Source organism: Cornus florida, unplaced genomic scaffold (assembly GCF_030987335.1).
Source record: "Cornus florida cultivar Cherokee Brave unplaced genomic scaffold, ASM3098733v1 CherokeeBrave_3.0.0_Hap2_Chr03, whole genome shotgun sequence".
In the NCBI taxonomy this organism is placed as follows: domain Eukaryota; kingdom Viridiplantae; phylum Streptophyta; class Magnoliopsida; order Cornales; family Cornaceae; genus Cornus; species Cornus florida.
The window spans coordinates 1,455,388-1,593,641 of NW_026775573.1; the positions used below are offsets into that span (position 1 = coordinate 1,455,388).

General features: G+C 33.8%; 13 protein-coding genes and 1 non-coding gene across 21 annotated transcripts; 4 read left to right on the forward strand and 10 right to left on the reverse strand.

Annotated features, from left to right (window-relative positions):
- Positions 1–1,519: 1,519 nt before the first annotated feature.
- LOC132302122 (small nucleolar RNA snoR145) lies at positions 1,520–1,657 on the reverse strand. Its single transcript, XR_009480753.1, has one exon. It is a non-coding gene; the product is annotated as a small nucleolar RNA snoR145 (small nucleolar RNA).
- A 3,725-nt stretch (positions 1,658–5,382) lies between these two features.
- Positions 5,383–15,944, forward strand: LOC132298953 (T-complex protein 1 subunit beta). The gene is made up of 12 exons (XM_059795340.1): positions 5,383–5,556; positions 6,391–6,447; positions 6,545–6,601; positions 6,743–6,808; positions 6,921–7,032; positions 7,291–7,419; positions 9,612–9,683; positions 10,216–10,331; positions 12,653–12,729; positions 13,076–13,561; positions 14,640–14,955; positions 15,479–15,944. The coding sequence occupies exons 2-12, from the start codon at positions 6,442–6,444 to the stop codon at positions 15,623–15,625; spliced, it is 1,584 nt and encodes a 527-aa protein (XP_059651323.1). The 5' UTR covers positions 5,383–5,556; positions 6,391–6,441; the 3' UTR covers positions 15,626–15,944.
- Positions 15,945–17,185: 1,241 nt separating this feature from the next.
- On the forward strand, positions 17,186–31,496 carry LOC132298952 (golgin candidate 4-like). Of its 6 annotated transcripts, none has more exons than XM_059795335.1 (16): positions 17,186–17,665; positions 18,200–18,286; positions 18,418–18,476; positions 20,109–20,223; positions 21,469–21,660; positions 22,037–22,175; positions 22,266–22,330; positions 23,496–23,663; positions 23,805–23,918; positions 26,465–26,608; positions 27,275–27,571; positions 27,721–27,786; positions 28,212–28,414; positions 29,211–29,265; positions 30,114–30,299; positions 30,945–31,496. In XM_059795335.1, exons 1-16 carry the CDS (start codon positions 17,462–17,464, stop codon positions 31,167–31,169), a joined length of 2,319 nt encoding a protein of 772 aa, XP_059651318.1. In that variant the 5' UTR covers positions 17,186–17,461; the 3' UTR covers positions 31,170–31,496. The 6 variants fall into 6 exon arrangements, with proteins under 6 accessions (XP_059651318.1, XP_059651322.1, XP_059651321.1 ...); XM_059795334.1 differs by having other exon boundaries at positions 17,187–17,665; positions 26,462–26,608; XM_059795337.1 differs by having other exon boundaries at positions 17,187–17,665; positions 21,565–21,660; positions 26,462–26,608.
- A 1,189-nt stretch (positions 31,497–32,685) lies between these two features.
- LOC132298954 (reticulon-like protein B6) lies at positions 32,686–36,528 on the reverse strand. Its single transcript, XM_059795341.1, has 5 exons — positions 36,166–36,528; positions 34,935–35,115; positions 34,662–34,803; positions 33,369–33,438; positions 32,686–33,255 (listed from the first exon to the last, which is right to left on the reverse strand). The coding sequence occupies exons 1-5, from the start codon at positions 36,389–36,391 to the stop codon at positions 33,086–33,088; spliced, it is 789 nt and encodes a 262-aa protein (XP_059651324.1). The 5' UTR covers positions 36,392–36,528; the 3' UTR covers positions 32,686–33,085.
- Positions 36,529–51,589: 15,061 nt separating this feature from the next.
- On the reverse strand, positions 51,590–54,531 carry LOC132298955 (probable methyltransferase At1g29790). 2 transcript variants are annotated; one of them, XM_059795343.1, is made up of 2 exons: positions 54,101–54,531; positions 51,590–53,251 (listed from the first exon to the last, which is right to left on the reverse strand). In XM_059795343.1, the coding sequence occupies exons 1-2, from the start codon at positions 54,161–54,163 to the stop codon at positions 51,809–51,811; spliced, it is 1,506 nt and encodes a 501-aa protein (XP_059651326.1). In that variant the 5' UTR covers positions 54,164–54,531; the 3' UTR covers positions 51,590–51,808. The 2 variants fall into 2 exon arrangements, with proteins under 2 accessions (XP_059651326.1, XP_059651327.1); XM_059795344.1 differs by having other exon boundaries at positions 54,097–54,138.
- A 103-nt stretch (positions 54,532–54,634) lies between these two features.
- On the reverse strand, positions 54,635–55,797 carry LOC132298956 (RING-H2 finger protein ATL68-like). Its single transcript, XM_059795345.1, has one exon. It carries the CDS (start codon positions 55,517–55,519, stop codon positions 54,893–54,895), a length of 627 nt encoding a protein of 208 aa, XP_059651328.1. The 5' UTR covers positions 55,520–55,797; the 3' UTR covers positions 54,635–54,892.
- Positions 55,798–58,042: 2,245 nt separating this feature from the next.
- On the reverse strand, positions 58,043–59,009 carry LOC132298957 (uncharacterized). Its single transcript, XM_059795346.1, has one exon. The coding sequence runs from the start codon at positions 58,893–58,895 to the stop codon at positions 58,236–58,238; it is 660 nt and encodes a 219-aa protein (XP_059651329.1). The 5' UTR covers positions 58,896–59,009; the 3' UTR covers positions 58,043–58,235.
- A 7,374-nt stretch (positions 59,010–66,383) lies between these two features.
- On the reverse strand, positions 66,384–67,245 carry LOC132298590 (uncharacterized). Its single transcript, XM_059794991.1, has one exon. It carries the CDS (start codon positions 67,129–67,131, stop codon positions 66,505–66,507), a length of 627 nt encoding a protein of 208 aa, XP_059650974.1. The 5' UTR covers positions 67,132–67,245; the 3' UTR covers positions 66,384–66,504.
- Positions 67,246–71,346: 4,101 nt separating this feature from the next.
- LOC132298958 (late embryogenesis abundant protein Lea14-A-like) lies at positions 71,347–72,338 on the reverse strand. The gene is made up of 2 exons (XM_059795347.1): positions 72,005–72,338; positions 71,347–71,840 (listed from the first exon to the last, which is right to left on the reverse strand). The coding sequence occupies exons 1-2, from the start codon at positions 72,208–72,210 to the stop codon at positions 71,588–71,590; spliced, it is 459 nt and encodes a 152-aa protein (XP_059651330.1). The 5' UTR covers positions 72,211–72,338; the 3' UTR covers positions 71,347–71,587.
- Positions 72,339–74,880: 2,542 nt separating this feature from the next.
- Positions 74,881–76,322, reverse strand: LOC132298960 (late embryogenesis abundant protein Lea14-A-like). The gene is made up of 2 exons (XM_059795349.1): positions 75,969–76,322; positions 74,881–75,343 (listed from the first exon to the last, which is right to left on the reverse strand). Exons 1-2 carry the CDS (start codon positions 76,172–76,174, stop codon positions 75,091–75,093), a joined length of 459 nt encoding a protein of 152 aa, XP_059651332.1. The 5' UTR covers positions 76,175–76,322; the 3' UTR covers positions 74,881–75,090.
- Positions 76,323–77,654: 1,332 nt separating this feature from the next.
- On the reverse strand, positions 77,655–83,870 carry LOC132298959 (uncharacterized). The gene is made up of 10 exons (XM_059795348.1): positions 83,505–83,870; positions 82,286–82,422; positions 82,018–82,191; positions 81,464–81,700; positions 81,284–81,384; positions 81,095–81,167; positions 80,503–80,571; positions 80,181–80,288; positions 78,776–78,901; positions 77,655–78,145 (listed from the first exon to the last, which is right to left on the reverse strand). Exons 1-10 carry the CDS (start codon positions 83,827–83,829, stop codon positions 77,951–77,953), a joined length of 1,545 nt encoding a protein of 514 aa, XP_059651331.1. The 5' UTR covers positions 83,830–83,870; the 3' UTR covers positions 77,655–77,950.
- A 1,406-nt stretch (positions 83,871–85,276) lies between these two features.
- LOC132298961 (3-methyl-2-oxobutanoate hydroxymethyltransferase 1, mitochondrial) lies at positions 85,277–88,881 on the forward strand. 2 transcript variants are annotated; one of them, XM_059795350.1, is made up of 5 exons: positions 85,277–85,895; positions 86,460–86,666; positions 86,849–86,995; positions 88,222–88,290; positions 88,378–88,881. In XM_059795350.1, the coding sequence occupies exons 1-5, from the start codon at positions 85,476–85,478 to the stop codon at positions 88,639–88,641; spliced, it is 1,107 nt and encodes a 368-aa protein (XP_059651333.1). In that variant the 5' UTR covers positions 85,277–85,475; the 3' UTR covers positions 88,642–88,881. The 2 variants fall into 2 exon arrangements, with proteins under 2 accessions (XP_059651333.1, XP_059651334.1); XM_059795351.1 differs by having other exon boundaries at positions 85,278–85,895; positions 88,222–88,275.
- A 5,512-nt stretch (positions 88,882–94,393) lies between these two features.
- Positions 94,394–96,711, reverse strand: LOC132298963 (putative disease resistance protein RGA1). The gene is made up of 4 exons (XM_059795352.1): positions 95,383–96,711; positions 95,159–95,192; positions 94,977–95,052; positions 94,394–94,712 (listed from the first exon to the last, which is right to left on the reverse strand). The coding sequence occupies exons 1-4, from the start codon at positions 96,567–96,569 to the stop codon at positions 94,570–94,572; spliced, it is 1,440 nt and encodes a 479-aa protein (XP_059651335.1). The 5' UTR covers positions 96,570–96,711; the 3' UTR covers positions 94,394–94,569.
- Positions 96,712–105,730: 9,019 nt separating this feature from the next.
- LOC132300925 (uncharacterized) lies at positions 105,731–108,204 on the forward strand. Its single transcript, XM_059798232.1, has 6 exons — positions 105,731–106,075; positions 106,166–106,373; positions 106,457–106,831; positions 107,135–107,487; positions 107,619–107,747; positions 107,872–108,204. The coding sequence occupies exons 1-6, from the start codon at positions 105,731–105,733 to the stop codon at positions 108,202–108,204; spliced, it is 1,743 nt and encodes a 580-aa protein (XP_059654215.1).
- Positions 108,205–138,254: the final 30,050 nt, after the last annotated feature.

Below are 138,254 nucleotides of genomic sequence, written 5' to 3' on the forward strand. Positions count from 1 at the left end.
TATTATATATTTAGTGAAATTTTATCTATATTTAAGAACACGAGTTCCAAAATACTTTAAACCGAGCCTAACATAAACATAAGATTAAGATCAATTTGATTTATTAAACGAGTTAAAGTTGAAGCGAGCTTGTCACAATCCCAATTGAGCACAAATTGAGTTCACAAACAAATTTAAAATTCGACTCTGTTCATATGAAGTCATACGGTCTAATGAAACTAGATTTTAAGATTTGTAGGCTTTATGAAAATACTTTTTGGTCCCTCAAAAATGATATATTGACCCTTTTATTCACTTTTGAATATGACTAATACTATTGAATATATGTACACAAAGCTTTAATTCATTTGATTAACTCAAGTGAATAGTTTTTTTTTTTTTTTTTTTTTTTATAAAGGTAAAGTTAATTGTATATATGAAATATAAACCAGTGCAAGCAAAAGGCCAATGAAGACCCGTTGAGAAATTTACAAGGAAACTAAATAGCAAAGCCCAGCCCAAAACAAAAGGAGCAATGAAGCCCACAAAATCATATTGATCTTTGTAGCAGATCAATCGAGCAAGATATAACGTCAACGAGAACAGCCGATTGGATACAATTATACAAATAGGCGTCTCCCGTCCCATTCAGAGATCATATGATCCATCATTCATATCTAACCAACAATATTTGCTCCTCTTGGGTTTACACAATTGGGGAAGCTTGAGGAAGATGAACAGCATTCTTCACCGACTGAGAGTCATTTTCAAATTCTACAGTGCCTCCTTCCAAAACAGAGTTGCGATATATTTCATAACGATGTCAAACTTCTCAAAATTGCATATTTTAGCATTATACCAAATTCATCTCTTCTAATCCAACCAGCCAAAAATTAAGTCATTAGGTAGTACAGCGTATCCATCTATTTATATTCCTTTCATTTCTCATCCGAATCCAACAAATACCCTTTATAACATTCTCTCCTATCCGAACTCGCATCACTCTCGTTGAAATAAGGTACGCCCTCGTTACGATTGGGCCACCCTATCAACCCGGCAAGTGACGGTTGGACCACCCTACCTACCGGCGAGTGCCTCATGAACCAGGTCCAACTCTAATATGACTCTAATGCCAAATGTTAAGAATAAGTGCTTGCCTTGAGTTGTTAAATAATATTACAGATCAACCCATTTCTATCCCGTTCCAATGAACTCGAACTTCATGATTTCTTAAAATCAGGGGAAGATCATCATTATAGGTTGCTGGTCTCATCTAATTCACTGAGATATTATTTATAAACTCTTTTCTTGTTTTTTATTTATTTTTTATTTTTTACACATGTGAAGGATTTGAAAAGATATAAATTTTATGTTCAATCTTTTAAAAATTTCTATATAAAATAAATTTAGAGCGTGCAATTTATATTTTACATGTGTTGTAGTGTCTTTCCTTTTGAATTTCAGAATCAACCTCAATTAACAATCGTTAAATTGAAACAGAATCTAAAAACCAATCACCTTACACACACGAAAACGTAAATGGAATGTAGCTGAGGATTCCAGAAGCACCAAAACAAAGAACAATCTGTGCATCCTACGATTCAGCCAATCTAACATAGGCAAAGTGTTAGACAGGTCTCGTATCAGAATCTCTACCCCTCTGCTGGGACCTTCGCTTCCATTGGAAGCCCCATTAATATATCATACATACTACATATACTCTATATATATATATATATATATTTTTTATGGAGAGTGTGAATGATTTCGCTATGGAATATGTGAGAATTTAGATCCAGATATGAACCGAACCAGAAATAAATGAAATCAGATTCAGTGATCTACATTCTAACATCAATGTCCGAAGGCAAACTTGGCCGAAAGCGCATCTTTTAATTGCACTTCCTCCATAGGTCCTTCGTTTTCTCATTCAACACTCATCCCCAATTTTTTTTTTTATCAAACCCAAAAAGAAAAAAAATTGTATTGAATTATTGAAAAGTAAGCAAAAAAAAAAAAAATTTGATCAGAATCCGAGTATCGAGGCAGAGAGAGAAAGCGAGCTCAGTGAATACGAACCATAAGAGAAAGGGTTCATCTTGCGAGATGGCTATGTAGACATCCCACAATCACAACCTTTTTCTGAGTTCTCTTCATCGCAATCGCATCTTATCTCTCTATTTTGGAATTCTAACGATAAAGATGGTGCGGACGGGAAAGAACTAACCTGCCTCGAAGCAAACGGAAACGATAGATGCAAAAGCGCGGCGACTGCTAAAGCTAAAACCCTAATTGCTTGTCACATCCACCCAATCGAGGAGCAGGTAGTTCGTTTTATAGAGGTTTTTTGGATTTTTTTTTTTTTTGGGGGGCTAATAATGTTTTATTTTATCTTTGCCATCTCAAATCACACTAGGGCAACATTAAGCCGTGCATAGATTTTTTTTTTTTTTTTTTTTTTTACTCTACTGTAAATAGATACAAGTTGGTAAGCTATTAGAAGGACAACATTAGGCGTGCATAGAGATTTTTTTTTAATTATTTTTAATTGTTTTACTCTGCCGTAAATAGATACAAGTTGATAGTTAGAAAGGAAGTTAGCTAGTTGTTTGGATAGCGGATTTGGATCCCCTTCCAAGGTTGTGGTCTTATCCTATGCCTCAAATTACAACGTTCTAATGCATAATAACTCACTCTTATTGTAATTTTTTTTAAAATAAAAAAATTATCATTATTATATTTATTTTCTTTCCCCTCTCTCTCCTTCCATATATCTGTCGCTCTATTTTCTCCACCCTATACACTCCCACCCTCCAACCATGGTCACCTCCACCTCTTCTAAGAGCGACTCCAAAGGTCCATAATTTAGAGATTCTTCTTTAACTATTGGGCTGCTCCAATAGAGTCTCTAAAAAATGGGCCCCATGTTTTAGGTCGCGGAATGGGTCTCCTTTCTTGGCGACCCAATTAGCGATTGTAGACTTCTGACTTACGAGCCCGCCCTTTTTTGGATTTTTAACTTTTGTGGCTAGTAATATTGTAATCCAGCAACACTGTAGCCCATAATACATTTAAAGGCATGTTTGGCAGTGAAAAAAATTCCAAAAATTAGTTTTTTTGTATTTTTTTGCCTTTTTTTTTTTCCTTAACATAATTGAACTAATAAGTTGTTAAGACACTGTTTGGCTAGCACAAACAATGCCCTAAAGTTTTTGGGCCAAAAATTTTTTTTCAAAGATTGGATAAAAGTGAATTTTTTCCTTTTTCAAAAATTTTAATGTTCCTGTTGACATTGTATCCGTTTTAGGTACTGTTCTACTGTTTAACGGCTATATTGGCTAATCAAACAAAAAAAAATTCCCTAACAAACAGAAAAAATAATAATTTATTAACAATTTAAATAACATTAAAATATTAATATTTTTTTTTCCTATTGGAATATATGCGATGGTTAAAATTTGGAGATTCTAAAACGTTGACGTGGCTATGGGAAATACTGACGTGGCTATTGGAAATGCTTATGTGGCTATTGAAAAATACTGATGTGGCAAATTCGGAGAGCCTAATTTTAGAAAGTCTATTGGAGATGCTCTACCTATGGTCATCACCCCTCCCCTCTCAACCTCCTACCACCACCCTCTTGAGCCCCTCTCCTCCAACGACCATATGCATAGACGCGTATACCTTGATAAGGTTAAGCACTTAAACTTATATGTATAATTCTAATTTGAACAAGAACCAATAAATCAACGCAAATATACTCGTGAATTAATATATATATATATATAGAGATTTTCAACAGAGTATAACAATGAGTGATTCCATGTATATGTATTTACAACAATGATTTTGTATATATGTACACGCATATATATATATAATTACTAATTGTTATTTTCAGATGAAAATCCTAGCGATGGGTTGTTTTTCGTTGTCTTTGGTAGTCCAAGTTTGAGGTTTGCATCTCTAACTTCTATTATAATATTCTTATTTAAAAATATAAAATAAAAAAACACTACCTCTTCTCCTTATACATGCATATTAATCTCATAAGTAATGATATCAAATGTAGGTTCTATCCACTGTGTCGTGGATAGAAACTTTTTAACTATACAAATAGAAAATAAAAATTAGCTTTGAACATTTTTCTCAACCCCTCTACCACATTAGCAAGAAGCAATATCCACCATTAAGCATTAAGGGATATTTGTACCTTTTATTGATGTTTTTAGACCCACTGCATTTGATAAAATATATAATAAAAAATGGAAAATGATTTTTAGGCCCACCAATTAATTTATTATATTTAAATCATCTCCCGTGATTGTTTTGTAAATATGATGTGTCATAATATATATATATTTTTAAAAAGACTAATTATTTTGAACTCCAATCATTGTTTTTGTACCTTTTGTATAAAAATATACGTCAATAGTCAAGAATAAACAATCACGTGTCATACCAAGCATCCCACATAACTTTTACAAATCTACTCAACATAAAATTGATTCATTAACAGAATGAAAAAGTGAGAGGATGGAGAAAATATGTTGATGTAGCCGTGTAAAATGATTATGCAAAATACACATCAATTTTACACATTGGCGAGGTAAATTATCTCAAAAACAACTTCTATTACGAGGTACGTTTCCAACGCAAATTATTCAGTTACATATACATAATATCAATGAGATAATTTGGGTAAAATTGTTCAAAATAGATCCTGCGTTTAAATATAAATTTTTTAATTTTTTTAATTGTTTGTTCTATGTTATAATTCTTGCTACTCATAATCCCGTATAGATATTTATACATATATATATATTTTATATGGTGAAATATTTGATTTTTCTCCTAATATTGTCTTTTTATCTCTGATTTTTTAAATTTGTTTATCTTAAACTAATAATTAGTTTTACTTAAGAAAATATTACGAAGCCCTTATTTTAAATATAAACAATAAAAATGAATATAAACAATTATATATTTGAAATTAATAATTCATCATTTTACTGCAAAAAATTAGTTTTAGTGGATGCACAATCAAATTTTTTTTTTTTTTTTTTTTTTTTTTTTTTTATATGCTATCCAAACTAATAAACTAATATTTTTTTACAATTTTATTAGAAAATTTTTCATCCTAACAAAATACAAGATAAAAAATTAATTTTATTTTTCATTCATTTCATTCCACTTTCTTTCAATTTCAATTTCAATTTCAATTTTAATTTTAATTTCTTTTCTTTTCTTTTCTTTTCTTTTCACGTGTATTTTCATTTAACCAATCCGAGCCATACAAAAGGACGAGATTTAAGTAAAAAAATCCAAAAGATACTACAATTTATTGAAATTTATTTTTTGGTATTTTCAAAATTTGATTTATTTGAGGAGTATTGAAATATGTTTTGTGTTTCGTTGAGAACTCGCTTGGGTTAAGTTTGGCCATCAGTCGATCCAAAGCCTCCAAAGTTGCGGCGCCTATATCTTCCCAATAGAGAGAGAAGGCAAACAAGGGCGACAAACACTGCAACGCAGGGAGAGAACCGAAACCCTAGAAACGCAGATCTATCGAACGAGGTCAGTTTGGAGTTCATTATTATTGAATATTGATTGAAATGTATGTATATCAGTTGAATAGGTGTGTATTTATATCAAATTCCTTTGGTTTCTAGTTGTGTATGAGATAGTGTGTATTACTGAGGGTTTACTTTGAGATCTTCCAGCTCATGTGTTCATCTCATATGCGTTCATGGTTTCATTACAATTCCAGTGCTTGGAGTATGAAAAAATGTTCTATTGCTAGTTCGATTAGAACTTATCTAGTAATTTTACTAAAGTAAAGTACAAAGGCTTTCATATATATATATATATATACACACACACACACACACATGTTTGTGTTGTACTGCTAGTTCGATTAGAACTCATCAAGTATTATACTTCAGTAAAGTACAAAGGCATTCATATATATATATATATATATATATATATATATGCATGTGTGTGTACGCATATATATATATGTGTGTAAATATTTGTAACATTCACATTGGAGTAACTATATTTGTATCAATAACATCGTGACAAACTCCATTTTTATTTTTATTTATTTTTTATTTTTTTTATAGCATCGTTGGACCAGCAACAACATGCTTTTAGTCAAAATTGTGGTTCATCAATCCCATTCACATTTCTTTTAATATACGCATTTCTTTTTTAAGTTAACACCCGCATATTTAAATCTCATGTGACGGACTGATATAGTTTTTGTGGCACATACAACAATATAATAATTATGATATTTTGTGTATTTGTGCGGACTCAACACGAATACGTCAAATAGTTGTTTATGTTTGTTCGCAAAAATTTGTTGCCGTTGTAAATGAATGACTCTCGATTACCTTGTTGCAGACAATTATTTGAGCATCCAGTTACGTGCTACACCTGTTTCCATTCTCTGTCATGGCGGTATGTTAGACACTGACAGACTCCATGATCCCGTGATCACTGTTATTTTTCTCTTTGGTATTAATTTCTTTTGCATTTGACTTGGCGAATGTTGTAGGTCGATAATCTTTTCAAAGATGAAGCCACTGAAGAAAAGGGGGAGCGTGCTAGAATGGTTAGCTCTCTTTATATGTTTGCACGTATTTGAGTTATTTTTGATTCCATGCCTGTAAAAGTCATTTTTATTTCGATTTCCAAACTCTAACTTGTTTGCAATGATATCCATTATCCTTCTTTGTATTCATTTTTTTTATAGGCATCCTTTGTTGGTGCCATGGCAATTGCAGACTTGGTTAAGACAACCTTAGGCCCAAAGGGGATGGTAATATTTTCTTCTTACATGTAACCAAATTAGAAATATGCTATTTAGGTAGCGAGTATTCAATATATGTTATTTTGACTCACTTATGTGCTTGTTGGTGTACCTTTTGCAGGATAAAATTCTACAATCGACAGGCAGGGGACGGAGTGTCACTGTCACCAATGATGGCGCGACCATCTTAAAATCCCTCCATATCGACAATGCAGCTGCTAAAGTCCTTGTTGGTATCCACACTGTATTGTTTTCTGATTGCTCTGAATTCTGATGCAAGTGAATTGTGGTTATTTGTTTAATGGAAAATTTCAAGGTTCTTATCATTTTGTACTTTCTTGATGATGATTTCGCCTGGATTACCGGATACTGTATTCTTGTATGTGAAAAGAAACTAAATTTGTGCAGTTATGAAAATGCTAGATATGGCTATATATAAGGTAATGCACATTTTCAATTCGTTATCTGGTAATCCTTAAATAAAAAATCAGACATTTCAAAGGTTCAAGATGATGAAGTTGGTGATGGGACAACTTCGGTGGTTGTTTTGGCTGGGGAGCTTTTAAGGGAGGCAGAAAAGCTAGTAGCAACAAAGATTCATCCGATGACAATCATTTCAGGTTTGTCCTTATCCCCTCTTTGGCCTTACCTCCTAGACACTGTAGTTGATAAAATCGATAAACTTATAACCTTTTAACCTGGATTCTGGATTAATTACTCGACTTCTTTCCTCAAAACAGTGGAGGAATCAGAGCATTGCATGTGTTATTTTAATTTTGTGACAGTAGTAGGTTTTCTAATACTTCTGCTTACTAAACTCATTCTTAAATATCAGCCTTTAACTTTAGTACCTCATTCTATATCCATAATCTATAGTATATGATATATTAAAAGCGGCAATAGTTCTTAGATGTCTCATTATTTGATGTAATCTCCAAGAAAGTATTTGCATCATGGAGGTCTTATGGAATTTTATTGAAAATGAATTAGTTGATGATACTGAATGAACTTTAATTTGGCTTCCTGAATAGATTGTACTTACAATTTATTTAATAACAATGTAATTTGACATGATCATTACTTTCATGGTTCTTTTTTTTTTTTTTTGATAAGTACTTTCATGGTTCTTCTTATGAGCTATTTATTATGGTATCTCAATTGCATTATTACCCAAGTTATCATATGACTCTGTAATGTCTGTTTAATATTTAATAGAGAAGTCCTCATAGTCATGTAACTTTAATTTGGCTTCCTGAAATGTTCTTTGTTCTTTAGGACCTGTTTGTAGGGAGAAAAATAGAAGGTAGGAAAAGGGAAGAAGAAAAAGGGGTCAAAATGGAAGCTCTTTCCTTCGTTGGTAGAGTGGAAGAGGAAATAGAGAGAAAGGGAAGAGAGAAGCCCCCCTTTACCCTTGAGGCCTATCCAGTGTTGTTAAAGGCGCGCCTAGGCTCAAGGCGCAGGTCTAGTGCCTATTGTCATCCTAGGCTCACTAATGTGTACTAGGCGCGCGATTGTGGAGTGTTATAATAGTCAATTCAAACAATATTTTCTCACTTAATTCCTTCTTACTCAACCGAACAATGCAAGAGAAAGTTTCCTTCCTTTCACATAAGATAAATCCTTGCAACCCTTCTATCTTCCCTTCAAGTTTTACGTCATTTGTACGTAACAGAGCATTAACCCTTTAATATGTTGTCCATTTGATCCTTTCAATGGCTTTTTGTCTTAGAAGTTTTTGATGTTTAAGTTTAACCTCTCCTAGTTTGTTGCAGCATATTTATGCACAATGTACACCCTCTAGTAGTTCTTTCCACTATTTATTTAAGCTGGCTTCTTGGAAAAATTTGTTCCCTTATATTCTTTGGGGCTTAGTGAATATGCATTTATTATTTTCGGTTCATATCTTTGTATATAAATTGGATCATGGAATTGTCAGTTTTGGCACCACAATGGTGTTATGAACTATAGACATTCGCCACAACATCAAATTTGTACTGATAATCCTTTTAGTGAATAATCTTGTATAAATAGAAAGAAAAAACCTGTATTGTTGAAGTAAAGAAGGGCTAAAGTACATCTAGTTTGTACAAGTTATATACTTGTTTGATGTCTACACCACTACTCGGACCAAAACTATCAAGCACTAGAAAATATCCAAAATCTGGTGTAGGTGTTTGAAATCTGCCAAGAATTGATCTAGAAGATTGATACAAAAGTAACTTCAGGATTTTCATGCAGTCATGCTGCCACTGTATTACTGTTAGTCCTTAAACCCTTCTATTGGAGGTTGCAACTCAAGACAACGAGTTGCTCAAGATGCATAAATCCTGTTTTGGTGAAGTTTGGGTATCTTGCTTTCACTCAAGTCATTAGGGGATTCTGAGTATTTGCCTTTTCTACCTCATTTGGCTTTTGGAAACCGTGATGGAAATAGTTTTTTGTTTGTGTTAACAGTGAAAAAATGTTCTTTGGTTAAGAAGGTAGCCAAATATAGTCCGTTGTTTATTCTCCAATTAAATAGTGTATATTCAATATATTACATCTTTGCCTTCTAAATCGTTTTTCTTTGATTGCCTATGAGCTGAAACTGCTCTGCTGTTTGCCAATTAGTAGTGCAAAATAAATGCTTCTGTGCGTATCAATTGTTTTGTACCTCTAAATAATAGTTATTTGGTCAACTGACCTTTCTTTTCATTAGACTCAAACACCCTACTCTTAAATTTGTGCCTCAACATGCACAAGGATGTTGATGCCCCCCCCCTCGCTGCCCGATATATAATTGTGAGAATGCATGGTTCTTTTGAATTTTCAGGTTACCGGATGGCAGTTGAATGTGCTCGCGACGCATTGTTGCAGAGAGTCATGGATAATAAAGAGGATTCAGGTATTGATTGCTCACTTCATCGTCACAATCAGCTAGTTGATTTCCTTGATTGTTTTCTCCCTATGGATTTTGATTTGTAGTATTCCGTGTCACCCCAATTAGTCAATTGATTTAACAGAAACCTTGAACCTCCGCAACATGGTGGCAATATTTCCCAAAATTGTACATACTCAAACTGACAATCGCGAGGATGTGGATTCAAGTTTCTGATCAGTCACTTTGTGCAAAATATTTTAATGTTTTCTCTAATATTCCCTTCCAAGCACCCTGTGTTTTTGGGATATACACTGGATAGTGCAATATCTTTTAAATTGTTTATTAGAAAATAAAAATGACATTTTATCCTCAAGTTTTTCATCCATGAAAAAAACTCAATATAAACTATTAAGTGATTCTGGGTCGACAATACGCGTGGGCCATTTTTGGTTTGTTGTGTTCGAGTGATACATCATACATGTTTAATGCATACAGCATACTTACTCAAAATAAAGAAAAAATAAAATCTAATGCATGACTTGTCGAACAATTGCAGAGAAATTCAAATTGGATTTGATGAGGATTGCAATGACCACTTTGAGTTCAAAAATACTCTCTCAGGATAAGGAACATTTTGCAAAGCTGGCTGTTGACGCTGTTATGAGGTTAAAGGTAAGTGATATTTGTGCATTTAATTGTTGAAGATTGTAAACGAGAATTTTCGAATTGCATTTGTTCTTTGTTTGAAAATTAAAAATTTCATTCTTCCTGAACTGTGCAAAAAAGGAACTCAGTTTTACGGTGTAAGTTATCAGTTTCATACATGTCCTTGTTTTGAGGTACAAGTATATAATGTTATAGATTTTTATCACTAAATTGACTTGTTAATCAATATATATGATTCAGCCCATCAGAAGTTCAAGATAATAGCAAATTTAGAGAAAAGAGAATTATTAGATATTGATTTGATATCAGAGCGGGGGCTTACTTGACCTTGTAACAAGTTTTAGTTTAAGCAGAGTTCTATTTTATGTTTAATTTTAGGTTAGTTGTTACTTATCAAAAAAAAAAATTAGGTTAGTTGTTGCTGGTCAATTCGATATATATTTTCTGAAGTTTTTGGAATATATTCTCGAGATTAATTGGACATCTGGAATTATGGCTCAACGATCTTCTTTTGGGTAGAGCCGTGTATGGAAATCTAGGTGTGATGCCTAGCCGTGCCTTTTCTTCCTCTTAATTTTTCCTTGGTTTTCTGCACTTTTAAGCCTTTAAAACCCACAAACAGAGTTCTTTTAACCTCATTTCTACCTTCAAATGTCCTTTGCCAAATCCCTTTTTTTTTTTTTTTTTTCTTTTTCTTTCTAGAACCTTAAAGTTATAAAACCAGCCCCTACAGTAAAACCCAAAATGTCCCAAGATTACGTTCCATTGCTTAATTTAACCCCAACGCTTAAATTCTCACTTCTTTTACAAACTCTAGAGTAAGACCTAAAATGTCCACCAATATTAGCCAGACACCAAAAATTGGGGAAAAAAAGTAGTAGTAATAATAATGATGAGCAACCCTAAAGATCCCTTTGAAAATGTGTAACAGCAGATTTAGTTGCTAACTTATAGGAGACTGTTTACAGACTTGTCCTACATCAATATGTACCTGTCATCTTTTCCTTTTTTATTCATTTTGAGGCAAACCTTGTTCAAAACTTCAAAATCCTCTCCGTTCTCATTTTTGGTGTGTGTGTGTTTGAAGAGTACAACTCATAACCCATATCCTTATCAGGATGACAAATGATTTTCCTATAAGAGTAAGATTACACCAAGGTTTGGCGCTAAGTTCATATTTATTTATGGAAATCTTGGATGAAATAATGAAAAACTTGCAAGGAGACCTTCCATGGTGCATGTTATTTGCGAATGACATAGTACTATTATATAGTTCTAAGGATGCCTTAGGAATAAAATTAAAAGCTTGGTGAACTGCACTAGAATCAAAAGGCTTAAAAATTAGTTGAACTAAAATGGAATACATGGAATGTAAATTTTGTAGTGTTGTAGGTAGTGATAATATAACAATAAAAATTCAAGACCAAAGCATTACTCAAAGTTATTTTTGATGCTTAGGATCCGTTACACAAAAAAGATCAGAGAGATTGATGATGATGGAAGTCATAGAGTTGGAATAAGTTGGACGAAGTGGAGGAACGCTAGTGGGGTTTTATGTGATAAATGAAAATACCAAATAAGTTAAAAGGGAAAGTATATAGAACAGTCATTAGACTGGCTATTTTATATGGAGTGGAATGTTGGGCGTTAAAAAAGAAACACGAATAAAGCATCCATGTGGCGGAAATGCGGATATTAAGATGGATGTTAGGAATAAGAGAGAGTAGCCTTAGGTGGTACGGGCATATTAAATGCTGACCTATAGATGCACCCGTGAGGAGAGGAAAATTGATTTGCATAGAACGTAAGAGACAAAGAGGTCGACCAAAACTATATGGAATGAAGTAAAGAGAAATGATTTTAAAGAATTAAATTTAGTAGGAGATATGGATATAAAAGAGTGGAAAAAGAAAATCCATGTTGCCGACTCCGTTTGTATGGGATAAAGGCAAGAATGATGATCTTTTCTTTTGAAGTGACAGGAAACACCACTCAAGCTAGCAGATGGTGGTTTGTGTGTTCCAAAGAAATATATTACTAATGTATTGTTGTACTTCCATGTCGAGTATGTGTCCTATTTGGGGATGTTCTAAGGGAATCAGGAGAGATCGCTTTTTTGTTAAGTTTTTGAATGCCCTTAGTTTGTGATTCTTTTTCATTTTTATGTTTTAGGTTGTGTAATTCGCATGTGCATTGTTCTTATGTGGGGCTTGCCTTTTAATACAAATTTATCATTCACAAAAAAGAAACAATATTATTAATACATGGTTTTGTTTCATGTTGATTTTTCTATTTGTTTTATCTGGTAATTCTTTTGGAATTGATAGGGCAGCACAAACTTGGAGTCCATCCAAATTATTAAGAAGGCTGGAGGATCATTGAAAGATTCGTTTTTGGATGAAGGGTGGGTTTTTCAACTTATGGACTTAATTGCTGTGACTTTGGTTTGCGTTGCATGTTGCACCATCCTCTTTGCATATTTTCGCAGAAACAAGGACAGATAGCTTTATGCTTTTGCTGGGTTATTAGCTCAAGTTTCCTTGCCTTGGATTTAGTTAGGAGTTCTATATACTTTTGGAGCTTTATATATTTGTTTTTCATTTTATTTTCTCTGGTTTCCTTAGCGACCAGATGGAGCTTTGGCGTTCTCTTTTTTTTCTGTGTCTTTCTCCTTATGACATTTGCTAGGCATTGCTAGGCATTCTTTTTAAAATGTTCTGTTCTCACCTTAAGTTATATACTTTGTGCAGATTTATTCTGGACAAAAAGATAGGTATTGGCCAACCAAAAAGAATAGAAAATGCGAAGATTTTGGTGGCAAACACTGCTATGGATACAGATAAAGTGAAAATTTATGGTGCACGTGTTCGTGTTGATTCAATGTCTAAGGTTGCCCAGATCGAGGGGGCTGAAAAGGAAAAGATGAAAGAGAAGGTGCAAAAGATTATAGCTCATGGGATTAACTGCTTTGTTAACAGGCAGTTGATTTACAATTTCCCAGAGGAACTCTTTGCAGATGCAGGAGTACTTGCAATTGAACATGCTGATTTTGACGGCATTGAGCGCCTGGCTCTTGTTACTGGCGGTGAAATTGCATCGACATTTGATAATCCAGAGACCGTTAAGCTTGGGCACTGCAAACTTATTGAAGAAATCATGATTGGTGAGGACAAGTTGATCCATTTTTCTGGCGTCGAAATGGGCCAGGCTTGTACCATAGTACTGAGAGGTGCAAGGTAAATTATGTTTACATTCTATAAATATTTAGAAATTATAAAAGAACATTCTTCTCTTTTTCTCTTCAAAAATATCTATATGAATGCTCTCCAATTAAACCATTAATAGCAAAGCGAAATGTTAAACTCCCAAAGACTTGGAATCAGAAAACTTTTTCAATTTTTTTTTCTTTCAAATAATGCATTTTTTTGTACTCATTATGTCCTTGCATGTGTGCTTGTATGTGCATCAAATGAATGTGATAGTCATCATTCAATTATTCTGATGATTCCAAAACTAATAATCGACTAAATACATGTGGTACTTGTCAACCATTCTGATAATTCCAAGGCTATCAATTGACTGTATAAGTGAAGGTTTTCCAACTTTTTCCAATCTCGAGTACTCATTCTTTTATTTTCTTTCCTTGATTACGCATATGAATTTCATCAACATGTTAAAAATATCGAGTAAAGTTTTCAGACCCATTCCCTGCAAATGGCTGTGATTGGCATGGTGTTGTGTTGTGGCTTTGTGCTTGATCTGGTGTTGCTTTGGATAATTTTGTTTGAAGAAGGGAAATATATTAACATCCAAATTTATGCAATTAAGCATCAGTGGGATTGGTTAGCAGTCTCATGAAAGCACACAATTCTGAGATTGAGTGTTCTGTGTTTGGGTCCTAGCCAAGCTATACTTGCAGTTTGATGATATTATCAAATTTTCGTATCTACATACCTTGAAGCTAGAGGACTGTGTGTGCATATAAGTGTGTGTAGTGTGGTTATTTATGAAGTATGTTTGAATGTTTTTTATTTTTATTTTATTTTATTTTTATGATAAGTAAAGTATGTTTGAATCATATAATCATGTCATTTTTGTTTTGTGGGCTAGATATGTGAGGAATGATCCTTCTTTCATAAAAAATTGGAACGTGCTAGACTTGAGCTTGATCATCTTATTGTACGCATAAGCTGTTTGCATTTTGGAATTCCTTCCCTCAGCATTTTGTCTCCTTTTATTGGAACTTGGAAATGGGTTGATCTCTCCTTTTATATTAGGTGAATGTCTTTTGATCTGTGATTAACTTTTTGCCAGCTTTCACGTGCTTGACGAAGCAGAAAGATCTTTGCATGATGCATTGTGTGTGCTTTCCCAGACTGTAAATGACAGCAGGGTTTTGCTTGGTGGTGGATGGCCTGAGATGGTGATGGCAAAGGAAGTGGATGAGCTTGCCCGGAAGACTCCTGGGAAGAAATCTCATGCTATTGAAGCTTTTTCACGTGCACTTGTAGCAATACCGACAACCATTGCTGACAATGCAGGTTTGGACAGCGCTGAGTTGATTGCACAGCTCCGTGCAGAGCACCACAAAGAAGGAAGCAATGCTGGAATTGATGTCATCTCTGGATCTGTAAGTAAAGAAATTAGACAAAGGAATCTTTTCTCAAGTTTGCATACATGCTACTAGCTTTGGAGTGCTAAAAGATCTGAACTACTTGATTATTTTGCTTGCCTCTCACTTTGTGTGTTTTTAACTTAAATATTTTCATTTCTTTGAACCAATTGATTCTGGTAATTGGCTTCCAAAAACCATTTCGAATTGAATGATGCATTATATATTATGTGAGCTTTTCTGCACAACTAGTGAATTACTCATGTATGGGGAAAAAAAGATATGTTTGAAAAACTTTGTGCTGACAATCACATGGCCAAGATAAGCTTGCTTAACGGAGTATCTGAGAGAAACACGATTTTGGTTCAGGAAATGACTTTTATAATAACCTAGCCAATTGGGGAATTAGGCTGATGGGCTGTTGTTTGCACCTCATCCATGAAACTCAATTATTCAATCCCTCTTTGGAAAATTGTCTTCAATTGTTGCTTACAAGGTTGCATTATTACTCGGTTATTTTAACTGTAGATGTCTTTGACAGGTGGGAGATATGGCTGAGCTGGGGATTTCTGAGGCATTCAAAGTTAAGCAGGCTGTATTGCTTTCCGCAACCGAGGCTGCAGAGATGATTCTTAGAGTTGATGAAATCATTACTTGCGCCCCTCGAAGGAGAGAAGATAGAATGTGAAAGCAAGGAAGATCACTTATCCATGGTTAGCAGCATATGTTGTAATGCACCTTCTAATACTTGGCTTATGCACGAGTAGAATACTGATTGGGTTGAGATTTGGTTGGTTTGCAAAGTTGTGTTCTTTGCAGGGTTGATTAGTTTTTTGTCTGGAGAAGTTATGCACAATGTTTTGCTGCTTAGTTTTTGTAAAAGTTTGCTGAAGTTGATCCACAAATTATGAATTTTTTGTTCCACAACTAATTGACATGATGGTCGATTGGAAATCAACTTGGATGTAAACAAATGTTAAGTGGGGTTAACGAGTTTTTCTGAAAAAGTATTGTGGACTCGATCATGGAGATGAGTGTCGGCATGCAACACTTTTTTGATACTGCTGTTCATGCCTGATTGCCTGGCCATAGCATTTAATATCTGTTGCAGGTTCGGATTACCAACAGTGAATCTACCATTGTAACCCCACCCTGTGGTATTCTTTGTTGTCCAGGTTAATCTACTATATATTTTGGTATTGATAGATTACTTATTGTAAAAGATATGCATGTTAAAAGTCTCAGTGCTTCAACCCAGTAAAACAAGCACTATATTTGGCTTCACTGACCGAGCGAGCAATATTTGCTGCTTCCTGTGGCTGCCTGTTGTGGCCGTGCGTGGAAACTTTATGGTATAGATTGAATTGGAATTGTGCTGAGTCGTGCCAGCTATATTCGAATTTTGCTTGTCAGGTTTGAGCTCTACTCTTTTCATTTAGTTTAGTCAATCTCAAGATTGAAATAAAGATTTATAAGAAAAATAAAATAAATATGAAATTACTAACTACATAGTATTAGTAGTGGAGCCTCAATATAGGATGATCTGCTTTATTTTAAAAGCTAATACGGGGTATTTGCTGTAAATATGAAATTGGGCAAGAAGAACGATTGGTTTGGTAGCTTTTTGAGGATAGAGAGTAACAAGATGCAGGAAGAAAAAAGATGCGCGAGTCAGAAGGCTAGGAAAGAGGTTGAAGAGGCGGCACTTCATATAAAATTACTATCTACAAAGTATTAGTAATGAAGCCTCCAGATCCGATGTTTAAATATATGTTGATTTGCTTTCTTTTTAAGCTAGTACTCTAAATATGAAATTAGATAAAGAAGAAATTTGAACAATTCTGGAACGTTCAGTATTAGTAGTGAAACCTCCTCCTAATACGATATTCAAATATAGAATGATTTGCTTTCTTTTCACTACCACCTTAACCTTAGTTAAAAGTATTAATTACAGTATTGGCAGTGGGCATATTTGCTTTTTTTATTTTTTTTTATTTTTAATTTAATACGAATATTTGATTTCTTTGTAAGTTAAAACGGGTTATTGATTTTTTTTTAAGCTAATATATATATATATATATATTGTAATAGTAGTATATAATAGGGTAATAATAGTATATAATAGGGTAATAATTTAAAATAGATGGCTTTTTTTTATTAATTTTTTTTTAAAGCTAATACTAGTAAGTATATATTTTTTAAAACACTAATATTAACTTTTTGTCCGAGTAAATATATAAGCCCAATTCAGTGAATTCACACCTAAAACTTCGTACGGTTTCTAAAAGCCATCGAAACTCTGAATCTGGTTCATTACTCAACGCGTTCTCTTGCCGAATAAATATTGGTTATGTTAAGCGTAATGTTTTTCCCAGTCCCTAAATTATAAAATTCAAAACACTCACCTGATTAAAAGAATCGAAACGGAGTTCCGAATCTTCGTTCCGAATCTTCTCTCAAATTTAGTCGCAATTTTCAGTATTTATTTATTTTTTCGATATTGTCCGTCAAAGAAGATTTGATAATGTGGAATTCGATCTCTAATTTGAAAGAAAACCTCAGTAAAATCGCACTGGATGTTTATGACGATGACCAGCTCGAGATCTACAATTCGCGTGATCCAGATGGTTCTCTCTCCGATCGCCGGATTTCTCACCGTTTTGCCCATTCCAATTCACCTTCATTTTCACCGGTGGCCAATGGTTTTGACTCCTCCTCTAATTCTGAGGTATTTCTTGTTCCGCGTATTTAGATGCACATATGTATGTATATATTGATGTTTGTTGTTGTGATTGTTTTTTTGTGGTTGAATTCTATTGATTGATTTTCTTCGATTTTAGAGATAGGCAATTTGAATTTGCAAAAAAAATGTGTGGATTTGTTACCTGAAGTTTGCAGTTCGATGTAAATTTTATCCTTATGTATCATAAATCATTTGAAAGATTTAGTAGTTGTCATTTGAAAGTTTGGAAGTTGTAGTTGTGAGTTAAATTAGGGTTTATGAGATCTCATTCTGCTTCTCCAGTGAGGCTGTTGATTCATACCATTTGCCATAACCTTCGGTAGGGAGAACATGTTATTTAGTGTTATGTAATGCTAACACTTTTGGAAATCTGCGATCCTGATTGCATGTTTTGGAATTTGGAATGTAGAACGTTCTATTTTAAAGTTATTTAGCTTTGTAGTTCTGAAAAATGTGTTCGTAATAGTTTTTGCTCCTTTATTTTCCCATTGTTTTACCTATAATATGTGCTTTATGTAGATCGAACAGTACAAAACAGAAATTAAGAGGCTTCAGGAATCTGAGGCATTATCAGTTAATTATGCAGCTTTATTGAAAGAAAAGGAGGTAAACATTTGTTTTTTGATTGGTTTTCTTTTCATGTATGATTTTATTATTTAATTGCTATTTCTTGGTTTTTTGAGAGTTCTTATTAGGGATAAAAATGGTTCGCTACTCAAATTTTGTTTTAAATACAGTTTATGCTGTTTAGGTGTAACTATCAAGGCATCAGGTCAAAAGTGCAAGTACTTTACTCGTAAGATATCTCGATCAACTTTTGACAATGTCAAATGAGATTCATTCAACATGTTTTTATGTAGTGCTCATAACTTATCATGCTGCCTTTATGCTCACGTCGTAGTCAAATTTGTGGCAATCACTATTAGTAGTTGGTACTGAAAGGAGTTGAAGGGAAGGTGTATGCAGCTCTCATATCAGAAGCGGACTGTAGGTTGTCCTGCTTCCTTGCTCACCCAGTGTGTCTCTTTAGTGGACCATTAAAGGTAGGGAGCAGACCCAACAGGGTTAACTCAGTTCAACCTTCTCACAACACAGTATTCCAAGGATTCGTATCAAGCTGGTTGGGTGAACCAGTCACGGGCTCTGTCTTCTGCATATAAAAAACTACAGTTTGAAGCATCTTTAGACTAAAAGAAAAAGTATTAACATGGCTTTATTTCTGACCAACTACTTTGTATCCTCGATCAGATATCAAACCAATTTAGTTATGTGAGAACATGTGAGGTCCATATCTTTAGCTACACTTATTGTGACGCTATTATTGCCAATTAAACCGGCAGTTAAAATATTGATCAGCTCTCCTCAAGCAGTGGTTTTAGTTAAAGGATGATATGGTCCTCTCTGGTTGATTCAGTGACCTGTAATTCTTCTTGATCGAAGGATGCTGTAATCTGTGTTAACTATCATGTTCAGTGGAATGACATTACTCAGTAGCTATTTGGTAGTTTCCCCAATGAAAATCATCCTCTATTTGCCACTATTCTTATAGACGGGAGAGAGATTAGATTAAATTATAAATATATGTGATGAATTTTGTGACAATATTTTATATGGCGACCACTACTGCTTTAATATCTGTGATAAATATAATGGCCCCATTCTGTATGGCGACCACTACTGCTTAAATAATAAATATATGTGATAAATGTTGCGGCCTTAGTCCCGGTTCCACTTTTGTAATTGGGACGCGTTCCCCTCTTGAACGCTCTTTTTATGCTATTTTTACTTATCAAAAAAAAAAAAAAAAATTTGTTGCGGCACCATTTTGTAATACCAATACTGCTTTTAGTCAAACTGTTTATGAATGATTTGATATCAAATTCTTGACAAAACATTCACACTCAATGGGATTGTTGTTACTGGTTGTGCTGCATTCCATGCTCTCTCCTTCTCTGTCAACATCCCAGAGAGAGTGTGTCAAAAATAACTATGTCTGAACTAAGTTCCCTAATCTGCCAAGATGGGCCATGTTTCTGCTTTCAATTAGTGGATCTATGAATCAAGAATGCATCATGGTCAATTTATTGATTTTTATTTGTGGAGTGCAGATCCTAGACATTCCTATTATGTAAATGTTTTTTTTTTTTTTTTTGGCATCTTCACTTATGCACAATATACTAGCAAACAAGTAATCTGGTCCTACTTCCTATATTAATGTTTTGTCTTCTGTTATCATACAAGTGTCTATGTATATATTTTCTTATGTTGTTGCTTTTGACCCAAGGTATTTTTAGATATGGGTCCTTCCACCCTCGCTCCATGTTCTAGTCAAATGTTCCCAAATAAGCCGTCTTAATTGATCCAATACTTGTCATTTTAGGTGCCTACGTTGTTTTTTATATTTCATTTGACAGGATGAGATTTCCAGATTGAATGAAGAAAATGGCTTGTTGAAGCAAAACCCGGATGCAACAAATGCCACCCTGAATGCATCGAGAAATGAGAGTTTCAAGACATCAATTAATAGTCAAAATGTGCTTAAGGTAGCCTTTGAAGTTTATTTTTATTCTGCAAGAGTTGATTCATTTTAAGAGATCTTTTTAAAAATTTGGAATTTGCTGCAAGTTTTGCACTAAAAACCGACATTATGTCAGAACCTGCCTTTAATTCTAAACTTTGGAGTAGGGATATACCTGTGTGTGACATTTCTCCATTGTGACCTGGAGTTCACACATTCGAAATGGGAAATTGCCCATCTCCATGCGGAGGTAAGGCTGCCTACATCTGATAACCCTTCCCCCCCACCCCACAAATAAAAAATAAAATAAAATAAAATAAAAAAGAAAAAGAAAAAGAAAAAGAAAATTCAAAACTTTGCAATGGTTGGAACCTCGCGTACTAGGGTAGCCCTTTTATATACACGTGTGTCACATGTATCAACAACATTCTTCTGATGGTGCCATGAGCTACAATTGCCGTTTGCAAACTTTTATTGGTCAGTTGTGCAAACTAATTATTTTAGATACACATGTTGCATTCTGGCTTCCTCTCTTTTGTGTAGCTTTTTTGCCTTCTGTTGAGTCTTATGGATCAAGTGCCCTCAGATGCTTTTCCTTATCACCCTCAAGTTGAAACTTGGAATGACCTTTGGTGCACTTACAGAAAGGAACTATTTACATTTGAAACTTTTGATGCCCGTTTATAATTATCACATTAGAAATCTGGAGGTTTATAACTATCACATTAGAAATCTGGAGGTTTATAATCATCACATTAGAAGACCATGCCATCCAGCTAATGGAAGAGAGGGGCTATATAGTCTTATCTTCTCTTGATAAATTAAAATCCTCTTTATCTGGATGCATTAATATATAAAAGAGCAAAGCTAAACCGTATTATTATAACACTCAATCTTACTGTCAGGGCATTTGGAATCCTTAAAGCTTACATATATATTTTTGTCTGCTTGTGATAATTTAAAACGATTTAACTTAGGTATATAAATATTTTCTGAGATTTTCAAATCGACACGATACAGTGATTAATAACCTTTTCACTTATCAAAGGAAAAAAAAACCCTTTTCAGCATAGCAGATGTGCACTTCTTTTGCCGCATTTAAACTAACTGGTTGTTTTTTGTTACTAAGACGTCCCACTGCGTTAAAAATATTGTGCTATCTGTTTCTTATTGACCTTTTTTTGAATGTTTCTGTTAATAATTGAAGTCTATAGAAGGAGCCTCTTCTCCGTATCTAGGTATTGGCTAATTTCTTTTGGAATTTGTTTAGGGGAGCGGTGACCAGTCACCTAACTGGCAGTATAAAGCTATAGTGAAAAATCATTCTACTGGTAACCACACTCATAATGGCGTCGTCTCAAAACAGGATGTTGTAAGCAACGGAGTTGCACATTCTATGCAACAACTCATCTTTCAAAGTAACGTGGAATCAAGACACCCCATTGTTCAGGGCAATGAAAAGGTAATGGCTTCTTTTCTGTTCTGAGAAGTATTTATATTCTTGCTTGGGAGTTTGTTTGAGTGACTTCATAGTTAATGTGCATGATACCTCTACATTGTGGCCAAGGCTGGTCCAGTTTTCAAATATGGATTTGGCGCCTAAGTTGCTTTAACTTTTAAGTATGCGCCAGCTCCATATGGAGTTATTGATCTTATTTTTTTATTGGCACATTAAAAGTAATGAATTTTCTGACAATTATGTAGTTTTCTTTTTCCTTTTTTGGCTTCTCCTTAACGTCTGCTGTTTTTAATATTGTTGTTGTTGTTGTTTTTCTTATTATTATTGTAATATTACCCGTAAGGAATAAACTTGACACAGATATATGAATGCCTTTTAGGAGCTTGCAGATTTGCTAGAAGAGAAAAACAGATCTCTGGCAGCAATTCGTGGAACTCACGAGCTACAACTGAAAGTATTAGAGATAGAACTTGAGAAAGAGCGTGGCAAGTTAGCAGATATTCAAGTAAATTTACAAGGTATTTTTCTCCCACTTGAAGATATGTTGGTCAAAATTTACATTTTGTTATCTGGAATATCTGGTCTCATAATCTTTTTTTCATTTTTAGAGGAACAAAAGTTAAATGGGTTCTTTCAACAGGAGCTGAACAGAATTAAAGCGGAAAAGGATGAAGTGAGTTCAAAATTGGGTTCCCATCTCCTAAAATTGATGGATCTTGTGGCCTTTTGACACTGTTTGTTTAAAGTTGATAGTATTTTGTCTACTATTGTTGAAGTGATAGCATTATGATCTAATTTATTTTATGGGGGTACTATCAGAATTTCATGCTTTCAAGTTTGTATCGGGGTATTTTGTCTACTATTGTTGAAGTGATAGCCTATATGTTTGGTGATTCTTGTTGACTGGAATAAATGGGAGAAAAGACAGATCTCTGAGAAGGGTCTGATATCTTTACCGTGACAAGAACATGATTGTTGTTAATTTCTTTAGAAAGATGAATTGAAACCAATAGCTAAACCAATTTTACATGGTTTCAAGTAGTTTTTCATGTAGTTGTAAGTCTACCAATGGATATCTCAGATATTCAAACACAATGACATTGAGATGTCGAAATTCCTTCTTTTTTTTTTTTTAAATAACCTTTTCATATTTTGTAAGGTGAATGTATCTTTTATGTAAATGAAGTGTTCATCACGTACATTTCATTATTTTGTATGTGGTAGCGTTTTATGTACAGACATGCTAGTAACTTTGATTTATGCTAGCTGGGTGCACATCCAACAAACACGTTGGCTCATATTCTGATCCCTGTATCCATGTTTTTTACATGGTTGATTCATGCATTTAAAGATTCCATGTAGTATAGATTTGAATTGAGATATATCAAAACTGGTAAAAGGGGTTACCCAGGTTGTGTCATTTTAGCCATGAATACTCTGTTGTGCACATTCAGGGTCACTCGGGGATTTGTACTCTTAGCTGGCATAGGGTTTGTTTGTAAATTGCAAAACATGAAATTTTGGTGCTTATTTTTGCATATTTAATGCAAACATGATCTTATATGCTATTAACATCACTAAAACATTACTTCATTTAAAAAAAGTCACCTACAATATTACTTAAACAGTTGTATTCAGACTTATTTTATTTATTTGTTTTTCTATGCCTTAAAGAATCATGTATACTCTACAATTCCCTTTTCCATATGAATTTCTTTCTTTTTGTTGGTTCTTGGATATCTAACCAATTTTCTTACTTACTTTTCTTCTTAATGTTTCTTTTTTTGGTTTTATTTATTTTTATTTTTTAAATATTGTATTTTGCCTCTTTCTTACAGACTTTCATGGAGATGAACAAAATTCGTAGTGAATTGATTGAGAAAAATTCAGAAATAAGACGAATGCAAAATGAGTTAAAAAGAAAAGAGAATTCAGAAGCCGACAACATTGTGGAGGATTTGAAAAGAGTCATTGCAACCCTAGAGAAGGAGAACAGTATTCTTAAGGTTGATATCTCTGTGCCTTTGGAAGCTTGTCACACATAATTTGATGTTTCTGTCATGTGTGTTACATTCTCATGACTCAAATTAACATTATTTGCAATCTGGCATCTATAACGTTCTTTAATAGTATCTCATTTGTGGCAGATGGAGAAGACTGAACTCGAGGCTACTTTAAAAGTGGCCAGTAACAATTCAGGCCACAAAATCTCTCCTGATGCTTTAGAGACTTCAAATAAACATTCAACTATTTTGAATGAGGTAATCTCAATATAGCTCTAAAGCTAATTTAATGAACTCAATACATCCTGGTCCCAACTATTTGGATAGGCTGCATGAACCTTATTCTGTCATCTTGTTCTGTCTAGAGCCATAATTTTAGCCAAACCATGTACTTCCATGTTAGGTCCACTGGTGCAGGGTAAAACTCAGCTTGCTAAGAGCGAGTACTTGGGTTCAGGTCTGCGGCTGCCACTTTTTTTATAATCTGTCCCTCCCAACCAAGATTTTTAGAACTCAGTTGCAGGTTGAGGCTGTAAAATTTTTTCAACACTACGAAATATGATCAAATGAACTGATACATGAGTTTTAATTCCGGAATTCAATAAAACCATAGTTTTAATGAATTTCATTGAATATTCAAAGGTGATTTTGTATGAGTAATAGCCTAAAAATTAAATTTTATGGTGTTTTCAGCAATATGTAAGTGTAATAATTTGTACTTTGCACTAAATATATGGCCAAAAATGCATATTAAAAGCGAAAAAAATAAAAAATAAAAAATAAAAATAAAGTTGTTATGTTCACATAAACATATCCACTAATAACTTAGAAGTTGGAAATCAATAGACCTATATTTGGCACATGGAAACCATACACATTAAAGATTATATACTCTTTACTTATTTGCTTCTTTTTTTTAAAACAAATTTTCAATATTTCTCAATTAATTTTTCTAATTTTCTGATTTTTTTATTTTTAACTCTCTCTCTCTCTCTCTCTCTCTCTCTCTCTCTCTCTCTCTCTCTTATGAGGTATGTTTGTAACTTCATGATATACATATATTAGCAGTTTACTAAAAATTCATAATTTACGAATTACTCTCAAGTTTAGAACACTAGACCGTTAATCTATCGAAAAATCTATAGTTTTTTTTTTTTCTTGATTTGTACATATATTTTTGGTAGGGTGGGGGTTTGGTTTTCTCTTGGTCTTAAGATTTGGAGAGAGAGAGCGTGTGAGAGAGAGCTACTATAGGATTTTTAGACCAGACCAAAAATCACATCCATCTTGGTCCAGATTCAGCTGAGACAATAGTGATTTTTAATATGGCTGGACCACAGTTATCTTGGCTGAGATGCGACCGAGTCAGACCCCGAGATTCTATGATACTGGCCAAGTTAGGCTGAGTTTTGACCGAGATAGCAATGATGTTTAGTTTGGAGGAGATGTAGGCCTACTTGGATTTGACTCTGTTGAGTTGGGCTGACTTGGTTGAGGTTTGAAACTATGCTTCCATCACCTTTGATTGACAGGGACCACTTAGGTAATGGCCATATGCTTCAATGTCTTTTCTTTCTTAATTCATGTTAATTCTGATATTCTCCCACCTCACAATGCTTTGTTTACTTTTGTGAAATTCTAGTAGGAAATGATAAAAAGAAGATTTGAAGGAATACTGGTTGAGTCAACTTTGCGAATATAAATATTTAATAATCTATCTCATTCATTATAGAAGGAAAAATTGAGATTGTGGATGTCGCAATTTGAAATTGAGTTTAAAGAGAACATATTAATAAACAATTGCCAGTGAGTTCGAATTGCTTTGGTAACGTGATCATGATGATGCACACTTCTCTCCAGTGACAAGCCTAGTCATGTATACTTATACTTTGTCCCATATTTTCGGAAAACAAAAAAGCTTGTAATGATGGAGATTGTAATTTTGTCAAATAGCCCAAATCAAATTTAAATACAGAATTGCGTATGGGATTAAGGTACGGATGATGATTCTTAATGCCATTAGCAGATCAACTTATATCCAAATTGAAGATTATATTTTTTATTAAAACTTATAATAATTAATCTAACATGTAATATATTTGAGTTGGCATGCTGATAAGGTTGAAGCTGCAGGCATGAGCTGGTTTTACATTAGCAAATCTGATAATATGTTGTGAAATTTGTATCATAGGTGTATGTAAAATATTAGCAAATACTTACAACTTTACAAGTACTAAAAACTGAAGCATTTTTTATTAGCTTTGATTAGGTATCCAACAAGAAGAAATCTAAAACCATGTTACCTTTTTTCTTATAATATTTTTGTTATTATTACATTTTTACTGTATTCTTGTTGACAAGTTAATTCAGGTCGACTGAATTCGTTGGTTGGTTCTGACTTCTGGGTTATTAGCCACTCAGTTTATATACTTTCCTCTCACGTAGAGAACAACTTTAGTAGAAAATTCTGAGATGTTTTCCGTTCTTTTACCCCATGTGATTTTTTTTCCAAGAATCTTAAATTTTCTGCAAAACACATTTCAAATTCTGAATAGTATTTTAATATCCAGTATTTTATGGCATACGGTATTGGTCATAATTTAAAGCACCCTCCCCTTCTCTCTCTGTCTTTTCTTGTTATTATTGTTTTTTCCCCATTTGTTAGACTAATGTGTGACGATCTCTGTAAGATAATGATAAATATGATCATAGTGTGAATATTGATTGTTGATGCACTTGTAAATGATTGTTGTTGCCATGTAGTAGCTCCCTACCATAAATGAAATGATTTTTCTGTGTAGAAGGTACAGTCATTGGAAAATTTTCCCGGAAAAGAAGAAATGGAGCTCTCTTTGCTTAATTTGGAGAAAGATTTGAAGGAAACACGCCTACAAAGGGACAAAACATTACAAGAACTGAACCGCCTTAAGCAGCACTTACTAGATAAGGTTGCATATTGGTAACTTCTCTCTTTTGTTTTCAGTGAGAGTGACCTTTCTCTTGTTGCTTGGTGTGGCATGTTTAGCCATTCAATTAAATATGTACAATGTGGCAGGTTTTTCACTGGGTACACATCTTTTTAAAATTTAATGCTGTAGGATTTTAATGTCAATGGTGGACCTGATTCCTGTATACTTGAAACTTCACTACATACTTCCTGTGTATCAGTGTTGGGGCTACAATGCTCCACCAGTAGACACTACGGAAGACCTTACTGGCTATTGCAATGGAATCATGATGTGGTAGTTGTAGTTAAGAAGTTCCGCACAGTGTTTCAGTATGTCATATTTTAAGTAAACTACATTTTATATCAATTTATGTTCTCTAGAATTTGCTATATTTTTAGTACATTCTTAGTGTTTTGAAGTCATAATAAAGTTCCTTTTAAAAAAAAAAAAATTTATTTTGTTGAGTTGGGCTATGAATGGGGCTTTAGTAGACTGATGATGAACTTAGTTTGTTGTTTGTAGCCTCAGTATTACTTTCTATTATATTCGGTAGATTTTTGGTGGATCAAGGATTTTTTACATTTTAAGATAAAATTATTATTATTATTATTTTAACTTTCTGCAGTCAAAATTGAAGATGGTTTTTCTTACTGCAATATTGTTTAGGAATCTGAAGAATCAGAAAAAATGGATGAGGACTGCCAGATTATTGAAGAACTACGAGAGAGTAATGAAAATCTAAGAGCTCAAATATTACATCTGCAGAAAACTCTGAGAGAGGCAATTGCTAGTCAGGAGGAAGTTAAGACAATTAAGGAAGATGAACTTCAGAAGTCTAGAGAAATCATTAGTGATCTGAATAAAAAACTGGCAAGCTGTTTTAACACAATAGATGCCAAAAATGTTGAACTTCTGAATCTTGAAACCGCTCTTGGCCAATACTATGCTGAAATTGAAGCTAAGGTGAAATTAATCATCTTCTATATGCTTTGGTAAAAACAATTGGCACGTGTGCTTGAACCATGCAATATCAGATACTGTATTTTATATTATATTATTCATACACTATCAGATATTGTGTTTTATGTTATATAATTCATATTTATGTTTAGGAACGCTTGGAAGGGGATTTGGCTCTAGCAAGGGAAGGATCTGCTAAACTCTCTGGGCTTTTGAAGGTATTACTCTTACACTTCCCATTGTAATGAATTCATTTTCTGAACTCGTCTGTGTTTTCTAGTTCTAAGAAATATTTATTCGAAATGGTGATCCATAATTAGTCTTTGTTATTATTATCTAATTGAGGATTTTATCTTACTATTTATTAGTTCAAGTGATGTGCATCTCTAATGCTTAAAGGCTAACAACATGTTATATCTGGTAATCTGATTATTTTTAGGGCCTTGTGCTCTATATTAATGACATTTCACATTCTAATGACAGGCTTTTGTGGTAAGATCTTTTTGTTAGGAAAAAGTTTCTACTTTGAGTTGATTTATAATCTTCTGATACTAGAGCTCTACTGAATCTTTTCAGACTGACCTAAAAATTATATTTTCACTACCTAGTTTCTTTGGCTTAAAAGTGTTTTCGCTCTCACCAGGATGCAAATCAACAGGCAGAGATATTGAAGAGGGAAAAGGAAGAAGTTTTGGCAAAGCATTCACAAGCTGAAAGGTTGCTAGTAGAAGGGAAAAACAGATTGAATAAGCTCGAGGAAGACAATGTCAAACTACGTCGTGCTCTTGAGCAGAGTATGACAAGACTTAATAGGATGTCAACGGATTCGGATTACTTCGTTGACAGGTTAGCCTTAATTAATTTATATATATATATATTATAATGCTAATGGTCTTGGATTCTTTTATCCATGGGAGATGAAAATGGATTCAATATGAAGATAGCATAGCAATGCGTTTGTGCATGCACGCATATGTAGCAAAGCTCAATTTCTGTTTTTGAATTTTGCTACATTCCATCAACTTTTTTGCTCTATTATAATGTAGATATATGTAGGACGAATTTAATGAAGTTGCTGAAACTAGAAATTGGATGGAAGTATAATCAGTTTGTAAGATCGAGTGGGTTGTTTTATTAGTTATATAAGAATCTTTATAGATGTAGATAATCTCATCGCACTGTTATAAATGAACAACATGATTTAGAAAGTTGGCGTGGCATATAAACTGCATTGGTAATTTTGTCTTCTTTAAAATGGAAACTTGATCCTTCTTTTTCCTATGTATACTTTTCCCCAAAGAGTGTCGTATATACTTATCTTCCCTATATTGGAGTTCTTCATCACTCAAATTATAAGGGTATGGTTTTTCTTTTAGATTCTTCAAAATTGTTGGACATATATTTTTTAACTTAGATATCTTCTGTAACCTTCGTCTCTATCATCTCTGCTATTTTGTGTCTCAACATTAGTTAGTTCTGGATATAAGATTTCACTTTTCTATATATTTTCGTTATTGTTTGTGGGGTACTAAAACTGAGTTAAAATAGGATTTTATGTTTTGTCAGCTTTATTACCTTTTGAGTTCCTTTTTGAAAATATAAGTGCAGAGTTTTATTGATAGTTGATTGGTAATGTTGGCAGGCGCATCGTGATCAAATTATTAGTCACCTACTTCCAGAGAAACCACAGCAAGGAGGTATGAATTCATAAACAGATCTTTGATATCTCTGATATCAATTTGAAGACGGGTTGTAAAAGATTTCTATTATTGCACATGTAATAAAATACTCATCTGCAAGCTAGTGGGAGCAAGTAATATGATGCATGGTTAAAGACTATAAAGGCCCAACTATTACACTAATATTGGACAGTATTAACTATGGTCCTTTTTGTTCTCTGGATAAGAGATGAACTGAGAGAGGGGAACACACAATAGGACCCACTCCCTCTCCCTACTATTCTCTCCCTGCATGATTCAAAAAGCCATAAACTCAGGAGCTGATCTCGTTCCAAACTCAAGTAGCTTATTTTTTTATTTGGTTTTAAGATGTTCATTAACTTGTCGAGTCCAGTTCAATAAATTAACAAGTTCCAGTATATGATTGAACTCTGCTTGTATCTCATGAGTTCATTGATTCCATTACAAAACTGATGAGAAGCCCATGGTTTGTCTTAAAGCTCCTCTGGGGTGCCCAGAAAAGAAAATGAAAACATGGGTGAAACACCAATTACAGGAAAAAAAACTACCAGGATGGGAAAAGAATCTCCAAAATACTCATCAAGTGGTGACACCCTTTTTGAGAAAAAAAAAAAAAGAAGAAGAAAAGTTTCACGTTTGAGTTGGTCAGTTCAGTTCCGGTTTTCCCCATTTTGTCATGGGTAAAAAGATTACACACGGAGATAACTATTTAATTAACCGAAATGGGGTAAAAAGATTACGCACGGGGATAACTACTTAATTTAACTGTTTTGATTCCCCACCCCAACTGAATTTTCAACTACTTCTTCACTGATTATCACTTATGGTATGCTGAATGCCACTAGGTCCTGGATCTAATGGTTCGTATGCTGGGATTCTCGGACGAAGAAAAACAGAGGATAGGTGTTGCTCAGCAAGGTAATGGTAGAGGTGTAGTTCGGGGTGTTTTGGGCCTACCAGGCCGTCTAGTTGGTGGCATCTTGGGTGGAAATTCAGCGGAAGCCTCTGCAAACATGGCATCTGAAAAGCAGGTGATATTTTATTTATGATGGTCATGAAATTTTCTTGCATGTGCATTTCACTCTTTTATATATGTTTTTGGTCCGTTGTGGTACTAGCTTGGTTTGTTTCTATTAATGATGTCTTACTAGATGCTTTGGATGCTACAATGATGTTTGCATGCATGTTTACCTTATCGACCTTTTGATAAATTCCTGATCTGATCAAATTATTTGTATCGCTTCACACCTCTCCGCTTTTACCGTGATGATATGTTCTGATGAAAATGGAACTGGGATTAGTTGAAGCTTGGACATATTTTCTACCACACTATTGTCTCTAGTTGAGCACATGTTTTTTTATTTTACAAATTGGGGCATTTCTTTCCCAGCTAACAAGTCTGTATGCCAATGTTTTTATAGCCCCTTCCCCGTCCCCGACTGTTGTGACCCTCTGTGGTGTCACATTTATGGATTCTGTCCATTATTTCACCAAGTTACTGCAAAAATCAAGTGTTCGGGTCAAATATTCATCCACATAGAGAAGGGCTTATGATTAGCTACTGAATAACTCTGGGATACTTTGTATCCAATCATAAAATGATCTGCCTTTATAGATATATGTAATTATGAAAACACATATACTTGTTAACATATATATGCACACCATCTCTGCAGTCATTTGCGGACCTGTGGGTTGATTTCCTTCTCAAAGAAACTGAAGAAAGAGAGAGAAGAGAATCTGCTGAAGCACCCAGCAGCTTATATGAAAGTAGTCCAAATGCGAGAAAGACTGATCCACCTCTGGCTGACCAGTTTGGACATTCTGATTCCGATTCTGATTTTTCAACTGTACCTCTCAATTTGCCAGGAAGCAATTCTCGGGTTAAAAAGTCACCCTGATTATGTGATTAACAGGAAGATACAGATTGATTTGTGGTGGCATAGTCATGTAATTATCCTTTTATCAATTTTGTTCGAATGAGAAGTCACCTGTTTCCATCACCTGATTTTGTTGCATGCATGGGTTCCCCCAATTCTGTAAGCGTGTCATTATGATCGGGAGAGTCATGATTATACTACAGGGCACGATCTTTATTCCAATCAGAATATGTGGATTATCAAATTACCCAATTTTTTTTTATTTTTTATTTTTTATTTTTTTATTACAATTCTTGTAAATACTTTACTAGTGATTCTTTTATTTTATAAGAAAAGTGCTATTGATTCCTTGTGATGCGTCCATCCATATGTTTGAGAAATTAAATTTGAGTTGCAGTTTATCCATTCTCCCCCGGAGAACTTATTCCTTGAGGTCCGAGTAGCGTCCAATTGGAGACGAAAATTTATCAAAAAAAAAAGGGTGGAAAAAAAAAAAAACCCGCAAAAGTGACCCTAAGAAAAAAATGATCCAGAGCTCGTGGGCCTTTCCAATTCCAACGGGCTTTATCGTGGCCCAAGTTAAAAACTGATCCATTATCACAGGCTGACGGGCTTAACCTGAGCCAATTTAAATATCATCCAGAGCTTGTGGGGCGTTCATTCCAAGTCCGGCTTGAGCCCAACGGGCTTTATCATGGCCCAACTCTAAAACCAATGGCCTTTAGCCAGGCCCAAGTAAAAAATAATCCAGAGCGTGTTGGGCCAGTCTCAGCCCAGCATAAGCCTGACAGGCTTTAAGCTGGCCCAAGTAAAAATTATCCAGAGCTTGTGGGCCGTTCCAAGCATAGCTCGAGCCCAACGGGCTTTATCAAGGCCCAACTTGAGAAATGATCCATAGCTCATGCCCTGTAAAAGCCCAACCTAAAACGACTCCAGATCCTATTGGGCTGGTCCCAGCCCAGCTACCCAACTAAAAAATAATTTAGAACATGCTGGGCAGGTCCAAGCCTAGCCCGAACCCAATGGTATTTAACCTGAGCCAGCCTAGCATGCCACCAGCCGTTATAGGCGGGCTTAACCATAGGATGGGAATTACAGTAAATAGATGGGTCTCCCTCAACCTCCAACAAGGCAACAATAGCAGATTTTCATATTTTAGATTACATCCTTCAATATGTTTGCCAATGGAATGAGCAATTGACAGATAAGGAAAATAAATGCCTTTTCCAAGGCCAAAGCCCGAAACATTCGATTTCAAGCTCATATATCTCACTATCCCAAAGCACAAGGGCCAGGATTGGGTTTTATAAAATGTCTTCTTGGCCAGCCCGTTGAACAGTTGAAGCCCAACAGGCTCGGGTCTGTATTCCCAAAATCATGACCCAGCCCAGCCTGTTATTCACCCTTAGTTGATTGGAAAATCAAGCATAGTTCCAGATATTCTGACCTCAGGTGGTTGACATAAAAATGGCAGAAGCCACATGAATAAATAATAGAATCATGGAAGGTAAGAAAATCAAGTCAATAACGAGCTAAATTGCAAAAAATCAGCCACCATCATTAAACAGAAGCAAAATAAAAACGAAAACAAGAACCTGCAAGGGTAACCAATAGTAGCTTATAGACTCTACCAAGAGCCACGCAATTGAACATTCGACTGTCCTTTTTTTGCTATATGTTGCAAGTAATTATATAACTAGATAAAGGCAAAGACTGCTAACACTAGTGTGTTGAGAACATATATATGTAATAATATACATAACACAAACCTACTAGCCTTAGAAATCTTCCGAGTTGGAGAAAACAGAACATTACAAGCAAAAGAAACAAAATGAAAGCAATGGCTCTACTGAATGCAGATACCAAGCATGATCACTTCCTGAAGAACTCATGGCCACAAAGTTGTTGTCTAGGAGAGATGAAACATCTCACCTAATCTAAGCCTTCTTTTTGTCCCTCAGTGGCCCTCTTGGAATCTTACTCAGAACCTTGGCATCGAAGACTGCATACTGCTTCTTAATCTCAATGGTTACCTTCTCAACAAAGGGATCAATCTTGTGGTCATACTTCTCATAGATAACGGGAAGTGTATGCAGCAATACGAAACCTGTTTTTGTCAAAAATATGATCATCAAAATATAAGTATAACATATAGATGGATACCTAAAGACAGTAGAAAAAAGGGAAAATGAAAATCTGGTGGAAGTTAAATGTCATTACATATATAGAACAATGTAATGAAATTGCACCAACTTCCCACAATTGAGAGAACCCAAAGACCAGTAACAACCTGGTAACCAAAACAAAATACATTACATTTCCATAAATCAAATAAATAAATGAAGTAAACTAATAATTGCATTATTTAAGTGTAAGATATTTTCTGCCAAACACCACGGGACCAACCAAAAAAGAAAAAGTATTGGACTAGCATATCTTTAATATTCAGCGTTAGTCAAGGCCACCTGACTGAATTTAGGCTTGAAACGAGTCACAATCAAATTATGCTGCAACTTGGATAATAAAATTTGTGGCTAAAATTTAGCAGAAACCGTATATGAAAAGGCTAATGATTATGAGCAGTACAAACTTTACGTTTTAAAGTTCAGAAAAATTCCTCAAAAACCAACTATAATTTTGTACTTCACATAATCAATTTTGTAAAGTTAAATCAGAATGCCAATTTTGAAACCAAGCCACTTCAAACTCCAATCAAAACCAGTACAGTTATGATTCCGTGACAGCATATTCCAAGAGCAATCATCAATAGTCTCTGAAGATTAAAGCTGAGTAAAGTTTGATCAAGAAAGTTGCTTCAGCTCTTTAATCTCACACTTTAACATGGTACGATACTTAGAAACCTTAAACTTAGGTGGTTTGAGTTATTTTAGTTGGTGCAAAACCTTCACACTTTAAGATGGCATGCAACTTAGAGACCTTAAACTTAGGTGGTTTGAGTCATTTTAGTTGGTGCAAAAACCTTCACACTTTAAGATGGCATGCGACTTAGAGACCTTAAACTTTAGGTGATTTGAGTCATTTTATTTGGTCTAAAAACCCTATTTGACATTTGACAATGGTCGAACATGTTTGGCAATTGATTAGTAAGCTTCTGCGAGTTGGTGCAGGAAAACCGATAAAGCTTCTTGCTAGATTGATCTTTTCATGTTAACTTCAGGGTACTCTAGTATGAGCCAAATGAACCAAGCTCAAGGTGAACCATTCAGGGTTACTCCCATACATGCTGGACCCATCACCCATGGTTTAAATTATGGGCCATTAAAGGCCATTACGGACTGTTACATCCCATAATAGCCACTACAGCACTCCAATGATAGTTTCAAAACAGAGGTTAATACACCTCATTTTTCCCAGTTATTTATCTTCAGTTTCTAAAGCCACCAAAGTACACCCTAATACTATATAATTATTAAATACTGATTAAAAATTTAATATATAAAATTATTTTTCCAGAAACAAATGATAAAATAGAAATGGGAACAGATAACATACAGCGAGAAACTTCTTCAATTCTCTTCCACATGCAATATCTCGCAATAGAGCAAGCGCTCGGTTAATTTCAATCCTCAAGGCAGATGCAACTTGAAGAAATGGATCCTCTGGAAGATGAACTTCAGGGATACGTGGAGGAGACCTGTAGATGTATTATAGTTAGGCTTAAAATTCAATAAAACAATAAACTAAATATAACACTCAATTAGACTATGAATACATGCAACGAAAAACAAAATACACCACTAGCAATGTAAAGACTCAGAAACCTACTTGTTTATGAACGCTATAGCATTGGAGTACAAGAACAAAGCTGCAAGAGAGAATATTGAAATGTGGCAGACTAGGGTGAGCAAGTGGTATTCAATCAGTTCGAAAAGAACCCAGATTGCAGTGGCTACACCAAGCACACCAGCGGATATCTTCTTGTTCCTCCACAAGAATACATCAGCAGCTACACCAAAAAAAAAAAAAAAAATCATGTCATTAATTGGGGAGGAAGAGAGAGAAGGAAGAAGACGCTAGGGTTTGAAAGTGAATTAAAAATCATGTACTTTGAAGGAAAAAACATCCAAAGTTTTAGCAATTTATACTTCTGTTTTTCAATCAATATTTAATTTGCATCAAGTCTCCCAGAAAAAAACTTTAGTAAAGCAAATAAGAGAAAACAGCTATTACAATATCATATTTCATTTTTTTTTGATAAGTTTTCATACATACACTTATACATGTATATATATTTGTTAGTCGTGGAAGTCATTAGGACATATATGTTTATGTATATATAATGCACACTTACATTTATATTTTTTTAATTCAATTTCTTTACCTTTACTAACATTTTTTCAGCAATCAAAGAGTTAATGTATACGTGACAAATGACTCTTTCATTTGTTGAATATTCGTTTATGTATATTTTAAACTCTTTCATTTGCTGAATATGCGTGTGTATTTATATTACAATGTATGCATATATTTTATATTTTTTAAATTCAATTTCTTACTCCCTCCGTCCCAAAATAAGCGTCCGGGAACTGTGATTTGGGACGGAGGGATTAACTTTTTCTAACAATTTATCAGCAATCAAAGAGATAATTAAGGGAAGTAGCAACGCCAAGTAATCTAAAGCAATCAACTGATAAAGATTGTCAAACAAACTGACAAATTAATCAGATCTAGTCACTTTAAACTTCCAGAATCTAGTCCATCAAATCTCAGTCTCCATCACTCTACAAAGCAACAGCTAGATCGAAACAAAAGAACGGCAAGAATGTAAAACACACATATAAGCGTGGATATGCATTTTAAACAGATCTAAAGCCACTTTAAGCTTCTAAAACCCTATGCATCTCACTAGTCTAATCTTCTATCACCGAATAGAGCAGTCTCTAGATCGTAAACGGCAAACCGAATTAACAAAACAAAACAACTGAGACTGCAGAAATAAAATTCGTGTACATATATACATATATATATATATAGAGAGAGAGAGAGAGGTAAATACGTTTCCCTCCGCCGAAAATCTGGTGAACCGGTTTCTTTCCCCCGAACAACCCGAAAAACTTTTCCTTCACCGACTTCGGCGGCGAACTAGGCTTCTTCGGCGAACTAGGCTTCTTCTCGGTGTCGGAGTCAGAAGAAGAAGACGACGAGTCGCCGTGAAGCTTCTCGGTTATCTTCTCCATCAACGACTCGCCTTTCGAATCCGAGTTTTCTGTGTGCTCGGCCATACCGATCTAACAATCGCGAATGGAAACCCTAACTTTTCAGCAAGAACTAACCACAAATAGAGAGAAATTATATGCGCGAGAACTTTTTCAGCTGAGAGCTTGAGGCTTTTGCAAAAGTGAGCTTGTTACAGTGTGTTTTCGATATATATATCTGTAAGGAATCTGCTTTGCGTGATCTCGGAACCTGAGGTTCGGTGAACGAAACAATAGGTTCGGGGCAACTTCGAAAATCTTCGGGCTTTTCGAGGCGTAACGGCGTCAAGAGACGGCAATATTTTAAAGGGAGGACGGTGTGGATTGTGCTGCTGCTTTTACCGGGCGGTAGTGTGGGGGACACGTGTCAGAATTGGAGGGAGAGATACGTATTGTGGACGGTTGCTTTAAGTGGTAATGGTCGACTTATAGGTACATCATGGTGGGTTCCACATTAGCTGAAAACAGCAATGTAGTCGACAGTATTAGCGGTGGTGCTGTGGGACTGGATTAAAAAATTAAGGGTGAGTTTTGAAATTTGAACGAATTATGTCTTTACTCAACATTTAAGGGAAGACTTAAATGAAGGATTTGGACCCTTTTCACGTATCGTAAGTTGAATTCTTTATATATAGAAGTGTGATATTTAAAATTTATTAGTTTAATTCTTTATATATTGATCCGTGCCATTTCAAATTTATTAGTTGAATTTTTTATATATTGACACGTGTCGTATAAAATTATTGCATGTCTTGTAATTACATTTTCGTCTATCTTAATTCCACGGCAAGAATATTTATTTTTGGCGCCAAATATTCCCTTAATCGTGGGAATGAGTAGGAGGATAGAGAGGGAGAATTTTTTTTGAGAAAGATGAAGAAGAGATAACGATGTATGGTGCAGTTTTTAAACTTTGGTAAATTTTATGATGGAATTTTAAATTTTTGATAAATTTTTCTTATCCCAAAAAGGTATAATTTTTAAACTTTTTTAAAATTAGTTAACGTGCCTTTTAAATGTCACATGTCAATATGTAGTGAATTCAACTTAAGATAATTTAAAGGATCCAAGTCGGAAAGGAAAAGAGAGTAAAATAAAAGAAAGAAAAATTAAGTTTCAATCATGCAATTAGTTGTAGTAAAAAAAATATTATTTAATTAATTTAGATAGCAAGAGAATGAAAAGAAAAAAAAAATTAAGTTTCAATCATGCAATTAGTTGTAGTAAAAAAAATATATTATTTAATTAATTTAGATAGCAAAAGAATGAAAAGAAAATAATTTACATGTCAAGCTATCCTTATAAATTCAGTACTAAATACAAAAATGATTCTTGTACTAAATAATTGTAGTGAATTGTTGGATTTGCTCTTTTAATTGGTTAATTTTGTTTAATTGGTTAATTATGTAACAAATATGAAACTGAAGGCATTCACTTAGTTGTATTTAGTAGAAATAACCAATTAAAAATTATTCGATTAGACAATTCACTGTATGTATCCGGTGTGAATATCACTACTCAAATAAATAATATACATCTTGCAATAAATATAAAAATAAAATAAAATAATATAAACTTGTACAATTGGGTATATGAATAAATATATATATATATATACCCTTGTCACTTGTTTAAAAAGAAAAGGTGCAAATTACCAAATATAGTGTGAATATCACTACTCAAATAAATAATAAACATCTTGCAATAAATATAAAAATAAAATAAAATAATATAAACTTGTACAATTGGGTATATATATATATATATATATATATATATATATATATACCCTTGTCACTTGTTTAAAAAGAAAAGGTGCAAATTACCAAATATAGATTTGATACAAAACTAAAATTTTTAGGTATTTCATGGAAGAAACATTTTAAGAAAAATCAACTAGTTTCGAAATTCTTGCATTGATTGCTAAAAATTAGCGTGTAATAACCAAAATGCTATACTAAGAAAATTGTTTTGGAACTTGCCATCCAAGCAAATTTTTCATTTCACGCTAACCAAATTATAAAAAAATAAAAATTAACTTACCATTAAATTCGTGCATTGATAGCAGAAAAATATTTGAGTGTAATAAGTCATTAATTCTCTTATACTATTATAATATAATATAATTATATATATATTTTAAAAAATAATAAAATTATAATTTTATAAAATTTGAAGTTATTGCTAAACACACACGTCAAATTATAAGACCTCAAAGTAATTGAAGTCGTGTAATTTATCCATTTATATATTAAAGTTAAATTTGAAATGTACCCTTTTCCTTAAAAAGACACATAATTACTTCAAAAAATATCTAGATATTATAGTACGATCAAAATCCCTCTCTCCACATTTAGTACTTATTGTCTGAATTTATCTTGATAAAAGGAGAGTAAATCACGAGATATCGCCATATGACAGTCTCTGCACATGAAATCAATAATAAAAAATAGATGAAAAAGTAAAAGAGTGATGGAACCTATTGAAGTTTTGTGAAAGACTTGGTACGGTCGGTTGGTACTCATTTGACTAGTTCGTTAAACAACCTAACGAATCTTGTTCAGAACAATTCAGCCAGATGAACTCAGCTAAGGAGACGCATTTCTAATGACTACGAAAGAGCTGTTATGGGCATTTCAATGAAATCCAATTATCCAACTAACCTAATTCATTACATGATTAGTTAATTTAACAAATTGTCAGATTCAAATTATTATTTAATCATGTATATCAATTTATATTCAATTCATAACATCATATTTAAAGAGATTCATACTTCATATAAGTCCTATCTTATTCCACCTTAGAAATTATTACATGATGTTAGTACCAATCTCGAGTCAATCACTATTTAACACTTAAATAATTCGAAAATGTGTAAGCTTTACTTAATCTATTTATCACTTGAGTGTCAAACGGTGATTGTCCGATACCATTATCATGCAACAATTCTCACCCCGCAAAAGCGAAAGAGGGATGCTCAAGACATTTTTTTGCTAGATCCTACGAGAGAGGGGAGGGGGGGCACTAATATCAGGCTTCCATGTAATATGATTCTCTATCAGTTAGTTCCAATACTTGTTTAAAAAGAACTACAGTCCTAGTTGCTTGTACAAGTAATTTACACATGCCATTCTTACCACACCAACATTGACCAACAGCCATAACAAATACTACCACTTCCCTACTTGTTTGAAGTTCACATTATGGCTATTTTCAAATAATTTTGAAAATATCAAGCACTGTACTAATTTCAAATGATATTACATTAACCAGCTCTTTTCTCTACAATAATTTGGTTTAATCTCACTTTTGGGTATCTTGTCAAAAACAAAAACCAACGCTGTGATCCAAATTCTTACCCATATCCAATTACTCAACCATCAACATCAAGTGCTCTAAGATGCTAAAAATTTTGAACACCAAGAAACACAACAATCATCATATTCCAGTAGAGTTACAGGAATGGTCTTGGTGGCTTTTCTAAGACAGCAGAGAAGAACACCTCTCCATCGTCTTTATCGAGCTTTGGGACAATAACCCATTTATGCTTCTTATACCGTAGCATTTTAAAAGCTTCCAAATAATCATCCAAGTCGGCCTTTGCACGGAAGAAGCTATCAATCCAAAGCAGGCCTCCTGCCCTCAAAACTCTGTCCCAATCAAACAATACAAAGTCCAAGAGCACAAAATCTATGGGGCAGTTGTTAAAATTTGAAAATTTTCTTATCCAAAAAAGGTGCAGTTTTTAAACTTCTTTTAAATTAGTTGATGTGGTTTAATAGATACATTTTAAATGCCACGTGTTAATATGTAATGAATTTAACTTAAGATAACTTAAAGGATCCAAATCCAGGAAAGGAAAAGAGAGTAAAAGAAAAATTAAGTTTCAATCATGCAATTGGTTGTAGTAAAAAAATATTATTTAATTAATTTAGATAGCAAGAGTATGAAAAGAAAATAATTTACATGTCAAACTATCCTTATAAATTCAGTACTAAATAGGAAAATGATTCTTGCACCAAATAATTGTAGTGAATTGTTGGACTTGCTCTTTTAATTGGATAATTTTGTTTAATTGGTCAATTATGCAACAAATATGAAAAATTAAATATTATTCGGTTAGGCAATTCACTGTATGTATTCGGTGTGAATATCACATTACTCAAATAAATAATATACATCCTGTAATAAATATAAAAATAAAATAAAATAATATAAACTTGTACAATTGGGTGTATGTATATATACACACACACACACACCCTTGTCACTTGTTTAAAAAGAAAAGGTGCAAATTACTATATATATATAGTTCAAATATAGATTTGGTAATTTGCACCTTCTCTTTTTAAACAAGTGACAAGGGTATAACAAAAATTATGATATAATGATACAAAACTAAAATTTTTAGGTATTTCATGAAAGAAACATTTTAAGAAAAATCAACTAGTTTCGAAATTCTTGCATTGATTGCTAAAAATTAGCCGTGTAATAACCAAACTGCTATACTAAGAAAATTATTTTGGAAGTTGCCATTCAAGCAAACTTTTTATTTTCCGCTAACCAAACTATAAAAAAATAAAAATTAACTTACCCTTAAATTCGTGCATTGATAGCAGAAAAATAACTGAGTGTAATAAGTCATTAATTCTCTTATACTATTATAATATAATATAATTATATATATTTTTAAAAAAATAATAATATTATAATTTTATAAAATTTGTTGTTGTTAAACACACACAGTCAAATTATAAGACTTCTGAAGTCGTGTAATTTATCCATTTATATATTAAAGTAAAATTTGAACTGTACTCTTTTCCTTAAAAAGACACATAATTACTTCAAAAAATATCTAGATATTATAGTGGGATCAAAATCCCTTCCTTCACATTTTGTACTTATTGTTTGAATTTATCTTGATAAATGGAGAGTAAATCACGAGATATCGCCATATGACAGTCCCTGCACATGAAATCAATAATAAAAAATAAATGAAGAAGTAAAAGAGCGATGGAACCTATTGAAGTTTTGTGAAAGACTTGGTCCGGTCGGTTGGTACTCATTTGACTTGTGTAAATATTGTTCGTTAAATCCAATTATCCAACTAACCTAATTCATTACATGATTAGTTAATTTAACAAATTGTCAGATTCAAATCATTATTTAATCATGTATATCCATTTATATTCCATTCATAAGATCATATTCCAAGAGACTCATATTCTATATAAGTCCTATCCTATTTCATATCAGAAATTATTACATAACTTTAGTATCAATCTCGAGTCAATTACTATTTGATACCTAAACAATTCAGAAATATGTATGCTTTATCTAATTCATTACATGATTAGTTAATTTAACAAATTGTCAGATTCAAATCATTATTTAATCATGTATATCCATTTATATTCCATTCATAAGATCATATTCCAAGAGACTCATATTCTATATAAGTCCTATCCTATTTCATATCAGAAATTATTACATAACTTTAGTATCAATCTCGAGTCAATTACTATTTGATACCTAAACAATTCAGAAATATGTATGCTTTATTTAATTTATTTTTCGCTTGAGTGTCAAATAGTGATGGTTCGAAACCATTATCATGAGAGAGGGGAGGGTGGCATTAATATCAGGCTTCCATGTAATATGATCCTCTATCAGTTAGTTCCAATACTTGTTTAAAAAGAACTACAGTCCTAGTTGCTTGTACAAGTAATTTACACATGCCATTCTTACCACACCAACATTGATAAACAGCCATAACAAATACTACTACTTCACTACTTATTTGAAGTTCACATTATGGCTATTTACGAATAATTTTGAACATATCAGCATTGTACTAATTGTTAAAAACGGGGACATTAAAAATATTAACTTTGGATGAGATTTGGAATAAATTTCGCTAATAATTTTTTACAGATCTTTAGATGAGCGCGTTTCTCTCCGCAAGGAGATAAACGTGGTATATTTACTTTCTCAAATCCGTTTCCTGGTGAATGAGAAATTAGCTCCAAAGTGTGGTGTTTTGGTAAGCCTTAATGGGTATGCAAAATGTGAGAAGTGTTTGTCCCACATAGAAAAAATGTTGAAACTAATTGAAATTTAAATAAGCCAAATTTGGGCTTGGGCTTGGGCTTAGGCTTAATTTTAAAGTCCAATTATTCTTTTTACTAAATGAAATCTTGGATTGGGCCTTTAATTTTGGGCTGGCTTATTTAAATGGGTGGTTAGTTTTCGAATTTAAATTAAAAATTAGTTTTTTTTCCCAAAGGGTTGCATCTATTTCTAAAGGGTTGCATCTGTTTTTCAAAGAGTTGCATCTAATTCTAACGGGTTCTAACTCAAAACCAACAGACATAACTATTCATATGAACCATTGCAACCTATTGGAGTGGATGTGTCTATTGATAAACAGACACCATGTGAACTATTGCAACTTATTAGAGTGGATGTGTCTATTGATGAACAGACACCATGTGAACCATTGCAACCAATTGGAGTAGATGTGTCCAGTGTGAAGAGACACATATAAATGGTTGTGTTCAATGATGAAGAGACACATCCAATCCGAAAAGGCACATTAATTAAAAACTACTTTTTAGTTTTTTCCAAAGGGTTATACCCAATTCGAAAAGGCACCTTGTTGCCTATAAATACCCCCCTTTGAATCATTTGCAAATCATTCATTTTTCAATTTCTTCTATCTCCCTCTCTAGACTTGAACCCAACCCAAGTGGGTTCAAATTATAGGTTAAGTGGTTCAAACCACTTAGACCCTAATTCAATTTCATCGAGCCATATTAAGATTGGTTCAAACCACTTAGTATAAGGTTTGTTATATCTTAAATGTCACATGAAGCATATATCTTTCTAACAATCTTAAGACAGATTTACTCATTGCGTATATTTTATTATATATTTTTATTTAAGATATAAACAAGTAGAGATTATACTAATAAATGAGATATAATAAAATAATATTATATACATTATTATATGATAATATGCTAAATATTGATGTGTGTTGTGAGATTTATATGTACCACTCGTAAGTACACGAATCTTTGCAGATAGGGTTTACTTGTAAGGGTGTCGTACCCAAGGGATTTGTGTAAATTAAATTTGTCAACAGATTTCTTAAATTCCAAAATTAACTTGAAAGTAGGATAATTGAATTGCGATGATTAATTCTAAATTAACTAAGTAGAAAAATAAAGTAAACTAAAGAACGATGATCAAATATGATGTAGAAAATAGAGAGAGAGGACTAGGGGTATAATTTCACCACTAACGTAGCACCACTAGTCAATTGTATCAATTTATTGGAGATATATCATACAACATGCACAGGGAATTAATCATGGCTACAAGCAAATATTAATTCAGTTAGAAAATAATATAATTTAAAGCTAAGCATGGATTATCTTCGATTGGTATAAACCATCTACCTAACTACTTTATTTTAGGGTGTAGCATGGTATATCTTTTATAGGCATAATGCATCAAATCTCTAACATTATATTCAGAGAAATATCATTGTGTAATCATCTCATTCACAACTATAAGAAGCGAATGAGTTGTGTTTAATCACAAGATTAAAGTATCTAAGACAAGATAGAAAAATATTTGTAATTGAATTAAAACTTTAAAACCGATTCTTATTGAAAATTCAATCAAAAACCCTATAGATTACACAATCATGCATGATAAAAATTATTCTGCAATAATTAAATACAATCAAACTAGGGTGCTAAGTTAGGGTCACATCACAACCCTAGCAAAGCGTTTAGCCAAGCATGACTGGAGTAGAATTCTTCATGGTTGAGGAAGACATCTTCACCGCCATGGATCGATCTCTTCTTTCTTCTGAATGCTCCTCTTTGATCTCAGTCTCAAGCTCCTCTGTATGATGATTCAATGTTGTATAAGACCCCCTTTAAATAATAAAAGATCAACCCTAAAGTTCCCCTTTTCATATAGGAGACATACATAGAAATTCTGTCAAATAAGGACTCCAAAATTCGTACAGACTTCTAGGCCAATTTTTACAAGGTAAACAGCTGTTTTAGGGAATCCTCGTAAAATACAAAATTGTAGCTTTTCGAATTTCCTTTCAACTTACACGAGAATTTAGCTGTTTTGACACTTAAAGAGAGAGATACAACCATAGTACCACAACGGGTTCAAGTTACCAACTTTGACGAAAGTTTCCTTTTTGGAGAAGGAGTTTTCCTTTTCTTCTTATTTCGATTCTCATCAACTTGTGACTTCTTTTGAAATATTTTCTAAGTGTAATTAGATTTGGATCTTTAACATTGTTCGGTCCCACGGAATGTCATCTTTTAAAGCTCAAAATCACTAGTCTTGACTGATTCTACAATTAAAGCCCTTGAAATAAATAAAAATAATAAAACAATGTAAAATCACCAATAAACTATTATTAAGTAAATAAAACATGCAAGTAAAGGGGTTAAAATGTATAACATTCAGCGTTTAACACACCCCCAAACTTAGATATTGCTAGTCCCGTGGTAATAAAATTAAAGAAAACATAAATGTCGCTTTCGTGGGAATCACGATTGCATTTAGCATATGCAACAAGCCTTTTAAACCCCTAGGTTACCCCTAGTGGACGAGTGAAGTCTCGTGAGGGTTTCCAGAGATGATACCCACAAATATACAACACAATTCAATCCTCTGGTAATCAACTTATTCTCATATCATCATAATAGTCAAAGGGAATTGGAGATATATCATATAACATGCACAGTGAATTAATCATGGCTATAAGCACATATTAATTCAGCTAGAAAATAATATAATTTACAGCTAAGCATGGACTATCCTCGATTGGTATAAACCATCTACCTATCTACTCTACTCTAAGGTGTAGCATGGTCTATCTTTTCTAGGCATAATCCATCAAATCTCTAACATTATATTCAGATAAAAACCATTGTGTAATCATCTCATTCAGAACTACAAGAAGTGAATGAGTTGTGTTCAATTACAAGATTAAAATATCTAAGACAAGATAGATAAATATTTGTAATTGAATTAAAACTCTAAAACCGATTCTTATTGAAAAGTCAATTAAAAATCCTATAGATTACACAATCATGCATGATAAAAATTGTTCTCCAATAATTAACTACAATCAAACCAGTGTGCTAAGCTAGGGCTACATCACAACCCTAGCAAAGCGTTTAGCCAAGCATGACTGGAGTGAAATTCTTTATGGTTGAGGAAGACATCTTCACCGCTATGGATCGATCTCTTATTTCTTCTGAATGCTCCTTTCTGATCTCAGCCTCAAGCTCCTCTGTATGATGATTCAATGTTGTATAAGATCCCCTTTAAATAATAAAAGATCAGCCCTAAAGTTCCCCTTTTCATATAGGAGACATACATAGAAATTCTGTCAAATAAGGACTCCAAAATTCGTACAGACTTCTAGTCCAATTTTTACAAGGTAAACGCTATTTTAGGGAATTCTCGTGAAATACAAAATTGTAGCTCTTCGAATTTCCTTTCAACCTACACGAGAATTTAGCCGTTTTGACACTTGAAGAGAGAGATATAGCCATATTACCATAACGGGTTCAAGTTACCAACTTTGACGAAAGTTTTCTTTTTGGAGAAGGAGTTTTCATTTTCTTCTTCTTCCAATTCTCATCAACTTGTAACTTCTTTTGAAATATTTTCTAAGTATAATTAGACTTGGATCTTTAACATTGTTCGATCCTACGGAATATCATCTTTTAAAGCTTAAAATCACTAGTCTTGACTGATTTTACAATTAAAGCCCTGAAGTAAATAAAAATAATAAAATAATGTAAAATCACTAATAAACTATTATTAAGTAAATAAAATATGCAAGTAAAGGAGCTAAAATGTATAACATTCAGCGCCTAACAATGTGTTCAATATTATGTGAAATTGAAGCATGTTATATTAGTAAATTATTGAATTATTTATATAATTCAATATTGGTTGAATTATTTTAATCTTGTAATATAATATTATGTAGTATATTATATTATCTTTAATTTGTGCAAACTAGAGATTGGAAAAGGTATTTCATTCTTTTTATCAATGATTGCACAAGATGATGTTATCTATATCTGTTACGAAGCAAATATAAAGACTTATAAATGTTTAAACATTACAAAAATGAGGTTGAGAATCAACTTGACAAGGTATTAAGAAATGATAGAGTTCATGAATACGAATCATCATTGCTGATATTTATTCAGAACATGCTATCATTCACGAAGAAATAATGAATGTTATGTTGACAAGTTCTGGTTTAACTCAGAATTTATGGGGGGAAGTTTTGCTTTCCGCAAATTATGTTATCAATAAAATAACTCAAAAGAAACTAACGTAACATCATATGATTATGGAAAGGTCAAAAAACCTTCTTATAAATTTTAGAAGTGTGGGAGTGTCTAACTAAGGTTGCAGTTCCTACTCCTAAGAAAGTTAAAGTGGGACCTATAATGTGGTGACCTTGTGAGTGGGTGTGCCGTGAGCGAGTACAAGAGGCACATATATGCGACCACACTGAGCAAGCTATAGGTGAACAGTCCCATACCACCTACATAAGGAAAAGGTAAAGTGATTTTATGTAGTGGTGTTATCTCCAATTAGTATAAGGCCTTTTGAGATAAAACCCAATAACAAAATCGTGCGGGCTCGATCCTAATGTAGACAATATCATACTATGTGGTGGAGTGGATCGTTACATAAAACATTTGATAGGTTATGCTCATAACATCAGTGCATATCATTTTCTTGTGGGCTAGAACGTCTACATCTTTTGGTCCTGATTTTCTAACATGTTTATTAAAGCAAAGTCTTCTTCTAAATATTATTATTTCTTGGATTAGTTATGTGATATAATTAATCATATGGTATAATATTATTTATGTGAGTTCAATATTAGTTATATAAGTGCTTACTTTTAATTGAGATTATAATATTGAACTATGTAGTTGAATTACTTAATGTTTATAGTAATTTAATTTTACAATATAGTTGATTTAATGTATGATATTATTAATTTTGTATGAGTTCATGACTGGTTTGTGTATTTAATACAACAGACAAAAAATGACTAGTCTAGCTATGTCAATTCTCCCGATAGTCAAGGGAAAAAGATCTATACTAGTATTTAAAGACACGTATAGCTGTGAATGGGCCGAATAAGATAAGATTTTTCGACAACTTTAAAGTGTTTAATGGAAAATGTTATGGATACAGTAAGCAAGTACACTGAGACAAGCTAAATCAAGCTAGTTAGCTATAATGTACAATTTAGCTAAAAGTTAAAATGTTACTGAGTTGCAAACTAGTTAGCTTAGCTATAAGTTAAAATGATTAATGAGGTGCACAAAACCTAAGAGGAAGATGGAAATCTTTTAGTTGGTTCTTGATCTCTACTTGGTAATAAAAAACAAGAGGGTAATGAGTAACCATTTTAGCAATAAGCTATTTGAGTTATACATCATATCTGCTCATATATGAGGGAATAGTAGTACTTATAAGTAGTAGTTTTTGAAGAATATTCTTCAAAACAAATTACTCTACTACCAAGGTAGACTACTTAGATAAGTGTGTACTAAAGTTATGAGCTATTAGAATTGATAGCTAAACAAACTTAACTTCAAGTTAGCGATAATAGCTGAGAAGTGGGTGCTCATCATAACCTAGTAGTGAGATATGAGGAGTGTACTTAATCTAAGTTAGTAATGATATCTAAGAACTCACTTTTAACTAGTAATGATAGCTGAGAAGTGAGTGCTCACTATGTGATGATTGTATCTAAAGCTTAAATAATAAGAGAATTATTTGCTTAAATGATTGAGTTATGTGATGTGTGACATATGAAAGGTTATGACATGTTAATATGATTGTCTTAACATGAACCTAAATATGAATAACTCAATTAATAAATACAAGAGATGTAGAAGTAAATATTAATTAGAACACATTGTAATTAATATCTTTAGCATTAATTCACGGTAATGTCGGTGAATTATTATAAGAATATGCTAGAGATAAAGTGAGTATATATGCACTAGAGACTGTTATACATGCTTGTTGAGAAGCGAATATAGAACCTTGGAAAGGTAAATGGGATGAAATATTTAATATATGGTATTCCATGTGTTGGAAAATTATAAGAAATATATCACATATAAATAATTTTAGGATTATCCCAAAGTGGGGAAAATTGTCCATAGATAAAATTTGATACGAGTTACCTCATCAAATAAGAAATATTTATAAATGTGGGTGTTCTTAATTCTAAGATATTCTGGATAAAACCAAAAATCATTTATAGTATTACAACAATAGTGCATATTATTTTATACGAGAAAAATATTATGGAATAACTAGAAGAGTTCTTTTTCTAGTGGAAGAATTGAGTTATTTGTTCTAGTTGAAGAGTAAAGTGTGCAAGCTTAGAAGTCCTTGAGTGGATTCAAGCTGGTGCCAAGATAATGACATAAATGTGATGCATAAGTCATTGTATGCCTTAAAAAAATTAATGATATACTAATTAGTATATTTGATATGAAAGATTTAACATCTGATAATATAGTAGTATATTCTCAATAGAGTGAGATTGAGATAATACTAGTTATGATAACAAAAGCCTAACTAACTTTTGTAGATGTAAATCTCAAATATAAATACTAATCAAAGTATATCATTGGTTGAGATTGCAAGGCATTTTAATAACTGTGTTTAATTACACATTTTTAATCCAGGATAGGATCACTAAAAAACAATAAATTAGGTAGTTAAGATACACCCTGAGTCCAATATTGCATAGATCGAGGTATCTAACTAAATTAGAAGTATAACAGTGATACAATCTGGATGAAGGATATTAAAGACTCCAAATCCAAAAAGTGGATATGTCTTTAAAATTAAAGGTGTGGTTGTATGTTCTTAATATAACTTAAAGTTAAAAACTTTGAATAAATCAAATAGGAAAGTCAACAAACTTCACCTAAAGGACATTTCAAAGTAAGTTTACACTTGTACTACTAAAGAAAAGGATATTGCTAACAATAAGCTATTTTAGGGCACAAAGTATACATTTGCTCTCTATTGGGGAAATCTCTACAGAGTATAATATTTCTATATACAACCATGTGGCTACATATAAAATTGAGGGTTGTATTAGAGAGCAATTGTACAGATCATCGAGGGGAATGGGATTAAAAGCCAAAAGCTAACAAGTAATCTTAATGGAAACCCAACCTAGCTGACTGGAGATCTCAAGATCTAGGTTCAAAGGGACAACAGAAATTCTGAATGACTCACCAGAAGCACTAGGAAGATATAAATCTTCTGCTCATTTCTATGATGAGACAGTGCTACCTACAGTGAGGATTAGGATAAGCTACGCTTTTAATGACTCTTATACCTTGAAAATTCAAGTGGGGTATGGTAAGATACTCTTAATAAGAAGTCACCTATATGAGTGTGAAGTGTGGCCGCTTCTATGAAAACTATAAAGACTAAATTTTCTGGAGCACTCATTGAATACCAGGAGTTGTTTAGGGCCAAAATGAACACAACAATGAGAACCAACTTTGTGAGGAAATGTATTGTGTGTTTGTTATTATCTTGGTTTACACAAACGGCTGAACAGTTCAAGACATCGCGTTCATTGGTTAGCCAGTAAATCCGATAGCAATACACTAGGGAAGGTTCAAAGCCAAAAGCTACCTATCCTGATATAGTAACTTTCCGACTATACTCTCTCTAGTGTCTGCAAGATCATCTTTTGCATTTTACGCAAATTTCTATTCAAGTGGGGGATTGTTGGAAACGAAGGTATTAAAAATATAAACTTTGGATGAGATTTGGAATAGATTCCACTAATAATTTTTTACGAATCTCTAGATGAGCGCGTTTCTCTCCGCAAGGAGATGAATGTGGTATATTTACTTTCTCAAATCCGTTTCCTGGTGAATGAGAAATTAGCTCCAAAGTGTGGTGTTTTGATAAGTCTTAATGGGTATGCAAAATGTGGGAAGTGTTTGTCCCACATGGAAAAAATGTTGAAACTAATTGAAATTTAAATAAGCCAAATTTGGGCTTGGGCTTGGGCTTACGCCTAATTGTAAAGTTCAATTATTCTTTTTACTAAATGGAATCTTGAATTGGGTCTTTAATTTTAGGCTGGGCTTATTTAAATGGGTGGTTAGTTTTTGAATTTAAATTAAAAGTTAGTTTTTTTTTCCAAAGGGTTGCATCTATTTCTAAAGGGTTGCATCTGCTTTTTAAAGAGTTGCATCTGTTTCTAAAGGGTTGCAACTCAAAACCAACAGACATAACTATTCATGTGAACCATTGCAACCTATTGGAGTGGATGTGTTTATTGATGAACAGACACCATGTGAACCATTGTAACCTATTAGAGTGGATGTGTTCATTGGTGAACAGACACAATGTGAACCATTGCAACCAATTGGAGTGGATGTGTCCAGTGTGAAGAGACACATATAAATGGTTGTGTCCAATGATGAAGAGACACACCTAATCCGAAAAGGCACATTAATTAAAAACTAATTTTTAGTTTTTTCCAAAGGGTTGCACCCAATCCGAAAAGGCACCTTGTTACCTATAAATACCCCCCTTTGGATCATTTGCAAATCATTCATTTTTCAATTTATTCTATTTCCCTCTCTAAACTTGAACCGAACCCAAGTGGGTTCAAATCATAGGTTAAGTGGTCCAAACCACTTAGACATTAATTCAATTTCATCGAGCCATATTAAGATTGGTTCGAACCATTTGGTTTGGATTGCACCTAATTCAGCATTTATATAGTATATAGATGCATTTTTAAGTCAGAGAGAGTATTACACGGATGAGGTTCGCCGTATTCACGAGTTTGTAGTGCTGCTACTGGTGGATATAGACCGTTGTATCGTGGGAGATAGACGCCACTGAGTCCGTTAGCACCATAGCGGGGCGAATCTGTCTTAAGGACATAATATCCAATACTAGCCTCGGTCAAGGTTCATTCTTTGTATATTATTATTATTTTATTGCCTTATTTTGCATATTTAATTAAATATAGAGTTGTATATTTAATTAATAATTTCTTAGCATATTGTTAATTATCACATGACATATTAATATAAGGTTTGTCATATTTTAAATGATGAAACATATATCTTTCCAACACTAATTTCAAATGATATTACATTAACCAGCTCTTTTCTCTAGAATAATTTGGTTTAATCTCACTTTTGGATATCTTGTCAAAAACAAAAACCAACCCTGTGATACAAATTCTTACCCATATCCAATGACTCAACCATCAACATCAAGTGCTCTAAGATGCAAAAAATTTTGAACACCAAGAAACAAAACAATCATCATATTCCAGTAGAGTTACCGGAATGGTCTTGGTGGCTTTTCTAAGACAGCAGAGAAGAACACCTCTCCATCGTCTTTATCGAGCTTTGGGACAATAACCCATTTATGCTTCTTATACCTTAGCATTTTAAAAGCTTCCAAATAATCATCCAAGTCGGCCTTTGCACAGAAGAAGCTATCAATCCATAGCAGGCCTCCTGGCCTCAAAACTCTGTCCCAATCAAACAATACAAAGTCCAAGAGCACAAAATCTATCCAGCCATCGAGAAACCTTGTCGTGTGAATCAAATCCAGAGTATTATCAAAAAAGGGAAGTCTTTGATTGATTGTCAAGTAAAGAGGGACGAGTCCACGAAGAGCGATCATTTCACTGAAGGGTGCCCCCAGATTGATAGTTGCGGAAACTACTGTGACATTGTACTCTCTCATTCTAGCAGCGAATGAACCGGTACCCACACTGAAATCCAGTCCAATTCTCATCTCTCCAGGCTTCAAATGAAGCACTTCAGGTATAACAAAATCTGAAGAAAGGTTTGAATTTGGGTCCTGATACGCAGGCTTGATCCATCTGGGCATTTCGTGATGAGTAAGATTGAAGCAATCCGAGCACTTGAAGAACCCCTTTCGAGTTGACTGGGTAGCCAGGCAAGTGAAGTTCTTGCACCTGTACTGACTCCATCGCACATTTCGGTTATCTGGGAGCTTCCACATGGATTCATTGATAGGCAAAGGCTTGCTGTATAGTTGAGGAGCCCTGGAGAAGCACCTCCTCCTTGGCAGCGGATCGCACCCATGAACCATCAGCTTCTGAGCTAGTTTCCAATCATCTTTGCAGATTTCGCCGATGTCGTAGTCCATGTACTCTTCAAGCTCTTTCTTCATAGCGAAACAAGCGTGGCCAATGCTAGTGAAGGTTCCATTAGCTCCCATGAAGTTCTGCTTCCCTAATCGGTTGGGTTTGATCCTAACATACTTGCGAATCTCTTCAATCAAGAAGTATTCACCAGGTTCATTGGATGAATTCTGTGGTCTTGATAGGGGATGTTGCATTGCTCTGATCTCACCATCTTGCTGCTGCGTCCTTTCAACTAGAGATGCCTGCACTGACCCAACCAGTCCCAAAATATCTGCAAGGAATCTATTGTATCTCAACTCAGAAGATGATGAATTCACTCGCAAGTCTCTCATATCACTAATTTCTTGCTGGATTTTTTGAATGACAGTTTCCACAGTCAATCTTATTACATCAATATCAGTCCCGCCACGGCTCACAAGATTACCATGTTTGCAGAATGCATCAGATATAAGAAAAGTCCTAACAGAGTAGAAGTTTGACAGGGTAGCCATACAGACCAGAAGAGCAAGTGTGCACAGTATAAATATAAACCTACGTTTCCCTCTCCACGTTTGTAATTTTGTTAGAACATTTGTTTTCCTCATCGCTGAGAAACAATGGATCTGAAAAATTCAATATGATTCACATCTCAGATCCATATCAGATACAACAACACTAAACAATTATATAAATCACGAAAATTCAACGATGTTTACAAGATCAAGGAAAACATTCAAACTCTACAATCTATTATGGTTTTCTTTTGGTAATGGCAGTTATGAAATTGAAAAGGAAATAAGTGAAAGAACAATATGCAGAGTACCTGAAACTTGAAGTTGAATGCTGTGGCTGGAGAAATGGGGAAGAAGAGTTTGACCCACTTCATATATTAAAATTAATAAAAAAAGAAGAAGAAAAAGGTCAAAGAAAGAGAAGAGGATCTTGAGATCAGAGCTCACCGCCTCTATTTTCTTAGTATCATTTAGAGTTCTTTATTCTCTTTTTTTATTTTCCTCGAGAAGATTTCCCAAGTACTACATAATATTGCTTACTGAGAAATTCAGCTCTACAAAACTTGTAGCAGTTGAAGAAAGTTAGTCAACTCCACAATTGTTCTGTCCTGTAGTCTCATGCATATTCTACATTAGACATGTCAATCTCACTATCACATTTGACAATAATATAATTCAGAGGATGTGATGTGGGGCAAAAAAACAATGCAGTTGTAGTCACAACCTAACCATCTGATCAAGCAGCACTCCATTCCTTGACTAAGTTTCAATACAAATAAGCAATCAAGCATCTTATTGGTTGCATAACTCACATACTGTATTCACTAATCAATGTGTCATATCAAATATAAAGAATCAGAGCAATTGCCAAATACTTAATTGCATTAAAAAATATCTAAAATTTTCTCTTACCGGAGAAAAGAAATAACATATTTAAAATTCAACACAAGTATTACCAACATTATTTGCATTGCACTCCACGGCGTGTCGCTTGGACTCTACCTGTATTAACAAATAATACATATTCAATGGATGAGTAGCAGGAAGAAGATAAAAGAATGGAAATACAAGCAAGGTTACTTTTACTCATATAATAAGGTCATATGGCATGGGAATCATGATTCTTGAAGAAAGCGTTGACATTTTTTTTTAGGTTCCATGTGCATTGATAAATGCACACATTAACAGAGAAAGTAGCAAACAAACCAAAAGACCATTTGCAATATCAAACCCTGTTTTTCTCAACTCCAAACTCTTTGTGTCCCATAATTGAAATTCGTAGTATAAATTAAGAAATACATATAGCAATGAGCACCTGCTTAGAGGAAAGTTAAAACAATGAGGCACGCATGTCAAAACCACATTTTTATCAGACTAAAAAATTGGGGATTAACGAACTAGAATTGAAGAAATCTGAATTTAATCAAATTACAATCACAAATTTAAGAATTTCCTACATAGATCAGGAATTCAACATTATATGATATATATATATATAAGTAATTTTACAAACAATTCATTAATTAAACCATAAGGAGTGAATGTCAAAGACTAAACTCTATCTTTGCATTGACATTCAACAGCATAAGAATTCTCATGTGTTTCACTACCTCTGCTTTACAATCAAACAAAAATCACAATCCATAATCAAACCCTTCAATTCCCACCAATCCTAACTATCCAAAATTTAACATTTTCCAAAACACATCCAATCTAATGAACCACATAATCCCCAAAATCACAAATCAACCATCACCTCCTCCGACCATTTGAATACTGCGACAGCGGCACCACCTCCGAGAGCGGCGTCGACAGCGGCGTGGGAAGCGGCGAGTTCCGGCAAACCGGACACGACGCGTTCAGCTTCAACCACGCGTCAATACAAGTCAAGTGAAAGTAATGTCTACACTCAGGCATAATCCTAAGCATCTCCGCGTCCTTATACTCGCACAAACAGATCGGACACACTGAATCATTGCCTCCACCACCACAGTCCTTCGAGAATGGATATTTCGGGTACGAATTGATGACGGTTTGGTCGAGTCCGACGACGGCGTTCTCGTTGCTCTCATTGTCATCGTCGTCTTCGGCAACGAAGATTATGCGGGGGAGGACGATGCCGTGTTCGGAGCCGTTGGAATTGCGGTTAGGGTTTTGGAGAGAGTGGTGATGGCGGTGACGGGTGGCGCGACAGCAGATGTAGGAGGCTAAGAGGACGGTGGAGAGGAGGACGAGGAAGCCGAGGGCGATGGCGATAGCGTAGCCGAGGCCGATGTTGGTCAGGTTTTGGGTGATGACACTGGCGGGTGGGGGTACGCCGCCGGTGGCGGTGGTGATGGTCGCAGCAGAAGTGCTGCTGGTGGAGGAGGTGTAGGACATTGGGAGGGGAGTGGGGTGGTGGGGTTTTCCATTTGTTAGTGGGAGGAGAGAGAGAGGGGGAATAGGGGTCAGATTTTTTTTTCTTTTTTTTTTTTTTTTTCTCGGGAAGGTGGGTGGGTATTCCAGCTACTGCATTTAATACTTAGCTTTCGAAACAGAGATGGTCATTAATGATTATTTGGGCTTCCCTTTGGGCCTACTTTTGGATTTTGATATTATCCAATTGGGCAGTGTAAGGCCTGTAAGCTAAATCTTGGTTAATAAAGCACAGCTATTTTAAAATCATATATATATATATCGAAGAGGAAATTTTTTAATGCCCAAGAGATACCTATGTAGTACTCCACGCAATAAAAAAAACTCACAATTTCTCTTAATAATAATAAAAGATGACAATTCATGATTCATGGAGATACCTACTCAATACATGTTTGTGTATGGAGCTGCAACAATGGGCTGTTCTGTGTCTACATCTAACGAATAATTATTAAACCATATTGCCGTCAATTGCCGCTGCTTATATATAAAACTATCCCCATCTGCCCCACCTGAAAATGGAATGGCCTATTTTTTTCAATGGGCAATTAATGTCACATAAAATGATGGAAAATTACAGATTTAACTTTATTTTTATTATTATTATTTTTTTTATAAACAGATTTGACTTAATTTTAATGCAAAATTCATTTCTGATTTTGACATAAAATGATATCCTTTCCATTTTACAAATGCACAAAATTTTTTCCTTTCAAAATCATTTTTAGCTATATACTTTCCACTTTTTCTCTGATTAGGAGTGTATAACATTCTCTGTTTATTGCAGGTGGATTTGAGACACCCATCAAGAATTGCGATAATTTAATTCGAGTTTGAAGAGTCCTTCAATATAGAAGTAAGATAGAAATGCAATGACCATAGTTTTAGAAAATTACGTACACTAATTCTATGTTTGATTGAAAGAAAGAATTGAGTAAGGATGAAATAAGAGGGATAGATAAAGTTTTATGTGTTTGATTAGAAGGGTGGGAAGAAAGTGAGAAAGTAAGGAGTAATAAAACATCTTTCTTAATCATACTTTTAGAAAGTTTTTTTTTATTATATTAAAATTGGGCAAAAGAAGAAGGAAATGAAGAGACGCTATCCTACAAATATATAACACAAATTTTAACCTTTACTTTCAAAATTACTTGTTAAACCCTTCTTTCACACATATAATGAATATTGGTAAAAATATATAAAAGTTCTCATGCCTTCCTTCTAACCAAATAAAAAAAAAAAAAAATGTCACTTCATTTTTCATTTTTACTTTTCCTTCAATTTAACTAAACAAAAAATAAGAGATATATTCCTTTCTCTATGGGATGTCTAATCACAATTCCTTCATTTCACTTCTCCCTACTAACAATTTTTGGTGTCATTGGAAAAAAAAAATTAAAAGTCATCGAGTTGAACATATTGGTGACCACTGACATCCTAAAAAGGTTGTTAGTTTTTATTTTGAGGAGAAATTTCACATATACCCAATAACTTAATATAAAGTCATATGCTCATATTTATTATTATATATTCAATTTACACACACAAGCATGCGTATACACACACACACATATATATTTTGATTCTAGGTCAAAAGTTCACATGAATTATGGGTCTTTGATTTTGCCACGCTTTAGGGGAATTGGTCAATGAACCTCCTTAATTATAAAAATGGGTTCGGCATTGCAGTTGCCTACCTAAACTTTATGTTAAATAAACACACGAAAGCAACGTGCTTCAAGAAATAATTTCAAACAATGAGAAGATGATGCGTTCTAGAAGCCTACATCACAAAGGAAAATATCTATTGGAGCTTGTCTTTTTACTCTGTTTTTTGTTCCTTTTTGACACCTCTCTCTCTCTTTCTCTCTCTCTCTCTCTCTCTCTCTCTATATATATATATATATATAAACACACACTGAGAGTGAGTATTATAGATTCCTTTGACTAGTGTAAAATTATCCCCCTTTTCAAATTTTATTGTAAAAACAACTTAATTAATCAAGTTGGGTGGATTGATCCAATCACTAATTAAGTGTTCTTTGAATAAAGGAACCGGTGGCTTTGATGCCTCAAGTATACATCGTCGATTGGACATATATATAAATATATATACATAGAAAAGGTGATAAAACCAAATTCTAAAGAATTTTTTTGGGTAAATAATTGGGATTAAATAGAAAAAAAAAAAAAAAAAATGTTGCACTTAAAATCTGTCTTCAATACGTCTACCTTTCATTTCATATAGAGGTAATCATGTCACGTGCTTAACATCAAAGATTCAAAGTACCTTTAGCACATAATCATACATAGTTCTATACATACAAAAATCTTATAAGGAGAGGTGTTTTACTTTTGGAACTTTAAGTTTCATGAATTTCCCAATGTTTGGGACAGACAAGATAATTAATTAAATTAAATTCAAATGAATTGGGAGTTTAGGACCACTTAAAATTGAGATAATACCAACAAAAAAAAAAAGAAGTATTGAGAAACAAAAAAGATCATATAATATAACAACCCAATATTACAAGTAGAGAAGGGGAGGAAAAGAGAGAGAGAGAGAGAGAACAATCCGGATCATATTATACATTCTAGTTAATCTCATAATCCACTAATTAAGATCACTATAAATCCACAAAAATAAAATTACAGCAATAATAATAATCAAAACCATACCCTAGAGCTTGACTTTCCTCTTGCATTTCTGTTCTTGAATTGACTGGCTGGTGATATTAATAGTCATGCTGCAATTCATCTTCACAATAACATGTTTCTTGATGATCTTCATGATAGTGACCCTCCCACCAACCCTAGTGAAGCTGGTCATAGTCAACAGCCCGGACTTATAATCACTACTCAAACTAGGGTTAGTCACGAGACTGTCCGTGATTATGTCCACTGTTACATTCATCCTCATGGTCCGTCTCGCCTTGGCCTGTCCCGGTGGCCCTCTCGCCTCTCCGATCATGGTGCCGCGATAGTACAGCGTCGTGGTGGTGTTGCTGTACTTGAACGACGCCACGTTCGGATTCTTGACCGATACGTCGGCCGTTAACGACATGTTGGAGCCCGGACGCGGCGTGGTTCCGTTGATGAGGTCGAGCTTGTCCACCGTGACACCGTTCATTTTTATGACAGGGTCCTTGACTTTGAACACGGTGAAGATCAAAATTATGACCACCACCACTTCGATGAGCAATAGGGCTGCTATGCACCCACAGCACTTGATGCATTTTTTGCGACGTAGGGCTTTTTGGTCCAGAACGGTCTCATCGTCATCGCTGCTCGGCCGCTCGCTGGCCGGGGCTAGGGGTCTGGCTTGCTCCCTCTCCACCATGGTTGGAGCTTGGAATTTTGGGGGTGGAAGCTAGAGAGGTGTTGGGTGGAGGAGGGGTGAGTGGTTTTGGGAGTTTTTGGTGTTACTTTTATATTGTTTGTGTGTGATAGTGGGGATGTTGTGCTGGTTTAATTTTCTACATATTGTTGACTTTGAAACTCTTTTATGTCTATGTACAGAGATGTATTTTCCAAGTTCTGTATCTTGACTAATGGCTCAATATCTTTTCTACATTACTATAATATATTTTTAATTTCATATTAAATTGTTCCGTCGTATTGAGGAGTTACACACATGTATGTAAATGGTGTCGCAACATCGATGTGATTGTTTGTTCCTTGAAATTTAAACATAAATTCTACACGAAATTTATAAGCAATATTATATTCGAGAAATTAACATAAGTTCTATATATATATATATATATAATTTCATGTAGAATAATGTATGGTTTATATATGTATTCATTAATTTAAAATATAAAAGTTATTGGCGAACTATTAAACTAAATTCTATATAAAAATCTAGTTGTAAAAGAAATTTTAAAGATTTTTTATTTTTCGCTGGTAAGTTCAATCATGAAATCGAATTCCATATTATAGCTGGAAAAATCAACTTGTAACCGAGTTCAAAAGTTTTTTTTTTAGATATGTTATGTCAAATGCTTACAAATGAAAGGAATTGTTAATCTATTGCATGTGAGTTTGCCCCATTTTATTTTTTTATTTTATTATTTTTTTTTTTTGGAGCTTGCATCCATCTTCTACAAATGAGGATGCTAACCGGAAACACCCAACTATATATAACGGCACTATTACCGTTTATAAATCAAGTAATTATAGATCATCGTATCGGTCGATACGTGACGTATCGGTCGGTTTATAATTATTTTTTAAAAATTCGATACCATTACATACTTTCATTAATCAGTTGATTCGGCCGGTTTATACCGATATTCGTCATAGAATGTTACACCGATATCGCGACTACAAAGCATGCATGGTCATAATATATCTCATGTAACTCTGCAAAATCAAATATGCTTGATGGTATCTCAAAGGTTTGATTTGATCACACACACATGGATTATTTAAAAAAGACAATATATTTGTATCGTTGTTGCATTCTCAATACAATGATACTGTGTTATGATGCAATGATATTAAAGAACATCGAGTCTATAATCTACATATACATGTTTAACATGATGCTATATAAATAATCTCCTCTTTTTTTCTTTTTTTTTTTCAAACTGGAATCATACAGATAAGTATCCCTAAAAATGTGGTCATTTGTTAATCACCATACTATTCTTTAATTTGTTTCACTAGTTAATCGGACACATGCCACCCACGGTACTAAGAATTATAATAAAGAATTTCTAATGAAACATTTCCTTTTTCAAATTATTCATAAAATTAATGAACTGAATGGTCCAGTCAACTAAACCTTAAAAAATAAGTATAACCAGATAAGTTGGTTTATTTCATACCTTCAGAAAATCTCTTATAAAAGTGTATTTGTTTAATTAATATCATAATAACATTTTCCTTTTTCTGTCATTGCCCATTAGTGAATTGGTCACCCAGAAAGATTGTACATGTGGTAAACCATAGACTCCGCTACTCCAACCACCACACTTAATTTAGTAACCAGACTGTCACATTTTTGTTTATATTTTTTTATATAGATTTATGATGATTTGCTTATTTCTTGCATATATACATCAGGATAATTTAATAGAAGTGAATCTTCTCTAGAATATACTCTTCTCATTTTCAAAGATCAGAAATTGATTTAAATCTTTGAACTCAATCGTGCTATTGTTTAGTTGGTAACATGGGAGAATATGATTGAAAATACAATAATAATATATGATCATAAATTTTATGATATTATAGTTTTGAATGATGGAGATGGTGTCACAAATGAACACTTGAAAATATAAATATTAATGGAGATCTAGAATGCCAGGTGTTCAAATGGCCAATAAATGCCATGTTTTCTAATGGCGAATTCAAACCGCCAAAATTAAAGCATAAACATAAGATCAATAATAGTTACAATCATAAAAAAAAAGAGGCATGCACTCTATTTGAATATATAAGATCATTTGAATATTGAATATGGAAGATGCTATATATGTCACTCTCTGCAACATTCATGTACTTTCATTGGATCTATAAATACAATGATAAAGATTTAAATTGATAAATTTGTTTAAATATGATAATAACAAATTGTTTAAACAATAATCTATTAAAGGGTAATTTTGTCAGAAAAATTGTTTCAAAAATCACTTAAACAAACATCAGTTAAAAACACTCCATTGGGATAGTCGAGGGGGATTTTTTTACAAAAAATATTCATAAGGGACTTTTTTTGCAACTGGGTAATAGTCAATGGGGTTTTTTTTAGCAATTTACCCTAAAATGTAAGTGAAAATGGAATGAAGATGGAAATGTAATGAAATGACCATTCTCATTATATTGTTTGGTTGCAAATATAAAACGTATAGGAATGAAATGATAATAATCATTCTAATCTTTGGTTGGATCAATGAAAAATTTAGAAGGAAAATGATTCTTGCACAAATTTGTTGTAGTGAATTGTTAGATCTACTTATTTTAATTAGTTCATCTATGCAACAAATAAGGGAGTAAGACCTTTCACTTACTTGTACTGTGCATAAATAACCAATCAGAAACTTCTGGTTAGACATTTCACTACAATAAATCAGTGTAAGTATCACTACTCTATTGAGAATGGAATGAGTTTTTAATTAAATTCTCCAAAATACATATTTTAGTGACGAATAAATTAAAATAACAAAATAACATTCTTCTATAATTTTTTTTTAAAAAAAGAAATGGTGGTGGTGGTAGATGGCAGTGACGATGGTGGTGTAGGCAGAAAGCAATAGTAGTGTAGGTGGTGGCATTGGAAGGCAGCGGTAAAAAGCAATAGTGGTGTTGGTAGAAGGTGGTAGTAGTGGCAGTGGCAGTGGTGGTGGAAGTGTAGTGATAATGGTGAAAGGCAGTGGTGTGGTGGTGGTGGAAGACGGCGAGAGTTGTGGAGGTGACGATGGTGGTGGTGGTGGAAGGTAGTGGCAGTGGTAGTAGAGGTAAAGGTGGCAATGGTAGAAGGTGGTGGAGGTGGCGGCGATGGTGGAAGAGGCAATGGTAGAGACGAGGTGTAGTGGTGGTGGAAGGCTGCGACGGTGGTGACAGTGATGGAAGGTGGCAGTGGTGGCGGTGGTGACGGTGATGGTGGCAGTGGTGGCGGTGGTGACGGTGATGGTGGTGATTGTCGAATATGGTAGTGGTGGAAGTTGGTGGTGGTGGTGGTGACGGTGGGGGTGGCGGCGGCGGCGGAAGACAGTAGAGGCGACGACAATGTGGTGATTGAAGGGGACAACAATGGTAGTGATAGTGGTGGAAGGCAATAGAGGTGGTGGTGGTAAAAAGAGGCGGTGGTTTTGGTGAAAGGTAGTGGTAGTGGTGGTAGAAGACAATGACAGTAGTGACAGAGATGCTGATGATTTTTTAACTTGGAATATGAGAGTTTTTTGAGAATTTAATTTTTTTAAAAAATTTACTTGGGAATGAAATGACCATTTTATATGTTTAAAATGAATTTTCATTCCAATAAAATGATCATCTTCACTTTAAATTACATACCAAATAAATAAAATATTAAAATGAACATTTCATTTCTACACACCAAAAACAACATAATAGTTAAATAAGAAAATTTCAGGTCTCTTATTCCAGTAAAGCTGTGATAGCATTATTTGAAATTTAATTATATATGGTCCACATTCAGACAAGAAAATATTATGAGGCCATTTAGTGAAGGTGTATTATTAGGCCATTTAGTGAATGTGTACATACATATACCTATGTATTGTGTAGTCGACTTTGAAACGTCTTAAAGTCTTTCCACTCAATTAAATGGGTGAAAATGTTAGTTAGTGGTTGGTGGTATGGTTAACTGTAACGGCAATTATGATGGTAGCGATTAAAGGCATCGACAAATTTGACCATTCTATGAACACATGCTAGTATGTTACACTTTTCGTTTTCATACTAAGTCGTGTTAACTAATTAAAGATTTTTTGGGGTCATTTTAGTTTTTCAAAATATCATAAGGGAAAGACCCTAACTCAATTAGCATCAGAGTCAATATTGCTGGCTACTTAGAAAAATTAATTAAAGATTTCTTAATGTGTCAAAATTCTCTAAGCTAATAATTCGTGTAAAAAATTAGTCGTATTGGATGCACCTAACTACGATTGCTTAGTCCCGTTCAAATTTGAGTTAGGTTTCACAAGGAGACTTAGATTATTTTCAGCATGGAAGAAGTTCGGCACTCCATAAAAAATAGAGATGACGTACATCACCTCTTGATGATAATACGTTGTTCATTATTAATGAATTTCATTTAGTGATTCAATCTTGACTACAAAATCTTAGTAAATCTTATCCACCAATTTAATCTCAACTACATGATTCTCTTTAGCCTTTTCTATAACTGGGAGAGGATCCATGAACTTCACAACGAGAGGCTTCTAATTGCAAAAATATTAATAATGTGTAAGCTTATATGAGTGCAACATGCTGTAATTTGAACAAGATAAACGTTAATATTAATTAAAAAAAAAAAAAAAAAAAGTCAACTTTTTTGAATATTTTGATAGGAGGAAGTCGCCATGAAACATGCTAGTTTTATTTTTTCTTCAATGAGTTTGCTAAATTTGACTATACCAATATGGTGTTCCCACTGAATGATGTGACATATAAATATATTATATATATACATGTATGTATATATAAATTATATAATACACCCTTACAGTTATACTATTGAGTCCTGCTTGTCGATTTCGGATGAATTATTATTTGCCTTGCAAATATTGGTCATGGGCCATATTGACACACAAATATGTCAATTTTATATCACTTTTTTTGTATGTTAGAAAAAATAAAAATAAATTTGTAATAATAATAATAATCTCTTTTTATTTATTTATTTATATGTCAACATATAATTGGCTTGGGACCAAAGGCAGCATGTAATAATTTCTTCCAATTTTACCCTTTTATGGATATAAGCTATATATTGTCAAATATATGAGGTTTAACTGATTTGGTTGTTCATCACAATGGACTATATATAATTCGATTAATTAGATAATTCTATCCATTGAATTCAAATAAATTTTTTGTCAAGATCAACGTGTATATATGCTAATCGCTTGGTCAATAGACATTTGGATTTTTGGTACACTCGGTGTGGCTGTGTGAAAATTCATTCCACGGTGGGACAGAGTTGATGAATATAAAGTTTGCGTGTGAACGGTAAGAATCCATAAATTCGATTAAAACAAAAAACACTAATTACAAGTTTGGATATATGAGATAAAGAGTACATATTTTAATATTTTAAATATGCAAAGTGTTTCAATATTTCAGTATTTATTTATTAATATAAAAAAATATTTATTAATTGATATAAAAATTACCTAATAAAATTTAAATTATCTATTTATCTATTTGTTTCTAAAAAAATTTATACTATTATTAAAAGAGTTTCTATAAGACTCCAACACGAAATAAAAAAAATATTTATTAAAAATTACCTATTTGTCTATTTGTTTCTAAAATTACCACTTTCAAATTACCTAATAAATCTATTTTGTGTTAGAGTTTTATAGAAAATAGATTTATTAGGTAATTTGTAATTTGAATTTTATTAGATAATTTGAAAGTGGTGATTGATTTTATTAGGTAATTTTTAGAATTTTATGGAAATAATTAAAAATTAAATAGGAAATTGTTTACAAATCATTAAATAAATTAATAATTAAAATTAAATAGGTAATTGTTTAATTGAAATTCAATCAATATGTTTCAAATCATTTATATATATAATAATAAAATAATTATCAAATAATAAAATAAGTTACCAATTAAAATAAATCCTATAAGTTACCAAATAAAATAAACAAGTTAATTGTTAAAATAAAATAGGTAATTATTTAATAAAATAATTTATCAAATAATAAAATAACTTACCAATTAAAATTAAATAGAAAATTATTTAATTGAAATTCAATAAAGATGTTTCAAATCAGTATATAAATTACCAATTAAAATTAAATAGGTAATTGTTTAATTGAAAATTTTTTCTATTTGTTTCTAAAATCACCACTTTCAAATTAACTAATAAAATTAAAATTATCTAAAAATTTATTACTAAATTATATATATGTATATATAAATTTTTTAAATATTACCTAATAAAATTCAAATTACAAATTACCTAAAAGAATTTATTCCTTTGCAAAACTCAAACTTTACCACCAATTTCAGTATTAAAATAAAAATAATTTCTTAATTAATAAAAAAATAAAATATAAATATTTTAGTATTAATATAAAAACTTAAAAGAATTTATTACTTTACAAAATTCAAACTCTTCCACCAATTTCAAAATATTTTAGTATTTATTTATTAATATATAAAAATATTTATTAATTAATTTTTAAAAGAGTTACAAAAAAATTGTAGATTTTTTGTAAGGTTTATTGTTACAAGTTTCAAATCAATAACAAAAAAAAAAAAAAAAAATAAATAAATAATTTAATAAGTTACAAAATATTCACCACGTATTTCGCACGTGCCTTTTCCTAATATATATATATATATATATATATAGAGGTTATACTTTCTAATCACCACCATAATAGATTTTTAATAATTGAAGCTCTAAAACATGCTTTGCTTCGCAATCACATAAAAGTGTTGAAATGGGCACTATAATATGTGAATGTAAGATTGAGTAATATGAAAGGATTAGGGTCGCACTGCAAACTGATGTTACGTTTGGGAGCATAATATTGGTTCCTTAAATTTGAAATTGAAATTTTTTTGACATCGATTCTGTGCTTCTAAGCATAGTATTTGTAATATGTATTTTTCATTAAAGAGTTTCATATTAGATTGTCGATCGACCTAAGCATCAAGGGAGCAGAGAAATTGAACCCATGCCAGCTGGCCTCATTTGAGAGCAATATATACTCACCGTTGTATTATAATTTTGTAAATCTTGTTTTGAAACAAGAACGTACATGTTATGGTTCAAACTCCACTATTCTGTCTCCCCAATTTAATTCATAGTACTAGTTTATCAACTTTGTGCTAGATTAATTTCTAGAATCAAATTAGTGATATTAAAAGGATACATCATATGGTTTTTTTTTTTTGTTTTCCTAATTAATAAATTAAGTGTACAGGGAGCCTGAGTGACAGAAAATAGGGTTGGTAATAAAGGACGTGCGACAAATTATAAACTAATATATATATATATATATTAGTTTATAATTTGTCTCCGACTTTTTTTTGTGTCCCCAAAAAAATATATATGTATAAAATGTAACTCACAAAATAGTGACAGCTGCTCATTCAGTTATTATCAGTTGAAAAATAGAAAATGAATAAAATAATTTTATTCAAATACAACAAACTCAATCTACATGTACATGTATATCTTTCTTTATTTCAGCTTTTAAAAAAATAAAATAAAATCTCAAATAAAGAATATATCGCTAGCAGCTCAATTCCTGAATTGCCCCACTCGTCAAATTAACTGCCATAGTGCAGTTCATTCTTACTGTTTTGCGTTTCTTCATCACCTTCATCAAATGCACCTTACCGGTCAACGTAGCTTGACTGTTAAACCACAAGATCCCCGAACTGATACCACTTGAAGCATCGGAAACTCCATTAGAGCTAACTTCCATTGTCACATTTACCCTTCTCGTCTTCTTCGCCTTCGCTTTACCCTTGGGTATCGAGCCCGTACCAACAATAGCACCACCATAAGTTACATTCATGGGGGCACTGTCATACTTGTAATCTCCGAAATTCTTGTTTTTGATCCTCACTTCGGCTATGAGAGTCATGTTATAGGCCGAAGAGTCCCGGTTGAGATTTTGAACAGTGACCGTCTGGATTTTCACATTAGGAGTTTTAACACGCATTACGGTTAATGCAAAAATCAAGATTACAATAGTCTGAAACACGACGAAGGCCGCGATGTACATGAAAAGCTTCATCCTCTTCTTTCTACGAAGCTCTTGTTCGGATTCTGACCAGGCGGATTCTGCGTCGCTTCGTGGGTGGACACTCGGTGGAGCTAAGGGGTACACTTGTTGGTTTTTCTCGTGATCCATTGTTTGTTTTGTGAATCAGACTTTGCTTCTTTTTACGCTATTTTGAAAGGCAGAAAGGGTGAGAAATGAAGAAGCTTTGTAAGCTTAAAATGGGTTTGCGAGAGACGAAAAGAGATGGTTTGGAATGGAATTTTTTGGGGTATGATATGTTATGTATTTATAGTGTGTCGCTGAAAGTTATGGGGCGTGTTGAATTGTATTAGTAGGAATACTTTTCTCGAGTCCGTACGTTGTGGTTCGTTTGATATTAGCCGGCTTTGCTTTAACGTGTGGAATGTAATATTGTATAGGTATAAGTCAATAAGAGAAGCTTCTAATGGGTCCTATGTAGACAATTCTTGGGACTGCCCTTCACTCGGTTGCTTTCCAATGGGTCCCGTCTAGGTGGTTTGGAAATTTCTAGTGAATCGGAATATAATTGCCAATGAAATACCCAAATAAAAATAAAACGAGAATTGATATTATCAAAGATTCATAGCCTGTTAAATCTACATGGTAACAATCAGATTTTCATAAACCAACTATAAAGCCAAAGGAAAAAAAAAAAAAAAAAAAAAAGAAAAAAATTAGAGATTTCAACGCTATTATTTTAAGTTTTAACATAATTATTTGGATTTTTTTTTCCTTGATGCTATAATAGAGACTTGGATGCTATTATTTCAAGTTTTAACATAATTATTTGGATTTTTTTTTTCCCTTGATGCTATAATAGAGACTTGGATGCTATTATTTCAAGTCTGTAATTAATTATATTGAATCATGATTTACAGTGTTCATGGCATCTATAAGATGGTTCGCCGTATTGATTATACCGTGCGATTCATAACCCCTTTTCAAGAGTTCGAAACTATTATACAATTTTATGAATGGATTGATTCAGTCAGTTTAAATCGATATTTGATTATTATCTTTACTTAGAGTGGAGTCCACTAGGCTCAATTTGGGTCCCACTAAGGTGGTCTTGGGCCCACTTTTGTTGACTCAAATTGATCTCTTCTCATCAATCTAGTAGTCTAGCCAAAATTGCAACTCAGATTGCGATGGTTCTTGCTATCCCGGCCAAGAAACCAAAGTCGGGGAAGACGGGAGATATTGGTATGATGGGCTGGAAAAGATGGATCTATGGGGGCTGGATCGCCCATCTCATTCGAGCCATGTTGTTACTAGCTATCATGATGGTATTTAGACCGCATGGGTAGCCCCACTCGGTGCCTCCATACATAGCGCAGCCGAGTTAGTAAAATTTAGGATTAATTCTATAAAACCCTCACTATTTTTTAATTTTTATCATAAACTTTTGAGATGAGTTAGTAAAATTTTGAAAATTTATGATTAAAATTTAAAAATAATGAGAATTTTATAAAATTAGACCCAAAATTTATAAGGTTTTCAATAGTCATTTTCATATTTTTGGTATTGCATACTTGGTGTGGCTGTGTTAAATTCATTCGGTGGTGGGACAAAGTAGATCAAGAAGATACAGTTGAGTGTGAATGCCTGAATAGTACCAATCCATAAAGTCTATTTTTTTAAAATAAAAAATAAAAAAATACACCCATTTCAAGTTTAGAAACATGAGATAAAGAATAAATATATCAATATATATACACACATATATAATAAACAACATTGGCTCCTTATATTAGAAATTCTTCGAGGCTATTTTGACTCATACATGGTACTCGAGAAAAAAAAAAAAAAAAAAAAAAAAAAGACTCAAACATGGTACCCTTCCAATCAAACTTACCCAAAATAATAATAACAATAAAAAAAATAATAATAATAATAATAAATGGCTAGCAACTCCAATCTTGAAATGTCCTACTCGTCAAATTAAGTGCCATAGTGCAATTCATTCTTGCTGGCCTGTGTTTCTTTTTCACCTTCATCACATGCACCGTACCATTCAACGTAGTTTTACTGTTAAACCTCCATATCCCCGAACTTATGTTACTCGAGGCATCAGGAACTCCATTAACTTCCATTGTCACATTCACTCTTCTCGTCCTCTGCGTCTTAGCATTACCCTTCGGTATAAAACCAGTACCAACAATCACATCACCATGGGTTACATTCATCGCCGCACCGTCGTACTTGTAATCCCCAAAATTCTTGTTTCTGACCGTGACTTCGACTATGAGAGTCATGTTATAGGATGAAGAGAGCACGCTGAGATTGAACTGTGACGGACCTAATGCCAACCTTAGGAGTTGTAACACGAGCTACAATCAATACAAAAATCAAGATTATCATAGCCTGAAACATGGTAAAGGCCGCGATGTACATGAAAAGCTTCATCATCTTCTTTCTAGGAAGCTCTCTGGATTCTGACATGGCGGATTTCGCGTCGCTTCGTGTGTAGACACCGAGTGGAGTTAAGGGGTACGCTTGTTGATTTTTCTCGTGTTCCATCATTGTTTTGATTTGTGAACGGACTTTTTTAGAACAAGTCTGAATCAAATAGCGGTGATTCCAAACACTTTTTTTTTACACTATTTCGAAAACTCAGGTGAGATACGAAAAAGCCTTGTAAGCCAAAAATGGATTTGCATGCGGGAGAGAAAAAAAACAAAACAGATGGTTTGGAATGAATTTTTTTGGGTAGGACATGTTGTGTGTGTGTGTGTGTGTTATAGGGCGTGCTGAATCATATTACGAGTACTTTTCTTGTCCATCCGTTGAAGTTTCGTTTGATATTTGCCGCCTTTGTTTTAAGGTGTAGAAAGTAATATTGTGTGGTTTAAGTCTATAATAAGATAAGCTTCTAATGGGTCCCACGCAGACAATTCTTAGGACAGATTCACTCGGTTGCTTTCTTGCTTCGTGGTTTGGAAATTTATAGTGTGAGTTGGAATATAATTGCCCAAGAAATACCCAAAAAAAAAAATTCATAGCCCTGTTTAAATCTGCAGGCTAACAATCAGATTTCATAAATAAATAAAATCTGAGAAAGCAAGTCACTTTAATGATACTCTCATACAGGATGGAGTCAGAAATTAAATTCAGGAGTATAGTGTAAAAAAAAAAAAGTGAATTGGCTTTTTTTAAAGAAAATTAAATGAATTTAAAAAGTAAAAAAACAGAAATACAAAATTTAAAAGATAATTTAGAAAATAAAATTTTTTGGGTCACATTATATGAATTTAGTAACTTTTTTACACGGCACATCAACATATTTCCAAAAATTATGTGGAGTCATGATAGTGGTGGATTGTTATTGAGGGATATATACAAAAGGTATAAAACAAGAACTAAAAATAAATAATTTAATATCTTTTATGTAAATCAATTATGACACATCAAATTTATACAAATATATATATATATATACACACACACAAAAAGGTTGATGCTCTAAAAGAGTTAATCTCTCCATCAATAGATTCAGTGAAAAACCTCCTCATAATAGTGTTTGCCTTTTCTAAAATGAAAATTAATTCATTTTGGAAATAATTCCCCCTCTTTTTAAGTAATACAATCTTTAACGAAAATAAGCCATCGGTTTTAGTTGGAAACTCTCTGAAGTGACTAAAAAAAAAGGATGTAAAGAGTCATCGATCTGTGCAATTTATTAATTCTAAATTCATAATTCCTATAAATGTGACTCATTTTATTTTTCATTTCCCTTTCGTGAAATTAGCTGGATGTAATATGGGTTTTGAGATGCCACTGGGCCTGAGATTTAGCCCAGCTTTGGCTGCTTACCTTGGTGGTGATTGATTAGGCAGAGAATAACAAAATATGCTCAAAATGTTCATCAAGATTAAATTTAAACCCATCGAGATTAAAATTTAAACCCATCATACTCCAAGAAGCAGCATAGTCATCTTGAGAAATTCCAGCATAGTCATCTTGAGAAATTATTACACGATTTCAGATCGAACTTATCATTAGCACATACCCAAGGAAATATATCAATTTTGTTCAACTTTTTACTTACACGTCATTGATAAGGAACAATAGTCCTCTTAGAAGGATGTAATAATTTCTCAAGCATTTTAGGAGTTGAACCCGAAGCTACTAACTAATCCCCAAACTTGAACTTATTCCAACTCGGCTATTTGCAATCCTAGTACTCATTTGCAATCCTAGTTACAAACAACAGTTTCAGATCAATTTTAGAATGCAATAATGTACTCTGTCTAGGCTGAACCATCCCTAATTTGTCCCAATTTCATCTATTGTTAAAAATGTAACCAGACTTTATCAAATTCCTTAAACACTAAATTGACGGTGTTCAATGCTCATTATAGATAATAAACATAAGAACATAAATACTTGTTGATTGATCACAAACAGGACTTGAAACAGATCCTATAATCTCATATATGGATTCAAAATTCCTCAAACGCCCTGGCTATTTTTATTGTACACATCATTCAAGCGAGACCACAGGTAGAAATTAAGACATTAACAACCAAGTTTTACCTGAGAGAAATGTAAATGGTTTCAGTTACTAAGTAAACAAGTCGGAGAGAGTAGGGAGCTTGACCGCGCCCTTGTTGGAGAAAGGAATGGTGAAATCTCCGATCACCGGAAGGTCGATGGTGAGACGCAATTCCAACTCATAGTCGATGTCCCAATCCGCACCTATGTCTTTCACCAAGGTCACCAACACATCGTGTGGCACCTCCAATAGCACGTCCAACATTGTCGTCTCATTCCCATTCAGGGACCCCGGATCCGGCATTGTTCCAGATGCAATCTCCCTTCATCACAACCACATTGAAAACACAATTTAGAGTATATAACACATCAAGATGGAGACAAACATATGTATTATTTTATATATAAATATATATATATATATAGCTAGAGAGAGAATATTTGAGAGAGAGGAAAGATTAAGGAGATGGATGGAAACAGAACTAACCTGCCGTTACTTTTGAGGGAGTAAGAGAGCTGGCAAATGGGAATGGAAACACTGTAGGGATTGGTAACGGAGACCTTAGCTTGGTAGGTGATGCACTCGCGGCTCAAGTCTTTCAGATCCACGTCGATCACCTCAGCCTCCGGCTTCGCCACGACGCCCAATTTCTCCGCCACGAAGTTCTTCGCCTTGTCTAGCAAACTAGCCATCGTCGATCTTCTACCCACCCGAAATACCAAATCTAGTGAGAGAAAGAGAGAGAGAGAGAGGAGTGTATTTTCTTCTTTTTAGAGAGAGAGAGAGAGAGGAGGGAGACTGTATGAAGGAAAAGTCTAGTGCTGGCTGGTTTCATATAGAAGGCGAATTGGGGTTTAATGAGACGCGGAGGCTGTTCAATTTCTCGAGTCGAACACGTGTTATACACGTGATGGGTTTCCTTAAAGTCGCCGCGTTCCAAGATCTGCTGTCTTCGTAGTACTTATGTATGTACAAAAATAAAAATAAAAAAATAATATTTTAAATTTTTATAAAATAATGCTAATTGCAGTCGAGCATATTTTTGGTTACCTTATTTATGAGATGTCTCTTATTTTTATAGAAATTAGAAATATAAATTTTTAAGACAAACTTATCTTTAACCTTTTTTTATCTCTCTTCTTTTATTTTCCTTTTCTTAGTTTTATCCCTTATATCAATAACATTATTTATATATATATATATATATATATATATATATATATATATATGAATTCACGTTTAAGTTTTATAATCACAATTCATATTATTTTCTTTCTTTTTGAATTTGCCAAAATAATATTATGAGAATTGATTATTTTCTTTTCTTTTTTAAAATTATATTTTAACTGTATATATACATGCTATATATTGATAGCAAGTGATATATATATATATATATACATATATATTATATATTATATATTATATATATTCATGTACATCAATTAAGTGAGGAAAAAAAAATATATGAATTGTGATTATAGGATAAAACGTAAATCCCTATATGGCGCATATATATATATATATATATATATATATATATATATATATATATATAGTTAAAATATAATTAAAAATGGAAATAAAATAATTCATTCCAATAATATTATTTATTTTAGCAATCCAAAAAGAAAGAAAATAATATATTCTTTTTTTGTTTTTTTGGCAATGAATGTTATTGATCTAATGGATAAAACTAAGGAGAGGAGAATAAAAGGACATAAGATAAGAAAATGTTAAAGGATAATTTTGTATTAAAAATTTATATTTTTAATTTTCATACGGTGCGATTATAAGGAATGTGATCAATAAGAAGAGCGACTGTGGAAAGACAATTGTGATCAATTAAAAGTGTGATTGTGAAAAGACAGTTGCGAGCGCGACTGCAACTAAACTTTCCACTATTTTGAATTATTACCCTATCTCTATTTTAAATCAACGTAACAAAATCACTATTGCCATTAATTTTACAAACTGACTTAAAAAATTTAAAAATAGTTAAGAGTTGGGTATAATTTATTGACCAAACCATTCATCATTGATTATTTATAATATATAAGGAAGTGAGGATCTCTCTTCCTTATATTTTATGTAAAAAAAAAATTAATTTTAAAATCATTTTCAAATAGTTATTTGTTAATATGATAAGTTTTTTTTTTATTATTATTGTTATTTTTTACTATGAAGATACTCTTATTCAGCTGTAAAAAGATAACCATACCCTTGAAAGATATTTTAAACTTTTAAAATTAAATGAATTATTTTATTAAGCACATGTAATTAGAAATTTATAAGATTAGTGTAATTTGTCTGCTTCGTTTTCAGTTAATGTACCTGAAGTGATCAACTTAAGACTCTTTAAAGGTATAAATGAGAATGTAATTTGAGTCTACCTCCGTCCCAATTTAAGCAATTTTTCTTAATGTGACCTTTCTGTAAACAATAGTTATTGAAAAATCAGTATTTTCAGTTGAACGATATATTAAATATTTAAAATTAAAATGAATTATTTTATTAAACACCATGTAGTTAGAAATTTATAAGATAACTGTAATTTACTTTTTCTATCCCTTTCTTAAAAGGCAAAAGATAATATTGTTAAAACTTTTTGCTTGCATATCAACTAATGATTGATCGTGAACAATGGTATGTCAAAGCGCATGTAATAATTTCTCCAATATTTATTAATGATTGATAAGAAACAATGGTCCTCCTGGAAGCATGTAATCTTTTTTGATGTAAAAAATTTTCAGGCATTTTAGGAGTTGAACCCGAAGTTACTAACTAATCCCCAAACTTCCAACTCGGCTATTTGCAATCCTAGGACTCTCGACTTTAGTTCATTTGCAATCCTAGTTACAAACAACAGTTCCAACATCAATTTTAGAATGTAATAAAGTAATAATTTCTATTTGTGTTTGAATAGGTAAAGAAAAAATGAAAAAAAATAATAACTTTTCTTGTTTGGATAAGATAGAAGAGAAAAAAGAAAGAAAAAGATAATAGATAAATTACTTTTTTTACCCTTTCATAACCATAGAAGGTGAATGAAATAATAAATTTATATATTGATTTGTGGAGGCTAATTTTAGTATTATCAAAATATCACTTAAAATCTTAAAATCACTATAATTTCAATTTCTCTCCCGGTCTTCTCTCAAAATGGAAGAGAAAGCAAATAAGAGACAGGGAGGGATGCTATCCCAGCATCCCTCCCTGTTTCTCCACTTAACTTACCCAAACACAAACTTACACTACCCTTCTTTTCTCTCCCTATCCCTCCAAATCAACCCTGCCAAACACACCCTTAAACATACCTGGTGTTCAATGCTCATTATAGATAATAAACACGCACAATCCAATGAAGATAAGAACATAAATACTCGTTGATTGATCACAAACAGACAAACAGGAGCTGCAATAGATCCTATAATCTCATATATGGATTCAAAATCCCTCAAACGCCCTGGTTATTTTTATTATGCACATTATTTATAGATCAAGCAAGAAGTACAAATTAAGACATTAACAAGGCAAATTTTACATGAGAGAAATCTAGATGGTTTCAGTCACTAAGTAAACAAGTCGGAGAGGGTAGGAAGCTTGACGGCGCCCTTCTTGTTCAGAGGAATGGTGAATTCTCCGATCACCGGAAGGTCCATGGTGAGACGCAATTCCAACTCATAGTCGATGTCCCAATCCGCACCTATGTCTTTCACCAAGGTCGCCAACACATTGTGTGGCACCTCCAATAGCACGTCCAACACTGTCGTCTCATTCCCATTCAGCGATCCTGGATCCGGCATTGTTCCAGATGCAATCTCCCTGCACCACAACCACATAGAAATAGATTTAATTATATAATTCTTTTTTCCATATATTTGTTAGCTCTTTACAAATTGGATTTTAAAATTCAAGTGCAATGAGTAATCAGACACTATAAAATCTTCTAAAATTACATTAATTTTAATTGCCGTATAAGTTATTGTTATTAGGTGAAGTCCATCAAGTATTTATGGTATAAAATAGTTTGCCCAAAATTGATGATTATTTTTATTAAATTTTAATATATATTTTTTCAATCAAGCCCTTAATCAAGTATATATTTTTTATAAAATAAACAAAAAATATAATGACAAATAATATACATTCAATTATTAATTTTATTGCATCTGAATCTTTGGCGTGTTGTATGCTTTCAATGCAATTAAATGAGAGTAATGGTGTTGAAATCACCATTATTTTTAATATTAACATTATTATAACATTATTATTTTTAGAGGTGTACTACACACACACTCTATTTAATAAACATAAAACAAATGAAGATGGAGACAAACATATGTATTATTTTATACTCCGTATATATATATATAGAGAGAGAGAGAGAGAGAGAGAATATTTGAGAGAGATAGGAAAGATTAAGAAGACGGATGGAAACAGAACTAACCTGCCGGTACTTTTGAAGGAGTAAGAGAGCTTGCAAATGGGAATGGAAACACTGTAGGGATTGGTAACGGACACCTTAGCGTGGTAGGATATGCACTCGCGGCTCACGTCTTTCAGATCCACGTCGAGCACCTCAGCCTCCGGCTTCGCCACGTCACCCAATTTCTCCGCCACGAAGTTCTTCGCCTTGCCTAGCAAACTCGCCATAGTCGATCTTCTAGCGACCCGAAATACCAAATCTAGTCAGAGAAAGAGAGAGAGGAGTGTAATTTCTTCTTTTTAGAGAGAGAGAAGGAAGACTGTATGAAGGAAAAGCCTAGTGCTGGCTGGTTTCATATAGAAGGCGGCGAATTGGGGTTAATGGAGACGTGGAGAGGCTGTTCAATTCTCGAGTCGAACACGTGTTATACACGTGAAGTCCAAGATCCGCTGTCCACGTAGTACTTATCTTTACAAAAATAAAAAATATCTTTACAAAAAGGCAAAAAAAATAATATTTTAAATTTTTATAAAGCACCCCATATCATAAGCACACGTAATTTGAAATTTATAAGATAAGCGTAATTTGTCTGCTTCATTTTCAGTTAATGTACCTGAAGTGATCAAACTTCTTTTTTGAAGACTCTTTAAAGGTATAGATGATAATGTAATTCGAGTCCCTTGAGTCATATAATACAAGTGAGAGTTTCTCAGGTTTTTAAGCAATTTTTCTTAATGCGACCTCTCTCTAAACTATTGAAAAATCACTACTTTCAGTTGAAAGATATGTTAAATATTTAAAATTAAAATGAATTATTTTATTAAACACATGTAATTAGAAACTTATAAGATAAGTGTAATTTACTTTTTATATTCCTTTCTTAAAAGGCAAAAGATATTATTGTTAAACTTATCCTTACATATAAGCTCTCTCGTGTCTCATGTTTCAATACCGACGGTGACAAGGTCGATTGGTAGGGCATCCCGTGTGCACACGACCTGCTTAATTCTCTCTTTATGTCTGTCGGCCATAGGTTAGATATTTTTCAATGCGAATATATTACAATTTTAGATATTTTTTTTAACCCCATGAATTTTAGATATATATTTTTTAAAACCATGAATTTTAGATTCAGAAGTAATAATCTGACACCGACTATGGAAATTGTGATGCTTGGTCAAAGGGTTTGTAGGCCCAACATGCTGAGTACATATATAATAGATCCGGCCGACGTGTTATGTCATTAATATATCCATTCAAGGATAATATATTAATTAATAAAAAATTGACCCTCCAACTTATAAGATTGTTAATAACGAAATAATACGTTACTTGTATACTTTATTAATATACCTATGACGTGTCTGTCCACCCAATAGAGATATTTGGTTGGGTTCAATTATTGAAAGTTAGAAAGTCAACGAGAACCATATCCACCTTTTATCTTTCGGTATGGGCCAGGATTTCTGGTTCTTCTTTTTGTTGTGGGCTTTTTAATCTTAGAAAGCAACTTCTTCAGATCCACAACCTGTAATAATGAATAAAGAAAAAAAGGAAAGATCACCTTCTCCTCATTGACATTGAACTTCCATCAATTGTGTACATTCCTACTGTCAAAAATTGATCGCCCCTGCCGCTTGCTAAAGCAATGCTCATCGATGACATTCGTCTGTAACAAAATACCAACAACGCAGGAATGGGCAAGCATAGAAAAAGACTGTCAAAGACAAACTAAACTATTCCACACCGTAATCAGAAGATTTTACTACAATCAGAATTTCGTATAAAATCAACTAGCTAAAGGCAAGCTGAACTTTACATCAATAGTTTCCACTGCTTATTTTGAACTTGAAAAGAGAATAATCACCTCATCCCATAAGGTAGACCATAGCAACAATATGCTTTGCTTGTGGACTCCACAGGCAAGACACATTTGTGGACTCCGTGATATCAAAAGTTTTCCACATTAAGAAAAATTGAATTTGTAAAAATTTCAATCCGTGTCAAAACAACGGCTTCTTTCCATTCAACATTCCCATCAGATGATCCAAAACCCGACCTCCTCCATCTCGCAGGCCAGAATGCATATATTCATTGGTTATCCACAACCTAATCCCTGCTATCTGTGAAGCTGTTTCTGTGGCTAGTTTGAAGTTAACATACATGTCTTCATAATAAACAGCAGCAGCAACGGGTACCTATAAGCATTTCAAATAATATAATAAACCAGCCAACAAAACCCCAGGGATTGTTTGGGGTGGACATAGAACCGGTTTGAACTCAGATTTGGACAACCATCCAGATATGAATCAACTATAAGCCTTTTCCTTTATTATTTCGTTTTTGGGGTTGAGAAAGCACAAAGTTAGAGTCCATTGAAGCAATTTTGCATATATCCAGTGATCAGAGAACTAAGTTCATGAAATTTGGACAAAAATCATAAAAACCCCAATCCTGACCTGTAGATTTACCGAAGCCTCTGAGCAAATCTGAAGACTAACCCTCAAAAGAAAAATACCCAGAAAAAGACAATGAGCATTGTAGATTTTTAGGATCTGTTTGATTGATGAAGGGATAAAAGAACAGTTCAAAAATCCATTAAGTGTTTTTTTTTTTTTTTTTTTTCCAAAATTGTTCTCTAATAAAGGATTCATTTCAGGTAATAATATTTTTTCTGTTTTACCTTCCAAAAATATATATATATATATATATATATATATATATATATATTTTATGTTTTCTAAATGTTGTCAACTGTTTTCACTGTATAAAAGACAAAAGCAGGATCAGTATATTAAGCTATTAACTACTCCAGAAAGATAGCACACCTTGTTATTATTCAATGAGGCAATGTCATAGAGCGGAGGCCAATCCGTTTTCTCTGCCAATAAATTAGCAGCCTCTTTGAAACTCCTCAGGGCTTTGATTTCATCAAACATCCATGGGAATATCATCTGTAGGAGCAAACAAAGCCCAAATATGCATGTAATCAGGTACCAGAAATAATGTCAACAACGCTTACAGAGAACTTTGCTTTAAATAATCTCTATAAATGAGCATTTGACAGACAAACTTTAGCAGTTTTTTCAGGCTCAATAACATTGATTAAATCACTTTACATATAAAGAATAAAATAATAGGAAAAGCAAAATTTTCCTTTGAAGAATATAAAAGTACCATGCATTTACCGTTTTCACACAATGAAGTCTGTCTGCCCTACAGAAGCAACTAGTTGAAAATGGCAACTATGATTGAAGAAATTTCACGATGAACAGATGATATGTCGAAGTGACAAAGTGCAACACTATACCCTAATGATTAATCAAGATTAGCAAGCTTACAACATCTGTAATTGAATATACTAAATTACTTCTTACTTTTTCTTTTTAAATTTCCATTTCTTCTCCTTTTTTGGGGACTGTATCATATTTCCAGGGAGTGTATAGCAACGGGCATTTAGTTTAATTAGTTGCATCATCCCCATCCGTGGAAATGCCAACAACCTAACCGGTAAAATCTTCTGAATTCCATACCAAAGACCGGAGTACAAGTATTGTTGGAAGGTTAAAAAAACACATCACCACCACCATAGTACTGCTCCATAATAGCAAGGTGACTTGTAATTTGTAAATTATGTACTTCTTATCACCTCCTATGCATTTTGTATACATCCTTCTCTTCCCTAGAAAGGACACTGCAAATATCTGAGAGGGGTGGGCTGGCTACAAACCTAACCTTGCCATTATTTCTCGTAAAACTTTCATTAATTCAAGCTTAAAATATTTTATTTCATAATGAGAAAATTTAAAACATAACAACTCTCACAGAAGAAAGTATTCTTAGATAAGTCTTTTTTCTCAATGATAAAAGCTGGAAGAAGTGTAGAATTATAGAAAGAACAAGAAAAGAAAAAAAGAAAATAGAAAACAGAAGTTCCTATACTGCAGCAAAAGATTGTTAATACAGGAAATAATGCCAGTGTGTTTAGAACCTTCTATAGGGTGGGTCCCAATTTCCAGAGTATCTATATCCATGTTCACACGTGTCTATAAACTTTTATGTTCACTGTTCAAGAAGATTTCTAAAATTTCATTGGTTAATCTTTTCTGTAGTTTCCATCCATTGAACATCAAAGCCTTTTCTTTTCAATCTTTCACCTGTATATTGGATCTAAATACTGGAAGTGAAACTTCTCTGTTAGTTATTTTTAAGCACATTTTTGTCATTCTCTACCTCTCCTGTGAAGAGTACAGGGCGACCTTCTTTTGCTGCCTTAATAGCATCAAATTTGTTGTCATCTTCACTCCTTATTCTGTGAGCAGACCACCGTGATGAAGCTCCCTTCAAGTTGACAGCAAAAAAGGAATAAGATATCTTCCAGATTAGACAGGGAAAAATGAAACACCCATGCAGAAGCATACATATAAAAACCTGTTCCGTCACATACAAGATGCAGAAGCATACATATAAAAACCTGTTCCGTCACATACAAGATGCACAAGCATGTGATGATATTTGGCAAGCAGTTTTTGCTAGAAATGAACAAAGAGTTTACCTGACAGTATACGGACTCATGCAAAAGAGCATAGAGTGGATTTGTATCAAAAGCCAACCACTTTTCGAACTACAAATAAATAAAGAACTCAAGTCAGTGGATGCGGTGTCAAGCTGATAAGTGCCACATATTGAGGATAAAAGAAACTGAAAGAACATTCCGTTCACTAAAGCTGTACTTTTTATCCCTGATAATACAAAGAGTGTGCTATAACTACATCCTGATTGGTATGCACGTGCGTGAGTGTCTGGATCCATGCATTGAGAATAGATCCAAAACATACAAGATTGCAATCCTGGATTGGTTTGCTTGATGTGTTCAGAAGTTAAATGTTTTTCAACAATATTAACCTGGAAACACATCCAGCATCATACATATAGAGTAGAGTTGAGATTTCAACTTTTAATAACATATATAGAATTTGACATTTGCTTCAATTTCAAATCCGACACACAAACCCCCCCCCAAAAAAAAAATAAAACAAAAAATAAAAAATAAAAAATCAGTACACATACACCTCAGTTAGTATTGCTTGGGATGATGAGATCTAAACCCTGTGTTCATGATCATTGAGAAGTAGAAATTCACTTACAGCATTCAAGAAGTAGTAGCTGATTTGCTTTTTTGCTCCTGGAACTATTACAGGATCCCAGGCCCTCTCAAATCTGAGACAGTAGAAAGGGAGAAAAAAGAAGATAAGGGATGGGAAAAAAAAAGGATCAACTGAAGAGCATCAATTGTAATCGGTTAAGTGACAGATGGGGAATGAATGATGACTTACATATAATGCAAGCGCTCAAAACCTGTACTAGATCCTAAACCAGAAAGACCCAGAATCTGTAATCCCCTTGGGGTTAGGATGCCACCAGATGGAAGAAGCACCTTCATGAGAGAGAGAATATCAGTAATGGAAAAATAATAATAACTATAAAAAAGACTGCATATTCTAAATTTCTCTCACCCCGCCTCCTTCAGACTCTGCCAAGTGGTTCACAACTTCATGAACAATTTCAATATCCTCGGGAAACCTCTTGTAATACTTGTCATTTTGATGAACAACCTGTTCAAAGCATGCTCTGTATACAGCATCTGCAGTGCATCCTTTTCCAATTGGGGGGATTCCACCAGTTAGAAAGACTTGTTTCAGTCCTTGAGGTGCAAAACTCAAATAGGTAACAGCACAAAAACCACCATAACTCTAGACAAGGAAGAGAACGAGATATAATGAATATTATTAACAGTCATGTCATGCAAAAGCTTCAGCTTATGCACCATAGGCAAAATGACAAATAACTAAATGCAAAAACTTTATATGAAGAAAAAGGAGAAAATGAGGAAAATATATTGAGATTTTGTATAAATTTTAAAATCAATTCGTGCTTATTGAAGTTCTTTGTCAACTAGACCATGTACAGATTAAATAGCCTGATTTTTTTTTATTTTTATTTTTTTATTGTGACCAGGAACAGGCATTTTCAGTAGCAAGCACACAAAATAGTATAGCAATATTAATACCTGCCCCAAAACTGTCCAAGGTCCAGCATCAGGAACAAGACGTTTGCGAATAAACTCAGCATCATTTACTATATTATCAGCTCGAAAGTGTTTCAAGTAGTCAGCCAAATCCTCTGCAGACTTCATTTGCAACATCGATGATGGTGTCAAAGCAGTGGATAAGCCAGTTCCTCGCTGCAAGAAAAACATATCAGCAGAAGCCAAGATTGGACATATAGGTATTATTTCAATGAAAACTTGCACTAAAAGAATGTCAAAGAAATCATGCCTGATCCATCAATATAACACGATAGCCTTCGCATGCTTTATTGATCCATCCACTAGCTTCCGTTGGTCTTGGGCACTCAAAACCTGGTCCACCTTGCAAGTATAGCAGATACGGTAGTGGTTGTTCTTCCTTCCCAACTGCATCACTAATATTCATCAGTTAAAGACAGCTACCAAAACTACATACATGATCAGAAAGACTAAAAAAAAATCGTCTTATGGAGATTTTTATATCTTTTATTTTATTTTTAATTATTTTTGGGAGGGGGGTTTCAATTTTTCTTTAAAGATATTGAAATTATGTATAGAAGGGCTAATGAACTGCATTCACAGACTGATCATTCTATCATGACCCTAGCAGTTTATCCATAATAGGTAAACACAGTTCACAAAGTTACATCTGCTCTCCTAAAACAAAGAGCTTTGAAGATCAATAAGAAACTAATGAATTGAAAAGAAACTAAACATAAAATATAACAACCAATTTGGTATTGTTCCCTATTGTGAATAGTTCGAGGCGTATTATTGCACGTCTTGTACTCACATTTGCTATTTTTGCCAATAAATTACTTGCATTCGCATTTTGTATACGTTTGCAGGCATTTGAGAATTAAATATGCCTTCATCTGTATGAATATTGTTACCTTGAAAATATGTATATTTGTGTTCAATCCACTAGTCTAACAAAAATTTTAGTAGTTCAAAGATTCAATAGTCAGTGATAAAGCAAAGTTAACTAGTGTTATTCATATCCAATTTCTACATTCCCATGAAATTTACATAGCTCACAGTTCAAGTGAAAAAAGAGACACAAACTCATATTACTAGAACAGAAAAGCAATGAACTTTACTATAATTGTGGTTATGTGAAAATAATCCATATCCACACACTGATCAATTGAAATATGAATAACAAAAACTGAAAATTAGGGTTTTGCATCCGTCCAAATATCAATTTAGTCCTTAGGGATTACGTATTGTGGTATTAGCATCATACAGAGTAAATGAAAGTAATTGCTCTTTAGACCTTTCAAATTTTTTTTCTTTTTCCTAACTTACAATAAGAAACAGAAAATTTCAAATACATCCAATGCCGAACACTTGATTATAAATCATATCTCCTTTAACTCATATACAGTTTTAAAGAGATTTCTGATTTGATCCAAACGCTAATCAAGCAAGTAGTTAAGAGTGAATAATTTGACTGATCAAGGGAGTACCTGAGACCACTTCGCGAGCGAAAATGGAGATCTTAGGGCAAGTTTGGTGATCGAGAGTGTAGTCAAGAGGGAGACTGAAGTAGTGGTCGCGAAGTCGGAGCTCCGGCACGGAGTACCAGGTTCCGGCAACGTGGTCCGGCGAGGAATCACCCGCGGTGGTTTTGGTTCCGTTCATGGCGGTCACTGAAGAGATGGCCCTCCGGCGAAAGTGGAAGTACAGAAGTTTTCGGGGTGGTGTTAGTAAAACCGCATGAAGGGGTGAAGAAGGAGAGCGAAAATGGATGAGTGGTTTTATCAACGACGATGAGATTTGGGTTGCCCACATTTGGAAAGTGGTTGTTCGGGCATCCGAATATGGGAAGATACCATGTGGATGGAGCTCTTTATGTGGAAGATCTGATGGTGGTTTATCTATGGGTAAATGCTGGAAGCCGTCCGATGAGAAGACTTTTTCTCTAATGTTGGCGCTGATTTGGATCTGACGGTCTGGGTACGTTTGACTTCAACAGGCGCGTGATTAAAGCGTATATGTAAGATAAGAGACAACTTCTTTTCTTTTTACTTTTTGACTAATTAAAAACTAAAAGAAAAGAGAATTTTGTATTTTCTTCTCTTTCACTTTTGCTAATTAAAAACTAATAGAAAAGAGAATTTTGTATAAAATTTAGGAGGAATAAGAGAGTGCGTCTCTTCTCTTTTACCTTTACTAATTAAAAACTAATAGAAAAGAGAATTTTGTATAAAATTTAGGAAGAATTATTGGACTTTGTGTTTGACCTTAAAAATTTCAAGAATTGCTTATCGAGTCTTCAAACCAAACCTCTAACATTCTCACTAATCCAAACTTATAATGCTTTTGTTGGGACCGGATCTGTCTATTCGGTTACCTTTTGAGTGGGCATTTGATGTGGCATTAAGTACTAGATAATGCGTTAGATATTTCGCGACTTAACTTAAAAACTTAAATTATTAAGTGGTGTAAACACCAAACTCGTATATACCAATCACTTTCTTATCTGAATTCAACAAGAAACAAAAACCCACTAACCAAATTATCTTTAGTGACAACCGAATCAAAAAAATAAGTATTTCACCACTAGAATTATTATACAAGAGAACAAGTAAATAATAAAAATTTAATTCTAACACTACTCCAATGAAAAGTGATAAACTACATAAATGAAATGTAAAGGCTACATATTAAAATATGTTGTTTGGTTGGACACCTTTTGCACAAGCTTCTTTCTTCTTTTAACTTAAAATGGGACCGGATGTTCTGCAAGAATGATTTGGATGGCAATTGTTATCGACTTTAAATGGGGATCAGAATCAGAAAGTAATAATCCACGATTGCTACTAAAATTTTGATGAGTTCAATCAGTACTTAAGTTGATGAGTAATGTTCAAAACTTTTATATGAGTTCGACACTAAAACTCATACTCCAACTCAAATGATTCAAAGATTCTTCAATTGGAAACTTGGGATTCATGAGGAAAGAAGTTTAAATAAAGATTTGTTACTTTTTCTTTCCTAAATTAGTTAAGAACATCCACCCAACTACGAGTAATTTGGTATGGAAGGGATAATAAGAGTAATGATATGCCCCTTAAAAATTTAGATTTAGTGGGACTCAAACATGGCTCGTAAAAAATAATAATAAATGAAAATTACAAAAAGTCCTAATCGCAATCTTAATATAATTTTTTTTTTAGCATCAATCTTAATATAATTGAGAGTGTGGTATTGACCCGGAACCAAAAAGAGAGTGTGGATAACATTTTTGCAATACCAAGAAGAGAAGTTGTTAAGAAGTACCCTACATAAACATCACCACTTGCAGTTGGCGCAGCCAAAAATGGCTGCTTTTGATTTCCATCTCAATAAATTGAGTTAAACCAGAACTCACCGACCCTCATTCACATCTCTCTTCTCTTTCTCTCTCTACACGTCCAAACCCATCAATCAATCCAATGGCACTCTTCACCACTCTCTCCAAAGCGGTCTCATTCCTCGCCAGACCCTCCTCTCTCCTCCTCCACCTGAGATGTATGAGCAATGTCCCCGAAAACACCGTCTACGGCGGACCAAAGCCCCAAAACCCTAACCAGAGAGTCACCCTGACCCATCTAAGGCAAAAGCACCGCAAGGGCGAGCCTATAACCATGGTGACCGCGTATGACTACCCCTCGGCTGTCCATCTCGATACCGCCGGAATCGACGTGTGCCTAGTCGGCGATTCCGCCTCCATGGTGGTCCACGGCCACGACACCACCTTGCCCATAACCTTAGATGAGATGCTCGTGCATTGCCGCGCGGTGGCTCGCGGGGCCAAGAGACCTCTGCTTATTGGGGACCTTCCGTTCGGAACATACGAGTCCAGTGCTCATCAGGTAATGATCAATTGTGTTTGGTTCATGAGAAAATGGAGGGATAGTAAAAAAAAAATAAAATAGTTTCTTTTGGGCATTGTTTTTAGGAGATACTAGAAACAAAACAAGCAAATTTGGACTATTTTCTGTCTAGAATTAATACTAGTATATTATATCTGCTGTTGTTTTATTGGTTTTGAAAATGGATCTTGCATTGACCTTTGCTGCCAAGAATTGTATGTCTGAAATGCTAAATAATTTGCAGTAGAATTTGGAAGTTTAAATTGGTTTCAAAAACGAAATTTGACTTGATGTTTGCCTAAAAAAACATGGAAAGTAATGGGCAAACACTAACCAAACAATACAAATAAATGGTACTACAAAAATTTAAAGCAAAAAAGGGTATTTTATTTTAGTTATCTTTGTTTCAATTAATAAAAGATTCATACTTTTTAGAGGTTTGTTCTCCTTTTCTACATTTTATTGGCAACTAAATGAAGCATTGTTGAATTGTGTGTGTTTTGGTGTTGGGATTGGGCTTGAATGTGTCATGGTTGGTGATGTTGCAGTTTTAATTATGAGCAGGCGGTTGATACAGCAGTTAGGATTTTGAAGGAAGGAGGAATGGATGCGATTAAATTGGAAGGAGGGTCTCCTTCGAGAATTTCGGCAGCAAAATCTATTGTTGAGGCTGGAATTGCTGTTATGGGGCATGTGGGACTTACTCCTCAGGCCATTAGTGTTCTTGGAGGGTTTAGGCCCCAAGGGAAAAATGTTGCCAGTGCTGTCCAGGTCTCTCTTCACACAAATGCATATACACATAAGGAAAAAAATTATTATTGGGTGCTCTCATGGCCCATCAACATAGAGTTGCTCTACACATAAGTACATACATGCATAGGGAAATAGAAGCACACTTATGAAATCTCTCTGTTTTTCAATGGATTATGTTAAATTGGATTTCTTTTTTGCAGGTTGTGGAAACTGCCCTTGCCTTACAGGAAGCTGGGTGTTTTTCTGTCGTTCTGGAATGCGTTCCTGCACCCGTGGCTGCAGCTGCAACCTCTGCTCTTCGTATTCCCACAATTGGCATTGGAGCTGGGCCTTTCTGCAGTGGGCAGGTTAGTTGATTTTCGAGCTTGCATCATTCATTTTTACCAACAGAAATGGATTATATTTGTGTGTGTATTCCTTCATATTGCTATAAATAGATTGTAGTCTAAATGGGTCATTGTTTTTATTTTATAATGACTGATTTTGTGATATCCTACATATCCTTGTGCGTTTGTTTTACTTGCACAATATAATTGTAGTTTTGCATGGAAAGATCATCCCAAAGGTCCAAATATGTTAGTTCTTGCGAGTAGAGTAATCAAATACAATGTTCAACATTCAACACTATTGTAGAGAACTAGAGAATGAGAATCAATCAGTTCAATGGTTCATTCAGCAATATCATGAATTTTGTGGGTTATAGTAATTTCTCTACATCCAAACTATTGCCCTTGAAGTTTAAGAAATTGATTTTCAGATCAAGTGAAACTTATGATTGTCACAATTATATATGTAGAATTCTAGGAGTTCAGAAACTTGTAGCAAGGGTATGCAGGTTTGACATAGACTATCTGATTTCTATTTTTTTGGTCATTATTATCAAATGGTTCAGTCGAAGGATTCTTCCTGGCCTGATTCAACAGCTGATTTTTTTTTTTTTTTTTTTTTTCACAATTCCTTAATAGTTTTTGAGAATTCATGTTATTCCTTGGACAAAGGAAATCCTAGCTTATTGTTGACTAGCAGTTCCATCCTGATGGAACATGTCAAGCAGACCGCAAACACATCCCTTGTTCCTCCAGTTCTTTTGGTGTTCTTTTCGGAAGTGATTCAATTATCCATTTTGGGCATTGTGACTTGTGCTAAACGAATTATAAATTCTACATCCAAATGCACTGACACTAGTTAAATTTTATGTTTCATTTTTACAGTTTGTTCACATTGGCAAAATTGATTTTGAATTAATTTCCAATAATTGAATACCAGAATTTCTTTTTTTTTAGTGCATGTGCATTTCTAAACTGCATTCAAGGAAGGATATCCTTTTTCATTTTCACTATTTCTTTTCTCAGGTATAAATTAATGAGGAGTGATGGTATTGATCTCAAAGTGCATCATATAGGTTACTTCTAGGAGGCACTGGTGTGTCATATATCGTATCATCTTAATGTTATAACTCATACCATCATGCCTGCCCGTTCTCCTCACTTTTATTAGAAATGGGGATGATTAATTGAATTTCTGATGTGGCCGGTTACTGTTTCTGTATTGATTACTTCCATTGTTTTTGCAGGTCTTGGTTTACCATGATCTACTGGGAATGATGCAGCATCCACATCATGCAAAGGTTACTTCCCCTAATGTCAGTTTGCCACTCTGGCTTGATTGATGATCTTCCCTTCTTTTATGGAGTTGTCTAACTAGGGAAGGGTTTCTCCACCTTTTGCAGGTTACTCCAAAATTCTGTAAGCAGTATGCACATGTCGGAGATGTCATCAATAAAGCTCTTTCGGAGTACAAGGAAGAAGTGACAAATGGTTCATTTCCTGGTCCTGTCCACAGCCCGTATAAAATTAATCCTGCTGATGTTAATAGTTTCTCGACTGAATTAGAAAAGCTGGGTTTAAGCAAGGCAGCATCTGCAGCTGCTGCAGCAGCTGAGAATATTAATACAGCTGAATCATCTGATGGAGGAAGCACTCCAAGTAATTAAATATGGGCCAGCACGAGCACAATCAAGTTATGCACTTGCCCTTACTGTTGAATTTTCTCTTCCCATTTTGTTTGTTCCTTAAGTTATAGATTTGATTGAAAGAACGGTCAAATAATGGCATTTCAATGCCTGTTTTGAGCTGTAGAGGCCAAAGCTAACAGCTGAAGGACATCTTAGTGCGAGTAATGTAGATCCTCTGTTCAGGTATAGGTTGAAATAAGAATTTTTTTTTTTGTTCAAGTCATTTTACTTTTAGTCCCCTTTTTTAAGACTTCAAATTGTTAACATTGCATTGGAATTTTGAGATTTTTGAAGTCTACTTCTGCTATTCATTTATGCTCGATGAGAAGCACTAGAGATCACTCCTTTTGGTCATTTAAACTGATGGAAAGAAGATTGCCACCTCTAGGAGGTATTTGTAGCAAATTTTGCTTACCGTAACTGTGGTTTGTTGGCTAGAGCAAAAATATGAACCTGTTGCAGAAATAGAGGTTTCTGGTTCAGGTTTATAAATCTGCAATGATAATCTTAGAATGGGTCTTGTAAATAAGTACACTTGAAAATGAAGAAAATAGAATTTGTGTATTTATTTTTCTTCCAGAAATAGCTTTATAATTGATGAAGATGGTTTTATTATTATTATTATTATTATTCCTGGATATGTTTGTCAAGATACAGTAAGAGAGCACAACTATTCTATATGGTGCGAGTATAGAGGTCCCATGAACTTTACAGTAGCTCATTTCGAGTAGCTCATAATGTTTTACACAGGATTTGAATGGGCAAAATAGTCATTTAGGACAACAGAGGTAACTTATTTTTCCCTTGTATGTATGAATGATATGTTGTGTTCTAGTACACCGTTGAATCCAGTAAAAACTTGACATGAAAGGACTTGGGAGATTCTTCTTTCTTAGGCTCCAACTTCTCACTGTATGGTTTTTGCCCTCGAACACTCAACCTCCGGTACCACTTCCCAGGTATGCTTATCCGACTCTTACCTTATTTTATGCATCTTTTTTTTTTTCAAGTAAACTTTGATTGCAAGTTTGCAACAAACAGCTATACAGGATAGCAAAGGAGGGGCAAATACCTCCTAATTACAACTATTGAGAAAGCCCATTTCCGAAAGGCTGCAAACAAAAACAACAAAAGCAAAAGGATCCATATAGAATCTAGACTCACTAACACCTCAAAATAAAATCCAGAATAATTCTCTTCAAGCCTACAACTACGAGTCCTGATGACCAGAATCCAATCCAAATAGTGACACAATATCAATCAAAAGAAGTTTAACATGACAAGAAGGGAATTTGTACCTGGAATAATCTCTATTTTAATGTTGCTTTATTGACATCAGGAAAGCAGACCTAGAATCTGCTCTTGGTGCATCAGCATTTCTGGAAAGTGGACATGCAATTACACACACAAACACAGTTAAAAGAGAACCAGGATTTTCTTACTTCTATCAGAAATATGTCTAAAAGAGAGTTAAATAATAAAAATAAAAAATATATAAAAGACAGGATATTTACTAGCTTATTGTTGTAGCTTGTAGATCGGATTGTGAAACCTTCTTTGCTTTTAGCTTTGTGTGCTCCATCTAGTTGTGTGTACCCACCACATATGAAAATTGAATAAACTTGAACAAAGAAAGCAATAGTCACGAAAAGAAAAAGAAGCTTAATATTTGAGTTTTATGAACTTTAAAGAATTCAGATTATAAGGCATACCTTTGTTGTCTACGCATAATCATCGTATAGACCAACATTGGATTTCTTTTGATCGTCAGTGAACTTAGGTTCGGAAGGCCTTGAAATTTCATGCCACCATCATCATCAGACCAATCAAGCTCTTGGCAGCCATCAATTTCTAGTGATATGAGGGCTGTGAGATGTTGCATTCCTTTCGGCAGTGATGTCAATTTGTGGCAATCAAAAATGACAAGTTGATGAAGTGATGTGAGTTCGCCAATCCACTCTACCAAAGTAATCAACTCTTCACACCTTTCAATCTGCAGAGATTTGAGTGTGGCAACATGTTGAAGCCCCACAGGAAGAGAGACAAACTTTGGTATTCTTTTTAGCTTCAGAGAAGTTAGGTTCCAGAGGCTTTCGAAATGCATCCCATTATCATCTTCCAACAAATCAAGCATTTCGCAGTCACTGATCTCCAGTTGCTTGAGCGCTGTAAGATGCCACATCACTCCTGAGGGAGAAGTTAGTTTAGGACACCAAGAGATCTCAAGAAACCGGAGAAAAGTGAGACTTTCAATGGCCCTCTGTTGCAGTGTAACTAGATGATCAATGTATTGAATACATAGCTACTTCAATTTGGAAAGGGGAACTGGTGATGAGGATGAAGAGGGCAACATTGGGTCTGTTGTTGGAATTGTTGGCGTTGCCATCATTGTGAACTGTTGTTGTACTAGCTTATCGCTTACCTGCATCAATTCTAGTTCTTCAACACATGAATGCAGAGGCATTGATGTTTAGGTTAGGACAGTTTTGGATGGTTGATACAGAAAGAAAAGGAAATGCTATTGATTCTTCTGCTTCACAACTCCACCATCCCTTCAAACTAGTCATTTTTTCTGCAATGAATTTCACATCCAAGCTGCGATCAGAAAGGCACACCCACATCTTCAGTTCAAAATGATTGGTGACCTCCTCATCATTGCATACTGATTTGGCTAGTGTGGTCTTGCCTACTCCCGCCATTCCAGTTATCGAAAAGAAGCACACATCCTCAAAGTTGCCATAGACGTCCAATAGCTTTTCTACAAGTACCAAATTTTCTGTCTCCCTCCCAATTATAACTACTTCCTCCACTCCATCTTCTTCTATTGATGGTGCAGGTGGAATAAAAAAAGAGTGTGTTTCCTCTCTCTCTCTTCAAGTTTTCTCCCATCATGTTGTTGCTACTCTCATCAACATTTCTTTCAGGTAATTTGAAATTTTTTATCATTTCTTCTGCGATGGCATGTATTACCTTCCTATTGTCCTTAATTTTTTTTTTATTTTTATTTTTTTATCGTTTTTAATGTTCAATTTCTTCTCTGTGAGGAGCAGGAAGCTGCTGACAATTATTGCTCTCATATATGATCCATTTCTTCTTTGTTAGGAACAGCAGGAAGCTGCTGATGATTATCGCTCTCCTGATCCATTTCTACTTGCTTATAGAAAGGTTGCTGATCAGAATACATGCTCTTGAGCTGCTCAAGAGATCAGGTAAGAACCAATAATACTAGTAGTAAATGGTAAATTCTTTCTTTCTTTGTGAAGAAGCTGCACAAAAAGAAGCCTTAAAGGGTCAAGTCAAGGCTGTCAACCCAAGTGGGTGAGTATCTAATTAAGGTTTGTAAAATGGTGGTTTTAATGCAATTTTAAAAGACTTTTAACAGCGCTAAATGCTTCGACAACATCTTGTACTAGTAAAAATTTGTACATCATGCTATCTCTATCTTCTATTTATTTTTTATTTTGGAATGAATTACACTGACACCCTTATGAACTCTGCGTTCATTACTCATAGATGCAAACTTTGGATTGACGAACCCAACTTCCTTTCTGTCACCTTACCACTCTACCCTTTGACTTTGTCAAATGATGCTTCATGCACAAATAGACTATTTTACATTTTACACCCAACCCAAGAAAAGAATTTTTTTCATTGGACAAAAATAATTTTTTTACAGATGGAATGAGATTATGTTATATACGGGATAAATTACACTGACCACACTAAAAATTTATATTTAAAAGTTTCATTCTATATTTTTAAATTTTTTTAACAAATGTGACTGTGCAAAGACAAGCGACTCACACTTCTCAATTTGTAAAGCATATTTCACCTACAAAGCACGAACATGGATACAGTTACGACATGACACAAATACAACGACACGCTAAATTCTAAAAAAAATAAGATACGAACACGGCGGAAATACGCTTATAAAATAATATATATATATTTAAAATTCATAATATCATAAATCTAACCTTTCCTAAAAAAATAATGCAATAAAAGAAATGCTTCAAATAATAATAATAATAATAAAAAGTTATCAATAACTTTTCGATTTACATTTTACACACATTCACAAGCATAATTGCTTTGATTTTTTCTCTATTTCTTTTGCTACCGCCTAAAAATAAAAGTTTATTTAATTCCAGTATTGAGATGAATGAATCAAATAAAAAAATAAACATAATGAAATTATAAAATTTAATAAAAGTAATTTATCAAAAAAATAAAATTTAATAAAAGTAAAAGTTCAGAATCTCAATAAAAGAGTCAAAATAGTTAAACTTTTAAAGTTACATTAGGTACTTTATTTGTTTAAAAAATAATTATAAAATATATCCCGCTGTGTTCACGTGTGTTGAATTTCGCACACGTGTTCAACACTGCTTAAGAACCCCTGAACTTCATAGGATTCCACCCTTCCCAACATCGTGTTTCTTGCTATTACACCAATAATTTTGAATGCGTCAAACAAGAGTGACTTGTACTGGATATGGACCAAAATTAAAAGAGAGAAGAGGAAAAAGACAAAAGGTGGGACAAAAAGATGATGGGGTTTGATTGAGTTGGATGTCAGAATACACTACGTTATGAGTACTGCCACTAGGCAGTGGACCCAGCCATGTGAATACAGTAAACACGTGAAGTTGTACCATATTCACGTATCTCCTCTCTTCTTTAGTTTGACTATTCAACAAGCATATGAAATATGCCCTCTTCGTCCCAATTTAAATATTATTTATGAATAATAATAATTTATAAAAAAATAGGTGAAATATGTTTTATCTTTTTAAAAAGTTATTAACTTGTCTTTTTAAATTTTAAATATTTAAATTTAAAATTTTAAATTCAAATGACATATATAAAAATATGTAAAATATATTATTTGAAAAAAAAGAAAACTTTTAAAACAAATAAAAGAAAAAAACACGACATTTATTTTAAAATAGAGTGAGTATAGACGACATCTATGTTTTCTCTGCTCACTCTCTACCAAAGCTCCAACTCCAATACGTAAGGGTTGACCACACAAGTTTAATTAACTCCAAAACGAGTAACGTATCCAAGTTTTAGCTGCACATTTTTGTTTAAATTAAATGTAATGCCATGTATATTCACAGTGTCTTTTGAGTTTATTCATGTATCAACTCTGTACGTGTATGGTCTTTGAGAGGACTGTATATAGTCTAAGAAGTCTATTGTTGAGATCAATTGAATACAAAAAATCAATTCAATACAATAAGAAAGATATTTTCTGCTCCATTCCTCCCCCTTGAGAATTCATATAGAAATTGTATAATTGGTTAAAACAACTACAACACATTTTAAGTTAAAAGCTATTTCATAATATTGTGTACCATATGCTCAAGAAATCAAAGGAGAGGAAATCATGCAACAAATCCGAACAATCAACAGAGCAAGTTGTTGTAATTCGACTTAAGACACAATTTGTTAGCTTGAAACCTGATTAACATAGAACTGAACACAAAATTACTGGAATGTTTCAGCTTACATAGATTTATGCCCCTTCTAAAAAAGCCTTGGAATGTTAATTAGCCTTTGAAATTATTTCATTAAGAGCTGAAAAAACTCACAAACACTAGATAGTAGCTGAAGTATATATGCAGCAGCTAATTAGGCTGGAAGATGAAAAAGGCAAGTTGTTGCAAGTCAACTCTCCCAAGTAGCAGATACTGAAAACATGTACCATCACATGAACGGACAATTCATGAAAAAATAATCACTGAAACCATATATTATTCGATCTTTCTTGTATGGTTCAAACATATGTAGAGAGAATTAATTGTCTGCCAGTACATAAAGCTAGAAGAAGCTTTGTGATGCTGTGTTATTTCTTCTTTTGCTTTGATTAATAGATTCTTCTTGCTTGTTTTCTTTCCTCTATTCCGCTTCTTGTTCCCGATCCACGGAGATGAGCTCCGTATGCCAAAATTTTCCTAGTTCCCTCGCTACTTCTACTGCATTGAACTTTCCTGAAGCTGTTATTTCATCATAGTAAGGTCCAGCGACAGCGCGATCAACTCCTAAAGAGAACCAGAATTAATACATATAATTATAAGGCATGGCATCACTTGATTTTTATAGATGTTCGTGCACATACACACATAGTTCATAGTAGAAAAAAATGCTTTAAAAGCCGATGAACTATAGTGAATTACTAGAGGGAATAGTTTTGATTGGTCATGTTTTCAAAATATAATTAAGTGAGACCTCAATCAGACAATTCTGTTTAAGCATTCGCCCAACCAACACTATTTTTTGTATAGTACGTAGCTTTGACTTGATACCTGGAAGAGTCTTAACTTTCTTCAAGGCGTCCCGATAAGATATGCAATCATGATTATGTAGTCTCAACGACACCTTCTACAAGAACAAAGAATGAACACCTAAGATCTGATCATTGAAGATTGAAAAAACCACCCAGTAATAATGTAAAATACTGTTAAAAAAAAAAAAAAAAAAATCAAACCTTCGGTTGATCTGAAGTTGACAAAACCCTGAGCCTGAGGACATATATATCGGCATATTGTTAGTAATAGGGATAGAGTATTCTTTTCTTGCATATCACCAAAGAAATTGGAAATGAAGAGTGTATATAATTCAAATCAAGTTATAAACCAAATTTTGATCATCAAACAGAGAGAAGAAAAAAAAGAAAAAAGAAGCAGAAGCAGCAGAAGCTTTGAAAATTACCCGTTTTGGCCAGCTTGAATATAAATAACTTCCGCCAACGTCTTTGCAGCTGCAGGAAGGCCATCACACCTGTCAACAATTTCTTTCTTCATTCTTAACACAGTTTGATAATGATCTGAACCTTCAAATTTCTTTCTTAGAATTGAATCCATGAATGTCGACCCAAGTGCCTCTTCGTTGAATATTGAGGGCTCGAGTCTGATGAGTAGAGTATGCCCAGGCTTATGTTCACCCACCATGCTTGTTGCTACTTCATCGAGTCTACTGGTGACGATGATGGCACCTCCTCCTCCCTTTGGCAAACCATGGGTAAGACGGGTGAAGCATGTTGCAGCACCATCCATATACTTCGGATCAGAACTCAAATCAGAGTACCACTCATCTTGATGCCACACATGGTCTAGTACAATCAAATACTTCCGACTCGACAACTGAGCATTCAACTTCCTCAGGAGCACAGGAAGAGCATCATCATGTACGAATTCGTGTTTAGGAGCCGACTGCATCAACAAATCTCTCACCATTTCTCTTGGATTCGCTCCTGCAGATAGTCTCACCCAAATGATGGGTGAGAACGTCTGCTGGACTGGGAAGCTATGGACAACCATATGGGCCAGAGCAGATTTACCCACCCCACACATTCCCACAATCCCAACTGCTTTAATACCATTTAGGATAGGATCATCGGGTGTTTTGAGGAGCAATGATTCGACCTTTTGCAAGTAGCGGTCAAGCCCATAAATTTTAGATGCACTGAGAGGCGGAAGATCAGCCACTGACCCGACACTGATAGAGTCTAATAGCAGCAAAGAATTTTCAGCTTCTGCATCACTTTCATTGCTCATCTGTTGCAATTCTTTTTTGATTTTGTGCAGCTTCTTTCCAGTTTTATAAAGAAACCAAAGTTTCTTCACAGTATGGACATGGAAATTGCTTTTTGTGTTCTGGTTTTTGAGGTCCCGTTCCTTCTCTGCTGAGAGAAGGCACTCTGCCAAAAAGTACCTGAGATCATACAGAGAATTCTTCATCTTAATAGGCGTGGCCGAGTCGATGATCTTCTCTTGCAACACCTCTAGGATCTCCTGAAAATGACGACGGAGGGGAAGTTCTACACCGAATTGCTCCATTGCATCTTGGAAGTCGGTGATGAATTTCTCCTTGAGAAATTGTAGATGATCAGCTGCCATTTTAGTTTTCTAGTTTTAGCAATCTCTTTCCTATTTTTTTTTGTTCAAGTTCTATGGTAGATTTATTCATTTAAATCAGCTACCAGAGAATTTAAGTCCATCCAATACTTACTTTCTTCTTCATTTTATTCATTTAAATCAGCTATTAGAGAATTTAAGGCCATCCAAGACTTTCTTTCTTCTTTCATTTTTTAATTATTATTATTATTTTTTTACATGTGACTTTTTAAAATTGGACTAATTTCACTGACATCCTTTTAGATTTGATCAAATATCACTCTTAAACATATTTCGAAAATAATTATCATTTAAGTCCATTTTCACTTTTCCATCATAATTTTCGTTAAAAATATATAAAAAACAATTTTGCCCCTACATACATTTTGACTTGGTCAAAAGTGCTCATTTTAAATAAATTTGAAATCACTAATATATGAAATGACCACAATACCCCTCACAAACTTCCATATATTTTACGCAGTTGTGCCATGTTTGGATGCCTATATTAGACTATTTCTCTCTCTATAACATCTACACAATCTCTCTAAAAATCTCTCTCCATTCTCTCTCTAATATTTTTCTCTCGATCTTTGGTTCTTACATTTCACAGATAACACAACATACATATATAAATATATGTATTATTTATATGTTTTTCAACAATTAATAAATAAGAGAATTTGAACAAATAAAGAGATTCCAATACAAAATTTTTAATTATACCCATTTTTTTTACATTCCTAGTGCTTATATTCATTTCAGATTTCTTTCAATCAATTAACAGTTAAAAAAAAAAAAAAAAAAAAAAAAAAAAAAAAAAAACCACTTAATCCAGAGTGAATTCATATTACTGTTTTGAGATTTCTGTCATTTGTGGCTATGGCAACCATTTGTACAAAAAAAAAAAATAATAATAAAAATAAAAATAAAAAAATGAAAGAAAATAAAAGAAAATTTCCATTCACATTAAATACAACAGTTCAGTATAGAACTCTCCAACATAATTAGGCAGTTCAATTTTCATAAGAGATTCAGATGATCTTTATATTACTTTTTGCTAACCCCCCATCTCTTTCTAAAAATCATACAAACTCTTCGCCAATCCTCTACTTCTCTCTTTCTCTCTCTCTCTGTGTATCTCTGACTTTCTCTAGAGGCAATAACATAGCAGTCGTAGAGCATGTCTGTTAGCTTTAAAAACAAACACCTCTAGAAAAACAATTAAAAATAAAGAAAATTAGACTTTCTCTCTCCCAATCTACGTAATCTGTCGTGGCCCATTTTAACCATGGTTCTGCTTCCTAATTGTGCTTAATAAGCTGTTATCATTACCCTATGGGACACCAATGTGATGTTTCTGATTTTCTGCATTTTTTATTTTTTCGGTAATTCGTTGGTGCAAGGGTATTTTCGTCTTTTCACATGCTGCGTGTGGGATTGTGGTTGGGTCCATTTGCATTTTTGTATATTTTAATTTATGTGGATTTAGTGGTATTTGTATGTAGTGCATCTATGTTTCTATGGTGTATAATGGAAGAATAAAGAAAAAGAGAAAGGAAAAGATATTGGAGGGACCCACCACTAAGCACTAAGTGGTCTAGAGACCACATCTTGACCTCATTTTCACTCTCTCTCCCGTAAGTCTCTCTACCCTATTTCTTTTGCATTTCTCTTTCTTTCTCTCAAGCAAACTTTGAATCAAGATTACTCTTTCAATCCTTGGAATTTTTAAGTGCCGTTTGAGGCAAAACGGAGAGCACGACGAGCTCTACGCGTGAGTACTAACAATTTCAGCTTTGGGCCTCCATAGGGATTTTGAAATTTGGAAACCATTTTGAGGGTTTTGCACAAACTTGAGGTAGGGGCTTCCTAATCCTAATACTCTTGTACTTTTGTGAGTCAAATTACTTGAATTGTGACTTAACATGTTTATTTGTGCTAATTGTAGTTTAAAATGATTTAATTGTGTGTATGTGGTTATGTGAGGACATGTATTAAATGTATTATGTGGAAAACATGCTTATATAATGAATTTCTATACTTATTATGTTGTTTATATGCTATGAATGATGGATGAAGGCATGTTTCATTGTGTTATGTGAAAATCCCTTATTGTTAAAGCATTAAAAGTATGAGACATGCATGTAAGTTATTGGGTTTCATGATGGGTAATGTTTTGGATAAAGTAAAAAGGGGATTTTTGGGAGAAAATTGTTTTGAATCGGTTTTGAGAAAACCTGGTCGCCGCGGAGGTACTAAAGGGCCGGAGTGTTAATATAGCCTAGAGGGAACTAGGGAGTTGCCCTAACGTGATTGAGTTAGCTGGGCCCCATAATGACGCCGCGGGGGTACCAAGGGTCAGAGACACTAGCCAATCATTCTCTCGTGTCTCTGCGAGGTCACCAAAGGGCGGGTTATATTAACAGTTTGAAAGTGATGATTTTAAATGTGAAAAATGGGGAGCGACATCGGCATGAATTGCATCCCCATTGCATCATATTATTTATGTTGAGATTGGAAACCATGTTGTAATTTCCCGACATTGTATGACCCCGATTTCTATGGTTTTACTCTTTGTTTTGGATTCACGAGGACTTAAGAGGTGCGTCTTAGGCGCCACTTACTGAGCAAATTGCTCACCCCACCATATTTAAATTTTTTTCAAGTCACGGCAAGGAGTTGGCGGACGATAATCCACCTCATGCTTGAGAGCACTTAGGAAGCATTTTGGATGTATTTTTGTAGAGCTTGAACTTATTTTGTAAAGATGTTGACTTAGGATGTATTACTTTTGCAAAATGTAAAATATTTGGATTTTAGCATGTACATGGCCAGTGGGGTAATGTAATTAAGTTTTACTATCATTTAATCCTTTAGTGTATTTTGGTAACGTGTGGTAAATTATGTTAACGTTGTAGTTGTTGTTATTGTGGATGTTGAAATGTATTTACATATGCGTGAGTGTAGTGGTGTGGGTGATTGGCTTCGTGTATCTCGGTGACAGTGAGTGAGGATGACCCAAACCAGTCGATGTAAAATCCCATACGTCGACTGAGTTGCTTGAACCAGTAGACGTGTAGCTTCCCACACGTCGACCGATATCCTGACAGTAAGCTTTTCACTGTACACATTCCAAACTAGTCGACGTGTAGATTCCCACACGTCGACCAGTATCTGGGCAGTGGGATTTTCCACTGTTCATAACCCAAATCAGCTGACGTATAATGCATATACGTCGACCGGTTCTTGTCCCATAAACATTCTTCTTTTAATTTTTCTAATTACACTTTGGTACCCAATTGATATGTGAGTATTTACCTTATGGCCCAATCAAAGTACAATAAATATATTTTGACCACCGAAAAGATTACATTGTCCCGGACCTTATTTTAATTATTGTGTGATGCAAGTAAATGACTATTATACCCTTGAGTCTCAAATTATTGATTTGTAGCAAATTACCATCATGCCCTTTTGCACCTTGATAATCGAATTTAACGTGAAAGGACTGTATTACCCTTGGACGATTCTGGGTCGGGTAAGGACTCGTTTAATGATCCGGATCCATGAGGATTTGGGTCGTTACAACCAATGGTGGTGGACGATGATGACACCGACGGTTGTGCTGCGTGATATTTATCTCCAACAGCGGTCATCGCCATCTATGGCCGCGGCCCTCAGAAAAAGTGTCATTATCGTTCACCTCTACTATAATCATCTATCCACAACAATTATTTACCATCAATTGATGTCAATTGTAAAACACTGAGCACTTACTTCTCTCAATTTTGGAATTAACCTAACCAGATTCATATTCTCGTATCAAATCAAAAACACATTTACACAGATGTATGTTTGATTGAACCTAATTTTTTTTTTTCACTGATTAACCTAATTTCACAAAACAAAGTTGGCATCTCTGGCGGTCATGATGGCATCTTGCTGTTTTAATTTTGGTGGTTGGGTTATAGAATCGGTGGTTGTGGTGGTGGCGGTAAGGAGAGAGAGGAACGGTGATGGTGGTGTGATTGTGAAGGTGGAGAGAGAGGAATGGTGGTGGTGGAGAGAGAAATGTACAGTGGTGGAGAGAGAGAGGAGTATATATGTCTTGTGTAATATATATATATATATATATATATATATATATATAATATAATATACGTGTATATATATATGTCTGTATATATATATATCTGGTATATTTATATAATTTGTAAATTTATAAAATTTTAGGAATATTTTAGTCTTTTAATTTAATTGTTTAGGCAAAAGAGTTATTTTGACAAAGTCAAAGAATATTTACGTCATTTTATATCGTGTCAGAACTGTTTAACTAACGGTTGAGGTGTGAGTGAAAATCGGAACAAAAGTTTGTAATGTGAGCGATAGTTATTTTTGAAATATGTTTGAAGATGATATTTGGTCAAATTTGAAGGGGTGTCAGTGAAATTAACCCTTTAAAATTTGGATGGATACATTATTTTATTTTATTTTTTTCTAAAGATTTGTATGTATATCCGCCCCAATGTGATGTTCAACTTTTTTTTTTTTTTTTCATCATCTTTAGTTACTAGCGTGGGACTAAATGACTGATATGTCTTTACTTTAGCAATATGAAAGGCTGGAATTTGGGCCCAGCAATTTATAAAGCAGATTCCTTTTCGAAGTCCTGGAGAGGAAGACGCATCCCAGCAATTTATAAAGGAGATTCCATCCGTGTTGCTATTAATACCAATAATTTTAATTTGATAATTAAGAATCATATCTTAATTTATTATTGACCTACATCAACAATTCAAAACCCCAAAATCTCACCTTATCCTACTTTGCGTATGACCTGTTCTTTACTTTTCAACAAATAAAAGAGCGACAAAAACAAAAAAAAAACAAAGACATATCTATATTTTACTTGCACATATTTTTTCTTTGGTTAGAAGCTATTTCATAATATTAAGTACCATATTAATAAATAAATAAACAAATCCGGAAAATCAAAACAGCAAGTTGTTGCAAGCCAACTCCCGCTCTCAATAATAGCATTGAAACTTGATTAACAATTAACTGGAAACAAAATCACTTAAAATTTTCATTACATAGATTTATGTCCCTTCTAAATCCTTAGTAAGCTTTTTGACTTTTTATTCTTTGATAGACTTCCTCTTTGGTTCACTAAAATGTCATTATACTGAGATAAGCTGTGCGTGTATATTCATAAACGAAAACAATCACCGTAAAAGAATGTCATAATATGACATTGAAGTGGGGATATATATATATATATATATATATATATATATTTATATATCTATATACCTTATAAAAATGAAATGGTGCGTCACTTGCCAGTTATCATATCATACACAGTCAGCAGTAGTGTCTCTTCACCTGCAACGTCAGTTGCCATATCAGACACAATCAGTAATGATGCCAACTGTAGTTCCACTTCACCATCATCATCATGGGTGAAAACCCATTTCTACCAAATTTCATGATCTTGTTTTCAATCTCAAGTTGAGTTCAAATTCACCTTGAGTTTGAGGGGGACGGTTAGATTACAAGTTTACCCATTTACCTACCAACTAAGTTTATTGCATATTACAAATTATCATATATGGGTACACTTACCATATAGATATATTTCTGAATACCATATTAGTATATATTGATAATTTGTTCTTCACTCACTTACCCTCAAATATTTTTCTATATATAAGACATCTATATAACATCTTACATGTACATCAATACAATATTACAGAGTTTTATACGCTCTCTTATTTCTAAAAGCAGCAAAGAAATTTTCCGAATAGAAAGACAATTTGTAAAACAACAAACAGAAATGACCAGATTTCTAAGGCCTGTATAAGCTAATTTACACTTGTCAGCAACAAGAAATTCTAAGTGTTAAAAGAAACAGCTAAAACCAGCAACTAATTTCTCAACAAATATAATTTTTGTAGCAATCCATATAAAACCAATTACCCACGAGGCTGAAAATCTTCACTTCCTCCGGTGTTCGTTTTTATTAAGTCTCACTATTCTCCGAGACTTATAAGCACCACCAGTGCCCAATGAGAAGCTACCCCCAGCACTGAGATCTAGACTTCCAGATGCCTGAAATGGAGATGCATTCTGTGTAGCTTGATTCTGCTGGCCACCAAATTGAAAGGGAAGTGTTGCTAATGGAGCTGACGAACCAAACATGAAGCCAGATGAAGGCGAGATAGATGGTTGACCAAATATGGGTGGTGCAGGTGTCTGTACAGTGTCCTCGGCCATGCTGTCCTCCATGTTCATCTGATCACCATTATCTGAGGCGGCTGTGAAAACCGAAGTAGGATTATCAAATACAGGATGCGTTTGAGAGAAAGGCGTCAACGATAGCGTGGGACTTGATGACTGATATGTCTTGCTTTAGCAATATGAAAGGCTGGAATTTGGGCCCAGCAATTCATAAAGCAGTCTAAAGCAGATTCCTTTTCGAAGTCCTGGAGAGGAAGAGGCATCCCAGCAATTTATAAAGCAGATTCCATCCGTGTTCCTTTTTTTCCATCCGTGTTCCTTGCTAGGTGCTATTAACACTAATAATTTAGATTTGGTAATTAAAAATTACTTATTAATTTATTGTTGATTCACATTAAGGATTAATATGTTATAAATAACTTAAGTATTATCTAATTTTGAATGAAACAAAATAAATGAGAGTGTCTTGTAATGTTATGGACAAAAATTTTAAGGAAGAAAAAAAGAGGACAAAAAGTGGACAAAAATGAATGATTGGAAACCCCCCCCCACCCCCCAAAAAAAAAAATCTCACCTTATCCCACCTTACGTATGACCTTTGTTCTTTAGTTGCCAACAGCTGGAAGAGCAACACAAACAAAATAAAATAAATAAATAAATAAGACATATCTATATTTTACTTGCACATATTTTTTCTTTGGTTAGAAGCTATTTCATAATATTAATTATCATATTAATAAATAAATAAACAAAATTCAAAAAATCAGAATAGACTTCAAAATTAAAATTATTCTTTGATAGACTTCCTCATTGGTTCATTATAATGTTCCAACGACAATTTTTTTTAAGTTCTTGCAAGCCAACGACAAAAATTTGAAGTTCTTGCAAGCCAACGACACCGGCTCTCAATAACAACCTTGAAACTTGATTAACAATTAACTGTAAACAAAATCACTTAAATTTTTCATTACATAGATTTATGTCTCTTCTAAATCCTTAGTAAGCTTTGCCATCCTTTGCGTTGTTTTACTGCTCTGAATTCTTCTTGCTTTTTGACTTTTTATTCTTTGGACTTCCTCTTTGGTTCATTATAATGTGCCAATTAACTGAGATAAGCTGTGTATGTATGTATATTCATTAACGAAAACAATCACTATAAAAGAATATCATATGTAATATGTCATTCAAGTGGCGATTTATATATATATATATCTATATACCCTATAAAAGTGTATGTAATTTTAATTTTTTATATACATTTTTAAATAATTTCTTTAATTTCTTTAATTTTTTTAGGTCTTGGAAAAGAACCGCCAATCCACCTCAAAATTGAAAGATGTTTGAAGGTGATTTTTTTTGCTATTTTGTATTTGGCCATTTCACGTATAATCATAATTTTTGGAGAATGTAAATAAGTTTGCAATTATGGCCATTGGATAATGTAATTAAGTTTTAACCAATCATAAGCCTTTTGTATATTTAAGTAATGTTTGGTAGTTCATGTTGTTGATGGTTATTGTATTTTTATTTGATGTTAAAATGTAATTATTATTTTTGTACACTAAATCCTCTAGTGTATTTTAGTGACGTGTGGCAAATTGTGATAACAACGTGGTTATTGTTGAAGTTGGAATGTATTAATTTTGTGGGTAAGTGTAGTGACGTGGGTGGTTGAATGACCAAAAGTTGGAGTACAGGGTCACACATGACAGTGGAAAGTGGGAGTGAAGATTTTCTAGAACCGGTCGACGTATAACCCAAACCGGTCGACCGGTATCTTCACAGTATGTTTGAGCAATTCATGTCCCAAACCAGTCGACCGGTATCCATTGTAACTTATGTTTAGAACCAGTCAACTGGTATCCCAAACCAGTCAACCTGTATCATGGCAGTGGGTTTTCTCACTGTTCATATCCCAAACCAGTCGACGTATAAGGAGTATACGTCGACCGGTTCTACCTTTTCATGTAATTACCAATTTAAGTTCTTAAAATTACACTTTGGCATCATTTGAAGTTAAAATTAATTATTTTTATGACCCAATTAAATCCCATAATTATATTTTTGCCCCAAAAGGATTGTTTTACCCCGGACCTCATTTTAATTATTGTGTGAAGCACATAAATGACTATGACGTCCTTTGGGTCTTAATTTATTGAAATATGGCAAATTACCATCTTGCCCTTTTTGGAACTCTACATTTTAATTTAACGTGAAATTACCATTTTACCCTTGGATGTTTTTAGGCCGGGTTATGACCCGTTTAATGATCTGGATCCATGAGGAGCTGGGTCGTTACACACTTTCTAATATTTTTGTCTCGATCTTTGATTCTTACATTTCACAGATAACACATCATACATATATAAATATATGTATTATTTATATGTTTTTCAATAATTAATAAATAAGAGAATTTGAACAAATAAAGAGATTCCAACACAAAATTTTTAATTATACCCATTTTTTTACATTCCTAGTGCTTATATTAATTTCGAAATTCTTTCAATCAATTAACAGTTAAAAAAAAAAAAAAAATTTGAAAGAAAAAAAAAGAAAATTTCCATTCACATTAAATACAAAAGTTCAGTACAGAACTCTCTAACATAATTAGGCAATTCAATTTTCATAAGAGATTCAGATGATCTTTATATTACATTTTGCTAATCCCCCCATCTCTCTCTCTAAAAATCATACAAACTCTTCACCAATCCTCTACTTCTCATCTTTATATTACTTTTTGCTAATCCCCCCATCTCTCTCTCTAAAAATCATACAAACTCTAAAGACGACGTCAAATTGCAACTCTAGTCGTTTTCCTTGCCGTGTATTGGTTTATGCGTCGAAAACGTAGAAACTACATAGATAAACCTATTACACAATCAGAGATTGAAAGACAAATAACACGGGATAAACTAATGAACGAGCTTAGGATAAATGAGAAATGTCGTAACATTACTCATATGGAACCAAAAGCTTTTCAAATTTTCTGTGAGATGCTTATAAGAGATGGTGGTCTTCGACCCACAAAACGTGCAAATGTTGAAGAGCAAGTTGCCAAATTTCTTCACATTATATCACATAATGTGAGGAATCGGACAATGTCATTTTTCTTTTGTCGCTCTGGTAAAACCATAAGCCGTCATTTTCGTAGTGTGTTAAAAGCAGTAATCTTATTGGAAGGACAGTTTCTCAAGCAGCCTAGTGGATTGGACGTCCCCCTAGAAATACTCAATAACGATAGGTTTCATCCATATTTCAAGGTAAACGTGATTAGTATTTCACTCAATACTTCAATTTTAACGATTTTGTAAACTATTACATGAAATTTTTTATATAATAATTTTTCTCAGAATTGCATTGGGACAATTGATGGAACACATGTTCGTGTGAAAGTATATCATGGTAGGAAAAATTATCCAACAGTAAATGTGTTAGCAGCTTGTTCATTTGACATGAAATTTACCTATGTTTTACCTGGATGGGAGGGTACCGCTTCAGACTCAAGCGTTATGACTAGTGCACTAAAAAGAAAAGGAGATAAATTAATACTTCCTGAAGGTAATTTTTGCTAACATTAACTAAAATTTTTAAGATATTATTTTTTATATGAAGCCAATATTAATTACTATTATTCTTAATAGGAAAATTTTATCTTGCTGACGTCGAGTACCCATTAAAGGCTGGACTTATCACGCCTTATAGAGGTGTGCGCTACCATTTAAAAGAGTATATCTCACGCCGACCAGAGAATCCTAGAGAGTTATTCAACCTTCGACATGCATCACTGCGCAATGTTATTAAGAGAATTTTTGGTGTGTTGAAGAAACGATTTCCTATCATAGGAAGCAGAACTGAACCAACATATGATGTTACAACTCAAATTGATATCATTTTAGCTTGTTGCATCATACACAACTATTTAATGGGCATGGATCCGAATGAAAGGCTTATTAATGAAGTAGATCGGGAGTTGTTAAATGAAACTCCAAATGAAAAGCGTGGTCCAATGGAAAGAAGTGAAGATCATAGTTTAGGAGAAAACTTGAGAGATTCAATAGCTTCCCATATGTGGCATGACTATGTAACTAATCATGTGTGATACTTGAACTGTTTATTTGGTTGCAATAACTTAAAACTTATTTACTTTTGTTTAATTTTCCTGTAACTTCTTTTATGTTAAAGTTCTTGATTTGGAGATTTAGAATGCTAATTATAGCTTGTTATAAACTCCTACCTTGCATACAGTTTTTGTTTACCTTTAATTGAATGATTTATCTTTTTTTTTTTCATTTCTTTGTATTGTACTTGTTTTTATGTAGATATAAGAATGAGTAATCAATCAAACATAAGTGGTGGGTCGAAGAGGGATAGATGTGTTTGGACTGCACAAATGAATGATATTTTTGTAGATGCGTTGCATAATCAATTTGTGAAGGGGAATATGATTGAGGGCACATTTACAACAAAAGCTTATAGTGAGATTGTTCACGAATTGACAGAAAGACTAGGTATCGATATCAACAAAGATAAAGTGAAAAATCGATTGAAAACAATCAAGAAAACATTTCACGAGTGTTTTGACTTATTCAAAACTGGTTTGAGTGGGTTTGCTTGGAGTGAAGCAACAAAAATGTGGTATGCTGAACCTGAAGTTTTGGCTTCTTCAATTGAGGTTAGTTGTTTAATTGAGAATATTTATTTATTTATTTGTTTGTTTGTTCTTTTAAGAGAAACAATTATTATGCTACCTTTGTTTCAGCTTGAAATAATGATAATGTATTTTATTTTATGTTTCGCCAATAGTTAAATCCAGCAGTTGAGAAATGGAAGACTACTCCAATTTTCAACTATAATAAGTTGCTGGATTTATTTGGCAAGGATAGGGCAATTGGGTCTAATGCAGCAACTGCTGAGGAGATGATTAATGATTGGGTAACAAAAGGAAAAGATTAATGATTGGGTAACAAAAGGAAAAGAGAAGAGTAATGAAAGGGAGTCAAGTCCTAATGATGATCTGATGGAGAGCATTGATGGTATTGATCACATGGTGTCACAGAATGAGGTAAGTTTGGATAATACATTTTTTATGGATCATGAGTTTGAGAATATGAATATGATGTCTCCTGAAACACCTTCAAGTGAACCTCCCATTCCACTTCTTCAAAAGGAAAAAAGAAGAAGGAATTATTCGACTGGTGATGGAGATAATGAAATAATTGAAATGGTGAGAGGTGTGGCTGAAGCTCTTAAAGAAGGAAATGACCTTCATAAAACATTCAACAATATTTATGAGAAGTGCAACCAAAAGGGAAAATATGAAGAAGAAATCTTTAAAATGTTTGGCAAAAATTGGACTAGAGGGGCATGCAATGATAGATCATCCAGCTAGAATGACACAATTTCTTGGTTGCCCACTTGTGCTTCGCAAGATACTCCTGGAGGAACAGATGTCCAATGCAACGGTGTTCCTTCGGTAACCATACTGGACCGCAAACGCATATACCCAATTGAACAATATTTAAGGGAATCGTATTTCCCACTGACGGCGCCAGCTGTTGAGGTTGAAATTCGCCGCGGTCCGATACAACACTGTTCCTGTAAGAAAAGAATAGAAGATCGATGAAGCTTGACGACACCGGTGTGGTGCCTGCCAAGAATTCTTCGACGATCAAGTTAGTCACCGGAGGTCTAAAAGAAAGGCAGGGATTAGTAATAGTTTTTTTGTCGTACCTTTATTGACCGGTAGAATCCCCTTTTTATAGTCGCTCTCCCTCAGTTTATTTGCGGGATAAGAGAAAATCCGCTTATGCGAGATCAGAGGAGATCCGTTCCAGATTTGTCGGGATATGATTTAACTCTTTTTTACTTCCTCCAATTGTGCCAGGATTATCCTTACCCTGTTGAACCACGTCAGATTCCATTATCCTTGATAATGAAATCTAAAAATGGAAATATAAGGTCTATCGTTAGGTTAATGTAAGGTAGGTTTATTTTTCCCTATCAATTGTGTCGAGGTCAAGCCCATTACAATTCAAACAAAATTATTTAAGTTAAATTCAAAACCACTTATTTCGTGTAGAGTTCACCACAAGGCAACATGTATTTCAAGAAAATCAACCATATCAAGGGAAGTTGGGCCCTAATTTTGAGCTTGTGTCTGACTGAAATATTGGCCGTTGGATAAGAGTTCAAAGCTGCGAGTGCTGCTGTTATTCATTCCAGTTTTTCTGTTTGATACATTTCATCACTTCCCGTTGAATAACTACGGCACCGAAGTTCCGCCCAGATTCCGGCGAGGTATGCCTCCAAATCTCCTTATTTATCTAGTGGAATTGATTGTTTCCTCGTGCAGTGCTTTAAAAGAAATACAGTTAGCTCTATGTTTGGTTCCGGAGAAAGCTTTGCATTTTATAGATTATGTTGTGGAAAATCCACCCAGCTCAATTTAGCTTGACATTTATGCTTTATGATTCATTTATCTATTCATGCATGTATTGAAAGATGTTATTTTTTTTTTTTTTTTAAGAGACTACTCCTATATTGTCAAACAAAAAATAGGGAACTCAATGAATCATGATTTATTAGCTTTTGCTCTGTGGGGGGTTTTCATAGCCTCTTAGAGCTATAGACTGAAAGTTGGGATTGCAATTTTCTCCAACCCAATAGATTTTCACCTCGTCCCCGCTCCTAATGAGTTAGATTTATTGGTTATTAAATGGGTTTGGGGTGGGGGACGAATTTAGTGATGACCCCGCCGGATTATGTATGTATCTTTCAATTTTTTTTTATATATATAAAATATATATTTGATATTTTTAAGACTCTTAATATTTTAATATATTAATATTTAATACTTAGTAATTTAAAAATTAAGTTAGCTTATTTAAGGACACTGAATTAGTTTTTATTTATTTATTTATAAAAGTGGTATGAGCTGGCCCACACCCGTCGCACCCGGAACACATGTGACGGATTGAGAGCACTTCCGAGGACGAAGGGACGGAGGATTACTGGCGTGGAAGCTACCACGCCGTCGGCGACACCTTCAAGGGCAGATCCGACGGTGGCTTGTGCACGCCGGCGATTGACAGAACAGCATGCAAGATGGGCTATGGATGAACTTGGTAGTGCTCGGATGGTGGAAAGACGGCGACGGCGAGCTTGGCCAGTGGAGACGGGTTGGCGCTGAGGTGGGTGACGGGCTGGTTCGGTCGTGGATGACTCACGGTGGCTGCTATTGTAGATGAACTGCGACAGTGCCCATCGAGACGGATTCGGCGAGGACAGGCTGGCACAGCGGTGGGCGACGGACTGTGGAGAGGACTCAGCGGCGATGGGGTGGTTCGGGGCGTGATGGCAGCGGCGAGCTCGGCCGATTGAGGGCCCGGCCGTGATGGTCTGACCTGCAATGAATGGTCGGTTGTGGAGAGGTCGGCCTGTGAGCAAGAGGCAGTAAAGGATTCCGGCAACCGACCTCCACATTGTCTGCTACACCTCCGCCTCCCCTACATCCTCAGGTCTTTGTTCATAGCACAGTTGAGAGTAGTGCTTACCAAATTCTGGGCATGGGATTTTGGTGGCCACTGTGATCAGACAACGTTGGAGGAAGAGAAGCAGTGGTCTTTCAAAGGGGCAATTTGGGAATCAGATTATAACGTACAGTAGATTTTCAAGATTTTGGCATTTAACCTCCTTAAATCCATTTTGTTGGAAAGAGTAGATTTGACTCCTTTTTTTTTGGCATATCACCTCCATAAACCCTTTTTTTTTTTTGGAATTATCCTTTTTATAAATATATAAAAATAAATAATTTTATAAAATCACAGTAAAGAACACTATTGGAGGACTAATGAACAAATAAAGATAAAAATAGAAAATAAAAAATAAAAGTATAAAAGAAGAAAATAAAAAAACGAAAATAAAATGCAAACTAAAGAAAACAAATTTAAACTGAAATCTCAAAATCATTGTTATATAAATTCTAAAAGTTTAAAAAATAAAAAAGTTTAGAGAGAGATATATATATATATATATATATATATATATATATATAAAAGTTTCAAAAAAAGTAATAATAATAATATAAGGTAATGAGCATATACTATTCCCAATCCAAATCATAAGCTTTCAGCTTCCATATATAATATTGCATTGAAAGTAAATAACAAATTTGTTCCTCCGAAAACAAATGCACACTACCTTCTTTTTCTTCTTCTTTTTCTTTTTCTTTTTCTTTTTTTTTCTTGTTTAACATGGTACGGAAAAAAATAATTCAGTAAATTGAAATCTCAAAAAAATTAAATAATTATTCTACAAATTTAAAAAATAATAAAAATTAGATATATATATATATATATACAGAAAAAATGTTTCAAAAAATAATAATAATATAAAGTAATGTGTTCATAACACCCTTATATTATTCTCAATCCAAATCATAAGCTTTCAGCTTCCATATATTAGACTTTTGTTCACAATTCATCAGACTTTGTATTAATAAAATACTCACAATCAGGGGAGAGAAAAAAGAAAAAGAAAAGAAAAGAAAGTCCATGCATATGCACCATAATATTACATTGAAAGATCGTCATTTATTGCGAAAGCAATCAGTAAATAACTAAGCAATAGGAATGAGTTGCTATTATAATAAACGCACTGAACCGTCAGGAATTTGCCTGTAACATGGCAACCAACTCCGGATTCCAACTAAAACTAAAAAAAGTAGAAACCAACTCGAATGTCAAAAAGTAGAAGGATATCAGCTGCGGAGACCAATTCGGAGCGACAATCGGGACACCTGTGACTGCTTTTCAGCCAACTTACAATGCAGTCCCCATGGTACAGATGAGAGCATGGCATACGGGTGACCTCCGAGCCAATCAAAAATTCTTTCGAGCAGATGGAACAAAACCCTTGACCACCACGACGACGACCACCCCCCTCGAATTTCACCTTCTTCAATGCCTCGACTGATGATCTGGCTGCTGGTATGGCCATGTTTGGGGCATGGTTTCTAATGGCCAAGAATTGAGCTTCCAACTTCCTTGAAGGCTGTCCAGTGATGACCTCGTTGTATTCCTTCACAAAATTCTCACGATCAACGCTCCTTCTGTTGTTAGTCCAATTGACCCATGCATCGAATTCATGGTGCGGTAGAGTAACCCTTTTCTCGATTTTCAAAATTTCACCTCAACGGGTCGTGCATAACAGCCTTGTTGGTTCAAAGGTGTAAATTTAGAAGCACCTGTATTCATGAAACAAGCGTAATCCAAAATATGCTTGATCATGTCGTCTTGGTTCATCAATGAAGTAATGGGGCCATAGTGACTATCGTGATCCTCTTTCCAATGAAGCCTATCTAATGTAAAAGGGATGCTCACCACAGTAATCATTATTGATATAATCTCCCATGACAACGATGAAGGCGAACCATCGTCGGAAGTTAACATATGTACTGGAAACTTGAAATTTGTGCATGTATAGTGGCCATTGAAGTTGTGAGTATTGCTTCTGTCCGATGAGAAGTAACTAACTCGGACAAACACCCTCATGTAGACCTCTTCAGGGGATTGTTTCTGAGGAAGATGCTTATAAAAGTGGCTACCAGAAACAAGTACAGAGTAGTTTTTATAGGAATTGTAGGGTGGAACTGTCAGTACTTCAAGCGCCATCATGCACAAACTCACTCAAAGGTCCACCTTAATTTGAGGGGGGAGAGAGGAATTACTTATCAATATATAGTTATACATTTATGTGTATATATATAGACACAGAGTTCTTGATCATTGGCAATACTCTAATCCTCGTTCCATATCGGAATGGGATGCTACTAATCCGCTTTTTGGACGTAAAAGATTGAAAGGTAATCTTGTCCTATTATTTAGGAAGATTTTTTTTTTTTTTTTTTCGGTAAATTGATATATATATATATTTTTTAGGAAGATTTCTTTTTATTACTGTATTATTTTTTTTCCAAATTTGTTCACACGTTTTAATTTACCCATCCTCCTATACTATTTTTAGATCTCTCTATTTATATGATTCTAAATTTTAATGCATCACCTTAAGTCTTGAATTTATAAAACAACCCAACTCAAAAAGAAATTGAGAGAAAAGTGAGTTTCAATTCCCAAATGCCATAAATAAATCATTTTCAAATATAGGAACTATCACTGGAAATTCTCATAACCATTTGAGAAAGATTTGATAAAAAAACAAAATAGTTTTGACACCTAAAATTATTTTTTTGGGCCCATAATGAACCATTAAAGAAGAGATCAAAAGCCATTATCTTCATGGACTTGGATCCTCTAAGTTAAATATTTTTTAAATTATTCTAAATTGAATTCGCTACAGATTGACAATAAAAGAAAATTTAAAAACTGCATTGTTTTGAAATAAGAAAAATTTTCCAAAATTTAAAAAGTTTTGAATTAAGAAAAATTCACCATACTCTTCTAAATTAGAGTATGGTGAATTTTCCTTAATTTAAAGCAGTGCGTTTTTTAACTTTAGTAAATTTTTCTTATCTCATAACTTTTTTTAAATTAGTTAACGTGGTAGATAGATTTTAAATGTCACGTCAATCTATAAAACTATACCACAAATCACCTATTTTATTTTCTTTAAAACTCTATCACATATAACCTATATTTATCTATTTATTATGAGTTTTTTTAATAAAAGAAAATCTAATTAGATAAGGATATATTTAAAGAAAATAAAATAATTTCTATAAAATTGTACCACAAACTACTTATTTTATTTTTTATAAAACGAAAATTTATTTTCTATAAAATTCTATCACATTAATATATTTAAAGAAAATAAAATATAAGGCAGGGTCTTCCAAAAAATCTTTCTATTTTAAAATTTAATTAAAAATTATTATAATTAAATTTATATTGTAAATTTTAAATTATACTAAATTTCAAATTTCCTAATAAAATTTAAATTACAAATTACCTAATAAAATTCAAATCTATACTATTATATATATATATATATATATATGTTTTTAAATATTACCTAATAAAATTCAAATTAAAAATTACCTAATAAAATTTAAATTACCTGAATTTATTACTTGCAAAACTCAAACTCTACCACTTTACAAAACTCAAACTGTACTGAAGAGAAGAGTAAAGTGTGTTTGACTTTGATTCGATTGATAAGTGTGTTTGGTCCCTTTAAACTTTATTTATTTATTTATTTATTATTATTTTTTTTTTACCTACATTCTAAATTTGAGTTCCCTCTAAATTGGAAGCCCTAACGACCGTTTGGACCATCTATAATGTGAGTATTCATTTCCCTCACTCTCACACACCCTCACTCATTCTGAACAAGATTTATAAGTTACTTTGAGAGGCACAAAATAATAAATTCCCTCCATCCCAAAATAGATGTGATCTTTGAAAACCTCAAAGTGAAAATCTATTTAGGGAGTCACAATTTACAAAGTTGATATCTATTTACAAAGTTGATATCTATTTTGATACGAATGCAATAATAATAATAAAATAAATAAAATCTATCTCTTGAAAAAGGATCATAAATGATTTTAGTCTTGTGATATTTGTTTATAGTTTTAATAAAATATAGAGTTAATATCACCAAAAATCCGCACTAAGTGTGCGAGTAATATTTTTTCGGACAACTGAAAAATAAAATAGAAGTCTCCTAATAGAGTTTTGAACTTTTGGAATCATGCCTTGTAGAGAGACGGTTCTTTATGGACTTAGGCGGACCATCAATATTCATATGTGCACCGAAGGTGTTTTTGTAATAGATGACAAATCTGCTCGAATCTAAGGAAAAGAAAACTTTAGGCGGAATACGTAAATCTATTATAAACAAAATTTAATTAAAATTAATTTTTGAAAAAAAATGATATAAATCTTATTGTTTATTTAGTACAGATCTTCTCTCAAATGGTCATATTTTTGTCACAATATTTGTCTGGTGCATATGAGACGTGAGGCTGCGTTTGTCTGTGATACATTATTGAGTGCTTTAAGAAAACTGCTACCACTTTCATTAGAAGAAGAAAAAGAATAAAAATTATTAAAACTTCAAAAATTGAGAGAATTAAAGTTATTGCATGATGAATAGAAAGTGATCGAGCATGCCATCTTGTTCCTACCAGGATAAATCAATAAATAAATAAATAAATGAGAGAAAAAAGAAAGGTCAAGCGTGAATATATGCACGAGAGAAAGAAAGTGCTCGTGTCATCATCTTGTTCCTACCACAAATACTACACTACGTTAATTTGGTAATCATTCCTCCGTGAAGAGTGTTGGTGTAATGATAATTTTTATATATTAATTTGTGATATGTCTATTATGATATGAAAGTCACAAATTTAAAATAAAAAATAAATATGATGGAGGTGTAAGCTCATTTTTCTGACAATATGGTATACACGTGAATAAAATAATGAAACATGATATCGTAGATAATATGGAGTTGTTAACTACTTTCTATGCCAGGATTTAAACCAGTCTTGTTAAGATCCGAACTAAAACTTATACTACTGCTATATGAAAATGTGTGTTCCATTATTATTTTATTATCAAATGTGTCTTTTTTCTTTATTAAAAAGAGAGAAATGAATAGAGTTTTTTCCAAATATATATATGCACACAATACATTAAGTTCGTCTCTCTACCTTTTCTCTCTTCTCTCTCTACCCTCTCTGCCGCCTTCAACTTCGTCTTCCCCATCTGTTTTTCTCCCTGCTCTCTTTCATGGGAGTGGGGAGGTGCCGTGTAATACCCCTAATTTTAAAAGGATAGTCTCGGTATTTTGATTTTTATTTTCATTTTTTGCATTTTTATTTTGATTGTTTGCTTATTTGCCAAATGGTTTTAATTGTTATTATTTAATTATGTATTGGTTTAAGTATTTTTCTTTCATTAATGTATGCTTATGTGGAAAATGAATTAATTGTATTATTTATTTTATTTAAATTAATTGGTTTGTTTAATTAAATTAGTTTTATTTGTTTCAATTGTTTAATTAGGGTTTTGTTTATAGGTAGTCACGTTTTAATATAGCCGACTTAGTATAGAATTAATTATTTTGTCGGTTGCATTCTTTTATTATAATTAGAATTAGGGTTGAGCTTTTATAAGTCTATATATATACATGTATAAGTCTGCCAAGGGTTTTAGAACCATGTGCATGTACTGAAAACAGAGGAGTTGAGAACAGTAGGAGTCGCTGGAGAATTTAGGAAGACGACGCTGAGGTTTTGAACCGAAACCTCAAAGGCAAGTTCTATTCATAACTCTCTCTCTTTGACTCGTGTTCTTTACATGTCTAACACAATTCCAAGAATAAATAAAGATTAAAATTAATCTGGTTTGCATGTCTAAGATGTTTTAAACAATATGCGTTTACAAATCGTTTATTGCTCATTTTAAATTCTTTCTTGCGTAATTCATAATTTAACTGATGTTAATTGATGAATAAAGAATTTAATTAGTTTTGGAACACGTTGGGAAACACTAGAATTAATTTGGGTTGGATGTTTGATTTGCTTAAATAATAGGTGTTCATGAATGCTTAATTGCTCATCTTAATTTTTTTTTTGGATAATTCATGTTTTAATTGATGTCGGTAAATGAATAAAGAGTTTAATTGCTTCTGGAACACACTGAAACCTAGTTCAGACACCTAAGAACCCTAGGAATGGAGGACAGACGTTTGGGAAGTCGTCGGACTTGAAGACGATGAAAGAACAGGAGGAGAACCTGCTCCCGTTGGAAGGGAGCAGGCTCCCCTAAGCAAAGAGCAGGCTCCCTCATGGAGGGAGCCGGCTCTAGGGACCTTGGAGCCTGCTCCCCCTTGTGGGGAGCCGGTTCCATGCACTAAGGAGGCGGCTCCCTCATTTTTTTTTTCTGCTTTTTAGTGACCTGTTTGGCTACGGTGCTTGGATTTTTGAGTTTTCATATTCAAGTAGGAGGTTTAATAGGGGTTTTCAATAATATCTAAGGCCATATTAAAACTTCCAAACATTGGTTAATGAGTAATAAATCATCTAGTGCTTATAGTGGAAACAATATAAGTTTTAAAACAAATTTATATATTGTTGTTAGATGTGGAGAATTTTAACTGCTTATGTTTAATTTAGCAGTTTTCTATGAATGATTATTCAATACTAATCATGTGTCGGTGATATAAAATAAGCATGTTAAAATCTGTATTATTTTTACTATGCTTGTTAAGTTTTAATTGATGTTTAAATTTCAGCATTTATAGCATCAATTGTTGGATTGGTAATATAAGCATGATAATTGGCCAATATTTATTATGCTTGTTATGGAATTAATTGATGTAAACATTTATTTATGTTCTGTCAATTATATGGATTCTGTGGACTAGTTGGTATGTACTTTCATTACCTGTATTATCAACTACTGGATGTATGGATTGTATGCACCGGTATGGGACGGTGGCATACTAGGGACGGATTAGTTTCAAAATACTAAATCCTACCTATATGGAATAAGGGAATGAATTATAAAATAAATCCTACTTATACTTAAGTCAAAGAAGCTGCACAAGCTAAATGACTAACTGGATTTCTTTTAGATGGATATGATAGGACTTTAAATATATATTTATGGTATCGCAATATGAGCTTGAGTCCCAAGATCGATGATTAGGGAGCGTATATACAATAGGATGCGTAGCTGGCTATGTTGGTTGAGGTATACCCTTTTAGGCATAGGTACTCATGCCCACTCAGGTGCGTTTTACATATTACCTTCTATTCAAGTTGAGACCCTCTTCGTAATTCAGTGAAAGTCTGTAATACCCCTAATTTCAAAATGGATAAAAATGGAATTTAAATTTTATTTTTGTGCATATTAAATTGATTTTGTATCTATATGCTTATGTGTACAATTGTTTGTTTATTTTAATTCATTGTGTTATTTTTTTTAATTGTTTGTTTATTTTAATTAAGGGTGTAATTCTTTATTTGTTGGTTTATTTTAATTAATTGTTTTATTTATTTTATGTGTTTTAAGTGATTCGTTGCTTGCTTATTTCATTTAATTAATGGGTTTTATTAAATTAATTATTTGTTAAGTATTTAAATTTTTGAACAGGGTAATTATGTATTTCCCCTTAACTGGGGTTTTAGATACGTTTTAGTTAGGGTTTTTGGAGCCGTCTCATAAGCATCTGATATGTAACTAAACTGGGTTACTTTGTGGGCCGACGAAGTTAGGGCTCTGTGGATTAGGGTTTTAATCTTGCAATTATAAATACCTCAGTATATGTTAAACCTAGGATTACATATTGTCGTAGCTTTTACACGGAAAAGTCTGCCAAATAGAGAGAGTTACAGAGGGAGTTTTGGTGAGAACAGAGCAATTTGTGAGAATTTCAACTGGGGTTCCAAGGTTTAACCAAGGAGAAGGAAGGAGCAGAGGTTCTAGGAGGTTAGACAAGTTTCAGTGGATGTCGGAAAAACTGAGACCAACGGCAACAAGGGTTTGTTTGCAAACCTATTCAGGCAAGTTCTATCTTCCTCTTTCCCTTTGGGCCGTGTTCTGTGCACCTAGATAATCTCTAGGGTTTAATCAAGCAGAAACTAGAATTGATATGTTTATTACGTGTTATATTGTTGGTCTGTATGTGTTGAAATCAATATCTGTTACAGTGTATGCAAGTGGTGTTTCAGTTTTCTGTGCTTTAAGCATATGGTTTCCATCGTAGCCTTAGTTATTGTATTTGACTGCAACTCTTGTAGACACAATATAGGAACTCTACTGGATGTTATTATTCTGTTTTAAATACGTGTGCAATCTGTTCCGTTTCTGTTTCTGCATATAGTTTCAGTTTTGATACTAAAAGCTTGGTAAGTTCAATAGCAACCTTAAGCTTTGTAATTGTTTTAAATTACTGTAATCAAACCTTGGAGATGTTAATAGAGTGATAATAAACCCTTAAGATCAGTTTAAGAAATAAACAGAAGGGTAGGGACTGACCAGAGAAGGAGCAGATTAACGGAAACGGAGCAGGGATGAACTGGAGGCTCTCAAGAGGGAGAGAGCCGGCTCTAGAAAGTCAAGAGCCGGCTCCCCTTCAGCAAGAGCCGGCTCCTAGGGGATTGGAGCCGGCTCCAATTTGTTGTTACGTCCAGAAAGTGGTTTTAGGGCTCTGTTTGGTGTTTTGAGCACTGTTTGAGCTTTTGAGTGATTCTAATGAACTGTAGGGACTTAACAGAGGATCTAAGTAGTTAATTTTAAGTGTTATTAAACTTAATGTTGCATGGTTTAAGTCTTTAAGACAAAGGATGAAGCAGTGTAAAAATATACAACGGTGTATGCTACTAACAGAGAAAGGAACTGAATGGCTTGATTAAATTTTAGAAATTTAATGAGACTTCACGGAGGGATTAAATAGTTAATTTTTGGGTGTTATTAAGACCCTAAATTAATTTAAGGTTAATTCTAAATTAACGGATCAAACTGTATAACACTTATGTACAATTGTATACGGTTGGTGGATGGATGAAGTTTTAAATGCTTAAGCTTATTTTTAGGCATTCGAGTGGGATGTAATATATTTATAAAATGGTCTTAAATATATTATAGGGTCATTGATGTGTTAGTGTAATCTATGCAGGCTCTGGATGTTAGTTGTTGATTTATTAAATCATCCCCTGCAACTATATGGTTAATTGTTTGGATTTAAATTGCTGAAACATTTAAAAATCTTCGGTAATTAATTGGATATTGGTTTTGGATTTTAAATTGCGGTACTATCATTCGTAGTCTGTAATTTACATGGTTTTGGTTTTAAGTTGTTGAAATACTCAATACTATTCTGCAACGATGTGGATGGTTGGTTTTGGACTATAAATTACGTGCTTATTATTTATGCCTTGTAATTTACCTGGAATTATGTATTGGAACATAATTGCTGAATTGCTGTACTTTCATTCATAGTCTATAATTTACATGGTTTTGGTTTTAAGTTGTTGAAATACTAAATACTATTCTGCAACGATGTGGATGGTTGGTTTTGGACTATAAATTACGTGCTTATTATTTATGCCTTGTAATTTATCTGGAATTATGTATTGGAACATAATTGCTGAATTCTTATACTTAATTCGGTCAATTATTTGGAATCATATATTGGATTATAATTGCTGAATTCTTATATTAAATTTGACCAATTATTTGGAATTATGTATTGGATTTTAATTGCTGAATTCTCACATTAAAATTCTGTCAATTATCTGGGTTTGGTTTTGCATTGTAAATTACTTGCTTATCATTTGAATGTTGTAATTTACATGGATATGGAGGATGGTATGCACCGGTATGGGACGGTGGCATACTAGGTATGGTTTAGTTCAAAATGCTAATTACTACCTTATGGATTTTAATTGGTGAACAGTATGACTGGTTCTATCAATTATATGGACTTTGTGGATTGTATGCACCGGTATGGGACGGTGGCATATTAGGGACAGACTGATTTAAAATACTCAGTCCTACCTATTTTGGAATAAGGGAACGGGTTGTTAAATAAATCCTCCTTATATATATATAAGTCGGTACGGTTGAATACGCCGAATGACTTATTGGGTTTCTTGTGAATGGTTAGGAACGGAGTTTAGATATATATGTTTATGGTACCACGAGTTGAGCTTGAGTCTCAAACTTGTTGGTTAGGGTGCGTATATGCAGTGGATGTGTAGCTGGTTATAGTAGGTTGGGTGTACCCTGTTAGGTCTAGGTACTCATGCCCACCTTTGGGTGCGTATTCGCATGTTGCCTTCTATTCAGGTTGAGATCCCTACTGTAGTTCAGTGAAGGTCCCATAGTGTGGATATATATATGTATAGACTAGATAGATATTGTGAGGTATCTATGGTGTATCTGCGTATCGGGTCACTGTATGGATTGCAGTTAGATTAGAACTTGCTTGTGGGCCTGACCCACCCTTTTATTATTTTTTTTCAGGTGTTCGTCAGTTCTGGGCTATAGAGCTTGATCGTGCTGAGCAGATACAGTTATTCGCTCTACTGATGGCGTAGGATTTTATTTCATGTTAAGACTTGGGTTTTGTTCCAGTCTTTTGAGTACCATTGGATATTTTAGGGGTCCACTAGATGGATTCCCGAGTTGTATAAATTGGAGAACGATTTCCATTCGTGGTGGATCAGTTGTATCAAAATAGTTTTAATTATCAATGAAATTATTTATTCTGAGGTTTTCAATTATTGGATTATCATTCTAGGTTCTTTCCAGTAAAATTTTATTTATTCTTGTTTTCTATATTGTATTCTGTGTTCATTAAATTACTAATTGTTTTGATATCCTCGGGTAATCGGGCGTGGGCCTGGCCAACCCGCATCCGAAAATTCGGGGGTATCACAGTTGGTATCAGAGCACTCCAGGTTCTAGTGTCCTTAGGAGTGTTTTCATTATAGGACTTCCGCGCTGCGTCTCTTAAAACTTAGAGCCATGTTAGGATTCGTTGTACTCTTGTTACGGATCGTTAGGAGGAACGGATGTCAATTATATTCCATAGTTATGGAATGGTTGGCACTAGGAGGAGGATGGGGTCCAGGACGAAAGCAATACGGACCTAACGGAGTAAAGGAGTATGTTGTCGAGTTTTTTACAAGAAACAGAACTTAGGATCGAAGGTTTGGTTCTAAGATTAGCATTGCTTAGAAAGTGTACGCCAAGGAAGGATTAAGGTGTAGGTGGTAGGTCACCGTTTATTTGGGACCAACACAATTTCAGTTGTGTTCAAAGAGGAGAGAAGCGAAGAGTAGGATTCTGAAGAGGATCCTGAGGAAGAAGATTTCGGCGTATCCAAGAAAAGGGATACTGAAATTTGAGGATGATGAATCGCACAAGTGTGTTTTCATTCACCAGTAGTATAGTAGTGATACTCTGGTAGAGTTGGTGTGAACCAACCTACATATGGATGAATTTGTGTATGATGTCTTAAGGAGTTAATTGAAAAGTATTCTTTAGGAGTTTAGGAATCGGGTGGAGTTCTTGTCAGAACAAAGACGTGATTTATATCACATTCTGGAGCGTATAGGAATTAGGATGTAACGTGCTAAGTTGCTTTAATAAAGTCACGATAGACGGTTTGCGTATTAGGTGGATGAGGGTTAAGCCATTGGATATTTGCTTAAGCAAACGATTGTGCAGTTAAGCTACGGTTAATGGATCAGTTTCAGGGTTGGATAATTACCAACGAAACTATGGAACAGACTTTTGTGAACTTGAGTTCAAAGGAAGTTTCTTCTTTGGAATGGAGGATATCTTAAAAATGATTATATTTTGGTTGTTTTATGTGTTGTGTGTATCTACGTGTTTCATTTCTGTTATTATATGTGGCATTTTGATTGTTATGTGTTTCGCTTTTGATATTACGTGTTCATTTTTGTTAATTAATCTGGATTAGGAGTATGGATTGGTTGGGGACACAAGTATGTGTTCACTTTTGGATTTCGCATTAGTTTTACATGGCACTTACAATGGAGGAGATACTTGGGATAGGTATCCTAGGTTTTTATGGGAAGTTGTAAGTGTTTTTCACTTCTCATATTGTTGGCACAGGGAGGATAGTATGATAACGTAAAAGGTTTTGTATTTTATACGGTGCAGACTTCTTACCTGTTTGTTTGACATGGAAGCGGGGGGTTATACAATTAGACCCTAACTTCATTTAAGGATACGTTAGAGAGATATACTCTTCTTTGTAGTGGATTACGCGCAGTCTGGAGGCAGTAATAGGATATGGTAACTAATTCCATTCATACACTAACGATTTTCCTATTAAAGAACAGTTGATTGGGTTGTCTTCCATATCGGAAGCAAGGAGCGTGATTAAGGAAGGTCAGTTTTTATGTCTTAATTAGATTGATTTTTTTTTATGGATGGTGTTTCTCCGTTTAAGCGGTAACCTATCGATTTGTGTTTTCAAACATTGGGATGGGATGCATAGAAGTTTTACATATCTATGTTATGGAACTTGTAGGAATATGGACCTCTACCCTATATCAAAATTTGGGTACGGATGAGTAGTTGTTAAATACAATTTACATGTTGGATAATTTTTGTGTGTCATGTATATCGGACATATATATTTTTCTTTACGGATTTGGAAATCAGTGGAGCCCTTACACGGAGGCAGAATCCACAACGGAATGGAGTAAAAAGTTTAATCAAACTCATTCAGAGTTTCGTGAATTCCGAGGACGAAATTCCATTTGTTAGGGGGGGAGAATGTAATACCCCTAATTTCAAAAGGGATAAAAATGGAATTTAAATTTTATTTTTGTGCATATTAAATTGATTTTGTATCTATATGCTTATGTGTCCAATTGTTTGTTTATTTTAATTCATTGTGTTATTTTTTTTAATTGTTTGTTTATTTTAATTAAGGGTGTAATTCTTTATTTGTTGGTTTATTTTAATTAATTGTTTTATTTATTTTATGTGTTTTAAGTGATTCGTTGCTTGCTTATTTCATTTAATTAATGGGTTTTATTAAATTAATTATTTGTTAAGTATTTAAATTTTTGAACAGGGTAATTATGTATTTCCCCTTAACTGGGGTTTTAGATACGTTTTAGTTAGGGTTTTTGGAGCCGTCTCATAAGCATCTGATATGTAACTAAACTGGGTTACTTTGTGGGCCGACGAAGTTAGGGCTCTGTGGATTAGGGTTTTAATCTTGCAATTATAAATACCTCAGTATATGTTAAATCTAGGATTACATATTGTCGTAGCTTTTACACGGAAAAGTCTGCCAAATAGAGAGAGTTACAGAGGGAGTTTTGGTGAGAACAGAGCAGTTTGTGAGAATTTCGACTGGGGTTCCAAGGTTTAACCAAGGAGAAGGAAGGAGTAGAGGTTCTAGGAGGTTAGACAAGTTTCAGTGGATGTCGGAAAAACTGAGACCAACGGCAACAAGGGTTTGTTTGCAAACCTATTCAGGCAAGTTCTATCTTCCTCTTTCCCTTTGGGCCGTGTTCTGTGCACCTAGATAATATCTAGGGTTTAATCAAGCAGAAACTGGAATTGATATGTTTATTACGTGTTATATTGTTGGTCTGTATGTGTTGAAATCAATATCTGTTACAGTGTATGCAAGTGGTGTTTCAGTTTTCTGTGCTTTAAGCATATGGTTTCCATCGTAGCCTTAGTTTCTGTATTTGACTGCAACTCTTGTAGACACAATATAGGAACTCTACCGGGGTTATACAGAACTCATAGGGATGTTATTATTCTGTTTTAAATACGTGTGCAATCTGTTCCGTTTCTGTTTCTGCATATAGTTTCAGTTTTGATACTAAAAGCTTGGTAAGTTCAATAGCAACCTTAAGCTTTGTAATTGTTTTAAATTACTGTAATCAAACCTTGGAGATGTTAATAGAGTGATAATAAACCCTTAAGATCAGTTTAAGAAATAAACAGAAGGGTAGGGACTGACCAGAGAAGGAACAGATTGACGGAAACGGAGCAGGGATGAACTGGAGGCTCTCAAGAGGGAGAGAGCCGGCTCTAGAAAGTCAAGAGCCAGCTCCCCTTCAGCAAGAGCCGGCTCCTAGGGGATTGGAGCCGGCTCCAATTTGTTGTTACGTCCAGAAAGTGGTTTTAGGGCTCTGTTTGGTGTTTTGAGCACTGTTTGAGCTTTTGAGTGATTCTAATGAACTGTAGGGACTTAACAGAGGATCTAAGTAGTTAATTTTAAGTGTTATTAAACTTAATATTGCATGGTTTAAGTCTTTAAGACAAAGGATGAAGCAGTGTAAAAATATACAACGGTGTATGCTACTAACAGAGAAAGGAACTGAATGGCTTGATTAAATTTTAGAAATTTAATGAGACTTCACGGAGGGATTAAATAGTTAATTTTTGGGTGTTATTAAGACCCTAAATTAATTTAAGGTTAATTCTAAATTAACGGATCAAACTGTATAACACTTATGTACAATTGTATACGGTTGGTGGATGGATGAAGTTTTAAATGCTTAAGCTTATTTTTAGGCATTCGAGTGGGATGTAATATATTTATAAAATGGTCTTAAATATATTATAGGGTCATTGATGTGTTAGTGTAATCTATGCAGGCTCTGGATGTTAGTTGTTGATTTATTAAATCATCCCCTGCAACTATATGATTAATTGTTTGGATTTAAATTGCTGAAACATTTAAAAATCTTCGGTAATTAATTGGATATTGGTTTTGGATTTTAAATTGCGGTACTATCATTCGTAGTCTGTAATTTACATGGTTTTGGTTTTAAGTTGTTGAAATACTCAATACTATTCTGCAACGATGTGGATGGTTGGTTTTGGACTATAAATTACGTGCTTATTATTTATGCCTTGTAATTTACCTGGAATTATGTATTGGAACATAATTGCTGAATTGCTGTACTATCATTCATAGTCTATAATTTACATGGTTTTGGTTTTAAGTTGTTGAAATACTAAATACTATTCTGCAACGATGTGGATGGTTGGTTTTGGACTATAAATTACGTGCTTATTATTTATGCCTTGTAATTTACCTGGAATTATGTATTGGAACATACTTGCTGAATTCTTATACTTAATTCGGTCAATTATTTGGAATCATATATTGGATTATAATTGCTGAATTCTTATATTAAATTTGACCAATTATTTGGAATTATGTATTGGATTTTAATTGCTGAATTCTCACATTAAAATTCTGTCAATTATCTGGGTTTGGTTTTGCATTGTAAATTACTTGCTTATCATTTGAATGTTGTAATTTACATGGATATGGAGGATGGTATGCACCGGTATGGGACGGTGGCATACTAGGTATGGTTTAGTTCAAAATGCTAATTACTACCTTATGGATTTTAATTGGTGAACAGTATGACTGGTTCTATCAATTATATGGACTTTGTGGATTGTATGCACCGGTATGGGACGGTGGCATATTAGGGACAGACTGATTTAAAATACTCAGTCCTACCTATTTTGGAATAAGGGAACGGGTTGTTAAATAAATCCTCCTTATATATATATAAGTCGGTACGGTTGAATACGCCGAATGACTTATTGGGTTTCTTGTGAATGGTTAGGAACGGAGTTTAGATATATATGTTTATGGTACCACGAGTTGAGCTTGAGTCTCAAACTTGTTGGTTAGGGTGCGTATATGCAGTGGATGTGTAGCTGGTTATAGTAGGTTGGGTGTACCCTGTTAGGTCTAGGTACTCATGCCCACCTTTGGGTGCGTATTCGCATGTTGCCTTCTATTCAGGTTGAGATCCCTACTGTAGTTCAGTGAAGGTCCCATAGTGTGGATATATATATGTATAGACTAGATAGATATTGTGAGGTATCTATGGTGTATCTGCGTATCGGGTCACTGTATGGATTGCAGTTAGATTAGAACTTGCTTGTGGGCCTGACCCACCCTTTTATTATTTTTTTTCAGGTGTTCGTCAGTTCTGGGCTGTAGAGCTTGATCGTGCTGAGCAGATACAGTTATTCACTCTACTGATGGCGTAGGATTTTATTTCATGTTAAGACTTGGGTTTTGTTCCAGTCTTTTGAGTACCATTGGATATTTTAGGGGTCCACTAGATGGATTCCCGAGTTGTATAAATTGGAGAACGATTTCCATTCGTGGTGGATCAGTTGTATCAAAATAGTTTTAATTATCAATGAAATTATTTATTCTGAGGTTTTCAATTATTGGATTATCATTCTAGGTTCTTTCCAGCAAAATTTTATTTATTCTTGTTTTCTATATTGTATTATGTGTTCATTAAATTGCTAATTGTTTTGATATCCTCGGGTAATCGGGCGTGGGCCTGGCCAACCCGCATCCGGAAATTCGGGGGTATCACAAAGTCCTATAGTGTGGATATATATATTTATGGACTACATAGTTATTGTTGGGTTGTTTAGGATGTACATGTGTATTGAGTCTCTGTTTGGATTGTAGTAGAATAGAACTTGTTCGTGGGTCTGACCCACTTCTATTTTTTTTCAGGTGTTCGACAGTTCCAGTCATAGGTTTGATCGTGCTGAGCAGAGACTATCATTCACTCTTCTGACGACGTAGGATTTCTCTCCGTAGTTTAACTTTAGATGTTTTTTCATTTTTTTTTTATTTTTTATTTTTTTTAGTTTCATTTCAGTTTGGTTTTAATTAGGGGTTCACTAGAAATGGATTCCCGAGTTGTTCAACTATTAGAGGTTTTGGAAAGTTTGGGATTATTGGATTTTAAGTATTTAATTTTAAAAGATTATATTTTAGAATTCTTTCAGCTTTTAATTATTTATTTCTTAATTCTTTTTATACTATGTGTTCATTTAAATATTAATTGTTTGATATTCCCTCAGGTTTGGGCTTGGGCCTGATCAACCCATGTCTCGGATTCGAGGGATATCACATGCCGTTTCTTGCCTCCCACGGGCTAAAAAAACTCGGCGTGTAACAATAAGTTTGCTCTGTGGGTGACTTTCATGTCGTTATTGCTTTTGTTTTGCTAGATTTGCTCCTGTTTGGCTTATTTCCGGCTCGACTGGGTGAATCTATTATTTTCTATCCGGCTAGATCTCTAATTTATGTCGGTTTTTAATGTCTCCGACTTGATTTTATCTTCTCGGGGTTTGGGTGATTTTTCCCCTGTCAGAGGTGTCTTGTGGATGTAGCTTTGGAGCTGTTGTCTTGATGATGGCTTAACATTTGGGTCACTCCCATTACTGCTCTTCTCCCTTGGTGATTTCCGGTGTTGAACTGTGACTCTTTCTCAACAAATCTGAAGTCTGTTCTGCATTTTTCTTATTTTCCTTCATGATTTATATGCCTTTATATGGCTTGGCTTTGTTGCCTCTGTACTGCCATTTATGATTTGGCTTTTGGCCTTTGCAAGGAAATATATATATATATACACACACACACATTGCGATGTTTATGATTGAATCTTTTAAATTCCATCACATTAAATTGAATTGTCTTAATCCCATTATTTGGCTAAACTTTGCCATCTTCAAGATTCCCAATTAAAGAGTTAGAAATGAATACAGATATTTCCCAAAAAAAAAAATAATACATTGCATTATTTATGATTGATTAATTTTAATCTTATTACATTTCATTGAATTGTCTATCATGTCTTAGTCCCATTATTTGACTTAACTTTGCCCCATTCATATCAAATTAATTAATCTGATTTTGTCTATATCTAATTCATAATAACAAAAGCTAAATTAATCAACCATTAGATACTTTGAATAACTTTCACTTTAAGTCCTCTTATTTATGATAAGCAATATTTCAATATATATAGTTAAGGTGCACCAAGCTTAAGGAGATGTGCATGTAGTGATTGTTAAGTGGTACGCTGAATTTTGGTTCTATCTAAGTTTTGACTCAAAAATGGGCTTTACGGGTTTCTTCTGTAGATCGTGGACCTTGTTCTACAACTCTATGGAAGGCTCTAAGGTTTGGGGTGTTGTGGAGGGAAAAATCCCCTTCCAATAAGAATTGTCCACGTCACTATAATAAAAAATTATGGTTTTAACCTTTAGATGTATTGTAGAAGCCCGGCCTTGGTCAAGCCCAAATTAAGTCTTCATTAGTCCAAGATCGCTAAAGTTAAACTTTTAGCCCGTCAAGTAAGCTCAACCGGCCCAAGATGTATTCGGCCCAAAGGTATTAAAGATTGAATAAGTCCTACTAAACGAACGATCTTACATGAAAGGAAAGTTCTACAAAAGGGAAAGTTTGACATGAAGATAATTATAAAAGGAAGTAATTTTGTAGGTAAAGAATTATACATGGAATATATTGAAGGACAAGTAAGGCAAATCTGACCATAATTCTACCATCTTTTTGTATATAAATAAAGGCCTAGACCTCCAATAAAGATGATATAGCAATATATGTTTTTTCTCTAGATAATTGTTGTTAATTGTTATTTTTCTTAAGTGAGTTGTATTATTTCTTTTAACTATTTTGGTTAAGGGAATTTTTGCACCTACACTTTGGCGTTGTCTGTGGGAACCGTATAGAAATATACTCCCATGAGTGATTCAAGTTGTTTATGTTACTACGATCGGGAATGTCAATTGGAGGATCCGCAGCAGCAACTGATCAACAGATAGAATTAATACAAAAGCTGCGAGAAGAGTTCTTACAACAATTCGAGATGCTTCGTCAAGCAAACGAGGCCAGCACGGCTCAGATTACATTGTTTCAGCAAAGGAACGATGCCCTTCAAGCAACTATGGCCCAGATAGCACTGCAGCCACCACTAGGTGATGCGCCAGCACCTCCCCCAACCACAACATTCCTCCTGTTAACGAACCTTAAGCCAATGAGGTTCGGCCTAATGAGGTTCAGAAAGAGCAGAGGATGAGAACCGAGGTGGTCGCTTTGGGTAATCATCCTCATTGCACGCAGGATGAACAGGCCGAATTTAGCCGTAAGCTCACGGTATGGGCATTCCAGATGGCACTGGCGTCTAGAAGACCTTTGATGAGAAGAAGCTCCTGAGGATTCAGACGCCCACCGAGATGGCCAGAGAGCATAAGAACTCTTTAGTGAAGACTTCGTTCACCGATAACATATAATATGTTAACAGACCTAAGAAATTTACCATGCCTTCTTTCACTCAGTTTAATGGTACAGGAGATTCATCTCGTCACCTCGACCACTATTCGTAGAAGATAGCTCTAAACAATCACAATGATGCATTCATGTATAAGGTTTTCCCGACTAGTCTGACGAGAGTCGTATTGGAATGGTTCAAGAATAGGCCGCACAAGTCCATTCTGAACTATAAAACTTTGTGCAGCATGTTCCTAGCACAATATTGCGGAAATAAAAAGCAAAAGAAGACCATTGTTAGTCTCTTCACTATAAGACAGAAGAGAGAAGAAACGTTACAGGATTTCTTGTCTAGGTTTAACATGGAGGCCTTGGAGATAGTAGATTGTCATCCTAAGACTGCTATAGAAACGTTCAAGATCGGCATGATCCAGGGAACCAAGTTTCATACCTCCCTAGTCAAATATTCCCTTCCGGACATGCAGACTCTCAATTCTAGGGCATAAATCTACATTCGACTTGAGGAAAATGTAGCCCACCGAGCACAACATGCCACCCTCGTCATGGTAGAAAATTAATAAGCCTTGGGAAAAAGCTTCAAGTTCAAAAACTCAAAGAAGCCAGCATGTTGATCTAAGATGTCTATCTTGAGGTTTGCTCTTTTAATGTCAAAATGAAAGTAAAAAGGTTCAAAGAGAGTTGATAATGAAGCATTAATTTATTGGGGTTTGATTAAGTGTAGTTTAACATATAATGGAGGTTTACACAATGAGTTACAAGTTGATATAAGCTCACAACTCACTAAATTATCATGGAAGTCACTGCAGCTCTCTTTGTGCTTAAAAATTTTGTGATATTACATGCAATCTGCCTATAGTGCTTGACAAGGGTATTTTGGTCTTTGTGCACATTTTAATATCCATATTACATATGTCTGTGAAGTTACATTGTATATGTGAGCTCAAATATTCAGTGTGACAGTCATATTCAATGTGACAGCATTGTGCTTTTAGTGATCTGTCAAAAGGAATCTGCAGGGGTATTTATGTAATTCTGTGTGAAGCTATAAGGTCCTGACACGTGCACAGTGGTCCTGGAGTGAGAAACTATGGCCAGCTTTACATTTCTTGGAGCTCAAGATCAAAAAGGCTTTTCTGGTATACACATATATATATATATTGATATTGTTTGCTGATATATGCACTAAAAAAGGTGTGTTGTCAAGGGGTATAAAGGTACTATTACCTGTACAACGTCAGATTTGCTTTTCTCACTGATTAGAGGACCTCAGCTCAATCCTATCCATTGGTTTTAGGGTTGTATCATCAATATAAAGGCAATGATATAGCAGCAGCTAGGTTTAAGGGCCTAAAATATACATTTTCAGTACTCTCTAGAGGCTGTTCTTGAGTGACACGAAAATGGGAGCTAAATGAAAATTTATGAGTACTAATTCAACTATGTAAGCCCACTTTTATCTCAGAAATTGTTGTGTTGACATGACATCTTGAAGACTAACATAGAAACAGTGCTGCTAAGCCTTGTATGATGTTGTCAAGGCTGGATTGAGGTGTCCAAAATTGTTCCAAAGGTTCAAGGTGCTAGGAGAAGGTTGAAGCAAGCTTGATATACTTATTTACATCTACTAAACTCAGGTATTTGGCTAAACTTGCACAGAAAATAGTTATGAGTTCATGCATCTCAGGTTCAGCCTACTTTCTGGTTTAGTCTTTTCATTTATGTAGTAAATGATTATATCTTGCTATGAGTCAGAAGTTAATCATCCTAGCAAGTTCCTATAGTTGATCAAAGATTGTTGAAGTTCAGTAATTGCCAAAAATAGAACCAACTTGTTGTTTGGCCTTGTGAACCTAAGGAGTTAGGGTTTATGGCTTGTTTTCTGTGATTTAAACTGTGAAGATATGATACCATGCTGTCATTCATGAAATTATCATCTGAGCATGTGTATTATCATGAAATATAACTAAGAGTCTCAAGCACAAGACTGTACAATAGTGAAATTATATTTCAGTCCTTTAATGCAGAGTTTCTACAGAAACAAACAGGTAGCAGGTTTTAAGGCTGTGATTATTGAACTTGTTGATGTGATTAACCTCTTATCTTTTGTATGAAGATGAACCAAGCTAATGAGAGTATTTTCCATGCCTGAGACATAGCAGAATACCACCTATACCCTTAGAGTAAAGGCATAACAGTAGCACCAAAACTGACCATGCAATGAATTATTTTGTTGCTGGTTTGATACTACATTGTCCAAATCTTGCCGTGTCAATTAAGGACACTTTCTGAGCAAGTGTATAATGATCTTATAAGAGTGTGAGAAGCTGAACAAACCTTGTGAAAAGTCAAATTTCCAGAATTGGTCTTGAAATCAGGTTGCTGCTGTCTTCAGTTTTAAATATCCTGTTGTGTGCTGTCAACGACTGGAATTTGTATTGAAACTGTATAACTTGTTTAGTTCTTGAATCTAATATGTTGAGCAAGTGTAAAGTGAAGCTTGGGAGTAGAGATTGCTAAGGTTTGATCTGAACTAAGGGGTTACATTGCTGAGTATCTTTGTTGCTGCCTATTAAAGCTTATTTGCTGAACACAAACTATTTTGGGGCTGATATTGTATTACCTTACTGAGATCATTGAGCAAGATTTGTGTGCAAGTGTACTTTGGCTATAAAGAGCTTAGGAAGACAATTGCAGGCTATTCTTGGGGCTGCATTATGAAGTTAGATCATTCCCCTTGATTATAGAGTTTTTGCCTTTGGAAGCTATTGATGATCTACCTTGTTTCTCCAGTTGTGTGCTTCATTCAAGCAAGTTAGTGGTGTTGCAGAAAAGGCTGTGGAAACCTAGTTTGAGTTGACTTTGAAGCTGCATTATGATTTGACAGTGGTATCCTTCTTGTTATAGAAAAGAGAAAGCTATGGTTTCATTTTGTTTACTACTTAAGGATGTGTATTGAACTCTCATTTGTTGTAACAGCTTAAGTACATTGTTCATATTATATTGACACATTATTCCAATGTTTGTTTAGCTATTGAGAGCTTATTGGACTAAGCAAGGGTGCTTAGGACAGGGGGAGTACAGTGTGCACTTTGTGAGTTAGTGTGTGAGTATTGGTTGTGAAAACTAGTGTCTTTTCTTGTACAAGGGTGTGTGTAGAGAGTGACACAACTGAGTGTGTAACAAGGTACTCGCAGCTAGTGGAGGATTTATTAGCTAAGGCCAAGAACCAAGGTTTTTCCCTATTGAGAAGGTTTTCCTTGTAAACCTTGTGTTATGTGTTTGACTTGTGGTTGATTGGTTTTGGTTTCATTGTGAAAAAGTTTTTACAGACCAATTCACCCTCCCCTCTTGGTCTAACAATTGGTATCAGAGCTTGTGCTCTGCTATCTTGAGGTTTAACATACCTACAGCAAAGATCCTACCAATGGAGGAAGGCCGAGATCCTAACATCACTCATGTCCTGTCTGGTTCAAACTATGAAGAATGGAAAATTAGAATGGAAGCTTATTTAATGTTTAAGTCCTATGATGTTTGGGATGCAGCTATCAATGGTGTAAAATTTCAGAGCACAGATGATTTCTTCTGTAATGATCTTAAAGTAAGACAAGTATTGGTTAATAGTCTTAACCAACTTGACCTTACAACAGTCAAGGATTGTCAATCATCCTAGGATATATGGGACACTCTTGGGACAGTGTATGAATCTACTGATGACCTTGAATGACAAGAACCAGTCAAAATTGCAAGAAATGTTACGGACAATCAGTGTATCAAAACTTTAGTTCAAAGGGATAAAGTTGAAGAATATGTTTTCTTTGAAGTATTCAAGTCTGGACTTTCCAATTGTGATACCCCCGAATTTCCAAATGCGGGTTGGCCAAGCCCACGCCCACGCCCGAATACCCGAAAATATCAAAAACAAATCTGCAATAAACGAACACAAAGTACAAAATAATAAAGAAGAATAAATAAAATGCTGACAAGAAACTAAAATGATAATCTAATAGTAAACCTCAGAATATATTTCCATTAATTAATAAACTCTTTTGATACAACTGATCCTCTAAAATACAATTCGGGAATCCATACTGTGTGGACCCCTAGAAAATTCAAACTAAACAAATGATAGCAATAACTGTCTAAATTAGGAAACTGAATCATAAAGGAACTCCTATGTAGCATCGGAAGAATGAAGTAGACTGATTCCCGCTCAGCACGAACAACCTCTACTCCTGACGAACACCTGAAAAATAATGGTGGGTCAGGCCCACAAACAAGTTCTACTCTACTACAATCCAAGCAGAGATCCGATACACGTATACATCCTAGTCAATCCAACAGTAACTAGTAGTCCGTATATATATATATACACCCTAAAGGAACCTCACTAGACTATAGGGTTGTCTCAACCTGAATAGTAGGCAAAATGTAAAACGCACATATAGTGGGCATGAGTACCTAGACCTACCAAGGTACACAACTACACTATTTCTAGCTACACATCCCTGGCAATATACGCACCCTAACCACTGATCTTGAGACTCAAGCTCATATCATGGTACTATACTTATATATATATAATTTAGTAACCATCCTATCCACTATAAATTAATCCTCCATAAGTCATTCAACTTGTTCAGCTAACCTGACTTGAATATAAGTAAGACTTAACATTTTAGTTAATCAATTCCCTTATATAATAAATTAATCCTCCATAAGTCATTCAACTTGTTCAGTTGACCTGACTTGAATATAAGTAAGACTTAACATTTTAGTTAATCCATTCCCTTATATAAAATAGGTAAGACTTAACTGATAAGTTAATCCGTCCCTATAATGCCACCGTCCCATACCGGTGCATTAAACCACACAATCCAACAATAGATGTAACGATTAAGGAAATACATCAAATAATCCAGAAATAAATATGATAATATGATATCAAATTATCACAAAATAGGAATGACTTATTATTAATTTAAGCTTCCTATATCATATGTCCTACACAAACTGAATCTTATACATGATGATATTTTATTATATCGTCAAATAAGTATTCTCCGTATCCAATTCATCCTACATATTTAATCTCAATTGCTAAAACATTTGAAAGGATTAAATCCATTCGTTTGTTTAAAACATTCAAATAGCAAGCATCATTATGATTGAGTCTATTTAAATTTATTTAAATTCAAACCTAGTTCTTATTTAATGTTCAGGAATTCTAAGCATATTTCTATGTTCCATCATTCTACATATATGAAAATACATAATTTAAACATATAAAAATTCACACTGGAAATCAAATCAAAATCATGCATTTGTCAATTCATAACACAAGAACAAATATGAACCAATTTTATAAAACCTATGTTCTAATCCAATTAAACATGCATAATTATTTAATTTTATGTGTTTAATAAATCCTGAAATTTCCTAAGCATGTACAGAAACACGAATCAAAAGGAAAGAGATAGAAGAAGAACTTGCTTTAAATTTTCGGATCGAAAGTTGAACTTTTTCTTTCTTGATCTTCTCTCTACAGGATTTTGCTCCTCCTTCATTTCTTTTCCTCCTTCCCTCTCTAACTCTCTCTCTCTCTAGAATATGTCATGTGAATATTTCTAACCCCCTTTTACAACCTATAACTATATATTTATAGGCTAAATAAAATAACCCTAACCCTTTTCCAATCCAAGTCAACTAAAAAACTAAATATTAAAATATTAAAAAGGTAAGTAAAATTTATTAAGTATATAATTTATGTATATCTTTATTAAATAAATAAATTATACACATCCCATTATTTATTAATGGATTATCTAATAATATTTAAGTTACCATAATATTATAAAGTAACTTAAAACTTAACATGTATCAAATCTATGTATATTTTTATTATTTAAATATAAAACATATACATCAGATTGAATATTACTACATAAGTTACCATAAAAGTAATTAATAAATTACTTTCCCTTTTATATATATTAAAAAGGTAAGTAAAATATGTTATATATATAATTTATGTATATCTTTATTAAATAAATAAATTATACACATCTCATTATTTATTAATGGATTATCCAATAATACTTAAGCTACCATAATATTATAAAGTAATTCAAAACATAACATGTATCAAATTTATGTATATTTTTATTATTTAAATATAAAACATATACATCAAATTAAATAGTACTACCCAAGTTACCATAAAAGTAATTAATAAATTACTTTCCCTTTTAGATATATTAAAAAAGTAAGTAAAATATGTTACGTATATAATTTATTTATATCTTTATTAAATAAATATATTATAATACTTAAGTTACCATAATATTATAAAGAAAGTTAAAACATAACACATATCAAATCTATGTATATTTTTATTATTTAAATATAAAACATATACATCAGATTAAATATTACTATCGAAGTTACCATAAAAGTAATTAATAAATTACTTTCCATTTTATATATGTATATAATATATATATATATATATATATATATATATATATATATATATATATATATACATGCACAACTATCCATGGGTAATAATCCAAACACATCTAACCTCCTATCCAAGTAGTCCATGGGACCTAATTGGTTGATCCATCACTACTAACCATAACCATAAAAAATAAATAAAATAAAATAATAAAAGAAAAAAATATTTAATTTACAATTAATTAAAACACCATTTAAGCACGTAATCTAATTAAACAATTAACACATAGACAAATACAAATAATACATAAACACATAATCAAATAATCAAGTAATACCTAATTCAATTAAACACATAAGCAATTAGTCAAATAATCAATTAAATAATTAAAAATACAATTAAAACAAATAAATAAATACCAAAACTATCCTTTTAAAATTAGGGGTATTACACCAATCTGGTCTCATTCTCTCTCATTGTGTTCAACTCAGTGAAATATAGATCAAGGGAAATTTTGAAGAAGATTAGACAAGAAGATGTAATATTCAACATACACTACTCTCCTATGTTTTCTCTGAATCATCCAAGTGTCTTTCAAGCTTATGTCATGAAGAGGTCAAGTATGTTTTGGTTTCAGAAGTTCAAAGACAAGGACCTCTACATTAAGATCAAAAGGATGAGATCATCTTTGAGGCTACTCTCAATGGGGCAGTTAGTAGATACATACTCCAGGATCAGTAACTCAAGTGTTAGAGGAATTTGGGATGATTACTGTTTACAACATTTGAAAGTAAGGATGAAAGCTCAAAATCAACACAGTGGTGGAGAAAGCTCAAGGCTGTCAAAGTTTGAAAACTCATGTTCAAGGAAGTTCTGCACTCAACCCTTTATCAATTCAAGAACTCTCAAGTTGGGAATTGACAAAAGAGTCTCACAGCTTGGTCTTCAAAAGTATTTCAAAATTGAAAGTTTTAATAAATTCAGCTGGGTTACTGAATATCTGCTTCAAGGCTCTACAAGACCACCTCCTCTCAGAGACAAGGCTTCTAAAGTCCCATACTTTAATACTATCATTAAATGTCAGGTTCAGAACTCTACTAGGCCACCTACTCTCAAAGACAAGCTGTTTCTTGATCTTTAAGTGTATCTTGCTGCTATGGTCATTTTTGAAGTTGGTTCAAGGGGTAAGCAGATGTATATTGGTGATTTGCAATTTCTAAAGATGCCTGAAACTACCACTTGAAACTGGTACTCATCTTCATAACTCAAACCTATAGTGTAGCAGGATTTTCTGGTTTACTCCTCTGAAATTGAATTTATTATGACATAATCATGCTACTTTGAATGTTCATCATCTAAGTATGACTTTTAATGATCTAAAGCTAATCAAGTTAACGTTTAGTCAAGAAAGTGACTATCTCAGGTTTTGTTATATTGAACCTGCTTGTTAGATTATGTTGAATTTCAAACCTGAAAGTTACAGTTGTTGATAATTATACCTGCTGTCAGCAGTTACCTTGTTGCCTTTTTGAGCATTACATTGTTGATTCATTTCCATTACATCATGTCCAAGCCTTGTACATGTGTAACTCATTAAGTTCAAGCTGAAGGATCCTTTGATTGAAGAGAATTTAACTGTTTCACCCTTAACCAGAAAGTAACAGCAGCAGCAGCAAAATGCACCTGCTGTAAACTACTATTTTGATACATTGTGAGCTGTTGTGTTGAGCCCTTGTTAATACATCGTGTACCAGCCATAAAACAAGTATAATTCATTCTCTTTATGCTATGTCAGTCTTTGGTTGTTGAGGATTTAAGTTCTCTTAAGGTAGTGGTTTGAAAAGGTTGCAAATCAGGTTTTTATCTCTAAAGTGACTGATAAAGCTTGCACTATGTCATAAATTGATGTTTAATTTACTCTATTTAACTGAGCAAGTGTATTTGGCCTATTAAAGAATGGGGGAGTGAAGTTTGAGCAGGTTCTTAAACTAGTTTACAGTTTTACCCTTAGAAGCTTAAAAGTTAGGGTTTGGTGAGATTAAGCCTACCTGGTGTGTTCAATGCTGTAACTTGTTGTCTAAATTGTTCTATACAATCTAGCAAGTGTATTTTGATGATACAAGGCTATGGGAGCCAAGAGCGAGCTTAAATTGAAGCCACATTGCAGAGTTGCCCTAAGAAGCCACAAAACTAAGGTCTATTAGGGTTTGAGCTCAAACTGTGATGATACTTTTGTACCTTGCTACTTATATTGATTTTTTCAACTGAGCAAGTGGATTCTACCTATTGAAGACTGAGAATATGGAAATTGGGGTGGTTCTAAAGCTAAATTACAAATTTATCCTTGAGAA

Excerpts from the sequence above, each read along its gene's own strand:
- LOC132298953 (XM_059795340.1), top strand. Across the intron at positions 7,033-7,290 it reads AGCTGCTAAAGTCCTTGTTG|ACATTTCAAAGGTTCAAGAT; the intron begins GTATCCACACTG and ends ATAAAAAATCAG. Across the intron at positions 12,730-13,075 it reads GATTCGTTTTTGGATGAAGG|ATTTATTCTGGACAAAAAGA; the intron begins GTGGGTTTTTCA and ends TACTTTGTGCAG.
- LOC132298952 (XM_059795334.1), top strand. The coding sequence starts at position 17,462 with ATGTGGAATTCGATCTCTAATTTGAAAGAAAACCTCAGTAAAATCGCA. Across the intron at positions 17,666-18,199 it reads ACTCCTCCTCTAATTCTGAG|ATCGAACAGTACAAAACAGA; the intron begins GTATTTCTTGTT and ends TGCTTTATGTAG. Across the intron at positions 18,287-18,417 it reads CTTTATTGAAAGAAAAGGAG|TTTATGCTGTTTAGGTGTAA; the intron begins GTAAACATTTGT and ends TTTTAAATACAG.
- LOC132298954 (XM_059795341.1), bottom strand. The coding sequence starts at position 36,391 with ATGGCCGAGCACACAGAAAACTCGGATTCGAAAGGCGAGTCGTTGATG. Across the intron at positions 33,439-34,661 it reads AATTGAAGAAGTTTCTCGCT|GTTGTTACTGGTCTTTGGGT; the intron begins GTATGTTATCTG and ends TTTGGTTACCAG. Across the intron at positions 33,256-33,368 it reads CATTACATTGTTCTATATAT|GTTTCGTATTGCTGCATACA; the intron begins GTAATGACATTT and ends TGACAAAAACAG.
- LOC132298955 (XM_059795343.1), bottom strand. The coding sequence starts at position 54,163 with ATGTATTATTTGTTAATACAGGTAGAGTCCAAGCGACACGCCGTGGAG. Across the intron at positions 53,252-54,100 it reads TGGAGTGCAATGCAAATAAT|ATCCATTGTTTCTCAGCGAT; the intron begins GTTGGTAATACT and ends TGAATTTTTCAG.
- LOC132298956 (XM_059795345.1), bottom strand. The coding sequence starts at position 55,519 with ATGTCCTACACCTCCTCCACCAGCAGCACTTCTGCTGCGACCATCACC.
- LOC132298957 (XM_059795346.1), bottom strand. The coding sequence starts at position 58,895 with ATGGTGGAGAGGGAGCAAGCCAGACCCCTAGCCCCGGCCAGCGAGCGG.
- LOC132298590 (XM_059794991.1), bottom strand. The coding sequence starts at position 67,131 with ATGGATCACGAGAAAAACCAACAAGTGTACCCCTTAGCTCCACCGAGT.
- LOC132298958 (XM_059795347.1), bottom strand. The coding sequence starts at position 72,210 with ATGGCTAGTTTGCTAGACAAGGCGAAGAACTTCGTGGCGGAGAAATTG. Across the intron at positions 71,841-72,004 it reads TCCCTCAAAAGTAACGGCAG|GGAGATTGCATCTGGAACAA; the intron begins GTTAGTTCTGTT and ends GTTGTGATGAAG.
- LOC132298960 (XM_059795349.1), bottom strand. The coding sequence starts at position 76,174 with ATGGCGAGTTTGCTAGGCAAGGCGAAGAACTTCGTGGCGGAGAAATTG. Across the intron at positions 75,344-75,968 it reads TCCTTCAAAAGTACCGGCAG|GGAGATTGCATCTGGAACAA; the intron begins GTTAGTTCTGTT and ends GTTGTGGTGCAG.
- LOC132298959 (XM_059795348.1), bottom strand. The coding sequence starts at position 83,829 with ATGTGGGCAACCCAAATCTCATCGTCGTTGATAAAACCACTCATCCAT. Across the intron at positions 81,701-82,017 it reads CTTGGACAGTTTTGGGGCAG|AGTTATGGTGGTTTTTGTGC; the intron begins GTATTAATATTG and ends TTCCTTGTCTAG. Across the intron at positions 78,902-80,180 it reads CTGTACTCTTCACAGGAGAG|ATGATATTCCCATGGATGTT; the intron begins GTAGAGAATGAC and ends TTGCTCCTACAG.
- LOC132298961 (XM_059795350.1), top strand. The coding sequence starts at position 85,476 with ATGGCACTCTTCACCACTCTCTCCAAAGCGGTCTCATTCCTCGCCAGA. Across the intron at positions 86,667-86,848 it reads ATGTTGCCAGTGCTGTCCAG|GTTGTGGAAACTGCCCTTGC; the intron begins GTCTCTCTTCAC and ends TCTTTTTTGCAG. Across the intron at positions 88,291-88,377 it reads CAAAGGTTACTTCCCCTAAT|GTTACTCCAAAATTCTGTAA; the intron begins GTCAGTTTGCCA and ends CACCTTTTGCAG.
- LOC132298963 (XM_059795352.1), bottom strand. The coding sequence starts at position 96,569 with ATGGCAGCTGATCATCTACAATTTCTCAAGGAGAAATTCATCACCGAC. Across the intron at positions 95,053-95,158 it reads CAACTTCAGATCAACCGAAG|AAGGTGTCGTTGAGACTACA; the intron begins GTTTGATTTTTT and ends TTGTTCTTGTAG. Across the intron at positions 94,713-94,976 it reads GAAAGTTAAGACTCTTCCAG|GAGTTGATCGCGCTGTCGCT; the intron begins GTATCAAGTCAA and ends GGTTCTCTTTAG.
- LOC132300925 (XM_059798232.1), top strand. The coding sequence starts at position 105,731 with ATGAACGAGCTTAGGATAAATGAGAAATGTCGTAACATTACTCATATG. Across the intron at positions 106,832-107,134 it reads GCGTGGTCCAATGGAAAGAA|ATATAAGAATGAGTAATCAA; the intron begins GTGAAGATCATA and ends GTTTTTATGTAG. Across the intron at positions 107,748-107,871 it reads AGGAGATGATTAATGATTGG|AATGAGGTAAGTTTGGATAA; the intron begins GTAACAAAAGGA and ends ATGGTGTCACAG.